Source organism: Theropithecus gelada, chromosome 10 (assembly GCF_003255815.1).
Source record: "Theropithecus gelada isolate Dixy chromosome 10, Tgel_1.0, whole genome shotgun sequence".
NCBI lineage: Eukaryota > Metazoa > Chordata > Mammalia > Primates > Cercopithecidae > Theropithecus > Theropithecus gelada.
In genome coordinates, this window is record NC_037678.1 from 8,616,176 (window position 1) to 8,757,312 (window position 141,137).

Sequence of the window (141,137 nt, forward strand, 5' to 3'; positions counted from 1 at the left end):
GGAAGTGTGTGTACGTGTGTGTGCACACGTGTGTGTGTAGGTGGGGGGAACAGGCTGTCTTTGGCCAGGGCACAAGGAGAAGCTCTGAGGGGGAAGGTTACCTCCTCTTCCTGTCTGAACCCATTAATACCTGAAATTAGCCTGTCAGCCCCTCATGTCAGGCAACAGACTTGATCCTCCTTAAAATGTAAATCCTTCCTCTTCTTCTCCCTGAGCTTCTCCACTTTCATAAGCTGATCCCAGTTCCTGAGTGAAGGATGGATGGAAAGGGTACCAGGAGGGACCCTAGGGAGCCCCAAATGCTTCATCTCACAGAAACTAGGCGCTGGAGTCCTTTCATTCAGAGGCCTGAGCTGCACACTGGGTCAATTGCACGCCCAGTCCTTGCCCTCGTGCTGTTTCCATCTGGACAGAGGGAGGTTCCATATCGACCCCTACCTCCTGGAAGGGGCAGATTATGAGTCTGCCCTCCAGGAAGAGTTTTTGATGTTAAGATGAGATACTGAGGCAGGGAGAAGCCAGGCACCAGCACCTTCTCCCGTTCAACTCAACCCCGAAAACACCACTGGGCCTGCTGGGACCAGGTCCGGGCTCCTTAGGGCCCCCACACCCTACCCCTCGGTTTGTGAAAGGACCTGCAGGTCGGCGCAGGGCGGAGGTCTTCCTCTTCCAGGCTTTCCTTTTCCAGGGCAGGGGCGAGCCCAATCCCCCTCTCCTCACACCTGGGGAGGGAGCAGATCGCGGAAGTGCGTCAGCCAGGCTGTGCCCATCGACGCGGGGATGGGGACATCCCTGGACCCCAGTCCAGCGTTCGAGAGGTTCTGGAACTGGGCTCGCGCCGCGGGGTAAATCCTTGGCCCTCTGAAGCGGCGCTGCCAGGGGAAGTCCTTCCCATTTGACAGGTGGGAAAATAGAGGCGCCGAGAGGGGAAGGGGCTCTTCTTATGTTATGATCAGAACGGACAGAGAGGACGGGAAGGAGGTGAGAGGCTGGTCCTGCTCGTCCCAGGGCAATTCCGGGCTGCTTTGACCTCCGCGCCTGTAAGGTACAGGTTTCCCCACCTGTAAGACAGGAATGCTCTAGTCGCGGGCCCTAGAGCTGATTCCCTTAGAGCGCCCAGTTCCGAGGAATGTTTCGGTGCAGTCTTTGGAGGAGGGCCCTGCTGCCCCCCTCGCCCCTCGCGGCAGCCGCGCTCCTCCCCCGGCTCTGCCTCCCTCCCGCCCTCCCTTCTCTCCCTCCCCCGCCCGCCCGAGCCCGCGCCGAGCCCGAGCGGGAGCCGGAGCCGGAGCCAGAGCGCGGGCTGTACGGAGCAGGCGGCGGGAAGGTAGCGGAGTCGGGCGACCCGCGGCCCCGGCGCGGCCTCCACGAGGGCCAAGACCCGCACACCTGCCGGACTGGGGAGAAGCCGGGGGCCGCGCGCAGGCGAGGACCCGCTGCCCCGCCCGGGGGAGATCCCAGGACGCGGACGGGGCAGCTCGGGTCCGAGGTGAACCTGGGCGGAGGACGCGCCCACCGGAGGTGCAGCCTCGGAGCCCCAGACCCAGCCCACTCGGGGCTGGGGTCCCCAGAGGAGGCGGACAGCCGAGGCGGCGTGAGCCGGGAGCCAGAGCGATCCCTGAGGGAGCGGAGGAGCCGAGTCGGAGGGAGCCGCGGCGCCCGGCCATGCACCGGGCGCAGTAGCGGGAGGCGCGGGCCCGATGGCGCGGGCCGGGGCGCGGGGACTGCTCGGCGGCCGCCGTCCGCCCGGGCTCCGGCTCGCGCTCGCGCTTCGGCTCGCGTTGCTCCTGGCGCGGCCGCCGTCGGGCCGCGCGGGGGCCCCGGAGGCGCAGGGTCCTGCGACGCCGGGCACTACAGCCCCGGCGGGGGGCGACCGCTGCCGCGGCTACTACGACGTGATGGGTCAGTGGGACCCGCCCTTCAACTGCAGCTCCGGCGCCTACAGCTTCTGCTGCGGCACGTGCGGCTACCGCTTCTGCTGCCACGACGGGCCGCGGCGCCTCGACCAGAGCCGCTGCTCCAACTACGACACGCCGGCCTGGGTCCAGACAGGCCGGCCGCCCGCCCGCGCCCGCGACACCGCAGCGCCCCGGGACCCGGGCCGCGAGCGCAGCCACACGGCAGTCTACGCGGTGTGCGGCGTCGCCGCGCTGCTGGTGCTGGCCGGCATCGGGGCGCGCCTGGGCCTGGAGAGGGCGCACAGCCCGCGCGCGCGGCGCACAGTAACCAGGTGAGCGCGCGCCTCCCTGGGACCCCCGCCCGCTCCTCGGACTGCTCTCCCTGCCGGCTGATCCTTCCCGCCTCTCTCGAAGCGCTGGTCCTCCCAGCAGGCCCCTTCTCTGGGTTTTCCTGTTTCCGTCTCCCCGCGCTCCCCCCCTCCCCAGTTCAGGGAGACACCGGACACCGCCCTGACTTCCCTTGACCTTCCGCCCGTGCTGGGCGCCGCACCGCCTTTCCCTGCTCAAGTAGCCTCTGGAGGGCGGGGAGGCTTGAGGGGGGCAGGTAGCCTTGGACAGAGAGCACCGGGTTACTGTCCAGGGTAAGGGGCGCCGCTGGCCAGGAGGGTGACCGGGCGTCTTGGGCACAGGGAAAGGAAGGGGCGCTTGGCTCTCTGGGTGCCCATCTCCTGCTTCTCCCCACTCTTCCCTCCCCTTTTCCACCTCCCACCTCTCCCCTGCCCCCATAGCTGTGACTCAGGGCTGCCCTTCCCTCCTTGGGTTTCAGAGGCCTCCCCCCACTCACCCCATGCCACAGCTCCCAGGTGAAGGTCAGGGCTCCCTCTGCGTAGAAGGGGGACTCTGGAACACAGTCCTGTGTTGCTGAGGCCAGGACAGGTGCTTGCTGCATTCTGAGCTTGGTGTGAAGTGGGCACTACAGGGTCCAGGTCCCCTTCCTGGGTTGGAACGAGGACTCTGGGACTCTATATGTCCTGACCCTGGAACTCCCACCCACATGCCACACGTGGCACTCACATGCCCCCAGCAACCCCCATGCCCTGGGGCCTGTGCCCTCATCCACCAGGTCCCAGCACCCTTTGGGTCTGTGGGCGGCTGACACCGAATGTGACAGGCTGGTATTTAGAAGTGACCATAGAGAAGCCTTCATGCCCTGGTGGGCCAGATGTGGACGCTTCCCCCTCCTGGGCCTCAGAGGCAGGGAGTGAGGGCTTCCTTGGCACTCCAGCACCCCTCGCTCCCCAAACCACAGTGCCCACTTTCTCCCAGAGAGCTATAGGGTGAAGCTCGGGCTGGCACCCTGGACTCTACCCTCAGCTCCTGCACTGCCTTCAGGAGGTGAAGCCTCCTGGCCTGGCTTCTGGATGCTGCAGGGGTAGGGGCTGGGCTGCCCAAATTTGGGGGCCCTTCATTCTGGGTTAGGGTAGCACGGAAGAGGCCTGGGTATCTCTTTGACAGGGGCGGGGAAAAAGGAACTGAGGGCCATGATGGTGAGGGGTGACTGCGGCAGCCCAGCTGACATGTTCATCCTGAACTCCCTGCACCTGCTGGGGATGGGACAGCAGGTTTGGTGATGCCTCAGGAAGGCGGTGCCCACCCATGCTGTGCTTTGTGGTGTAGGCCAGTCCCTTCTCCTTTCTGGGCTTCAGGCTCCCATGGCCCCTGACTCCCTTTTCTCTGCTGGGGAGACCTGGAATGGAGCGTAGGCTCGTGTGTGGGTACGTCCTGAGTCCCTGCCCTCCCCATGATTCTCACCCTTCATTCTGCTGTGTTGGGGCTGCAGGCCAGGGAAGGCTTCTCAGAGGGCTTGGGTGGGGGGCATCTGGAAAGAGTTTGTGCAAAGGCCCAAAAGCGTGGAGGTTACTCAGCTGTCGGGGAGAGAGGAGCTGGCGGTGCTTGCCCAGAGATGAGACCACAGAGGTGAGCCGCTGGGGGTGGGCAGGGCAGGAAGGTCAGCCCAGGCAGGTACTAGGATGATTTCAGACCCTGCCACCAAACCTGAAGCCAAACCTTGGCCATCCCTGGTGTCCTGCCTCCTGAATGCCCTTCGCAAATCAGCCATTTGAGGCTCCAGCCCCAGAAGCAGAGTCAGGCTGAGTAGGAGAAAATCATGGGTTCCGGGTTCTGAAGGCAGCTGGGCTGCACAGACACTGTCACATCACAGCTGGGTGGGGGCTGGGTGATGGGTCCAGGGAGGTGGCTGCCCAAGGTCACACAGCCTGTGGGTCCTGGGCTGCCACCAGGGGGTCTCCCAGCATCCCCTTTCCCTCATCCATCTATCCTTCATGCCTGGGATGGCAGCTTTATCCCAGGTCCCAGCAGAAGCCACAGCTGCAGGGGCAGTTACGCAGGCAGGTAAATAAGGCATCCTGGGCCGGCGCGGTGGCTCACACTTGTAATCCCAGCACTTTGGGATTACAAGTAGACGCTGCAGCCCGACTATGCCAAGGAGGCCGAGACTGGAGGAGTTGGAGACCAGCCTGGCCAACATGGTGAAACCCCATCTCTAATAAAAATACAAAACTTAGCCAGGTGTGGTGGCAGGCACCTTATAATCCCAACTACTCGGGAAGCTGAGACTGGAGAATTGCTGAACTGGGGAGTTGGAGGTTGCAGTGAGCCGAGATTGCACCATTGCACTCCAGTCTGGGCAACAGAGCGAGACTCTGCTTCAAAAATAAATAAATAAATAAATAAATAAATAAATAAATAAATAAAGGATTCCTAGAGGAGGCCGCTAATGGGGTCTGAAGAATGAGTAGCAGTTGTTTTGGGAGGAGAGGCAGGAAAGCAGAGAAAGCTTGCATTGGGAGGGGAGGCTCACCTGGGGAAGGTTCGGAGAGTGGCCTCCAGGGAGGGGAGGGGAGGGGAGCCTCATTAGAGTTTCCTGACCTGCTCTGGGAAGCAGGGGTCTTGGGGCCACAGGTGAGGCTGGCAGATACTGCCTGGGAGGGGAAGCTCGTGTGTGATTTCGAGCACTGGAGAGGAACGCCTGGAGAGGCTGAAAGAACTGCCCAGGGCCACACGGTGAGACGGTGGTGGCGGGGGCTGGCTTTTGATGAGGTAGGAGACTGAGAGGGTCACCTCTGACCGCTGTCCCTGCAGGGCGCTGACGGAGCTTCTGAAGCAGCCGGGCCCCCAGGAGCCATTGCCTCCCAGCCTGGGCCCGCCCCTGGGTGGCTGTGTCCAGGTGCCGATGGGGGACGGCCTCCCCCGGGGCTCCCCCCACAACAGCTCAGGTGAGTCGGTGGCGGGCGGGGCTGAGCACGCGGAGGGGCGTGAGAGGCTGAGAGGGGGTCCCTCGGCTGGGGCGTGGAGGCTTCCCCGGTGGAAATGAGCCGCGGCCTCTGCGGGTGAGGGGCCCGACCGGCCAGCCAGCTCCCAGGGATGGAGAGAGACCCCCCACGGGTCCTGTGGCCTCCAGTCTGGGGTACTGTGATGTGTGAGGAAGGTTCCGGATGCAGGATTTGCTGGCCGGGCCTGTGATCTGAGGCTCCGGCTCCGGAGCCTCCCCCTGGGTCTCTCGAGAGGCAGGCAGGCTTGGCAGCCCCCACGCCCCGTCTGGGTTCTGTTCCTCAGACATCCCCCATCTCGGCGGGAGCAGGTCCCAGGACTCCGCGCCTGGCTCGAGCGTCGCCTCCGGGCGAGCCGTTCATGAGGGTGGCACCCCCCGGGCTGGCTGCCGCCGCCGCTGCGCGTGACTCGGAGCCAGGCCCTGTTCCAGGCGCTGGAGGCTGCCGCGAAGACAGGCTTGGCTCGCAGCCTCGCCGGGAGAACGGTCCCCCAGGTTCTCACCGAACGGCCTCAGGGAGAGGGCTGCGGAGAGGTGACAGCGAGGGCGGAGTAACCCGGGGTATCGGGCCGAGCCGCGTCTCACTCCTCGCTCCAGACAAGAAGCGCCTCAACAAGGCGCCCCTGGGGTCAGCCGCCCTGGGACCCCCGCGCGGCCCGCGGCTGCAGGGTGGCTGCAGCTTGACACTGCAGCCCGACTACGCCAAGTACGCCACGTTCAAGGCAGCCGCGCTGAAGGCCGCAGGTGAGTGGCGGGTGCGGGCGGCGCCAGGGCACCCGGGCGCGCTAGCTCCGGGACTTCGAGGCGCAGGGCCCCAGCTCCCAGCGCCAAATTCCCAGTTTCGCGCGCCCGCCGCTCGGCCAATCGGCTCCCGCGCCCCAGCGGGCCCCGCCCCCGGCCCTGTCTCCAGCCAGGACCCCTTGTCTGGTCCGGAGCTTGGGTGCTCGGCGCGGCATGACTCTTCCCTGCCCTGTCCCCGCAGAGGCCGGCCCGCGGGACTTCTGCCAGCGTTTTCCCGCCCTCGAGCCGTCCCCGCGGCAACCCCAGGCGGGGGCCCCGCGTCCCGCCCCGGACTTGCCTGCGCCCCTGGACGCCTGCCCCTGGGCCCCACCGGGCTACGCGCCCCCTGCTGCGCGGGGCCCCTATGCCGCCTGGACCGCCGGTCGCCCGGCCCGGACCGCCCCGCTCCGCCACCCGACGGCTCAGGCCTTCCAGGTACCTCGGCGGCCCGGTCACGCGGCCCGGCGCCAGTTCAGCGTGGAGAAGATGCCCGAGACCTTCAGCCCGCACCCCCCCGGCCTTTACCGCAGCGCGGGCCGCGGGTCCCGGTACCTAAGGACCAACAGCAAGACGGAGGTCACCGTGTGAAGCAGGACCGCGGTCCCCTCGAGGCATGGGCTGGGGCCCTCGTCTGCCCGTTGGAGCCCCAGGCCACAGGGAGAGGAGCGCCGGCCTTAAGGTCAGCTCTTGTCTGCCTCAACGGCACTGGTGTCTTGGAGCCCGCAGGCAGCGGGTTCGTCTTGTACATATGCCCTTTTTTGTGGTTCCTGCCCCTGAGAATAAAGACGCCTCAGCGTGGCTGCGAGGCAGCATTGGTCATTGACTGGACAGATGGCAGTGCAGGTAGAGGGCACACGAGTGCAAAGGGTGGAGGACTGCTCCAGTGCGCTGGCCGGAGCCAGGGGGAAGTGGCTGGAGAGGGTGGCCAGGGTTGAATGTCAGGGTTAATGCCCACGCTAGTGGGAGCCCTGGGAGAGGGAACAGTTAGACTTCAGCCATGCAAAGGCCCAGGCACAGGAGAGAGGGCTGTTGGGCCAGAGGCCCAGTTGGGGGTCCATACCCTGTACTGAAGGGGAGGCCCCTCCAGCCGCCACTCTGCGGCTTGAGTTAGCTGAACCTGGCTGATGCTCACTGACCATTGGCTGTGGGCCGGCCCCTGGCCTGCAGGTCGCTTGGCCAGATTGGCCCCGGGCAACCCCCCTTAATGGGTGTGGGCTGTGTGGACATCTGGTGCTCCGGTTGGGGGCGCCTCCTCCCAGGAGCTTCTCTGAAGGAAATGGGGGAAAAGCTGGAGCAGGGGGCCCTGGCAGTGCCCCTTCGGGAGGGCTTGCGGCACCTGGCTGTGACCCAGAGCACTGCTAGCAGCCTGCGTGCACCATCCACAGAGCTCCTCTGTGCCAGGTAACGCTGGGGAGGCTAGGGGCCACGGCTGTGGCTGGTTAAGGTGTGTGACCTCAGCAAAGCCACCCAGGCGGGTCTGTTTCCCTCCCGAGTACCTGAAGTGTGGTGTACTGTTTCAAGAACAATGGCCACCATTTGTTGGCCTTTCTCATGAAATTCACAAGAGCCTCAAGGGAGGTGTGTCTTTACAGAGGAGGAAATTCGGGTTTTGAGACCTAAGTAGCTTGCCCAAGGTCACCCAGCAGACTCCCAGGTTAGGACCCTCCTGGATTGCTGTGAATCGGCTGGAATGGCAAGGAACAGGCAGTTTGGCTGGGAGGGAGGGTTCCCTGTTCCCAGGGTATATATAAACAGTCTGGAGCTTTCCTTCTGCTGGCTGGACTGCCCCGAGGCCCCAGAACCCACCAGGCCTGGTCTCTGCTCCTGCCACTTGAAGGGTCCCTCCCTGTCCCTTTAGGCTGTTAAGGAAACCAAGGCCTAGAAGCACCAGGACAGAGCCCTGGGCCCACGGTCCTGCCCCAGTCCCACAGCTGTGCAGAGCTGGAGGAGGAGGGTGGGGGCTGAGTCATGGTGCCTACACAGAATCACAAAGGAATCTGGTTCCTTCTCACCCCACCTCCCATCCCCTGCCCCCCAACACATGACACACCCCGTGGCTGGGCTGGGCTGGGCTGCGTGGGCAATCCCCCTGCCCATTCTCAGTCCCTAGGGCCCCGGATCTCCATCCCAGTGGAGCCAGGCCCAGGCTGTGGGCAGTGGCCATCCCTGAAAATGATGGAGCCATGCACGGGACCAGCAACTGGGCCTCACCGGGCTGTTCTGCTCCTCAGGGCAGTGTAGCCTGCTGTGACTACCCTTCAGAGAAGGACGTGGCTCATAGCTGAAGAGATTCAGCCCCCTGCTCAGTCCCATCCTGACTCCTGTGACGAGGCCCATCCCAGGCTGTGGTCCTCCCCCTGGTGTGGCTTACGCCAAGCCTGGCCTCACCAGCCACACAAGACACTCGCTGTAAACTTGCATCCCATCACTCAGTCCTGGCACACAAGCCTGTGGAGCTGCAGTTCATGGCTGGGCTTAGCTTCCCAATTCTGCACAAGTGGAAGTGGAGACTGAGGCCAGGTCCTGCCCAAGGTGACCCAGCTGGGAAGCACGGGACCTGGACTTGGATCTGACTTGTGGGCCAGTGAGCCTCCTGGCTCAGAGGGTCACTGCCTTTAGGGAGGAACGAAGGAGCAGCTTACCCAGTGGGGGAGATGGTCAGCACCCCAAATCTGTCAGCCAGCCAGCATCACATCCAGGGAACAAGCTGGAACCTGGATACAGTGACCTGTGACCCCTGAAGTGCCACCCACAGCCCTTTTATCCCAGGCTGGAGGGTGTGCCAGGCACTGGACAGAAGGTGGGCAAGGGAGGCCCATTAGACTGAGGCCAGGGGCCCTCTCAGCAGTTGGGGGGCTGCCCTCAGTCCCTGGCCCACTGCCTGCCAAGTCACGCAGCCCCTTGGCTGGACACCACAGCAGTCGCACTACAGACCCTCACACACCTTGTGCTGGGTGGTACCAATCTGTGTTTATTGAATAACCTATGTCTGGGACACGGTGACTGATTGAACATCAAAGAAGCCATAGGTGTATCCCCCTTTTCAGTGAAAAACCACCCTCTCCCACCCCCAAACAACAGTGAGAAAAGGCACAGGACATACACACGACACGCAGGTGGGCAGGGTCCATAAATTACAGTGAGAGTAGGGGAGGGGCAGGAGAAAAAGCAAGCAGGTGGGGTCCAAGCACACCCCAGGGACAACATTCCAGCCTGCATCGAGGTGGCCCTGTTGTGAGCACCCGCCAGTCTGTGCTGGGGCACCTGCCCATCCTCTGCTACAACCAGCCTGAGGACGAGGCACAGGGAGGCAGGACCCCTGTCACTCAGGAGGCCCTGGGAGAAACAGTCTCTGGGAGGTGCTGCACCAGGGGGTCCAGAAAAGTAGGACTTTTTCTCCTAGGACACACATCAAGGCAGGGGACCTCATTCCTAGTGCCCACCATAGGCAACCCTCTGCCCACTCTGAAAAGAAGGGCTTGCCGCTGGGGAGGGATTAGGGGTTGGTCCTTGCCGCCCTGGTTTATTTTTGGGTCAAGAATTAGGGATAAAAATATACAGATATGCAACTTACCATGGGGTTACTTCCTGATAAACCCATCATAAACGAAAATATCGTAAGTAAAAAATTCATTTAATACCCCAACAGACCAACTGTAAAGTTGAAACATGGTTGAAGTTGAACCATTGTTAAGTTGGGGACAGTCTGTACTGTGGAGGTGGGAGCTGGGGTAGGGGAGGAGGGAACCTAGAAGCCATGCTGAAGGCACCTGGTCCCCAGTCCCAATGGGTGGCTTCATTTCTCCCAGCTCCCTGGGCCCAACCTAAGCTTGGGCTGACATCCTAGGAGGCGGGGAGTGGGAAGGAACAGGACAATTAAATAAGATACCATTTATTTTTTTTAAAAAATTAAAAAATAATGCTGACATTATTTCATCCATCTGCAGGCCTACCCCCTGCCTCCCACCAGCCTCCCAGGGCTGGGCCCCCTCCTCCCCTGGCTGTCCTGTGTAATAAAGGGAAAAACAATGAGCAGGCTCAGCCAGCCACAGGGGAGGGAACGCAGACCCAGGGAGAGAATCAAGACGCTACAGCAACTCAGCCTCGCATCATGGCAAACCCAAGCACACTGGTAGAAAACATTTGTATAAAAAGGGGGGAGGGCATGCCGGGCACGGGCCTGAGGGCAACTGCTCCCTGGTGCTCAGAGACTGCTGTCCCCCAGAGGAAGCCTGATAAAAACTGAGGAAGCAAAAAGGAGAGAGCAGGGTTCAGGAGAGAGAAACTCAGGAAGGCTGGAGGCAGGGGCTTGGCAGCTTGGGAGCTCCCCCTGCTGCTATCAAGTCAGAGCTGCCCAGTTTCTGCCCTGCTACCTTTCCTCTTATGCCCACCAGGCCCTGGACCATGGGCATCTAGTGACAGCAGCTTTAAGGGGCTCTGCCCAGGGGCCTGCTGGCCTGAGGTGGCCCAGAAGCCTCGGCAGGTGACAGCTAAGATGACAAGGCTCCTCCCCACCTCTCTCAGCGGGAGGATGCTGGGGGAGAGAGGAACCGAGAGAGAAGTGGAGGGGTGGGCTGAGCCTGGTGGTCAGGAGGCGGCAATAGCAGTGCCACCACCCAGCTTGACAATCATCTGCTGGCAGTCGTTGCAGGAGCGCCGGTCACCCACCTTCTCCAGGGTGCGGGCAGCCTCGGCCAGTAGCACTGCCCGCTGGCCCGGGGAGGAGAGGAAGGAGAGGGGCAGGTGGCGGCAGGCCAGCAGGATGGCGGTGGCCCGCTCTCGCTGGCCAGGCCAGGCATCCACCTCTCCTGTGGGAAGGAGATGTGTGTCAGAACCGAGAGTCTGCCATGAAGCCGGTGCTGTTCCTTGGCGTTACCTGGACTCATTCACTGAACACTGACACCCATCCTGGGAGGTGGGGTCTGCTGCCCCACCCAATCCATGGAAAAGAAGTGGATTTGTCCAGCCTCTCACAGCCAGCCCATGGTGGGACTGAGATGGACCCACATGACCTGGCTCGATGCGTGCGCCTGTGTGGGGACGCCACCCCAACCCTCCTTCCCTGAGCAGAGCATGACCCATGACCACCGCAACCCCTGCAGCCCACCAAGGGCGGCCCCAGGCTTCTTTCATTCTCAGGCGAGAGGTGTGCTGGGCACCGCTGCCAGGTGTGGGAGTTGGGCTGGCCCCTTCCCTCCTCTCTTCCCAGGGGTCAGGGCCCAGCCCAGCCTGTGAGCTGGGGAGTGGTGGACTCACCGTGCTTGGCGCTCTGTGTGGTGCGCCGCCGCAGGCTGTGTTCCAGCAGCTGGTGGGTGCGGGTGGGGCTGGCTCCTGCCATCAGGCGCACGGTCGCTTCGTGCAGGAACACCTGGGGAGGCGCCAGGGTGACATCCCTCATACCCCTGGTCCCCACCTGTCTATGCCCAGGGTAGTTCTCCCTGAGCCATCTCGCCTGCCACCTGATAACATCCCTTCCCACACCAACTTGCCTTGCTCACCCCTGAAAAGCGCTTTGTTGTCCCCTATTCTGACCGTGAGCCAGGCTGGAAACCTGGCTGAACGGCAGGAGCGGGACGAGAGGTGAGAGGCAAGAGAGGCAAAAGGCCTGCTTTTCCCAACTGGTGACAAGAAAGCCCTGGATGTACCTTGTGGGGCTGGCAGACAAGTGTCCTGGGTGAAGCCCCAAGGCCCTGGAGGCTGCTTCAAGTTTGACAAAAGGACAGGTGTGGCAGGGACAGAGGGGTGAGGAGGGACAGTTGGGCTGGTACCAGAGAGGTTTGGTATCCTCTTTCTGTATCTTTAGAAAGGAACAGAGTCTAGAGGTGTGCAGGTAAAGTCTGCAGTGCTTAGGTATGAGCCACTGGTGGGTGAAGGGCAAGGCCGAGGTCTGCCATTTCTTAAAATCTCAAGCTCTTTTTGATGCCTTTATATCTCAGTCTTCAGGGAGGGTCTTCAGTGCTGCCAAGTGGATTCTGGTCCTGGTAGGCAATGGGGAGCCACTGATGGGCTCTCAGCAGGGAGAAGCAGAATGGAAATGGTATTTAAGAGGAGGCCTTTGGACCAGGCGAGGTGGCTCACACCTGTAATCCCAGCACTTTGGGAGGTGGAGGCAGGAGGATAGCTTGAGGCTAGGGGTTTGAGACCAGACTGGGGCACACAACAAGACCCCATCTATTTAAAAAAAAAAAAAAAAAAAAAAAAGGCCATTGTTGCCAGCCATGCTGTAAGCAGACCGGAGGGCTGATCAGAGGGGGCTCCAGGAGGCAGGGGTACCGCCCCAGGCCTTGGGGTACATGCCTTCTTTTCCATAGTAAGGAATGGCTCTCTGATGATACTGTCTGCTGTGTCTGTCTTGGCTCGCTGCACACAGTGGCCCAGTGCAACCGTGTGGGTCCCACAGCACCTCAGGGTGATGGGTGTAGGGGCTGAATATCAGGCTCCACGGCAGCAGCCTCGCTCTGAGGCCGTCTCCTTCCAGCCCAGCCTGTGCCCCCTCAATGACACTTCTGAGTCATCTCACACAAATTTTTAGAAAAAAATACAGGTACAAATATGTTGAATAAATTATGTAGCAATAAAAATAAACAAAAGTGGAAATGGCTGGAGCCTGGCAAGCCCAGTCATAGACCTTTCCTCTGACTTAGTTCAGATCATGTGGCCACTGCCAAGAGGATGTTACCCAGCAGCAGAACCGAAGCCTCTACTTACTATGAAAAAGAGAGTGAATTTCCCTTTAAGTGCGGTTCTAGAGAAATTGTCACTTTGCCAACAGTTATGAAAGTCAAAGCGGAGCTTGGGACCCGGCCAGGAGCCCTGACTTGCCGCCATTGCTCTCAGAGCCCTCCCACTCAGCATGTGCCTGGGGAGGCACAGCTCCCTGCTGGCCCCTGTCTGTGGCGGCAAAGTGTGGCCTGCTCCCTGCTGAGCTCCGGGGCCAGGCACACAGCAGGCACTCAACCAACGTGTGCTGAACACAGGGACACATGGCGCCCAGCCCAGTGTTGGGCATGAGCCAAGCAGGTGCTCGACAGGTCACCAGGCTGACCTCAGAGGGCCAACTCCACCACCATGCGCTGGTGCCCATGCTGGGTTCTGGGCTCAGGCCCCACAGGCTCCAATCTGCCCTGCCCCACCAGCCAGCTGGGCCTCACCTTGCGGTACGCTGGGCGGAAGCTGTGTGCCAGCCTGCGCAGGCTGCCCAGGTCCCGCTGGAAGCCCGCCAGTTCAGCGCCTGATGCGTGGTAGGTCTCTCCCACAGCCTGGCTGGCACTGGCCTGCTTTTGCCAGAGCGTTGTCCGTAGCGACAGTAGCAGGTCACAGGTGAGCAGCTGGACCACCTGTAGGGTCAGCCACAAGAGAGGGGGAACAGGTGACTGGCCCATCCCTGAGGCAAGGATCCCAGCACCTACCAGGCTTCCCCCAAGACCAACACTCAGCAGCTCTGGGAGGAAGTGGAGAGCCCCAGAGCCTGGCGAACTCCGCAGGATGTGAGGGAACAGCTCAGGGGAGAACCAGTCCCTTCCATGGCCCCAGGAGGTGGGAGACAAGCCCTCTCCATTCTGCAGGTGAGAAAGCAAGGCTCTGACAGGGACAGCAGCTTGTATAAGGGACACAGCACAGGCAGGTGGCAGGGGCAAAAATCAAACCCAGGTTCTCCCACCCCATGGGAGCTCCACCATGGCTGGCTAGGAGGCTGAGATACCCACTAGGTGCCAAGGAAAAGCCTGAAGTGGCAGCAGAGCTTGGAGATGGGGCTGGGGGAAGGAGGAGGAGGAGGGGGAGAGGAAGACAGGTGTCTCAGAAGACAACCACAGAATGGTTTAGTGCTTGGGGACTAGGCTGACTGACCTGGCTCTGCCACTTACTAGCTACATGACCCTGGCATAGGACTTAGTCTCTCTGAGTCTGTTTCTTCATCCAAAAAAATGGAAATGGCACCACCACAGGGCTGCTGTGTCATATGAGAAGGTACTGCATGTGGGCCATGCATACTCTCCGCCCACTACCTACGGGGCTAGGCTGCCCACCTGGCTTGCAATGGCACACCGGCACGACACCAAGCAGTGAGGAGCAGCGAGTCCTTGTTGAGATGGGCCGCAAGTAGCCCGCTGGTCCAGATGAACTCCCTCAGGCCAAGCCTCATCTCACCTAGCCCTGGCTTTCCTCCTTCCCAAGACACTGGGCCTGGGGAAGACCCTGCCCTGTCCCGGCACGAGACCTTGATCCTTGCCTACACTGTTTTCTGGCTGTTGTGTGCTTCAAGGGGACGTGGGTAAGGATCCCTCTCCTCAAACAAAACCTGGCGCTTCTAAGCTGTGCATGCTGCAGGAGTGCCTGTGGACACGGAGGCAGCAAGCCTATGGCTGGATTCTGCCCTCTGAGGGCCATCAGGCTGCATGGGCTCGTCTTCTAAGCTCACTCTCCTACCACAGAGCTGCTATCAAGGAACCCCGGTCCAAAGGGTGGCTGCAAGCCTCTCATTCCCCAAACTGAGTCTGTACTGTTTGGTTCTCTCATGAAGATAAATATGGAAGAGACTAATGGAAAGCCCAAAAGAGAAGCTGAGATGTGGCTCGCCATCTGCCTTTGGTCTTGGCAGCCCAGGGCATTTGCCCCCCACCCCGTATTTTTTAAAAGATGGAGTCTCGCTCTGTTACCCAGGCTGGAGTGCAGTGGCACGATCTTGGCTCACTGCAACCTCTACCTCCCGGGTTCAAGCAATTCTTCTGCCTCAGCCTCCTGAGTAGCTGGGATTACAGATATATGCCACCACACCTGGTTAATTTTTATATTTTTAGTACAAAAGGGGTTTCACCATGTTGGCCAGGCTGGTCTCGAACTCCTGACCTCAGGTATCTGCCCACCTCAGCTTCCCAAAGTGCTGGGATTACATGTGTGAGCCACCGCGCCCAGCCAGCTGGGGCCTTTTCTGCACACTGCCTATCCCTATAGGGGCTGGCACGCTGTCCTGGGTTCTTCCCAGTGCCCAGGTCCACTGACAATATCTAGCTTGAAGTACTAGCCTAGCCAGCTGAGACCAAACCCCAGGGAGTGGCTGAGAATCTGAATCTCTAGGACTCTCCCTGTCCCTCCTACTGTGGAGTTAAGGACATGTTCCTCAGGAGACCAGGTGATGCTCCACTTCCAGCTGGGTGCCCTCCTCTGTTTCCTGGGATGGCTGTGACTTAGGTCCCAACAGTGGCAGCAGTGCCCTCTATCAGGATCCCCTCCCCCAAGTGATTGGGCCTTCGGTCAGGGCACGATGGGCAGGCTCTCGAGGGCCAGGCAGGCCTCTGTGATGCACTGTGGAAACATTGCATGGGTACCACCAGAACATGCAATGCAACTACAATGCACCGCAGCTGCCCGCCAGGAGGTGTACAGCCAGCCAGGGAGGTGCCCAGGGTGGTCTTCGGCTCTGTTTGTGTGCCCAAGGGGGCAGGGGTCCACTCCAAGGCTGCCTGTAGAGGCCTGGGAAGTCATGCAAACTGCTGGAGCAAATTCAGGGTGAACCCCTGGACAGCTGGGGTGTACCTGGATTTACAGAGGCTATGGGCCAGCAGGACCTGGGACTCTGGGAGCCTAAGAAAGGTGCAGGTAGAAACACGCTTGCCTCAGAGGCTGAAAAGGCAGTCCACCTAGGCCAATAGGCTGTAACTTTTTTTGAAAGGGGGCTGCTGTCCTGGTTTCTCTGTCTCTTGGATGGCCCCACTTTCGGGGTCAGCATGAGGTGAGTGGGAGTGTTCTCATAAACCAGTGCAGAGCACCTCCCCCAGGGCCAGCTCAGGCCCCACTCACGTGGTTGAGGGCAGGGTCAGAGGTGGTCCCGCTGACGTTGAGGCTGCTCCATAGGTGGCCACTGGCCCTTTCGCAATGGCAGAAGGAACTCTGCTGCCCATCTGCTTTCCCAGGGAGTGAAGCATGCATGGCTCTGCAGGCATGGAAGACGGCCTTCACCAGGGGGCTCCTGCAGTGGTGACAGGGAGTCAAGAGGCAGGTCGCTATGTGTTACCCGCGTGACAGGCAGAGAGGCCCAAGCCAGTGACCGCCACGCCCCACACTGATATGACATGTGCATCTACTGAATGCAGTGCTGCCACTATGGCTCCAGACCTGAAATGCCAGCCCTGAGCTAGGGTGAGCGCCACACCCTGTAGCACCTTCATTCAATGCTGGAAGTCAGAGACACAGGATTCACCACCACGTCTGCTGCTAAGAAGCCACCCAAGATAAGTCATTCCAACATGTGTGCCTCAGTTTCCTTACCTATAAACTGGCCACAATAAGATGTTGTACCCATTCTTTAAGGGACCACCCTCCCATATATGTGGTGTTAAACTCTCTGGAGAAACTTAGCTTCTTTCTGTAGAGCAGACTGGGAGTGGAAGGGGAGGCTAGGGATGGAGGAGGGTCTCATAGCATCCTAGTCCCTGAAGAGCAGAGGGACCCAGGCGTAAGTGAATCCAGGAGGCACCAGTGCCTGCAGGGGTGTCTTGGCTGTCCATGGCAGCTCTGCTGCTCAGGAGTGAGATGACTTTGGACAACTTACCTGCTGAGCCTCAGTGTCCTCAGGCAGATTGACTGGGGGAGACACACATACAGGTGGAATGCTACACAGGGCTGGGTGCTTACCTAGTTAAGAGTGCTTAAAAATGGGGCTACTTCAATGCAATTAGGATGTCACATCTACTTCAGGGAACACAGGACTTTAAGTCTGTGTATACTCGCTCTTCTAAGCAACTTCCTGTGCGCTGGTTAAGAGTCTGCTTGATAGGAAATGCTACAGCCTTGGCTCTAAGGCAAGGACCTCGTGGGGCCTTTCTGTCCTGGAGCATTTTACAGTTTCTCTTAGAACACTCAGATCCAATTAGAAACAGCTGGGGAGTCAGCAGGCAGGGCTGCCCATCACTAAGTGCTGAATGCCCCCAAGATGCAGACATGAATCTCCAAAGAGGAATGTCAAAAGCTCTCTGGTTATGCCATGTGCTAAAGGTTATTTTAGTTACAGGACAAGGTTGCCAGGGTTGATGGTGGGGCTGGAGGTGGCTGGAAGGAAAGTGGGTAAAATGCTGGCACACAGGGGCAGGATGCTTCAGTGCACATGAGTTTTGGGGGCAACGGTGGCCTCTCTGCACTGATTGTGAACCACCAATGCCTGCCTCCACCACGAAGCTTCTGAAGATGCTGGGAGCCACAGTGCTCGTCTCTTCTTTTCAGCCTGTGGCGTCATGAAGGCTGCAGGGAGGAGGACCTGGAGGCAGTGCTGACAGCTGCTGGGACAACTGTCGTGTTGTGCAGAGCAGGACACTTGCACAGAGGACCTGCTGGCCCAAACTGAGTTCTCCATGGTGCCCTCACCCTCGACTTTTCTAGCCACCCACCTGTCATGCAGTCCTGACCCTTCACCCCAACGTGCCCACCCAGTCCAGCTTGCTCCCGCTAACTCAAATAAGATTCCCCTGGAGAGAAGCAAGTGAGTGGCCAAGGAGGGTTACGCACTCTGTCACTTCCAGGGCCTTGGGGATGCGTTCTACTTTGGTAAAATGAGAGCGTACAGCTGCATCGTCTCCCTGGAGCCAGCTGATGGCCACAGTGATTGCAGACGTCCACCACCGACAGATGATGTCTGGACCTAGAGGGGAACAGCACCAAACGTACTCCAACACCCACAGAAATGAGACCTGTGGCGCTCAGAGGCTGCTACACTTCCTTCCTAGGAGGTGGGTAACGTCTTTGCCTGCTGGGAATGGGCCAATAGCCTCTGGGCTCCCACACCCAGGACTCGGGGGGAGGGGAATAAATCAGCGCAATCATGCAAAGTGTTTGGCAATATGTGTCAAGAGCCTTAAAAATGTTCACTCCTGGCTGGGCGCGGTGGTTCATGTCTGTAATCCCAGCATTTTGCGAGGCTGAGGCAGGTGGATCAACTGAGGTCAGGAATTTGAGACCAGCCTGGCCAACATGGTGAAACCCCCTCTCTACTAAAAATACACAAAAAAATTAGCCAGGCACGGTGGTGGGCGCCTGTAATCCCAGCTACTAGGGAGGCTGAGGCAAGAGAATCGCTTGAACCCCAGCGGGGTGGAGGTTGCAGTGGGCGAGATCGCGCCATTGCCCTCTAGCCTGGGCAACAAGAACAAGAGCAAGACTCCATCTCAAAAAAAAAAAAAGTTCACTCCCGTTAAGCTAGTAATCCCATTTTTGGCAGTCTGTCATAATGAAATTGGCTTAAAGAGAGAAAAAAGTTTAACACAGATGTTCACTGCAGTGTTGTTTTTAAGTAAAAAGATGGATACAACCTAAGCTTTCAATAGCCATAAAGAATGGTATCTTCAAGGCCGGGCGCGGTGGCTCAAGCCTGTAATCCCAGCACTTTGGGAGGCCGAGACGGGCGGATCACGAGGTCAGGAGATCGAGACCATCCTGGCTAACATGGTGAAACCCCGTCTCTACTAAAAAATACAAAAAACTAGCCGGGCGCGGTGGCGGGCGCCTGTAGTCCCAGCTACTCGGAAGGCTGAGGCAGGAGAATGGCGTGAACCCGGGAGGCGGAGCTTGCAGTGAGCAGAGATCCGGCCACTGCACTCCAGCCTGGGCGGCAGAGCGAGACTCCATCTCAAAAAAAAAAAAAAAGAATGGTATCTTCAAAATGGTATCTGGAACAGGCTCCTGTTAAGAGTATTTTAAGTCTTCTCTCAGCCTTAGTTTTCTCAACTGCAAAATGATGACAGTAGTGATCCCACAAAACCAGCAGGGATGGTCATGCTTCCCTAAACTTGAAAACAGAGGCCACAGGTCAGGGATCATGATGGGGTGGCTGATTTTCTGGGATCCCTCCCTTCCCAGGGAGAGTGACCAGAGGTAGCTTGATACCCCCATCTTCCCAGGTGGCCACAGAAGCCCAAGAGTTGGCAGCTGATGTGCTATCGTCCTGAAGGCAGTTTAGGGACAGAAGCAAAGAAATGTCCTGGTGTCAATCCAGTCAGCAGGCTGCGCTGTGACACTGAGGTGATGAGGGGCTGGGGAGTGGTAGAGAGGCCCAGATGAAAAGTCTCTTCAGAACAAAGAGTGTAAGGCCCAAGAGCTGCCTCAGGGGCCACTGTGCATCTGAAAGGTGACTCCCCGCCATCCCTGGTGCCTGGGCCACTCGTTGCTTGTTCTTCTGGGAATTAAGAAGGGTCCTCACCTGGGCCACACAGCCAGGGCTTGAGGAAGACATTCAATCACTCATTGCCCTACTTCTCTGAAACCATAGTTTCCTGCCTCTGAGTGTGTTTGGGAGGGGGTGACTGTGAGTTGGGGTCACATGAGGGCCATAGGTATGAACCTGGGATCCAGAGAAGACGCTGGCATCTACACTCCTAACACCCTGGACCCCTGGGGCAAAAGCACTGTGAAGACCTGGGTACCCTGAGACTGTGGGCCACCCGCAGGTGCTTACCCAGGGCAGATTTGAGCACGGAGCTGCTGGAGAGTGGGGGGCTCACAATCCCCACAGAGTCCACAAAAGAATGAAGTAATTTCAGGTACTCCAGAGCACTGGAGAATTCACTAAGAAGAAAAGAGAGGGTCCCATGTACATCAAAACATATACACAAGGCCCACCTCATGATCTGGCTGTTCAGCTCTCCAGCTCTAAGACCCAATGGCCATTTCCATCCCTTTCCTGTCATCCCAGGCACACGCAAGCGCTGTCTATGTGCACCCTTTGTATTCCACAGGCATTCTTCCTCCGTGTCTCTGGGCTGTCACTGACACTGACACTCTTCCCTCTACTGGAGGCCTTTCCCTAGCATCCCCCACAGCCTACCCTCACTCCTCCCCTTAAGCCCCAAGTCCAGTGTCATCTCCTCCCAAAAGTTTTGTTATCTCCCAGGCAGAACTGCCCCCTCCCCCTTTCCTCAGGTGCACCCCAATCAGGATCTGGGCCTTGTAGGAAAGTGACTTTGGGGCCGGGTATGGTGGCTCACGCCTGTAATCCCAGCACTTTGGGAGGCCAAGGCAGGCAGATCATTTGAGGTCAGGAGTTCCAGACCAGCCTGATGAATGGTGAAACTCTGACTCTACCAAGAAATACAAAAATTAGCCAGGCGTGGTGGCAGGCGCCTGAAATCCTAGCTACTTGGGAGGCTGAGGCAGGAGAACCCTTGAACCCAGGAGGCAGAGGTTGCAGTGAGCCAAGATTGTGCCACTACACTCCAGCCTGGGTGACAGAGTGAGACACTGTCTCAAATACCTCCCCCAAATACAAACAAAAATAACAAAAAACGAAAGTGACTTTGGCACCTATCTGCCTCTCAGGTCTTACTCTGTGAAAGAAGGACTGTGCTCGGTAAGTGTGTCAGAGACAAAAATTGCCCAGAACATTCCATGAGGGGCTGGGTCCCCAAGATGTCCAGGCCAGATGTGTCTGCCTTCTGCTGAGTTTGTCACATTTCATTTCTATTCCCTTTCAATAGGCCGCTGCTCCCTACCCCAGAAAGCAAAGCAAGCTAATGAAATTCCTGACTTGATCCAAGTACTGACTCCGCTTGGTAAAGGGATACATAAAAATGGGCGCACCTGCCAGGCGCGGTGGCTCATGCCTGTAATCTCAGCACTTTGGGAGGCTGAGGCAGGCAGACTGCCTGAGGTCAGGAGTTTGAGACCAGCCTGATTGACATGGTGAAACCTCATCTCTACTAAAAATACAAAAGTTAGCTGGGCATGGTGGCAGGCACCTGTAATCCCAGCTACTTGGGAGGCTGAGGTGGAAGAATCGCTTGAACCGGGAAGGCGGAGGTTGCAGTGAGCTGAGACTGGTCCATTGCACTCTAGCCTGGACAACAAGAGTGAAATTCCATCTCAAAAAAAAAAAAAAAAAAAGGCAGGGCGTGGTGGCTCAGGCCTGTAATCCCAGCACTTTGGGAGGCCGAGGCAGGCAGATCACGAGGTCAGGAGATCGAGACCGTCCTGGCTAACATGGTGAAAGCCTGTCTCTACTAAAAATACAAAAAAAATTTAGGCCGGGCGCGGTGGCTCAAGCCTGTAATCCCAGCACTTTGGGAGGCCGAGAAGGGCGGATCACGAGGTCAGGAGATCGAGGCCATTCTGGCTAACACGGTGAAATCCCATCTCTACTAAAAAAAAAAAAATACAAGAAACTAGCCGGGCGAGGTGGCGGGCGCCACCTCGGGGCTTTCTGGGGTAGGGAGCAGCGGCCTATTGAAAGGGAATAGAAATGAAATGTGACAAACTCAGCAGAAGGCAGACACATCTGGCCTGGACATCTTGGGGACCCAGCCCCTCATGGAATGTTCTGGGCAATTTTTGTCTCCGACACACTTACCGAGCACAGTCCTTCTTTCACAGAGTAAGTAAGTAGTCCCAGCTACTCGGGAGGCCGAGGCAGGAGAATGGCGTAAACCCGGGAGGCGGAGCTTGCAGTGAGCTGAGATCCGGCCACTGCACTCCAGCCTGGGCAACAGAGTGAGACTCTGTCTCAAAAAAATAAAAAAAATTAGCTAGGTGTGGCAGCAGGCGCCTGTAGTCCCAGCTACTCAGCAGACTGAGGCAGGAGAATGGCATGAACCCAGGAGGCAGAGCTTGCAGTGAGCTGAGATCATGCCACCGCACTCCAGCCTGGGTGACAGAGCGAGACTCCATCTCAAAAAAAAAAAAAAAGGCGTACTTGGTCTAGGAGGAAAGGCCAGGTCAGGGTTAACACAGGGCTCTCATTTTTGAGAAATTAAATACAAAGGAGTCATTTGATTGCTTTGCCAACCCGATGCCAGGGCTTGCTTCCCTCTATGAGTGCAGGCCTTCAGGCTGTCCTGGAGTTGCCTGTGTGGACAGGCCCTAAGGCAGGGGGACTTGTCTGGGGACTTTACCAGCTCTCTTCTTCCTGGTCTCCAGCCTTCTTTTTGGCCTGAGGTTTCACCAAGGACTCTATAGCTCGCTCCAGCAGGTTCTTGCAGAAGGCCTGGTGCACCTGCGCAATGGGGTCGGCTGGAAAAGAGATGGGCAAGGAGGGTTAAATGGGGCTCATTTATGAGCCCATTTTGTCTATGGAGAGAAACTCAAAACACAGCCATGCCCTGTGAATGGGGATCAGATCCCCCTTCTCCACCAAAGCCCAGCACTACTGTGCTGAACAGCTGGAGGCTGGGGGAGAGTGTTCACTCCCAGGCTGAAGTGCCCAAGACTGAAGTTCTGGATAAGCTCCGGTGGGGAGGGCATGTGGGGGAGGGTGCTGTGTCTCCTGATACAGTGCTCACTACTCTATGATTGGGAGCTGTCAGGTGGAGTTGGATCAGAAAACAGAAAATGGAATGTCTCAGAGGATGTCTCTTCTCCATGTGGCTCAGGAGAACCACCAGGCAAGGAGGAAAAGGTGGTAGCTACTGCCTCACTCATGACAACGAAGAAAATGCTCCTGTTCTTTCAGAGCTTTGTTGTGGAACCTGCCATCAGCAGTGACCTGTCTGAACTGGCTAGACATGGGGCCTTGCAATGCTTGGATAGCTGACTGTCACCAGCAAGTTTCTTTACTGGTAGGCCTCAATCACCAGCCCCTTCTCTCTCCTCACATGTGGAAGATATGTGGGCCTTGATCTAATGACCAGGAGAAGGAGGGACACTTATGAACATATTTCAGGTAACAAGGCCTGCAGCCAGAGACTACAAAGCCACTGAGAAGTCCATGTCTAGCCAGCAGGGGTGGGGTAGAAAGATTTAGGATTGCTTTTGCTTTCATCCTTTATATTTTGGTGTTACATACAATTCTCACATTGAGCAATAAAGTTATTATTTAAAAAAGAAAAGGATAGCGAACTCCCCCAATGCGTGACACACACACCCTGTAACTGCAGTCCCCGCAGACTCCAATTCTGAGAGGGGAGGAAAAGTACAGCAGAAAGCAGACAGCCACTGAGCACTCAAGGTCTAAGTCAATCCCGACCAGCCTCTACTGCTCCAAGGCCGGGTGAGTCGACTCCAATCACTATCAAATGCCAGGGACAGAAAGCCAGCATCTCCTTCCAATGCCTGAAGCTTCGTCCCTGTCACCACTCTGAGCAATTGATGACCGCCTGCCACCTATTGTTCCCGAACTCTCCATATATGTCTGCCTGCTCTCCCAATAGGAGAGACCTGGAGGCCAGGGAAAGCAAGCCTCACACATCCTTTGTGTCTCCAAAGTGCCCAAAACAAGGGCTAAGAGTACACTTGGAGCTTAATCACAATTTATTACTGTGTGATGTAAGGACCATAGGCTCTGAATGTCAGAGAGAGCAGAGCTGCACATCTAGCTTAGCCCCTGACAATTTCTGATCAGGCTTGTGACCTTAGGCAAGTTACTCAACCTCCCTGAGCTTCAGTTCAAACAAACAAACAAACAAACAAACAAACAAAGACTCAACAAGACTGAGACAACCCGTGTCCCCGTGTGTCTGCTGCACAGTAACTCTGTAGTACCAGCGGTTCGCATGGCTTTCTCCAATTCTGAACGGTATTCTCACCTGGGTTCCTCTGGGCACAGTATAGACTCTCCTTGGCAGTTGACTTCACAGACCAGCTCCGCTCCATGAAAAACTTCTGACCCAGGGGGTGGCAGAGCCAGCGCAGGGAGTCAGGAACAGCGCTGTGCTCAGGGCCACACAGGCTCTGGGCTCGGCTGAGGAAGTAGCTCTGTGGAAGGACAAGGACCAGGGGTAACACCAAGGTGGCAGAAAGCACCATGGTGGAGGTGAGCTTGGGGGGAGACTGGGAAAGCTCAGCACAGGGCGGGGACTCCCACAGGTACCTGGAAGTAAAGCCCACCACGGAAACTAGGGCAAGCCCACCAGTGGAGTGTGCTGGACTTGCTGACTAGGTCCAAATCCCAGCAGGAGGGCGGGGAGCAGCCACAAGGCACAGGATGCTGCATCCTGTCCTGCTGGGGCTGCCTAATCCTACTGGCATTCAACCTGCAGGGTCAACTAGGAAGATGGTTTCCCAAGGAGGGGTCTCAGGGGCCCCTTGGCTGCTGTACTTCCCCCTCAGCCCCATGAGTGCCAAGCCAGGCTGTCCCTTCTATCGTGGGACTTTTTATCATGTAATTTTAATTATATATCTTTTAGACTATTTTAGGCAAAATTATTCTGCTTTGACTAATTTTTCTTTTACTTTGTGTGTAAAGTTTAGAACAGTGCTCGGCACATGGCCAACGGACAGGGTCCCATCAGATGGCACTGAAGTGAAGGGGCAGCTGGGAGGCCAGCCCAAGCCCCATGCAGGAAAGTATCTGTATGTGGGTGGGTGAGAGACTCTCCCCACACAGCTGGCCCTGCAAGGGCAGCCCCCTACAGAAACCCCACGGCACCCCTGCATGAGCCCCTGATGTGAACACTAGCCTGTGAGAAAGAACAGAGAGGGAACTTGGAAAGCCTCTTTGTGGGACAATTCAAAGAGCCAGGGCCCCGGTCACTGGGCCCCTTCTCCATTTGCCAGGATAACATCATTTCAGGACCCCACTGACAAGAACTGCAGGGACAATACTATCCACCATGTTTTCAGTTCTGTCACTGTTTGAGTGAGGATATTTTCACACTAACAATCACGACTTCCAACGCAAAACCACTCCCCAAAACAGGCCAGGGTGAGTGAGGAACTGAGGAGAGAAGACAGGAGGGAGGGAGAAGCATACGATAGAAAGTCCAGGGAGCCCAGGGGCAGAGCTGCCAGGCCAAGGCCCGCAGACGTCGCTTCCACACCCCAGCCCTTGCCCCCACAGGAGCAGAGCTGTTTCATGGTCTGGTTCAGTCTGATGGTTCTGACCTTTACTGGGCTCTAAGTAGCCATCAGCGAATGTAACGGCTTCAGAAGACTTGAATGCCAGGGTCAGAAATAGCACTGTCGGAGTGCCACTCAAGGACACAGACAGAGAAGACCAGGGGGGAACCTGGAGACACTGCCTGAATCTGAGAAAAAGCAACCTGCTCTATAGACACATACTCATAATCTCAAGGCAGCTTATGAGATGAGGTGGGGTGTTTCACTTACATTTCTAATCATGGGACCAGTGGCACCAATAGTCCTTCCTCCTCTTTGCTAACCAGTGTTGATACTGGATGTTGGAGAACAAATGTAGAGGAACCTTGTGACCCTCCGCCAACCTTCCACAAAGCACTCACTGAATCTGAGCTGATAACTGCAATGGTGGGAGAATAGCAGTTGAGGAGCTGAGCAGGGAGGGAGGCTGGGGGCTGGTGGCGGGATTCCAGGGCTTCCGAGGTCCCAGAACACTTGAATGGTTGACTCTAACTCTCTTTCCAAGAACAGCCGATTCCACATGTCCAATTAGCAAGGGAGCCTGGTGGTTGCTCCAGAAGAAACTGAGGACCACTGGTCCCTCACAAGGGCCCAGATGTTATAAGCAGAAGCAAAGCCTAGTCCAGGTCATATGGCAAGAGGAACCAGAAAGGCCAATGTGGAAATTACTAAGTTAAAATGTATTTTAAGCTTAACTCTTTTTTTTTTCTTTTTTTTTTTTTTTTAAAGACACAGTCTCACTCTGTCACCCAGGCTGGAGTGCAGTGGTGCAATCTCGGCTCACTGCAACCTCTGCCTCCCGGGTTCTAGCAATTTTGCCTCAGCCTCCCAAGTAGCTGGGATTATAGATGCCTGCCACCACGCCCAGCTAATTTTTGTATTTTTAGTAGAAACAGGGTTTCACCATTTGGCCAGGCTGGTCTTGAACTCCTGATCTCGTGATCCACCTGCCTCTGCCTCCCAAAGTGCTGGGATTACAGGCGTGAGCCACCACGCCTGGCCCTTTTTTTTTTTTGGTGACAGGGTCTCACTTTATAACCTGGGTTGGAGTGCAAGTGGGCGATCATGGCTCACTGCAGCCTCAATCTCTGGGATGAGATGATCCCCACCTTAGCCTCCCAAGTAGCTGGGACTACAGGCATATGCCACCATGCCTGGCTAATTTTTTTTTGTATTTTTTTGTAGAAATGGGTTTTTACTATGTTTCCCAGGCTAGCCTCGAACTCCTGGGCTCAAGTGATCAGCCCACCTCAGCCTCCCAAAGTGTTGGAATTACAGGCATGAACCACTGCACCCAGCCAAGCTTAATTCTTTTTTTTTTTTTTTTTTGAGACGGAGTCTCGCTTTGTTGCCCAGGCTGGAGTGCAGTGGTGCGATCTGGGCTCACTGCAAGCTCCGCCTCCCGGGTTCACGCCATTCTCCTGCCTCAGCCTCCCGAGCAGCTGGGACTACAGGCGCCTGCCACCACGCCCAGCTAATTTTTTGTATTTTTAGTAGAGACGGGGTTTCACCGTGTTAGCCAGGATGGTCTCGATCTCCTGACCTCGTGATCCACCCGCCTCGGCCTCCCAAAGTGCTGGGATTACAGGCGTGAGCCACCACGCCCGGCCACCAAGCTTAATTCTTAAAACAGGCCGGGTGCGGTGGCTCACGCCTGCAATCCCAGCACATTGGGAGGCCAAGGCTGGTGGATCACCTGAAGTCAAGAGTTTGAGACCAGTCTGGCCAACATGGTGAAACCCTGTCTCTACTAAAAATACAAAATTAGCCAGGTATGGTAGCAGGCACCTGTAATCCCAGCTACTCAGGAGGCTGAGGCAGGAGAATTGCTTGAACCTGGGAGGCGGAGATGCAGTGAGCTGAGATTATGCCATTGCACTCCAGCCTAGGTGACAAGAGTGAGACTCTGTCTCCAAAAAAAAAAAAAAAAAAAAAACTTTTAGTTGTATTAATAACAAATTTCAGTTGAGGGCAGGGGAGCTTGAGTTTGGTGGTTTGAACTAATAAGAAATAGAAATCCTGGGATACAGTCATCTACAGTATGGCTTCTATAAGGGAAATTGAGATAACAGCTTTTGTTACTCTTAATTTTCTTGGCATTATAGTCCCGTAGCAATTTTCCTTTTTTCTTTTTTGAGAGAGGGTCTTGCTCTGTCACCCAGGCTACAGGGCAGTGGCACAATCACAGCTCACTGCAGTCTCGACCTCCCGGGCTCAAGCAATCTTCCCACCTTGGTCTCCTGAGTAGCTTGGACCACATGCCACACTCAAAAAAACCGGGCCTGCCACCATGCCAGGCTAAGTTTTGTATTTTTGGTAGAGATGGGGTTTCACCATGTTGCCCAGGCTGGTCTTGAACTCCTGAGCTCAAGTGATCCTCCTACCTCAGCCTCCCAAAGTGCTGGGATTATAGGCACAAGCCACCATGCCTGGTCTAAAAAAAAAAAAAATTTTTTTTTTAAGTTTTCCTAAATTTTATAGACACCAGAATCCTCCCCAGCTGGGGCCTAGGACCCCCCCCCCCCCGTAACTCATCTGCTAATTACCTGATGTGAAAGAGGCTGTGGCAAGAACCACACAACTGTTTAGATCCTGAGAGTCACTCAGTACCCCTGGGCCAGTCCCAGCCCCAGGTTGTGTCCCCCAACATCGGTCTAACCCCATGGCTCTCAAATCATGTGCCAAGGCAGTCTGAGGTGCCACAGCAAGTGATTAGGGGCAGAACAGGCTATTTTAAACTTTCGAGGAAAACAGTGATGCTCAACATCAGCTGGGCACTTATAAAGTGACTAGATGGGGAGAGCCTGCAGCCTCAGCATTGAGATCACACTAGCTTCCTTTGGAGGTGTCGTATCTGTCATAGTACTGTGTGGAAATCAATGTGGAAAAGAGAGAGAGTGGTGGTTGCTAGTCTGATTCCAAAGCTTGAGAAGGCGTGCAGTGCTTGACAGGTTCACGTATTGGTAAGAAACATAGTGAGACCATGCTTGTGAATAGCCATTCCACTCCATCCACTCCAGCCTGGGCAAGAGTGAGACTGTATCTCTATTAGAAAAAAAAAAAAAAAAAAGAATATTTTGGATTCTTAATAACTATGATTTCTAAGAAATTATTAAGAATCTAAAATATTCTCTCTTTTTTTCTTTTGAGACGGAGTCTTGCTCTGTCACCCAGGCTGGAGTGCAGTGGCACAATCTCAGCTCACTGCAACCTCTGCCTCCTAGGTTCAAGCAATTCTGTCTCAGCCTCCGAGTAGCTGGGATTATAGGTGAGTGCTACCACGCCTGGATAATTTTTGTATTTTTAGTAGAGACGGGGTTTTACCATGTTGGCCAGGCTGGTCTCAAACTCCTGACCTTAGGTGATCCACCTGCCTCGGCGTCCCAAAATGCTGGGATAACAGGCGTGAGCCACTGCGCCCAGCCTCTTTTCTTTTCTTTTTTTTTTAAGTAGAGACATGGTCTCACTATGTTGCCCAGGTTGGAGTGAAGTGGCTCTATTCACAGGTGTGACCATAGCTAACTGCAGCCTCAAACTTGTGGCTTCAACAGATCCTCCTGCCTCAGTCTCCTGAGGAGCTGGGACTACAGGTGTGTGCTACCACTCCTAGCAAACAATATTATTTCTTCTTTCAACTTCACATATGATTTTTTCACATGACCACTAAGTTGTTAAGACAATTTAAATACCTATTAGGATGTTCAAACTTAACTACTTAACAGAGGCCAGGTGCGGTGGTGCCTATAATCCCAGCACTTTGGGAGGCTGAGGTGGGCAAATCGCTTAAGCCCAGGAGTTCGAGACCAGCCTGAGCAACATAGCAAAACCCTGGCTACAAAAATTACAAAAATTAGCTGGGTGTGGTGGTGCGCACCTGCAGTCCCAGCTACTTGGGAGGGTGAGGTGGGATGATCACTTGAGCCCAGAGAGGTTGAGGCTACAGTGAGCCGTGGTTACACCACTGCACTCCAGCCTGGGCAACAGAGTAAGACACTGTCTCAACAAACGAAAAAACTGTTAGGTATTTCTTTTGGCTAAGGGACGCCATGAAAAATTTACTGAGACACAGTGAGTCGAGCAAGTTTGGGAACCTCTAGTCTAAACCATTTTCACAGAGGCCAGCCCTGCACTTGCCCCCAACACTTGGCTCATTTGTAGCTAAATATATCTCACCAAATTCAAAGCTTCTTCCTTTATAAGAAAATACTGTCTGAGTCTCTTTATTCTCTCTCAAGAGAAGTAAACAGAGAAGAGCAATGACTTTAAAGATGACAGTTCTCCTTTTTCCATCTTACTGAATATGCAAATTTGGTAATACTATTAAGTTTCAAATATTTATATGCTTTCACACAGCATCACCATCTCTACAGATTTGGTCTGAGGAAGCTCTTATAGAGGTGCATGAAGACAATGGACAGAAACATTCCCTACACACTGTTTATAACGGCAAATACTGGAAACCACCCAAATGTCCATCAGCAGCACCAAGTACCTCTGTAGAATGAAGAAGCTACAAAGAAATACCCAAGATTCTCATTGTTAGTCACTAAATCTGGAAGACCAACACTTCCAGACATCAAGACATAAGAGGAAACTCAGCCGTTAGGGTTGGGTGGTGGTGGTGCAGTAGAATAGACTAGCAGATACGGAGGCAGACCCCGCTGTACATGGATCCTTGATTTATGAAAAAAAAAAGGTGCCACTTGGTGCAGCAGGAGGAGGACAGTTTATAAAATAACAGGTTCTGAGTCAGGTAGATATCCTTATGGAGAAATACAGATCTTGCACTCTTACCTCCAACTCATATAAAAATTAATTCCAGGTGGATTAGGTACCTGTGTGTAAAGAGTAAAAAATAAAGCTTCTAGCAGACAACATAGAATATCTTCATGAGTTTGAGGTAGGACAAAGATTTACAGGACTTAAAATGTCTAACTGTAAAGGAAAAGACTAATAATCTGGATTTCACTGAAATTAAGAGCTTGTGCTATCACTAGATACCATTAAGAGAGAACAGGCAAACCATACAGTGGGAGAAGGCATCTGAAAAGCATATATCCAATAAAGGGGTCATCTCCAGAATAAAGAATTCCTCTAATCAATAAGATGACAGACACTCCAAATGAAAAAGAGGTAAGAATTGTGAATTGAATGTCACAAAAAAGACTATCCAAATTGCCAATAAATATAAGGAGAGGCGCTCAATCTCATTAATCACCTGGGAAATGCAAATGAAAACTACAATGAGATACACTAGAAGGGCTTAAAAAATTGACATTATATGTGTTTGGTAAGGATGTAGAACTGGAACTCTTGTTCACTGCTGATGGAGTGGAGAATGGCCAACAATCTGGAAATACGCACAACCTCTGACCCAGCAATGACATTTCTAAAAATGCAGTCACGTTTCCTGAAAGATGTGTGTACAAGGAGGTTCACAGCAGCACCCTTCATAATAACCAAAGCTAGAAAGCAACTAAAAAGTTCATCTGCAATAATCTAGTCATACAATGGAACACTATAAAGTATGAGAATGAACAATCTATAATTCTACATGACAACATAAATGATTCTTACACATGATATTGATCAAAAGAAGTCAGACACAAAACAGTGTATACTGCAAGACTCTCCTATTAATATAGTTTAAACAGAGGCAAAATATCTGAGGTGACTAGGATGGTGGTTACCCTTGGAAGGCTGGAAAGCCTGGGGGAAGGAGCAGGTTAGTGATTGCAAAGGGCCCAAGAGAAGTTTCTGAGGTCTTGGTTCTGTACTTTGAACTGTCTGCTGGCTACACGGGTGTGTTTACTCTGTGAAGTCACTGAACTGTGTATTTATGATTTGTATACTTTTTGACATGCACATTGTAATCTTTTTTTTTTTCTTCTTGAGACGGAGTCTCTCTCACTCTGTCACCCAGGCTGGAGTGCAGTGGTGCAATCTTGGCTCACTACAACCTCCGCTTCCCAGGTTCAGGCGACTGTCCTGCCTCAGCCTCCCAAGTAGCTGGGATTACAGGTGTGCACCACCATGTCCGGCTAATTTTTGTTTGTATGTATGTATGTATGTATGTATGTATGTATGTATTTATTTATTTATTTTTTGAGATGGAGTCTCGCTCTGTCGCCCAGGCTAGAGTGCAGTGGCGCGATCTCAGCTCACTGCAAGCTCTGCCTCCTGGGTTTACGCCATTCTCCTGCCTCAGCCTCCCGAGCAGCTGGGACTACAGGCGCCCACCACCTCGCCCTGCTAGTTTTTTGTATTTTTTAGTAGAGACGGAGTTTCACCGTGTTGGCCAGGATGGTCTTGATCTTCTGACCTCGTGATCCGCCCGTCTCAGCCTCCCAAAGTGCTGGGATTACAGGCTTGAGCCACCGCGCCTGGCCATGTATTTGAGATGGAGTCTCACTCTGCTGCCCAGGCTGGAGTGCAATGGCGCAATCTCCACTCAACACAACCTCCACCTCCAGGGTTCAAGCGATTCTCCTGCCTCAGCCTCCCGAGTAGCTGGAATTACAGGCATGCGCCACCACGCCTGGCTAATTTTTGTATTTTTAGTAGAGACAGGCTTTCATCATATTGATCAGGCTGGTCTCGAACTCCTGACCTCAGGTGATCTGCTCACCTCGGCCTCCCAAAGAGCTAGGATTACAGGTGTGAGCCACCATGCCTGGCCTTCCCAGCCAGACTTCTAAGCATGTACTTTGATAAGTTTACTGAAATGACGAACAATAGGCAGATTAAACTCCAGTGACAGAATTCAGAAAAGTGGTTACCTTGGTTGGGGGCAGGAAGAGCAGGGAGGGCCTTAAGAAGGCTTCTGTGAGTACTGGGAATGTTCTATTTCTTGATTGGGTGGGTGTTGCATGGGTGAGTTCACTTCAAGCCGTAAGTTAAAATGTGTGCATTTTTCTGCACGTATGTTGTATTTTGATAAAATCAATGTCCTCAAAACATTTTTGGAGGGCATGGAAGTTACAAATGTAATGACATCAGCCCAGAGCACTTCAATAAACCAAAAAGAAGACAGACCTCATCAATGCCTCCTGCTCTCAGCCTAGATTCACCTTTCCCAGAAAGCCCACCCTGACTTCCCCCAAGACCAGCTCAGGAGCTCACCCTAGCTCACTGTCCTGAAGACCTGGTCCCAGGAAGAATTGTTAAGGGAAGGTTGAAATGAATAGGAAAAATGATGCGTCTTTGTCTGTGGACTCCCAGGTCGTGTAGCCCACAAGTGAGGATGGTGTTCTTTCCCCACCTGGAGCCCAGTCCTCCTCATGAGAAGATCAATGTCAAGCTCAAGAAGGGCTGCTGTCTAGGTTCCTTGCCAAAATGTATGCTGCCTGAGGACAAGGCAAATGTCCTGCTTAGAGAGGGTGCTCAGTCATGTTTGCTGAATGAGTGAATCAAGGGATGAATTTCTTATCTGTGGTCACCAGAAACAGAGGTAAGACATAAAAAGTACACTGGGTTTCCCTGCGCCCTTTGTCCCACAGACTATTGTGATGTTCCTCAGGAAACCTATCAGTGTCACTACAGGGAACGCTCTGGTTCATTCTCAGCTCATCTCTGCCGTTACTGAGATACAGAAACAAATGTGGTAATGCTTGAACATACCTGATGTATTCAGCAGTCTACCCACAGTGGGACACAGAGTAAAACGTACCTGTTTCTGCTAGAGTAAGAGAAAGCTTGAGGTCAGCATGTTGTGAACTAGCTGATAACAAGGACTGGGAATTACCCATTTGAGAGTTCCCAAGGCTGGCTCCTAGCCAGGCATATGGGAGGTGCTTGATAACCACAATCCCTGCCCTGGGTCTGACCTGAGCTCCACAAGTTTTTCTTTTACTTTTATTCTTTCCATTTCTTTTCTCGAACTCTGTAGCTTGGCAAAGGCACTGGCTTTTATATCTGGACTCACAGTGCTGTGACGGACACAAGATGCCCAATAAATACCTTTTGAGTAAATAAAAGAACCAGGAGACGTAACCAGAGGATTCTAAGAATTTTTATGACCACTGCAAGAGCAGAAAAGTTGCATATTAACCCCCAAATACAGTAGCTCTGCTACCAGTGAACCAATCTTCTTATTACCTCATATTACCTTCATATTACCTCAGGAGACCAAAATGTCCTGCTTACAAGGCTTATGGTATTAAGGCCGCAAGGGGAGGAATTTTGGTCTGTTTTATTGGTTGCTGGAAGTCCTGGTGAAATGAGCAACTGAATGAATGCCTACCCCTCTAGGTGGGCAGCATCTGAGCGGGAAGGGGGCTCATAATGGCTTTTGCATCTTAACTCCTGGTTAGGTAAGTGCTCAGGGGAGGTTTACAGAAGGGAACTGAAGGGTACTCACGGCCAGGAAGCCCAGCTTGCCTCCACACCGGGTCTTGAGCCCCATGGCAGCAGTCAGATGGATCTCAACCAGTGTGTTCGGTGGGATTTTCTCCTCTGCACATTCAGCCAGGTTTACAGCACACAATGCCATGTGTACATCAGAACAGGCAGATCCTGCAGGAAGCTTCCCTAGGGTGGGCGGAAACAGACATTATCATTGATGGAACCCCAAAACCAAACTTTTTCCTGCTCTCTCCAGCACAATCAAAGTAAGAGAGGAACCAGGGGAGAAACGAGGTGAACTCTGTGATCAGATAGGCCTGATCACAGGATGAGATGCCAGGCTCTGTGATGTTCTGGCTGTGTGTTCCTGTCTACCTCGCAGGGTAGCTGGGAACATGGCACCCGGTTCTATCGCACCCAGAGCCGCCACGATTGCAGGTTGTTGTACAGGACTCAGAGGCGCACAGGGCAGCATTTCCCAAAACAGTGTCAGAGCACAGCCCCACTCTGTGTTTCCAAACATTCAACAGAGGTAATGACTTTTTTTTTTTGGAAAAACTGATTTGAATTTATTTTCATTAAAAAACCTTCACAATGTGGCTGGGTGTCAGTGGCTCACACCTATAATCCCAGCACTTTGGGAGACCAAGTCTGGCGGATCACTTGAGGCCAGGAGTTCGAGACCAGCCTGGCAAACACAGTGAAACCCCATCTCTACTAAAAATAGAAAAAATTAGCTGGACGTGGTGGCGCACACCTGTAATTGCAGCTACTCAGAAGGCTGAGGCAGAACTGCTTGAGCCTGGGACACGGAGGTTGCAGTGAGCTGAGATCACACCACTGCACTCCAGCCTAGGCAACAGAGCGAGACTCTGTCCCCCAAAAAAGCCAAAAAAAAGAACCCACCTTCACAATACACAAGCACACACCCATTTCAGGGGGGAAGTGACATAAACTGAGCAAGGACAGCTGAACACATGTTGGGTTAGTGGGTGGGAGGCCAGGAAGGCTTACCACACCCTCCCCAATGAGAGGTGCAGTGGCCCATCAGGGGCTGATCCCCTAATCAGGGGACAAAGTATCCTTGCACAGGCACAAGGGCCCATCACAGCTCTCCTGAGGCTTTCATACTGTTGCCAGCTTTGGTCCTTGCTACAAGGGCAAGCAGTCTCCTTGCCTCAGGGGCGGCCACAGGAAGTGCCCATGTCAAGGTGTAGACAGTGGCAAAGCCAGGCTTCCCATGCTCATCCAGCCCTGTGTTCCCTCTCCTGGGCTGCCTTGCCTCCCTGTCTCTTTATCAGCATAGGGAGATCTCAGCCTCCACACTCCATTCTGTACTGGCCTCAGGTGTTCCTCCTACAGGAGACACTGGGCTTTTACCGTCACAGGGAGGGAGGGGAGAGGACAGTGTGGCAACCATACTGTAGTTACCTCTGTCCTCTCAGTGTCTCACACAGGGAATGCCAATGAGTATGGAGGGAATGAGTGATGTAAAGCTTCTCAGTTGGAATTCTCCAGAACTTGGCAGCAACGAGGACACAGCCTGATCAGAGACCTGAGTATGGGCTTATTCTGTCCCAAGGGCACACTGAGGAACAGACAAGATAACAGCGGAGCGAATTTGCAGATAAGGACCTTCTGCTAAAATTCTACCATGAGCCCACATATTAAAGCTGCACACTGACCCCGCTGTCTCATCTCCTGGTCACTCCTGCATCACTGGCCTGGCTCTGTTCCACTTTTGGCTGATGCTCCTTGCTGCTACCAGGACATCTAACACCTTCCAGTTACCACATCCTACTGTTATTCCTGGCCCTCATCTTACTGCGTGTCCCAGCAACAATCTCCCCTCCTCAACTCTGCCCTCACTCCTCCAACACTCAGCCTCTCAGTGTCTCCTCAGACCTCTCCAACTGCTCCTCTTACGCAGCCTCTGCCCCTGACTCCCCGTCCTCTATCTGTTCATCTCTGTGTGCATGTGCAGTGGCACGATCACAGCTCACTGCAGCCTCGACCTACCTCCCAGGCTCAAGTGATCCTCCCACCTTGGCCTCTCAAGTAGCTGGAACCACAGGTGCACACCACAAAGACCAGTTAATTTTTTGAATTTTTTTGTAGAGACGCAGTATCCCTGTGTTTTCCAGGCTGGTGGGAAACTCCTGGGCTCAAGCGGCCTTCCTTCCTTGACCTCCCAAAGTTCTAGGATTACAGACGTGAACTGCTGTGCTAGTCTTTATCCTTTTCTGCTGTGCCAGTCTTTATCCTTTTCTTTCTTTTTGAGATGGAATTTTGCTCCTGCTGCCCAGGCTAGAATGCAGTAGTGCCATCTTGGCTCACTACAACCTCCACCTCTTGGGTTCAAGTGATTCTCTTGCCTTAGCCTCCCAAGTAACTGGGATTATAGGCACGTGCCACCACACTTGGGCTAATTTTTGTATTTTTAGTAGAGACGGGGTTTTGCCATGTTGGCCAGGCTGGTCTCGAACTCCTGACCTCAGATGATCCACCCGCCTTGGCCTCCCAAAGTGCTGGGACTACAGGCATGAGCCAGCTACCATGCCCAGCCTGACTCTTCTAAACTTGAGAAACACAAACCTGATCATATCACTATTTTCCTAATGCTCTTCACTGAATCCTACTGATACACTACAAGATCCCCAGCCTGGCATCCAAATCCTTCATGGTCCGAGCACTGCCCTTGTGCCCTGGCTCCCTCTAGGACCACTGAAGACTTATTCCCAAGAGCCACCCCAGGTGGGGCTCCTCCTTGGGAACATCCCTCTGCCCAGAAGGCTCATATCCTGCAGAGCTGGTGACCTCTACGCATTCTTCCATGCAAAGCCAAGACTCTTACTTCCCTAGAAGCCTTTCTTGAAACCCTCCAAACAGGTACCCACTCCCTCCCAACGAAAACATGTTTCTTCTGCTAAAGTCTAACATACTCACACTGAACTGTCATTCATTTGCTGGCCTCTCTGCCTTTCTATTATAGCAGGAGCTTAATGAATGAAATAAATGATCATACGTCATTGACTCTAAGATGTCAGCAATTTTAAATCTCACCATTAATTTAAGTATCACTAAAGAAAAACACTGCCACTTATCTACAATGTGCCACTGTTTATAGGACACATCCTGAGTATAGTGATGTTACTGTGAAAACATGTGCATCTGAGAACTGATGAGCTAAAGCAAAGAGCCATCCTTACAGCTGTGGAAACAGGTAGAAGCTTGATCTAGCCACTCTAAAAGAGCAGCATTAAAAGGACTTCAGCTAGGGTGCAGAACTGGCAAATCAAGCTAAGGGGGAGAGGTAGCATGATATGCCTTGCAGCAAGCCAGGCAGCAGCAGCTGCCCCGTCACCTGTGATGTGCAGCTGGTGCAGCCGGTGATAGGCCAGAGCCGCATCCCGGGCGCTGGTCTTAGCTTCGTCTTCAAAGCCTGCCTCAGTGGCTGGCGTGGCCCGCCGGCACTGGAAGACTTTCTTGAGCAGCCAGCGCACCAGGCGTAGCTTCTGCAGGCTGTAGCGGATCACGTTCCAGGAGAGGCTGCAGGCCAGGTCCAGGCGGGAGGTGGGCAGTGCTCGGCCCAAAACTGCCAGGCAGGTTTGTAGGTTGGCGGCAGCAGCTGCAAAATCTCCCTATGAAGTATCAAGAGGTGTTAACGGTCACTGGCCTTGCTCTGGCTTTTTGTTTTGATATAGACTTCTACTCCCCTCACTCCCCATTATCAGAGGAATTAGTGCATACTCATAAAAACAAGGGAAACTTCAGAAAGCTACAAGAAAGTAAAATAAAACCACCTATAATCTCATTCCCCAGGAAGAAGCCCTGCTGACATTCTGAGGTATTTCCTTCCAGGCTTTTTACTCGATTGAGATTGTACTGTGTTCTTTCTTTGAGCAAATGCTGGTCAGAGTTCCCTCAGAGTAGCACTTTATTTATTTTTTATTTTTTTGTATTTTTAGTAGAGACGGGATTTCACTATGTTGGTCAGGCTGGTCTCGAACTCCTGACCTCAAGTGATCTACCTGCCTTAGCCTTCCAAAGTGTTGGGATTACAGGTGTGAGCCACCGCGCCCAGCCAGCAGTGTCTTTTAGACATGAGACAGGTGACACAGATTTAGATGAACTGCATGATCCTTTAGGCTTTCAGGGTCTCAAAGTGCGGCCCCCAGCGGCCAGTAGCATCAGCTCTTAGGAGCTTGTTAGAAATGCGAGCACTTGGACCTTACCCCAGGGCTACTGAATCAGAACCTCTGGTGTCGCAACCCTCTAGGTGATTCTCATGCCATGTCTGCTAAAGTGTTTTTCTTTTCATTTTTAGAGATGGGGGTTTTGCTGTGTTGCCCGGGCTGGTCTTGAACTCCTGGGCTCAAGCAATACCCACACCTCAGCCTCCCGAGTAGCTGGGATTTACAGGTGTGAGCCACAGTACCCGGCTTCATGCCTGCTGAAGTTTGAGAACCATGGTTTCAGGCAAACTCACAGCTAAACTACCCTACTCTAGGATTCAGATGAACTAATCTTTGTCAACCTGAGAGGGTCTAGTGGAGAGTCTTGGCACTGCACTGAAGAACGCTCGCCTTCTCTCTGTCACTGTTGGAGACTATAAGACAGGCTAAGACAGGCTATACAGTCTTGGGAAATTACAGTAAATTATCCTATTTTCCTCTATTGGGCAGCTGGTACACTACCTGTGTTTTGTTTCCCACATCATTACAGGACTGGATAAGGGAAAAGAAAAGATGTCCTCAGAGCAACAGTCTCTAAGGTGGCTCTATCTTTTCCGTCAGAAGTACCTGCAACTTGAAGATTCAAAAGGAGGCAGGTGTTCCCTGGCTCCTCCCCTGCCTTTCCCTCAAAGGTGCGCTATTCCCAAGTCCCAGTCTTTGGCTCTCACCCCTCCTGACTCCCCAGTCCAGTTCTCCCTAAGAATCCTCTCCTGGCAGACAAGCTTTTCAAATACTCTGGCCCCGCCCCTCCTCCATCCCCATGGCCTGCCTCCCAATCACTGCTCACTCTACAGAGGCCTCTTCCAGCTTTTCCAGGCAACATGGCCTAGATGGAGTCCACTCCATTTTGGAGCCTCTCTTATCCTTGAGTCAATGTCACTATCACTTCCCTTCCAAATACTACATTTCAAATATTTATTCAGTTCAAACCTTTCCTTTTAATTCCAGGTCCTTGCCATCATCTCTTACTCAGCCTATTTCATAGAGCCCCCTGACTCAGCCAGGCGTGGTGGCTCATGCCTATAATCCCAACATTTTGGGAGGTCAAGGTGAGAGGATCACTTGAGCCTAGGAGTTTGGGACCAGCCAGACAACATAGTGAGACCTTGTCTCTACTTAAAAAAGAGCACCCTAACTTGTTTCCATGTTCCATTCATTTCACATCTCCCTTCTACCTATCCTTCACAGCCACCAGAATGATGCTTATAAAACACACACCTGAACCTGCCTCTAGGATATACATCTTGGGATGTTATGCTCAGGGAACAGGCCTCTTAAAATCACATCTATATTCTGAGACCCGTAGCCCCAGCAAGGCTGACAGATCCAGGATGGCCAATCAGATTCTCACTAATGGCTCTGCAGCTTGCAGAGGTGGGGAGGGCATGCCCATGGCTCACTGCTGCTGAGGAGTGTTCTGGTTCTTGTTCCTCTTGAAATGTGGATGTTTAACTCTTCCTCAATGCTGTGAGTTGCCCCAGAATTTTTTCCATAAACTCCCTGTTGATTTCAAATGAAAACTTTCAGCTAGTTTTCCTGCTCAAAAACCTTCCCTGGTTCTATAAAGAATTGGGAATAAAGCCCCAAATCAGTTCCCAGTGAAAGCCCTCTCCAATTTGGGCCTAGACACACTACCAGCCTTTGCCTTCAACTCTCTGTGACACACCCTACACTTAACATACCCTGGAACCTGCCAGTCACCAAATAGCCTGTCCATTCATGCCTTTGGGTGGGTCCTTCGGCCACCTCCGCCCTTCCTTCCTGCTCTTGGCAGCCCCGCTCAAGCCCCGGAACCCCTCCCTCAGAACCCCACTTTATTATTCCTCTGTCATACCAGAGACATAGATCATCTCATGTCCCTGGAATTAATTATCTATGCAGAGGCGCCCTCTCCACTGCCCTGTGACTGTTCGGCAGCAGGGTCCCTTTTTCCTTTCAGTTACCACAAGTATCTATCATGGGACTTTCTTCGACATGAGTTGCTGAATTATTGGTCAAGTCTAGGGGAGGATGGGGAAGGGCGGACACAGAACTCACTCTGGCGAGATCCAGGTCTGCCTGTTTCCGGTGCCTCCAGAAGGTGACCGAGGAGCGGGAGTGTGGCCGGATCACTGGCTCCCCATGGACCAGCAGCTTCACAAAGACGCTCAGGACAATCACACCATTTACCAGCCATAAGAGAAGAGTAGGCATCATCCAGTCAAACCAGCCCCCAGAACCTAAGAAGGAGTGTCTCAGCAGAGCCTGCCAGGAAAGGCCTTGCGGAACAGCCAGGCACCTGACAGACCCCAGCACTATCACAGGAACGAGTCTTCTACCGTATTTTCAGAAGAAAGGGTGAATAATTCTATAATCTAAACGGGGCTAATGACTGTAGCCCTTGTCATTATGGAGCTGAGTGCCACAAAAATCTTTGTTAGCTTGAAAGGGTTAAGGCATTGGTTTTGCAACCTCAGGTAAAAAACACCATATCCTCCTTCAAATAGGTACCACCCCTCCACGCCAGGGTATTTAGAGCAGTGTGGGTCCCTGATTTGTTTTGCTCATTCTGACTGAACTTGGGCTTGCCTTGTTACTTCCAAAACGGAACTTATGCCAGTCCCTATCAGAAGCAAGCAGATAGGGGCCCACTATAAAACCCCTTTGGGACCTGGTAGCCAAGCCAAGAAGTTTGTACACAGGGTCCTTCTCCTGCCATAGTGGTCCAGCCATGCCCAGGTGGTGTAAGGGGCCGCCACCTACCTGACTCAAATGACAGGACACTGCGGCCAGAGCCTGAGTGTGGGTGCTGGTCAGAGTCGTGAGCCCCTCCCCACTGCAGCAGGGAAGTCAGGGGGTTAAAGGAGAGGCACAGGAAGGTGAGGACACACAGAAGAATCCGTGAGCGGTCTACCATGCCCAGTGCCACAGGAGGAGAGTCCGGCTCATCTTTGACCTTCAAAACAAGGCCTCAAGGTTGGAATAAATACTGCATAGGTTTTTACAGCACTTTATAAATACATATATATATTGAGAAATGGTTATGAGGTTTAAATTCAAGTCTATTAACTCAGGACTAAGGCCAGATGGGAATTGAGAGGCCTATAATTCACTAACTGCTGCTCAAACATTGGCACATTCACCTGCTTGCTGACTGAGAAAAGTACATGTGCCAAAGAACAAAGGTAGAAGAGATTTTCTTTTAAAATAGAGCTCTACCACAAAAGAGAACACACTGTATGATTCTGTTTCTGTATAATTCCAGAACAGGCAAAATGAATCTAAAGTAACAGGAAACTGATGAATCAAGTCATTGTCTGAGGCTGGAGAGGGGTGTGGGAAACTACCTGCAAAGGTGTACAAAAGAGCTTTTTGGGGTGATGGAAATGTTCTATATCTTGATTATAGTGACAGTTACATAGCACTGTTCATTATGTTAAAACTCTTGGTACTGTACATTTAAAGTAGGTATATTTTATTGCATTTAAATTATACCTCAATAAAGTTGATCAAAAATCATATTTAGTGTGAATCTATCTAAAGGATATTTTACCTGTTTTTTTTGTTTGTTTGTTTGTTTGAGACGGAGTCTTGCTCTGTCGCCCAGACTGGAGTGCAGTGGCCGGATCTCAGCTCACTGCAAGCTCCGCCTCCCGGGTTTATGCCATTCTCCTGTCTCAGCCTCCCAAGTAGCTGGGACTACAGGTGCCCGCCACCTCTCCCGGCTAGTTTTTTTTGTATTTTTTAGTAGAGACGGGGTTTCACGGTGTTAGCCAGGATGGTCTTGATCTTCTGACCTCGTGATCCGCCCGTCTCGGCCTCCCAAAGTGCTGGGATTACAGGCTTGAGCCACCGCGCCCGGCCTATTTTACCTGTTCTAAAACAGTACCATTGTCTACACCCACCCCACTCTCCATTTTATAGCAGGCGGGCTGGAGCCAGATCTCCCCTGCGCCCCAATGTGTATATAGCATGTCATTTCTTTTCAATATTTTAAAACCATTCTTCTGATGACTCAGAAGCCAAGCTAATTCAATTTATATGTCAAACAGCCTGTTGTTGCCAAACAGAATCACATTTATAAGAATATTTCAAAAACAGAGCATCCTTAGTAAAATTAAGTATGTGATACAATAAACAGCTTAGTCAAAAACAAACACTAGAAGGGAACTTTGTGCTTACAGAGTCAGAAACTGCCAAAGTCAAAATACAGTACAGAACCCAGTGGTCTCTACAGGTTCCCAGGAAGATCATTAGGCTCAGAGCCTCTCTTAAGTAATTCCATTAAACTACCATTGCCAGGGGCTTTCTTGGACGATTAAAGGCCCATAGATAAAATGTTATCTGTTAGACTGCAAATTGTAATCATTTCTGAAAAGAGGACCCAGAGGCAGCCTCATCCTAAACGAATTGATCAGCCTCCCAAAGTGGTCTTGCCAGGCCCATTAAAGGCAGAGTGAAGCAATGAGGTGCCTTCAGCAGCTCCCAACGCCCCCACAACAGCTACTCCGCATTCCTGTTCTGGATCTGGCACTCATTACTCTCTGACGGGGCCTATCAGCAAGGACCAGTTAAACCTGAGGGACTGTTTCCCCCCAGAGTCAGTTTTCTTTTTCTTTATTCTCCAGGACCTGGTTAATTTCACAGAATTCCTGTTTCTCTCCAGGCGAGGCCCTCTGAACATGCAGCCTGGCCTCATAACTGTGACCTCCCAGCTACTTTCTTAGGGGAAATGGGAAAGATTCCAAGGATCAGAAGATTTTAAAAGTCTGTACCTTTGCATCATCCAACAGAGGGCTTCCTGGCTCAGAGTCAATGGAGTAGGGAGAGAAGCCAGCCTGTGACCCTGAGTCAGAGGCTGGGGGGGACATCAGAAGGACATTCTGATTAAAGTCCTCGATCTTCAGGTCCACCTCAGTGTCCACCAGACTGCCTAGGTCGATGCCCTTTAGAAGCTCTGCAAAGAAAACCCCACCTGGTGAAAATGATCTGCCTTTACAAAGCCCTAGCCGGGCCGGGGGACAACCCTGTTCTCAGCACACTTACTGTTCTTTTGATTTGCCAGCTTCAGCACCATGTTCTCCTGGCGCAGTTTATGATTGACCTGCTGCAAGTATTTGATATAATCAATGGCTTTCCTCAGAACACCAGACTTGTGCATCTGGGTAGGAAGATAAGCAAAAACACAGTGAGACCAGTGCAGGCTACAGGGTGAAAAGAGCAGAGCCCTAGCACTTGGGATGACAGCATGGCTCTGTGAGGGGAGAAACCAAGTTCAGATGCTGGCCCTCCCAACGATTAGCTGTGCCACTTGGGAGAAGTTACTCCATACCTCTGAACCTCACTTTCCACCTCATTAACACAGAGATAATGAGAGTCCGTGAATCACAGGCTTGCAGCCTGGCTAAATCAGATAATGAGTGTAAAGAGCTTAGCCCCGAGCCTGGCAAATAGTTGACACTCAATAAATATTAGCTATTGTTCCTACTTCTTACAATAATCCTAGCATAAAAACAAACTTTAAGGAAAACAAATGACAAAACACCACAGCATTGTTGGACAGCTATCTTTTTTTTTTTTTTTTTCCCCCAAGACAGAGTTTCACTCTTGTTGCCCAGGCTGGAGTACAATGGCACCATCTCAGCTCACTGCAACCTCCGCCTCCCAGGTTCAAGCAATTCTCCTGCCTCAGCCTCCTGAGTAGCTGGGATTACAGGCGCCTGCCACCACACCTGGCTAATTTTTTTGTATTTTTAGTAGAGATGGGGTTTCACCATGTTGACCAGGCTGGTCTTGAACTCCTGCCCTCGTGATCCACCCGCCTCGGCTTCCCAAAGTGCTGCGATTACAGGCGTGAGCCACAGCACCTGGCCTGGACAGTTATCTTAAGGCATAGATTTTTACTTAGGATGTATACTTTTCAGATTTGTAGGCAACAAGGAAAATAATGAAATTTTCTTTCAAAATAGGGTTTAGGCCGGGCGCGGTGGCTCAAGCCTGTAATCCCAGCACTTTGGGAGGCCAAGATGGGCGGATCACGAGGTCAGGAGATCGAGACCATCCTGGCGAACATGGTGAAACCCCGTCTCTACTAAAAATACAAAAAACTAGCCGGGCGAGGTGGCAGGTGCCTGTGCTACTCGGGAGGCTGAAGCAGGAGAATGGAGTAAGCCCAGGAGGCGGAGCTTGCAGTGAGCCGAGATCGCGCCACTGCACTCCAGCCTGGGCGACAGAGCGAGACTCCGTCTCAAAAAAACAAAACAAAACAAAACAAAACAAAACAGGGTTTAAACATAGATAGGTTTTAAAAATAAAATCTCCTACTTTCCAGAAGACACATTCAGTGAAAACACCAGAAACATTTGGAAAATCAATTTCCTCTATTTGTTGCTGGTCAAAGACTCAACCTCTTTTTTCTTTCTTTTCCCTAAAAGGTAACCCCTAAACACAGCTAAAACGATGCCATCAGCTGACTCCAAGGCACACACAGTCCTGTATCTGGAACTACTGAGTGGCAGGCATCTTTCTCTGCCTCTGACAGTGGAGTCCCCCATCACTGCAGAGCACAGCCGAAGGAGTCAAAGGTCTCAGTGGGTCACTGCCTCATCAATGCTCACCAGTACCCTTATGGTTTTTAATATTTTATAATCTTGACACAATACCAAGATGCTTTAATAAAAAAGTACCTCTAACTCGGTCTTGTATTCACTTACCTTGAGTCTGGGACTTCTCTAAGCTCCTGAAGCAAAAACAGGTAGAGGGGACATGGTGGAACATAAAACACGATTTTGCTTGGCACCCACCTTGGCGTCTGTCCCCATGACCAGGTCTTTCAATTCGATGATTTTGTCATTGATGGAGGAGCGATATCGTTTCTCAATGATATTGTGGGTTGTCCGCCTTTCTCCTTCTTTGGGGGGCTCAAGCTGCTTGACTCCCCCAGGTACCTGCTTAATGGGCACTTTCTCTTGCCCCATCATTACAGGCATTGTGGTCAGAATGGTCCCACTGCTGCCCACCAGGGTCTAGAATAGGCACAGGTACAGAGCAGAATGAACCCTTTGTTAGTCTGCATAAAGCAACCTCAACACAGACCTGCCTACCCTGGCCAAGTGTTGCCAGACCTGGCAGTACTTCATGAGGTCTGAGACTCTTCCTGAGTTAATCAAATCAGGCCCCAAGACGCCTCAGGAGCCACGGCACCTCGGTTACTACCTACCTTCAGAATCAACACTGATAAACTACACAAGAGGATTAACATGGCTAAATATGTTTTAAGTTTTGATCTAGGTATGCCAGAAACAAGTCATGATTTCTGCTGTGCTGTCAAACTGTTAACCACTTCTTTTTTTATTTTATTTTTATTTATTTATTTTTTTTTATTTTTTTTTTTGAGACGGAGTCTCGCGCTGTGTCACCCAGGCTGGAGTGCAGTGGCGCGATCTCGGCTCACTGCAAGCTCCGCCTCCCAGGTTCTGGCCATTCTCCTGCCTCAGCCTCCGAGTAGCTGGGACTACAGGCGCCCGCCACCACGCCCGGCTAGTTTTTTTGTATTTTTAGTAGAGACGGGGTTTCACCATGTTAGCCAGGATGGTCTCGATCTCCTGACCTCGTGATCCGCCCGCCTCGGCCTCCCAAAGTGCTGGGATTACAGGCTTGAGCCACCGCGCCCGGCCTAACCACTTCTAAACTTCTACACGGTGAACCACGAGTTGGTACCGGAGAAAACTTTCTCCTAGTGTATGACACATTTTTTCCTCTCAAATGACAATTAAGCAAATTACTGCATTTCTTTATACAATTTTGCCATCAAAAAGCTTAAGGGCAGAAGTGACACTCTCAATCAGAGCCATTCGATTAAGTAAATAGGCCAACCATGGAGGTCCCCTCTTTTTATTCTTCATCTCTGTTTTCTCCTCTTATTTTTTCTAACTTTATTTTCTTTCCTTTTTTTTTTTGAGACGGAGTTTTGCTCTCGTTGCCCAGGCTGGAGTGCAATGGTGCAATCTCGGCTCACTGCAAACTCCGCCTCCCGGGGTTCAAGCGATTCTGCTGCCTCAGCCTCCGGAGTAGCTGGGATTACAGGAATGCGCCACCACGCCTGGCTAATTTTGTATTTTTAGTAGAGACAGGGTTTCTCCATGTTGGTCAGGCTGGTCTAGAACTCCTGACCTCAGGTGATCTGCCCGCCTCAGTCTCCCAAAGTGCTGGGATTATAGGCATGAGATACCACGCCCAGCTCTTTTTTTTTTTTTTTTTTTTTTTTGAGACAGAGTCTCACTCTGTTGTCCCAAGCTGGAGTGCAGTGATGTGATCACAGCTCACTACAACCTCCACCCCCCGGGTTCAAGTGATTCTCCTGCCTCAGCCTCCTGAGTAGCTGAAATTACAGGCATCTGCTACCACGCCTGGCTCGTTTTTGCATTTTCATTAGAGATGGAGTTTCATCATGTTGACCAGGCTGGTCTCGAATCACTGACCTCAGGTGATCTGCCTGCCTCAGCCTCCCAAAGTGCTGGCATTACAGGCATGAGCCACTGGGTCCGGACCAATTTTAGTTTATTTTCTTGAATGATGGCCTCAATATCTAATCGGCCAATAAATAAATAAAAAGGTGCCCAATTTCATTAGTTGCCAATAAGTACGTCATGCACAATAAATACCACACATCTTAAGTTTATAGCTTGATGAATTTTACATACGTACACAATGTATATAACCACCCAGACCAAGATATAGCCCATTTCTACCAGCTCAGCTCAGAAGGTTCCTGCATGCCCCTCCCCTCCTTGGCACCACTGCTCTGACTTCTAGCACCATAGCTTCATTTTGTCTCTTTTTGAACTTTATATAAACGGAATCATTAGCATGAACTCTTTTGTGATGGGCTCGTTTGGCTTGACACACTATTTCTGAGGGACAGCCCCATGTTGTTTCATGCATCAGTAGCTTTTTTTTTTTTTGAGAGTCAGTCTCGTTCTGTCATCCAGGCTGGAGTGCAGTGGTGCAATCTCGGTTCTCTGCAACCTCTACCTCTCAGGTTCAAGCAATTCTCCTGCCTCAGCCTCCTGAGTAGCTGGGATTACAGGCACGTGCCACCATACCCGGCTAATTTTTATATTTTTAGTAGAGATGGGGTTTCACCATGTTGGCCAGGCTGGTCTCAAACTCCCAAAGTGCTGAGATTACAGGCGTGAGCCACCGTGCCTGTCAGCCGTTCTTTTTTTTTAATTGCTAGGCATAATTTCGTTGTATGAATATATCACAATGTGCTTATTCTCCTGTGGATGGACATTCGAGTTGCTTCCAGTTCTTGGCTTTTATGAATAAAGCTAGTGCTTCCAAATTTTAATCACCATTTACTCTATCAGATTCTCATGCTATAGGATGCTGAAAGTGGCTAAGAACCTACAACTGAAGGATGGGGTACCTTCCATGTCCCTCACCTTGGAGCCCTTCCCTGCCTGGTGGCCCTAGGGTCCTTAGCAGGACCTAAGAGGTGAATGGTCCTGTGTGGAGCTATTAGCCAAGAATAGAGGGTCCTTCTGCTATTCTTTTCTACTTTCTTGTAGACCCCAGTACTCCCACATCTTGGTAATACTTTCTCGAGCAAAAAAAACGACTAAGAGGAGTGACATTTACAATTTGACCGATTCGTGCTATAGACCCTCCCATACCTACTCAGCATACAGAGATTTAACATCTCTGAAGACTAACACCTCCAGGAATAAAGGGGGAAGGTGGGGGAGGAGGCAGCTCTTACTGGTACTTGAAGGGCAGCCGTCTGGATAGGGGTGGTGAGGGCGGTGAGGGCTGGGTTCTGGACCGCAGCCATAACAGGGCTGCCATCTGTCTTCAGCGTGGTCAAAACAAGGGAATCTGTCTTGATGATCTGAGGCTGGACCAGGACCTGGATGAAGAAGGAAGAAAAGGAAAAGGATGATAGCATTATCCTTCTGTTATGAATTCCTTTCTTACTGCATAGACCTTCCAAGAAAGAATGAGAAATGATATAATTTTTTTGAAATTGAGAATAAAAAAACAAACAGGAAATCTCATAGAGGCCATTTCGAAAGCCAGCTATTTTGTACAGCTTGAATACTGGGTTCAGGTGGAGAAAGAGGGGCTAGCTAAAGAGGGTCCTGGCTTCTTTTTTTTTTTTTCTTTTTTGCTGAGACAGGGTTGCTCTCTGTTGCCCAGGCTGGAGTGCAATGGCACAATCTCAGCTCACTGCAGCCTCGACCTCCCGGGCTCAAGCGATCCTGCTGCCTCAGCCTCCTAAGTAGCTGGGACTATAGGCGTGTGCCACTATGCCTGGCTAATTTTTTGTATTTTTTGAGGAGACAGGGTTTCACCATGTTGCCCAGGCTGGTCCTGAACTCCTGGGCTCAAGAAATCCACCTGCCTCGGCCTCCCAAAGTGTTGAGATGACAGGCGTGAGCCACGGTGCCCAGCCAGATCATGGGTTTTAAGGCTGAAAGACTTTCAGGAGGGGGGTGCCAGTGGCCCAGCAGGAGCAGGAAGCAGGAGTAGAGCAGAGATGGGTAGGGTGAATGGCAGAGAGGAGAGGAAAGACTCAGGAAAGCCAGACACATGGCCGAGAAGCAAAATTAATAAACCTGATTTTTTTTTTAAAGATAAATTACTGTGTTAGTAAGAAAATATAGGCCAGGTGCAGTGGCTCATGCCTGTAATCCCAGCACTTTGGGAGACTGAGGCAGGTGGATCACAAAGTCAGGAGCTCAAGACCAGCCTGACCAACACGGTGAAACCCTGTCTCTACTAAAAATACAAAAATTAGCTGGGTGTGGTGGTGCACGCCTGTAATCCCAGCTAGTCAGGAGGCTGAGGCAGGAGAATCGCTTGAACCCAGGAGGCAGATGTTGCACAGTGAGCTGAGATCATGCCACTGCACTCCCGCCTGGGCGACAGAGCAAGACTCTGTCTCAAAGGAAAAAAGAAAAAAAGAAAATATAGTCCACGATGATGTATGACATAAAGACATTTTTTTGTGATTATAAAACTAATACATGTCCCCCGGCTGGGCGCAGTGGCTCACGCCTGTAGTCCTAGCACTTTGGGAGGCCGAGATAGGTGCATTGCTTGAGGCCAGGAGTTCAAAACCAGCCTGGTCAACCTGGAGAAACCCTGTCTCTACTAAAAATGCAAAAAATTAGCCAGGCGTGGTGGCGGGCGCTTGTAATCCTAGCTACTTGGGAGGCTGAGACAGGAGAATCACTTGAACCTGGTAGGTGGGGGTTGCAGGGAACCAAGATTGTGCCACTGCACTCCAACCTGGGCAACAAGAGCAAAACTTTGTCTCAAAAAAAAAAAAACTAAAAAAAATAAAAATAAAAAATAAAACATGCCCCCCCACCCCAAAAGTAATATATGTTCAGCACCCACAGCACAAAATATGGAAAACAGAAAACTATGAAAGCCAGGCGTGGCGGCTCACGTCTGTAATCCCAGCGCTTTGGGAGGCCGAGGCGGGTGGATCACAAGATCAGGAGTTCAAGACCAGCCTGGCCAACATATGAAACCCCGTCTCTACTAAAAATATAAAAATTAGAACTGGGTGTGGTGGCATATGCCTGTAGTCCCAGCTACTCGGGAAGCTGAGGCAGGAGAACCGCTTGAACCTGGGAGGTGGAGGTTGCAGCAAGGTGAGACCATGCCACTCCACTCCAGCTTGGGCAACAGAATGAGACTCCGTCTCAAAAAAAAAAACAACAAAAACAAAACAAACAATAAAAACAGAAAACCATGAAAAAGAAAATTATCTGGGAGATACCAATTTGGCACATTTCTTTCCAGTTTTATGCCCATTACATGTGTACATAAAGTGACTGCACCAGCCTTTCCTGAGTGCCAGGGACTATCTACAGATATGGGCTCAGCCAGGTCTCTATACACTGCTCACAGGTACATCCTGGTGCCCTACAAGCTGCTTTGTGTACACTCTGGTTGGTCCTTCTTAGTATGTAGACCACATCTTCAACCAAGGACCAGTTAACAGCCCCATCCAGTGCCTCCTTGAATCCTTTCCAGCCACTTACCGGGACCTGCTGCACCTGTGGTGCGGCAACTGTCTGCACCGTGGCCGGGGCAAGGGTCTGCAGCGTGCCATTGGCTGTTTGTGTCAGCACCCGCTGGGCCTGTACTGTCTGCACCTGCTGCTGAATGGTGACCGGCTGTACCTGGGAGGATGTCACCAGGCTTTGGACTTGAGGCTGAAGGACTTGGGAGAAGAGGAGAAAAAAGGCACAGAGATGAGGAATGCATTCTGTCAAGTATCTCATAATGATTCCAACTCCCCACCTGCTGCTGAAGATGATGTGCGCAGCCATTTACAAGCTGGTTTAGACAACCAGAACATCCCATAAGGGCTGCATCAATTTCTGAGGGAACCAGTACAAATTGTTTTATTACTCTGGGTGCCAGGGTGGAGGAAAGGGAAGCTAATCAGCAAACGACTGCACCCAGCAAGGGAGTTAACAGATGTTGAGAATCAACAACTCCCTGGGGCTTCATTTCCTTCCATCCTTTCTGGACGGGAAGTGTACTTTGGGAGGACTGTCTCAGCTTTTTGCCTTTACATTCCTCCACCCGTCCCAATTCTTGAACTCCATTGAAGAACTGTAAGATTCTTTGAAATTCAGAGCAATACTAATCTCACCCAAGGCTCCCCAGAGCCAGAGGGAAATATGATGAAAAGGCACTGGGATGCAGCACATCACAGAAAGAACAAGCCCCTTTCAGTCATCCATTCCCTCAACACATATTGAGGGCCCAGCATGAGGCTTGCTACTTGAAGCTGCTGCACCTACATTAAAAGTCATATTCATCGCCATAGTGGATGCTCAGATGTTTGTTGAATGAATAGTTCTCAACTGTGGCGGCTGAGATCTGGCTGCCACCTAGCCGATTTCAAGCCTTATTCAAGTCTCCACCACTAGTTATCAGGAAGGCCCTGTGTCTACTATGCTTGCTGGATTTTTTTTTTTTTTTGGAGACAGAGTTTCGCTCTGTCGCCCAGACTGGAGTGCAGTGGCACAATCTTGGCTCACTGCAAGCTCCACCTCCCGGGTTCACGCCATTCTTCTGCCTGAGCCTCCCAAGTAGCTGGGACTACAGGTGCCCGCCACCATGCTTGGCTAATTTTTTCTATTTTTTAGTAAAGAAGGGGTTTCACCAAGTTATCCAGGATGGTCTTGATCTCCTGACCTCGTGATCCGCCTGCCTCGGCCTCCCAAAGTGCTGGGATTACAGGTGTGAGCCACCACGCCCGGCTGCTTGCTGGATTTTTTAACCAAGTATTTTTGAAATAGGCACAATAGATATTAAGGTATTTGAAGCTGCAGAATGTGACATGCTCCTGTACCAGTTCTTATTGACAGTTACCAGAAACTCATTCAGACAGGACCATATTGATATACCCGCCATTCCTGAAGAGGACAGAAATATTTACAGTGTCTGCAAACTGACACATAAACTTTGAAACCAACCAACCACTACCATTCTGACTTCTGAATCACCTTGAAAGCTAGTGGCTGCATTCTGGTATATCAAAGGCTGCTGGATGATCCTTGTCTGCGGAGTGGTGCTGAATGTTGGGGTGATCATTACCGTCTGTTGTTGCAGCTGAGCTTGAGGTTGAGGCTGGGGCTGGGGGCGGGGCTGAAGAATAGGAGTTGCCCTGGGTGTGGTGGGAACTGAGGTGGGAGAAACCTTGACCTGCAGGGTTGGAGCCTGTGGGGAGGCCGTCGAGGGAGAGAAGGAAGGTAATGGGACCTGGGTGAATGACCGTTGCATTGAAGGGTCCACAGCTCCACTGCTGCTGCTGCCCCTGCCATTGCTGCTACTGCTACTGCCACTGCTGCCGCTGCTGCCGCTGCTGTTACCACCACTGCCAGGAAAGGAGCTACACAGCTGCTCTGAAAACAAGTCAGGGAACTCTCCCACTTGATTACTGACAAATTGCAGCATCTCTGTGAACAAAAGAAAAGGAGTAATTTTATTGCTATCTAAAAAGTTACCTTTCAAACTTGCTTAAGAAACTAAGGCATGAAAACCCAATGGCCTTCCTAAGACCATGGCAGAAATGGGTCAGGAAACCCTTACCTCTTTCTTGTGGGGATCATCTGGGACAAGATGGCTGACCAAGGTCCCAGGACAACAGGACAGGACTTTATCTGTTTGATGTTCTTTTCCCTCCTCACTCTCACCTCCAGGCCCTTTCTCTCATTTTTTTTTTTTTTTTTTTTTTTGAGATGGAATCTTTCTCTCTTGCCCAGGCTGGAGTGCAACAGAGATCTGGTGCGATCTTGGCTCACTGCAACCTCTGCCTCCCGGGTTCAAGTGATTCTCCTGCCTCAGCCTCCCTGGGACTACAGGCGCACGCTACCATGCCTGGCTACTTTTTGTATTTTTAGTAGAGACAGGGTTTCACCATATTGATCAGGTGGATCTCAAACTCCTGACCTTAGGTGATCCACCCACCTCAGCCTCCCAAAGTGCTGGGATTACAGGTGTGAGCCACCACACCAGCCTCTCTCATTTTCCTGATTGTTTTGATCAATCATAAAAGGAACTACCTTTGTACTAGGTGGGTGCTGTTTTGTCGAAGTACCAAGGGTCCTTTTTTACAGCTGGAGACGCTAAGGCAGCGAGTAGGGAGTCACTGTCCTAAGGCTGTGAGTATAGTGGCCTTGGCTTGTGAGGCCACCTCCAGTCCTAGCACTGCAGACCCTAACTTGCTCTAACCCCTTTCCTCCTCACCACAGGGAGGCTCTGGGCCTCCTCTCCAAGCTGAGTAAAGCCCTGGGCACTGTTAGTATTCTTGGAAACACTCAGGGACAACCAAGTTGATGGCCCTTAAGTCATGGAGCTTCAGGAATGCAAAGAATGGAAAGATCATATATGAAATCCAGGAGAGGAAAGTGACTTGGCCAAGGTCCCACAGCTTGTTAGGGTACAGCCAGGATTAGAACCAGTTCTCTGCCTCCCAGCTTTGTGTTCTTCTACCACAACGCAGTGCAGGTGTGTTGCCAGGTCAGAACACAGCAAGCCGGCCCCGCCCTGGACTCTGTGCTTCCCAGGGCCCACGCTGGCCCTTGTCTGGTTGTGCCCCTTTTCTCTGGGCAAGGGGTCTTGGGTCCAAAGGGATGTGTCCACCTGGAGACCACACTCCCCTTTCTAGATCATGTTCCGAGTAGCTGGGACCCTTAAATTCCCAGCCTGAAGGGTCTCAAGCCTGCTTCCAGGGCCTCTTCTCTGGCCAATCTTCCCACAGCCTTTCCAAAACCCAACTTAACCCACAACTACCCCCTCATCTCTCATGACTCCCTTCTTTTCATATGACTGCTCCCTATAGGAGTCAGGGGCCTCAGCTTTGTCCCAGATAGTTTCAGATCTATAATTTTCTACATTGTCCACATTCTTTTCTCTTTCTAATACACTCCCAAGAAGCTACTGCTTGTTCTTGAACTACGGCCCCTCCTTTCCAAACCCTCAAGGACATATGATGCTCTGATTTAGACACCAAAACAACAAAAACCACCACACCACCACTATAAAAAAAAAAAAAAAAAAAAAAAGGCACCATCTCCATTCCCCCAAACCACTACCAGGCTGTTCTTCTCAGGTCTGCGATGCTGTGTGTGTGAGTGTGTGTTTTTTTTTTTGGTGGGGGGGGGGGGGGGGCGGGCGCTGGAGCCTGGGATATGTTTGTATATCTGACAGAAAGCTGCTGAGGCCGGGTATGGTGGCTCACGCCTGTAATCCCAGTGCATTGTTAGGCCAAGGTAGGAGGGTGACTTGAGGTTAGGAGTTTGAGACCAGCCTGGGCAACACAGTGAGACTCTGTCTGTCTGTCTGTCTCTCTTTTTTTGAGACAGGGTCTTGCTCTGTCACCCAGGTTGGAGTGCACTGTCACAATTTCAGCTCACTGCAGCCTCCGCCTCCCAGGCTCAAGCAATCCTCCCACCTCAGCCTCCCTAAGAGCTGGGACCACAGGCGTGCACCACCATGCCCAGCTAATTTTTGAATTTTCTGTAGAGACAGGGTTTCACCATGTTGCCCAGGCTGGTCTCAAACTCCTGAAAAGCAACCTGCCCGTTTTGGCTTCCCAAAGTGCTGGGATTACAGGTGTGAGCCAGGGCACCTAGCCAGATCCCTTCCCTGAACACAAAACAAACAAACAAAAAAAAAACACAAAGATTTTTTGGGCCAGGCGCAATGGCTCACGCCTATTTATTTTATTTTATTTTATTTTTTTGAGACAGAGTCTCGCTTAGTCGCCCAGGCTGGAGTGCAGTGGCGCGATCTCGGCTCACTGCAAGCTCCGCCTCCCGGGTTCACGCCATTCTCCTGCCTCAGCCTCCCGAGTAGCTGGGACTACAGGTGCCCGCCGCCTCGCCCGGCTAATTTTTTGCATTTTTAGTAGAGACGGGGTTTCACCGTGTTAGCCAGGATGGTCTCGATCTCCTGACCTCGTGATCCGCCCGCCTCGGCCTCCCAAAGTGCTGGGATTACAGGCGTGAGCCACCGCGCCCGGCCGCTCACGCCTATTATCCCAGCCCTTTGGGAGGCCAAGGTGGGCGGATCACGAGGTCAGGAGATCGAGATCATCCTGGCTAACACGGTGAAACCCCATCTCTACTAAAAATACAAGAAATTAGCCAGGCATGGTGGCGGAAACCTGTAGTCCCAGCTACTCGGGAGCTTGAGGCAGGAGAATGGCGTGAACCTGGGAGGTGGAGCTTGCGGTGAGCAGAGATCGCGCCACTGCACTCCAGCATGGGCTACAGAGTGAGACTCCGTCTCAAAAAAAAAAAAAAAAAAAAAAAAAAAATTGAAGCTTACAAAAGGATAGGAAAAATAAATCATAAATAAACGTAAATAGGCCGGGGGTGGTGGCTTATGCTTGTAATCCCAGCACTTTGGGAGGCCAAGGTGGATGGATCACCTGAGGTCAGGTGTGTGAGACCAGCCTGACAAACATGGTGAAACCCTGTCTCTACTACAAAACTTAGCCAGGCATGGTGCTGGGTACCTGTAATCCCAGCTACTTGGGAGGCTGAGGCAGGAGAATTGCTTGAACCCGGGAGGCAGAGGTTGCAGTGAGCCAAGATCGAGCTACTGCACTCCAGCCTGGGTGAAACGGTGAGATTCTGTCTCAAAAAATAAATACATAAATAAATAAATGTAAATAAATAAATAAAGCTGCTGGGGCTTTCCAGTGTGGCCTCCATATGGGATCACTGGAGCTCAGCATTTCAATCTGGGCACCTTAAGTATCCAGTCAGCTAAGCCTGCTGTGGGCAAAACAGCATCTCACCAGACTCCATTCCTCCATAGTGGTATTATTCACCAACACCATGACACAAAGCTCTGTCCTCACTCAGCCTCGTGTGAGGGAGAAATGGGCAGATTGCTACAGACATTGCAACTTGTACCAACCAATTTCAATTCCTTGACATGATGAAACTAAGAAATGTCCTCAAATTCAGTACATTTAAACAAAACATAATTTAGTGCTGACACACTCCAAGTACAAGATTATAAAATGCTTTAAGAAAATGATCGAGAGAAATCTAAGAATTTGTTGAACCTTTTAGAATTCCCCCAAAATCCCAACTGTCTAAGAAATCAACACAGAGGGCTGCAACAAAGAGCCAGAAAAACATCACTCACTGGCCGACAGTTTCCATCCGTGGAAAGCTAAGGAGGGCAGAAGGCCAGGATGGTCTCATAGATGCACACAGGCTTTGGTGGTAGTCAGGCCTAGGTGTGAGTCTCTGGAGGCCCACCTAATCAGTGGTGTGAGTGTGGGCAAGTTACTTCTCTCTACACCTTGGTTTCCTCACTACAAAAGGCTGCTTTAAAAATACACACTTGGCCTCTTTGCTCTGAGGATTAAGAAGATAATTTATCCAAAGTACTTGGTGAAGGGCAGACCCTTATGCAGGTCCCTATTAGTGGTACTTCCAGAGCACCCACTACACACGCACGTGGGCGCACTGATCTCATTTTGTCAAGTACTCTTGAAACCCTTTTGTGGGGAAGATATGGGCTGCTGTGGTGAAGTAACCTACAAAGGTCACAAAGCTTAGTTCACGAAGCGTGAGAGTGTGTAGGCAGATGGAATGAGACTGCTTAAATTAAAAAAAAAAAAAATCCCTTTCAACCCACACACAAAAAGCTCCAACGGAGCCATCTCCAGTCAGCCAGGCAGCTGGGTACAGGGCTGAGCGGCACAGAGGGGCTGTTAATATGAGCATCTGCAGAAAGGAGTGATAGGAAGCTCCAGCAGGGCATGCAGAGCCTCTCCAGGACCCCATCTAGTCTGCAGTGCCAGAAAAGAGGAGGCCTGGAGAACCAGGGTGCAGTTGTGCTTTTTAACTCTGAGCTACACCCCATGGGAACATCCTAATGGCTCCTCACTGTTCCCTGCTCTGATCATTCACATTCTTCGATTACACAGGCTCTCATTTCCACAGAGAGCCATGAAACTCAGAAAAGGGAGGCCTGGGAGAAGGCACAAGCTTTATGGAGCTTTGAAAATGAAGCTCCAGTTCCTGCGACAGCCCACAGAGCCCAGGGCCAGAGACAGGCCTCCCAGGAGCTAGGCTGGCACGCTCAAGCTCATCTCACTCCCCTGCTCCTGTTTTGAGCTGCTTGGTAAACTCATAGCTAAGTTGCTTAACAAAGTAGGTGAGGCCCCCGGAAACTGTATCTGGGTTCTGGTCTCTAAAAGCAAGTAACCAAAATTAGAGGTTCCTGTTATCATTCGTGCATTGCAAGCAGTCCCATGACTCACAAAGAGACCCCGAGTACACATGTACTTTATGCAGCTTGTGGCTTGAGGGGCTGTTAGGGGCTGGGAAACCTAGTTTACAAAGGTCATTTATTCTTATATTTTGTATTTATTATGCACCTTGTGTTAGATAATTTTTTATATATATATATTTTTTTGAGACAAAGTCTCGCTCTGTCACCCAGGCATGCAGTGGTGCGATCTCAGCTCACTGCAACCTCCGCCTCCTGGGTTCCAGTGATTCTCCTGCCTCAGCCTCCCAAGTAGCTGGGACTATAGGCACATACCACCACACCCTGCTAATTATTGTATTTTTAGTAGAGACAGGGTTTCACCATGTTGGCGAGGCTGGTCTCGAACTCCTGACCTCAGGTGAGCTGCCCGCCTCGGCCTCTCAAAGTGCTAGGATTACAGGCGTCAGCCACTGCACCTGGCCCTGTTTTTAATAATTTGTTAAAATCATAGAAGTAATATATTCACTAAAGAAAAATTTAGAAAGCATATAAATGAAAAGAACAAAAATAAAAATCATCCAGCAGTTCCACTACTCTTGAGTCATCCATTGTCAATTTTTTTTTTTTAAAATGGAGTCTTGCTCAGTCGCCCAGGCTGGAGTGCAGTGGCGTGATTTCGGCTCACCATAACCTGCACCAACCAGGTTCAAGCAATTCTCCTGCCTCAGCCTCCCGAGTAGCTGGGATTACAGGCACGTGCCACCATGCCCAGCTAATTTTTGTATTTTTAGTAGAGAGGGGGTTTCACCACGTTGGATAGGCTTGTCTCGATCTACTGACCTTGTGATCCGCCTGCTTCGGCCTCCCAAAGTGCTGGGATTACAGGTGTGAGCCACTGCACCTGGCCCACTGTCAGTGTTTTTTTTTTTTTTTTGAGACGGAGTCTCGCTCTGTCCCCCAGGCTGGAGTGCAGTGGCCGGATCTCAGCTCACTGCAAGCTCCGCCTCCCGGGTTTACGCCATTCTCCTGCCTCAGCCTCCCGAGTAGCTGGGACTACAGGCGCCCGCCACCTCGCCTGGCTAATTTTCTTGTATTTTTAGTAGAGACGGGGTTTCACCGGGTTAGCCAGGATGGTCTCGATCTCCTGACCTCGTGATCCGCCCGTCTCGGCCTCCCAAAGTGCTGGGATTACAGGCTTGAGCCACCGCGCCCGGCCAGTGTTTTTTTTTTTTGAGACAGAGTCTCACTCTGTCACCCAGGCTGGAGTGCAGTGGCACAATCTTGGCTCACTGCAAGCTCCGCCTCCCGGGTTCACGCCTTTCTGCCTCAACCTCCCAAGTAGATGGGACTACAGGTGCCCGCCACTACGCTCAGCTAATTTTTTGTATTTTTAGTAAAGATGGGGTTTCACCGCATTAACCAGGATGGTCTCAATCTCCTGACCTCGTGATCCTCCCGCCCCAGCCTCCCAAAATGCTGAGATTACAAGCGTAAGCCACCATGCCCGGCTGTCAATGTTTTAACGTGTGCCCTTCCAGACTTCTTCCTCTACAAGGCTCGCTTGCACACTTAAGCATGCACATGTATGCAAACGGTTTTACAAAAATGAGATCACACTGAACATGCTACTTTGCACCCTGTTCCCTTTTCTTAATAAAATATGAAGAACATTCAGTGTCAACCATTACAGACATAACGTCATCCTTTTCAGAGTCCCACAGTATCATGTTGTGTGCCATTGTACCGTACCAGTGTATTACAATTTGTTTAACTTACTCAATGATGAAAATTTGTTTAACTTACTCAATGATGAAAAATTGCTTTCAATTTTTCAGTATTATCTTTTTATTTTTTTGAGACAGGGTCTTGCTCTCTTGCCCAGGCTGGAAGGCAGTGGTGTGATTGTGGCTCACTGCAGCCTCCACCTCCTGTGCTTAAGCAATCCTCCTACCTCAGACTCCTGAGTAGCTGGGACTACAAGCATGCATCACCAAACCTGGCTAACTTTAAAGAAATCTTTTTTTTTTTTGTGGAGGCAGAGTCTCCCTATGTTGTCTAAGCTGGTCTCAAACTCCTGGGCTCAAGCGATCCTCTTGACTTGGCCTTCCAGAGTGTTGGGATTACAGGTGTGTGCCACCACACCCACCCAGTTATTCGGCATTATTAACAACTCCTTTTTTCCCCTAGTTCTCTGTTTTTTTGGGATAAATTCCTAGAAGTTAGATGGCTGGGTCAAGGACCAGTATACATGCTTTGGAAAGGTTTCAAAAATCTATGTTCCTGCTAGTGTTTCCTCACAGCCATTTCTGTCAATCTCATAGTGGAAAAAACCGACATGGAATTGTTTTGTCTTGCATGACTGAGTACTAACTGAGGCTGAAAGTCTTTTTTTTTTTTTTTAAGTCCCAATTTTATTGAGCATTTGTATTTCTTCCTTTGTAAACTGCCTGCTCTAGATCTTTGTTCATTTTTTCCATCAGGCTATTTTTTTTTTTTTTTTACTGATTTTAAAAACTTCCAGATATTTTGGATATTTGTTCTTTCTTAAATGTCTGCAAGTATTTCCCCCACTTTGTTATTTCTCTTTTAATATGTTCAGGAAGAAAGAATGACATAGCAATTAAGAATCACCATGTCCTAGCCTTGGAACCTGCGGCAAGTTTTACCTCTTCAAGCTGTAGTTTTTCTCAACTGTACATTGTGGCTAACAATTACAGCTAACTCACGGATTGATGAGATAACTCATGTGGAATCTATGGCACCATGCCTGGCACTTAGTATTAGCTAGTACACATTATTCATAGTGGGTTTTTTTTTTTTTTTGACACTTTTGCTTTACCTCTTACTTTGAAAATGGGCATTTGTTCAAATGCATCAGATATATCCAGCAACAATCTGAGCATAACATAAATTTTGCATTTGCTTATGTATGAGAGAAACACTAGGAAATGTGGAAAACCATATTCAGCTGAAACGAGCCATGCAGAAATGCACAAAATGTACACACACATACACAGGCACCTTAAACGTCTACCAGCTTCATCAGGTCACTGCAAGTGTTATGAATCACATCCATACATTGATGTCAGAACTTTCCATTGGACTTCAGACAGCCCTCCTTCCACCACTTCCTGATAACTCCCAAGCTGTAACCTAATGACAGTTACCTCCCTCAAGCAAACCTTAGGTGTTTTTCAAGCCAAAGTGCCTTTTCATTTTGATATTTATATATTTCTTAGTTTTTCTGGTCTATAAGACTGTATGACTGTTTTATTAGGTCCCCATCTTTTTAAAAAAATAAATCTTTCCTTTTTTTTGGTCACCTATGAGAATTTTTATTGTTGTCATCTATAACCCCCCATTTCCCAGTAAGTTCTGGGTTTTTGTTTTAGAGACAGAGTCTTACTCTGTCACCCAGGCTGGAGTGTAGTGATGTGATCATAGCTCACTGTGGCCTCTACCTCCTGGGCTTAAGATATCCTCCAATGTAGCCTCTTGGGTAGCCGGGAGTACAAGCACACACCACCATGTCCAGATAATTTTTATTTTTTATTTGTAAGAGAAACTGGGTCTGCTTTGTTGCCCAGGCTCGTCACAAACTCCCTGCCTCATGAGATCCTCCCACCTTAGCCTCCTGATTACAAGCATGAGCCAACATGCCCACTCCCTGTGTTTTTTATTGCATGATTTCGCATAGCATGATTTTTAGAAATGCACATGATGAACTATAGCAGAACTGACTATACACCAATTTTACATTGTAGAGTGAAATTACATGGCTTCTGTGTAACACTTAAGAAAAACCCTCACCTTCAAGATTACAGGAATATTCACCTAAACTTTCTTCATTTGTACTTTTTGTTCATTTTATCTTTCATATTAGAGCTGCTCAACAAGCACAAGAACATAGAAATAATCACGGTGTGATGTGTGTAGGCCGCTGAAAATGACATGGACCACACCAGTGAGGGAGGTAAATGCAAAATCTAATTCCCAAGAATATCCTGATTGAACGTATGTAACTCTTTCATCATAATGATCCTATCTCCCCATCCACAATCTTTTTTTCTAATAATTATTTAAAAAACCAAATGTAGACTAGTATCGAACCTGAACGTAAATGTGAGACAACCATTTCTCCACCATTCTGCTATTTGTGATCACCACTGCTTTCTCCAGGACCTAAAACATCAGTTACCCGCACTCTAGTCACCCAGAGGAGCAGTTGAGGAACTGGGTTCTTTCAACCACATCCTTCAATTGAGAAGCCCTAAAATGCAAGCAATAATATAGGCAACAAAGGGAAAGTTTTTTTGTTGTTGTTGTTGAGACGGTCTGTCGCCCAGGCTGGAGTGCACTGGCGCGTTCTCGGCTCACTGCAAGCTCCGCCTCCCAGGTTCATGCCACTCTTCTGCCTCATACTCCTGTGTAGCTACAGGTGCCCACCACCACACCTAGCTAATTTTTTTTTTTTTGCATTTTTAGTAGAGACGGGGTTTCACCGTGTTAGCCAGGATGGTCTCGATCTCCTGACCTCGTGATCCGCCCGTCTCAGCCTCCCAAAGTGCTGGGATTATAAGCTTGAGCCACCGCGCCCGGCCACAAAGGGAAGGTTTTAACAGGCAAACTGCTGTCTAAAAATCACTCCACTCAAACACCAGGGGGCACATCAGAGCACAAAGATGGTATCATGTATTTCAAGGGGGTTCTGGGTCACCTTCCTGGGAAGAGTCTGGAGGAGGTGTTGAATGACACAGGATGGCAAGCTGGTGACTCAAGCATCCTATATTTTAAGCAACGGATGAGTGAACTCTTTTACTGGCAAAGAAACCACAAAGAAAAATTGGGTGGAGAGGTGCGGATTCTCAAATGCTTGTGTTTCGTAACATACACAAAGGTGTCATATATTCCTTCGCATATACCAAATATTACATAATAAAATAAAACAATTCAGAATGAGAAGAAAAAGGAATCACAAAGGAAACCCAAAGGAATTCTCAAATGGTCTTCCCTGTCTAGTGCTCTCTCTCACCGCCTCTCATGGCAGCCCCGGAGGGACTCAGCTCTGCAGGAAAAAGCAGTGGAAGTCCAGGCTTTTCTGGCCTATTGTAGCAGGGGACCTGAGCCAGCTCTTACAGTCTGAACAGGAGAGGGATCTGCAGCTCCACTTTCCATTGCTCTTTCTTTTTCCTCCTGCCTTAAGTTCACTCAGGTCTCCTTCCTTAGCATCATGGACTTACCTCTTCACTCCACTTCCACACTCTGCCTTAATTTCAACCATAGCCTCCTAGCCAGTGACAAACATCTTCTTTGAATATCTTGTTCATCCAACAGTCTTTTAAATCAAAGAAAATTCTGTTTTTTTGAGACAGAGTCTTGCTCTATCGCCCAGGTTGGAGTGCAGTGGTGTGATCTCGGCTCACTGCAACCTCTGTCTCCCAGGTTCAAGCAACTCTCCTGTCTCAGCCTCCCAAGTAGCTGGGATTACAGGTGCCTGCCACCATGCCCAGCTAATTTTTGTATTTTTAGTAGAAATGGGGTTTCGCCATGTTGGCCAGGCTGGTCTTGAACTCCTGACCTTAGGTGATCCATCCGCCTCGGCCTCCCAAAGTGCTGGGATTACAGGCGTGAGCCACTGTGCCCAGCCCTTAAATCAAATCAAATTCTTAAACACAAGTTTCCAAGCTTCCTATGAATTGCTCCCTCTGTTTCAAGGATTTTCACTTCCCACCCACTTTAGTTCATCATCCACCCTGGACAAGTACTCACTCCCTTTTCTGCACATGCCTTTGAGGGGTGGGGTACGGCAATTTTTCTTTGAATGTAAGTGCCATGCCTCCTCTTTTCTACTTGTGACTAACTACCCTCTTCCTTTCTCCAAAGTCTGAATTTCACAATTCTACTTCAAAACTAAAAATTGCTTTCACCAAGGACTCTTTTACACCTCAGATGATCTAGCTATCTTTTAGTTCTTGAACTCAATTGTGATTTATTTTGTTAAAGAAAATTACTGGCCAGGTGTGGTGGCACATGCCTGTAACCCCAGCACTTTGAGAGGCTGAGGTGGCCAGATCTCTCAAGTTCAGGAGTTTGAGACCAGCCTGGGCAACATAGCGAGAACCCATCCCTACAAAAAATACAAACTTTAGCGGGGCATGGTGGCACACACCTGTAGGCCCAGCTACTCGGGAGGCTGAGGTGGGAGGATTGCTTAAGCCTGGGAGGTGGAGACTGCAGTCAGCAGAGTTTGGGTCAGTGTACTCCAGCCTGGGTGACACAGCAAGACCATATCTCAAGAAAACAAGAAAGAAAAAGTAACTAAAACTTGGAAATAAGACCAAAAAAAAGTTCTATGCCTCTTTAAAGTTATACTAAAATTCAAGTTACTCAGGAGACTAAGGCAGGAGGATCACTTAAGGCCAGGAATTTAAGGCTGCAGTGAGCCATCATCATGCTATTGCATCCCAGCCTGGACAAAATAGGAGACCCTATCTCTCTAAAAAATAAAAAAACTTGGTCGGGCCTGGTGACACAAGCCTGTAGTCCCAGCTACTTGGTAGGCTGAGATGGGAGATCACTTGAGGCCAGAGTTCAAGGCTGCAGTGAACCATGACTGTACCACTGTACTCAAGCTTGGAACAACAGAGCAAGGTCCCTGACTCAAAAAAAAAAAAAAAAAAGTTATACTAGAATACTGTCTATGATGCCTGCCTAAAGGTTATCTGATGCTCTACGGAATCATCACCTTGTTTGACTTTCTGTTTACTACTGATTAGGGCTCCCATTCTGTAAAGTTAGATGTTAGTCTGCAGAAAATTGTTACGTTACAATGATTTCTGTTTGGTAGAAAAGATAACCTTTAAGCTTTTGTTTTCATTGCACTGTAGGACATTAACTAGTTTTGCCTTTTTTTTTGAGGCACAGTCTCGTTCTGTCGCCCAGGCTGGAGTGCAGTGGCACGATCTTGGCTCACTGCAACCTCCACTTCCCAGTTTCAATTCTCCTGCCTCAGCCTCCTGAGTAGCTGGTACTACAGATGCCCACCACCACACTCAGCTAATTTTTGTATTTTTAGTAGACAAAGTTTACTAAAACTTTAGTAGACGAAGCTGGTCTTCAGCTCCTGACCTCAGGTGATCCACTTGCCTCAGTCTCCCAAAACGCTGGGACTACAGGCGTGAACCACCGAAACTGGCCCTAGTTTTGCATTTAAATTTGCAATCTTATTCCTGCATTCTTTTTTCTACTATTTTTTTTTTTTTTTTTGAGACGGAGTCTCGCTCTGTCTCCCGGGCTGGAGTTGCAGTGGCCGGATCTCAGCTCACTGCAAGCTCTGCCTCCCGGGTTCACGCCATTCTCCTGCCTCAGCCTCCCGAGTAGCTGGGACTACAGGCGCCGCCACCTCGCCCGGCTAGTTTTTTGTATTTTTTAGTAGAGACGGGGTTTCACCATGTTCACCAGGATGGTCTCGATCTCCTGACCTCGTGATCCACCCGTCTCGGCCTCCCAAAGTGCTGGGATTACAGGCTTGAGCCACCGCGCCCGGCCTTTTCTACTATTTAAATATCAGTTTCTTGCAATCTCCTTTGATCCATTTGTCATCCTGTTATCTTCGTTAACAATGTTAATAACTCTGATATGTGCTCATGACGTTTTAGTATAACAGTATGTTTTTAACTTTTAAAAAACTTTACTTTGCTATATTACATATAGTGTTTTTTTTTAAAAAAAAAAATGCTGCACATGCCTATTGGTCCAGCTACAAGGGAGGCTAAGGTGGAAGGATCGCTTGAACCTAGGAATTCAAGGTCAGCCTAGGCAACAAAGCAAGACCCGGTCACTAAAATTTTATTTTATTTATTTATTTATTTATTTATTTTTTGAGACCGTCTCACTCTGTTGCCCAGGATGGAGTGCAGTGGTGTGATCTCGGCTCATTGCAGCCTCTGGCTCCGCCTCCGCCTCCGCCTCCACCTCTGCCTCTGCTTCCCAGGTTCAAGTGATTCCCAAGCCTCAGGCTCCTGAATAGCTGGGATTACAGGCACGTACCACCAAACCCAGCTAATTTTTGTATTTTTAGTAGAGACGGGGTTTCACCATTTTGGCCAGGCTGGTCTTGAACTCCTGGCCTCAAGTGGTCTGCCTGCCTCAGCCTCCCAAAGTGCTGGGATTTTAGGCATAAGCCACTCCCCCCGGATTCTAAATAAATAAATTTTAAAGATGTTTTTCTTATGTCTTGTGTTCTACAAGTGCATGAAGAAAATCTTCCTTTCCCTGTACCGCTTCAAGCACCAAGCATACTGGTATTAAAAAACAAAAACCAGGCCAGGCATGGTGGCTTACCCCTGTAATCTCAGCACTTTGGGAGGCCGAGGCAGGTGGATCACCTGAGGTCAGGAGTTGGAGATCAGCCTGGCCAACATGGTGAAACCCCATCTCTACTAAAAATATAAAAATTAGCTGGGTGTGGTGGTGGGTGACTGTAATCCCAGCTATACTCCGGAGGCTTGAACCTGGGAGGCAGAGGTTGCAGTGAGTCGAGATCGCGCCACTGCACTCTAGCCTGGGTGGCAAGAGGGCAAGAGTGAAACTCCATCTAAAAAAAACCACACACACAAATCCAACAACAACCAAAAAAAAAAAAAAAAAAAAAAAAAAACTGGCACTGGCACTGACTCACTGAAATGTTCTCAATAGCAACTTTCATGCAACCTATAAAAATGTTGATCATGCTTCCTGAACCAGAACTAGAAGGGATATTTCACCTCATAATGGAGTAAGATATTTTTAAAAGTTAGACTAGCCTGGAAAATCTGGACAAATCTATGTAATTTCTGCAAAGCTTTCACTTTTAGGGAGGTAAGTATGTAAATACAGAAGGATTTCAATGGGTTAAGCATCCATTGTGTACCAGGCACAGACATAATAAATTAGTCCTTGACCTCAAGAGTTAGTGAAAGGATCACAGCATGGTTTGTGAAGGCTGTCACAGCAGAGATGTGCATCTACAAGACACCAAAGAGGACACAGAGAACCTGACAAAATCACAGACTCCAGCAGGTCAACAGTTCCCTGACGGAGTTGGATTGAAGGCTGATCAGGATGCAAAGTACAGTCTAGGCCAGGGAATCTCATGAGCCAAGGCAGGGAGACATGAAGCTGCATGGTAGGCTGTTGAAGAAAATGGGTGATGGGTAGGGCACCATACTGGGCAGGTTGTTAGGGGCCAAAGCACAAAGGGCCCTACAACTCATGGTAGTGAACTTGGCCATTCTCCTTATTAAAAATGAAGGAGAACCCATAGCAAGTTGTCCAACAATGCTCTAAGAAGGAGAGCTCCTCCAGCCCAGCAGTTGCTCATTCTGGTTTATATGGGGTAGAGGAGGCAGAGGCTGCTCTCCTGCCTAGAACCCCATAATATCATGAACTAATTAAGAATCACTGGCCGGGTGCAGTGGCTCACACCTGTAATTCTAGCACTTTGGGAGGCCAAGGCAGATGCATCACCTCAGGTCAGGAGTTTGAAACCAGCCGGCCAACATGGTGAAACCCTATCTCTACTAAAAATACAAAAATTAGCTGGGCATAGTGGCACATGCCTGTAATCCCAGCTACTCGGGAGGCTGAGGCAGAAGAATCACTTGAACCCAGGAGGTGGAAGTTGCAGTGAGCTGAGACCGTGCCACTGCATTCCAGCCTAGGCAAAAAGAGTAAAACTCCATCTCCAAAAAAAAAAAAAAAAATCATTCTGAGAATATGAGAATGGCTGGAATAAAAAGTCAGATAACTTCAATTGATGAAGAAGCTGAGAATTTTCTGAAAACTGGTTAAATAAGAGTTTTGATTATAAATATGGCCCAAAAAGTGACTAAAACTGGGAAACAGGTCATCTCCCATGGCCTGTAGGGTTCGGGGTTTCAGACGAAAGTCAGGAGAGGAAAAAACAAAAAAATTAAAAAAGGGTGACAAGGGATCAAATTTAAGGAGAAAAGCAAGATGTCAAAAAGCTAAACCAAGGACTGTTTTGCAAGGCCAAACTGAACGGAGATTTCACAATTAAATTCAAAGAGAAGTGGCTGTGACGTCAGTAATGTAATCACCGTGCTATCTTTGAAAAATTAATTAATTTCCTTGAGACTCAGTTACTTAATTGTAAATATGGGAATAGTCCAAACCGACGGATATATATCAATGCACAGAAATACATCAAGCACATAATAAAATGTATTTAATTATTTCACTTTTTTTCCTTTTTTTTTTTCTCCCTCCCAGGCCAGGCCCCCATAGTTTTGCTTTGTTTTTTTTTTTTTTAAAGTGTCTTTAGAAGCAGGGCCTTATTGGCTGGGTACAGTGGCTCACGCCTGTAATCCCAGCACTTTGGGAGGCCAAGGCGGGTGGATCACCTGAGGTCAGGAGTTCAAGACCAGCCTGGCCAACATGGTGAAACCCTGTCTCTACTTAAAATACAAAAAATTAGCTGGGCGTGGTGGTACACACCTGTAATCCCAGCTACTTGGAAGGCTGAGGCAGGAGAATCGCTTGAACCCGGGAGGCGGAGGTTGCAGTCAGCCAAGTATGCACCATTGCACTGCAGACTGGGCGACAAGAGAGAGACTTCGTCTCAAAAAAAAATAAAAAAAAACTAAAAGAAGCAGGGCTTTACTATGTTGCCCAGGATAGTCTCAAATGCCTGGAGTCAAGTGATCTTCCTGCCTCAGGCTCCCAAGCAGCCCAGACCATGCCAACTTTCCATAGTTTGCTTTTCTTTTTTTTAAATACAAATCTAAAAAGGGTTGGCCAGGCACGGTTGCTCACGCCTGTAATCCCTGCACTTTGGGAGGCCGAGGCAGGCAGATCACAAGGTCAGGAGATCGAGACCCTCTTGGCTAACATGGTGAAACTCCATCTCTACTAAAAATACAAAAAAATTAGCTGGGCGTGGTGACGGCACCTGCAGTCCCAGATACTTGGGAGACTGAGGCAGGAGAAGGACATGAACCCGGGAGGCAGAGCTTGCGTGAGCCGAGATTATGCCACTGCACTCCAGCCTGGGCAACAGAGCAAGACTCTGTCTCAAAAAAAAAAAAAAAAAAAAAAAAGCGGGGGGTAAATCCCCAAGTTAGATTCCAATTAAACCTTTGAATAAAAGCCAATGGTCACACTATTGATATTTAAGAACAAAACCAACAACGTGACAAAGCTAATAAACTTATTTTCTGGGTAGAAAGCATATTTATATTTAAATGTATAGAAGGTAGTATTACTGAAATTAAATTAATTCATGTCCTTTATGAGGACAACATAAAAGTAGCTACCACTGCCGGGCGCGGTGGCTCACGCCTGTAATCCCAGCACTTTGGGAGGCCGAGGCGGGCGGATCACAAGGTCAGGAGATCGAGACTACGGTGAAACCCCGTCTCTACTAAAAATACAAAAAATTAGCTGGGCGCGGTGGCGGGCGCCTGTAGTCCCAGCTACTCAGGAGGCTGAGGCAGGAGAATGGCGTGAACCCGGGAAACGGAGCTTGCAGTGAGCCGAGATCGCGCCACTGCACTCCAGCCTGGGTGACAGCGTGAGACTCTGTCTCAAAAAAAAAAAAAAAAACAAACAAAAAAAAGTAGCTACCACTGATACCCACTTAGTACATTATATCAACCCTGAAACCAATATTATTATTATATTTTAAAAGTGAGGAAACTGGCCGGGCCCGGTGGCTCATGCCTGTAATCCCAGCACTTTGAGAGGCCAAGGCAGGCAGATCACTTGAGGTCAGGAGTTAGAGACCAGCCTGGTCAACATGGTGAAATCCCATCTCTACCAAAAACACAAAAATTAGCTGGGCATGGTGGCGGGTACCTGTAATCCCAGCTACTCGGGAGGCTGAGGCAGGAGGATCGCTTGAACCCTGGAGGCAGAGGCTACAGTGAACCAAGTTGTCACCACTGCACTCCAGTCCAGGGGACAAAGGCTATCAAAAAAAAAAAAAAAAACATAAAAAGAAAGAAAGAAAAGACAGAAAGAAGTGAGGAATCTAAGATTCAAAGAAATTAGATAATTTGCCAAAGCCCCCTACATAAGCTACAAAGTGGGTGAACTGAGATTTGAATTTATATCTATATTTAGGTTTGTCTGAGTCTCTCCTCTACCCACACTTTTCTCCCTTTACAAAACAAACATTTCTTGGATTTTACATTTATGCTCATCACAACATGTAAGACAGACTTAGAGTAACAAAAAAGGAGATTTGGGGCTCTGTGGAGGGGTACTTGTAATTATCTCATTACTTTTTTTTGTTTTGAGAGGGAGTCTTGCTCTGTCGCCAGGCTGGAGTGCAGTGGCGCCATCTCAGCTCACTGCAGCCTCCGCCTCCCAGGTTCTGAAGTGATCCTCCTGCCTCAGCCTCCTGAGCAGCTGGGACTACAGGCGCCCACCACCACACCTGGCTAATTTTTGGTATTTTTTGTAGAGACGGGATTTCACCATGTTAGCCAGGATGGTCTTGATCTCCTGCCCTCGTAATCCACCTGCCTTGGCTTCCCAAAGTGCTGGGATTACAAGGCATGAGCCAAGGTGCCCGGCCCCATCTCGTTACTTTTTTTTTTTTTTTTTTGAGACGGAGCCTCACTCTGTTGCCCAGGCTGGAGTGCAGTGGCGTGATCTCGGCTCACTGCAAACTCCACCTCCCGGGTTAAAGCGATTCTTCTGCCTCAGCCTCCCAAGCAGCTGGGACTACAGAGACATGTGCCACTACGCCCGGCTAATTTTTTGTATTTTTTTTTAGTAGCGACGGGGTTTCACCATGTTAGCCAGGGTGGTCTCGATTTCCTGACCTCATGATCCACTCGCCTCCACCCCCCAAAGTGCTGGGATTACAGGCTTTAGCCACTGCGCCCAGCCCATCTCATTACTTTCAATGTTCATTTCAATCTCAGGGTGAACATGTATGTAACAGACGCATCAAGGAGAATGAGGAAGAGATATTTTTGCCTGGCTGTATTTTACAAGCATACCTTCCTATCCAAATTATTAAATTATTCTTCAAATGAGACCATACGCCTTGACAAGATGCTCTTTTCTAGAATAAGCTCCCTCTTTCTAAGTAAAGTATAAATTAATAAAAGACACATCCCTTAAGACATGCATTCAAGAAACATTAACTGAGATCCTATTAAGTGCCAGATACAAAAACAAATGCCTTCAAGAGGTACATGTTATGGTAAGAAACCCTCTGCAAAAACATCTGCCGGGGTGGGCGCGGTGGCTCACACCTGTAATCCCAGCACTTTGGGAAGCTGAGGCGAGAGGATCACCTGAGGTCAGGAGTTCAAGACCAGCCTGGCCTGTTAACATGGTGAAAAAAATACAAAAATTAGCTGGGCGTGGCAGCAAGCACCTGTTTCCCAGCTACTTCGGAGGCTGAGGCAGGAGAATCGCTTGAATCTGGGAGGCTGAGGTTGCAGTAGCTGAGATCGTGCCATTGCACTCCAGCCTGGGCGACAGAGTGAAACTCCATCTCCAAAAAATAAAAATAAATAAATAAATTAATTAATTAAAAATCTGCCAGGACTGCATGCAAAGTGTTCAGATAGAAAGGGATACATGGTACAAGAGGAACCTGTTGGAATGTTGCTTAAAAAGCTGTTGTTGCTGTTTTTCAGTGTTATTTACTTCAGTGTATGTGTGTATATGTATATATTTATATACAAAGTTTAAACATGATTTTTTTTTTTAACTGGAAAATTACTTCATTAACACTGTGGTTCCCTCATTTTTCCTTTTAACACCTTTACTTTCACACACTGTGTTAAATAATCTTCAAAATCACCCTGTGAGGTAGCCGTTTCAAGCGCTGTTTTAAGTGAGTTAACGTATGTAAATCACGTGGGACAGATAGTGCCTGGCACTAAGTGCTTGAAAAGCGGTGTTGGTCGTGGTTTCTACACAGAAAGAAAAGTCCAAGTCCAAAGAGGGGGTGACCTGCACACCATCTCAGGTAGGTGGGGGAGTGAGTAGCAGACAGAGAGAGAAGACTTATTCCCTCCTCTAAGCCCTGTGCTCTTTTCACAGGGCTGCAGCCCTGCTACAGAAGTTGCCCTAACCACCACAGGGAGGTGCTTCCTCCTAGGAGTTTCTCACTGGGGTTGCCCCACCTCCCAGCGGTTGGGCTCTGCAATGAGGCAATCAACCAGAGTCCCCACCCATGCAAGAACCCCACCCTCTGCTGCAGCCAGGGACTCCAATCCTTGCCTAATGCTAAAATAGAGACACAAGATTCTTGTCATCCAATGTTTGAAAGGCTGTCTCTCTTATCCCATTTATTATTTTTAAATGCCTGCTCTTAAAAACAGACTTTGAGAACAATCAAAAAGAAAAATTGAGCAAATTAGTAGTAATAATAAAAAATAGTACAGGAATTAACATTTACTGAGCTTTTACTATGTGTCAGCAATTATATTAAACACTTTACATAAATTTCATTTAATCTCAATGACACTTTGAGGTAGATGCCATTATAATCTCCATTTTACAGGTAAGGACAATGAGGCACTCAGAGGCTAAGTAACTTGTCTAATGTCACCCAGTCAGCAGGTGGTGGAGTTGGGATTTAAAGTCAAGCTCTTAGCTACCACATAATGCAGATGCTGTGGTTCTATTATCATATGGTATCACCAAAGAGAGCCTGGCATTGGACAGGTGCTCAGTACGTGCTTCATTCACAAACGAGTAGAGTGAATGCCCCAAGCTCAGAGAGAGAAGGATGTGTCATCCCAGGTCTTTCCTGTATTTCCCAGCTCTTCACCTGCTGCTGCCCTGGCATCACACTGTTCCCTCTTTCACTCTCTTTTAGCAGACTACAAAATTGAGCGAGATGCAGAGTGAGACTCCAAGGAACTGATCCTGCATGACCCTGTTCTGCAAAAGGAGGCCCTCACATTTCACAACAGGTGACCCACTGCCAACAAAATCAGGCACAAGTCACTTCACCTGAAGTGTCCTCCTGCTGGGGGCAGAGTCTACAAAGCAAGAGATCTCAACCTTTTTCAGTCCTTAAACCATTCAGGCAAAAATGAAAGACCCCAACATCCCACCATCTTACCCTTCCATTCATTACCATGCCCCCAAATCTCCCTAAAACTAAGGAGAAAAAGAATACTCGCAAAGCAGGTTATCAAATCACGCTACAAATGCAAACATCCGGCCGGGCGCCGTGGCTCACACCTGTAATCCTAGCACTTTAGGAGGCTGAGGCGGGCGGATTACGAGGTCAGGGGATCGAGACCATCCTGGCTAACACAGTGAAACCCCGTCTCTATTAAAGAATACAAAAAATTAGCCAGGCATAGTGGCAAGTGCCTATAGTCCCACCTACTCGGGAGGTGGAGGCGGGAGAATGGCGCGAACCCAGGAGGCGGAGGTTGCAGTGAGCCGAGATTGCGCCACTGCACTCCAGCCTGGGCGACAGAGCAAGACTCCATCTCAAACAAAAACAAAAACAAAAACAAAAAACAAACAAACAAAAATGCAAACATCCACTCAAATTTGCATATGCCATGTACTCTGGGCTGGGAGCTGGAGGATCCTATGTGCCTTGTGTGGAACTCTGCACACAGCAAAGACTGAAAAGTATTGGTTTTCTTCCCACCTCCCATGCTCACAGAGAAGACAGAGAAACCTAACCAACTCCATAAACTGCCACAAGGGCAAGAACAGACAAGTGCCTCACAAAGAAAGGGCTGTCAGAGAGTAGAGAAAGGACTGATCCATCCTGGCAGGCAGTGAAAACCGAGCTTAAAGGATGAAAAGGGTTTATAAATTAGAGAGAGGGAAGGGTATTCCAGGCAAAGAAAATAGTTTGAGCAAACCACAGCATCAGGAAATGTCCTGCAAGCTGCTGAAGTAGAGAGCACGGTGCAAAATGGAGATGGAGCTGCCTATAGTTAAATTGTGAAAGGCTTGACTTAATGCTACCATATACATTTGGCTGCAGAAACTGCTTTTATTTCAGAGGCAAGGAGAGACACAGAATACATGGTGGGCATTTGCCACTTCTGTTCCATTTGTCCATCATCAGACCCGACCCTCCCATTAGCACCCTGATCTTCCTTTGGAGCATCCCCATTGGGCAGTCCTCAAGTGAGGGAAGGTTTCCTGCCAGTTAGCTCTGATTTGTGCATGCTCCCACAAGGAGTGTGACCCTTGAGGGAATGACCCAGGAAAGCAGAGACAATATACAGATCATGAAGGCAGAGGAGTACTAAGCAGGAGCCTCCTTGGTTCTGGCCCATTTTCCAAATTGACTCTCCAGCTTTTTTAGTCACTCCATGCACCACCCTTCTAACAAATCCTTTTCTGTTCAAGCTAGATAGAAGTGGTTTTTGCCGCTTATCACCAAGAATCCCGACTTATAAAGAACACACTGAAGCAAGGAGGCACCTGACCAAAACCCTGTTTGAGGAAGATAACAAACACCACAGTTATCAAGAGTGTGGTCTACACAAAACCCAGACACTCGAGCACCAGCACTGGTCAAGCCCTTCAAAATGGCTGTTCACGCAGCCTGGAACACAGCTGTTCTCTCCTTCCACCCCTTTAAGACCTCAGCTTATCCCTGAGAAGGCTTCTCTGATCCTGCCCCTTCCACTAGTTAGGTGTTCCTGTTGGACAACATTTCAGACCTTCCAGATTCAGATCTTTGGGGGTATACCCTGGGAGTTCATAGACACATTCAAGTTTGAGAACCTCTGTCCTATGCAGTACTCTGACACATATTCCTAGAGCATGCCAAATTATTCCCAACTTTGTCTAATTCTATCTAAATCAACACCATGCCCACTCCTTTACCTTCTAAAATCCTATTTACTCACCCTTCACAACTCAGCCCAAATGCTAAAGTCCTTGTGAAGATCTTTCTAATTCCCTTCCTCAGTGCGCCAAAGATTTAGAGTTGTTCCTCTGTCATAGCCTCTGTTGTATTTTCCCATGTATTATGACTGTATGCTTACATATTAGTTCCCTGAAAGCAGAGGCCATTTCATTCCTAACACCGTCTAGCACTGTGCTGTGAACACAGTGGATACTCATTCATGCTGAAATGCAGCAAAGATTTTTAAAAAACAACTTTTGACCAGAGAAGGGGCTCCTAGACAGACAGGCTTCCTCAATCAGGGCATCTTCCACCTCATTTTCATAGGACAGCGAAGAACATGGAATCCCACATCAGAAAATCCAAGTTCATTCCACTTCATCAGCATAGGAAGCATTGGCAAATCATCTAATTTCTCTGTCTCAGTGCCTTCATCTATGTCCATGGAAAATGGGCATAAAAATCAAGCCTCGGTGGTGGCTCACACCTGTAATTCCAGCACTTTGGGAGGCCAAGGTGGGTGGATCACGAGGTCAGGAGTTCAAGACCAGCATGGTCAACATGTTGAACCCCTGTCTTTACTAAAAATACAAAAATTAGCCTGGTGTAGTGGCACGCACCTGTTATCTCAGCTACTTGGGATTACAGGAGACAGGAGAATCGTTTGAACCCAGGAGGAGGAGGTTGCAGTGAGCCGATATCGCGCCACTGCACCCTAGCCTGGGCAACAGAGCAAGACTCCGTCTTGCCGGGGGCGGGGGGCGGGGGTGGAAATCAAGCCTCGATATTACAGCACTTATTAGGAAGACAAATGTATCAGGAGGACTTGGGTAAAGTGTAAGGCCTCACAGGAATGTTAGCACTTGGGAAGAAACATGATTTCCTTTCACAGCTGTGGGATGGAGAGGGCTTAAACTGGGCAGACACCAGTTAGCAAAGCAGTTCCACATCTGGTTCAGCAGCTCGAAATTTCATCACCGTTCCAAAGCAGATCCTGAACCCAACAGACCTGTTCCACAGGGCCAGGTGGAGAAGCAAGCTTGTAAGGGACATTTAGACAATATTCATTAGCAATTCTCAAGGCCTGAGATACGCAGAAATTTTCTAGTTTGTAAGCCCTTCGATAGTTTAGGATTAATTTCTAAACAAAGTTCCCCAGGGAGCCGTACCTTAAAGCATAGGCCCTGGGATCCTGCTACTCTAAAAAATTCCATCATGTCAACAAAGTTGAACCCTTGACTTTGTGGTCACTTGCACCACACTCTGTGACTGCTCCTCTGTGTCCCACTACCACACCTACAAAAGCCATTTCAAAAGGAAAAAATAAACATTTCCAAACATACTCTAAAAAAAGGTCCCCTAGTCCTACATCAACGTGCAAACTGAAGTTCATTCAGTTCCTCATTCATTTTTAAATAGAGCCAAAAGAGGTTAGGTCCTGTCCTCTTCCTTTTTTGTACCTTAGCTACATCACAGGTGCTGCAAGAACTAAGTGAGCTAAGGTATCCAACCCCCATCTTACAGAGGAAATTAAGGCTCAGAAAGTACCTGGGACCCAGGGGAAGTCACTTTAAGTGCCCAGCATAGAGCATTTTTTTTAATTTAAAAAATATATATAGACACACATATATATGTGTGTGGGGGTGTACATGTATATACACACCCACAAACACACATATATATATTTTTTGAGACAAGGTCTCACTCTGTTGCCGAGGCTGAAGTGCAGTGGTGTGATCCTGACTCACTGTATCTTCAGCCTCCTAGGCGCAAGTGATCCTCCCACCTCAGCCTCCTAAGTAATTGGGACTACAGGCCAGTGCCACCAAGCCTGGCTAATTTTTGTATTTTTTTTAATAGAAATGGGGTCTCACTATGTTGTCTAGGTATGTTGCCAGGCTAGTCTCAAACTCCTGGGCTCAAGGGATCCTCTCACCTTGGCCTCCCAAAGTGCTAGGATTACGGGTGTGAGCTACTGTGCCTGGCCAGACACTTCTTGATAAACACATGTTGAATGAATAGCTTCAAAGCATACCACGCCACCTGGTATTTGCAACTTAGAAGCCTGCTTACATCAGACAGGGCATGGAGTAGAGGAAAAATACATGGGCTTTGGAGTTGCACATGTTTGGATTTAGGTCACTATTCCATCACTTACAAGCTATGTGATCTAGGCCTCAGTTTCTTCACCTGTAGCATACCATAGAATTGAAGAAAAGACTACACGAAAAAACATATAATATGAGATGAATGTAGGTTAAGGCATGGAATGGTGCCTGGCACCCAGGGCCATACACATTCTGTGAGAACAAGGACTTTGTTTATTTGCCAACACTGAACCTGGAGCCCAGTACAAAACAGGCCTACATAAAGTTCTGAACTGCATAGTGGGTGCTGCCTGCACAGTAATTTCAAAACCTAGTGAATGATCAAAAAGTAGAGGTGACTACGGCAACAGTCAATAACTATTAAAGAACAGGATGAGTCACGTTCAGTTAGAGAACATCAATGCATCTCAATGTATCTATGTGGGATAAAGATGAAATGGTCTTGTATTCATTATCAAATAAAGTCATGTGTCACTTGACAACAGGATTCATTCTGAGAACGTGTGATTAGGCAACTGCATCATTGTGCAAACATCGCAGAGTATACTTACACACACCTAGATGGTATGGCAATAGCTCCATTATAATCTTTTTTTTTTTTTTTTGAGATGGAGTTTCACTCATCACTCAGGCTGCAGTGCAGTGATGCAATCTCGGCTCACTGCAACCTCCGCCTCCCAGGTTCAAGCAATTCTCTTGCCTCACCCTCTCCTGCCTCAGCCTCTCCTGCCTCAGCCTCCCGAGTAGCTGGGATTACAGGCTCACCACTACACCCAGGTAATTTTTGTATTTTTAGTAGAGATGGGGTTTCATCATGTTGGCCAGGCTGGTCTCAAACTCCTGACCTCAGGTGATGATCCACTTGCCTCAGCCTCCCAAAGTGCTCGGATTACAGGCATGAGCCACTGTGCCTGGCTGCTCCATTATAATCTTATGGGACTACCATCATATATGTGGTCCACCATTAATCAAAATATTGTTAAGTGGTGCTTGACCATATGTCCATGTAGGAAGAATTAAACACAATAGAAAACAATTATCACAAGCTGAGGTCCAGCTCTGTCCAAGAAAAAAACAGAAAGTCCACCCAACTAACTCAGAAAAACTACTAAGACTGATTTTTAAAAATTCCAATCAAGGGACCAGGTGCAGTGGCTCATGCCTGTAATCCTAGCACTTTGGGAGGCCAAGGTGGGAGGAGCGCTTAAGCCCAGGAGTTCAAGACTAGCTTGGGTAACACACCAAGACCCCATGTCCACAAAAAATACCAAAAAAAGTAGTCAGGCTTGGTGGCACGTGCCTGCAGTCTCAGCTACTTGCGAGGCTAAGGCAGGAAGATCATTGGAGCCTAGGAGTTTAAGGCTGTGATATGCCATGATCACATCAATACACTCCAGCCTGGGGGACAGAGCTAGACTCTGTATCCAAAAAAAAAAAAAAAAAAAAGTCAAATCAAAGTATTGTGAGAAATTAGACTATTTATAATAAAAGGGCATTTCCTAAAATATCTGTAGATTTTGGTGAAAAGTGGTCTTAAGAGAACTACAGTGAAAGGAAGCAACTTCCAGAACACCTCTATTTATAGTGATGGAAAGCCCCAAATAATTTTTACACGAGGATGCACTGAAATTTTGGGGTCGCAAGGACTACCCACTCTGAAACTACATGAAAGAGAACTCAGACAAGAGAGTTTCAGTAAAACGGCATAAAACAAGAAAACATTTTCCAAGTCCCCCAAAGCAGAGGACTGAAAATAAGGAGCTGCTGTACATCTTTTCTCTTCTCTTCTCTTCTCTCTTCTTTGTGAGACAGAGTCTTACTCTGTTGCCTAGGCTGGAGTGCAGTAGTGCGATCTTGGCTTTCTACAACCTCCACCTCTGGGGTTCAAGCATGCCTCAGCCTTCCAAGCAGCTAAGATTACAGGCATGTGCCACCATGCCTGGCTAATTTTTGTATTTTTGGTAGAGACGGGGTTTCACCATATTGGCCAGGCTGGTCTCCAACTCCTGACCTCAAGTGATCTGCCCGCCTCAGCCTCCCAAAGTGCTGGGATTACAGGCATGAGCCAATGTGCCCGGCCTGCGGGATCACAACATTTGGAGCAATTTTAAAAGTAAGGAAAGCAGGGAAACCAGAGGAAGGATCACTCCAAAAAAAACCCAGAGCAGCAGAAGTGTAAGAAAACCCCAATCACTAAGGGCCTGAGCAAGTAAAGGGGACATGTGAGGTATTGGAAGGGATCACTTAGAAAGTTGGTCTTTACCCACTGACTGTCCCGTGGTCTCGAGCAGAGAAAAATTGAGTGAGGAGTCAGAAGGCCAGGACCAGAAGGGTCTGTATGTGTGCAGTGTTGGGGACAGGGGCGGTGAGAGCTCTAAATTGGCAAAAGTACAGCAAAGAGGCAGAATAAAGGGAATAAAGAGTCCCAATTTGACTGTGCCTGGAAGCTGTGAGGAAACAGGCTCCTTCTACACATTGGTGGGAGTGTAAATTGGTTCATCCACTAGGGACAGCAGTTTGGCAGGATCTAACAAAACTACAAATGCACACAGAGCCGGTAGCAAATGTCAGGTCCTGCCCTTTCCTCTTATCTTTTTTTTTAGACAGAGTTTCGCTCCTGTTGCCCAGGCTGGTGTGCAATGGTACGGTCTCGGCTCACTTTGCCTCCCGGGTTCAAGCAATTCTGCTGCCTCAGCCTCCCAAGTAGCTGGGATTACAGGCACCTGCCTCCATGACCGTCTAATTTTTTGTATTTTTAGTAGAGATGGGGTTTCACCATGTTGGCCAGGCTGATCTTGCTCAGGTGATCTGCCCACCTCAGCCTCCCAAAGTGCTGGGATTACAGGCATCAGCCACCACACCTGGCCATCTTTTTTTTTTTTTTGAGACAGTGTCTCGCTCTGTCGTCCAAGTTGGAACACAGTGGTGAGATCTCGGCTCACTGCAACCTCTATCTCCCGGGTTCAACCGATTCTCCTGCCTCAGCCTCCCGAGTAGCTGGGATCACAGACTCATACCACCACGCCCGGCTATTTTTTGTATTTTTTAGTAGAGACAGGGTTTCATCATGTTAGCCAGGATGGTCTCGATCTCCTGACCTTGTGATTCGCCCAGCTCGGCCTCCCAAAGTGCTGGGATTACAGGCATGAGCCACAGTGCCCGGCCCCTCTCTTGTTTTACCTAACTGGATTCTTGTGACAACTAAATGTTGGAGACAGCACCACCCTTGCTTTGATCCAACACTCCCACTTCTGGTAACTGATTCTGCATCTACACTTGCACATGTGTGAAAGGATGAATTTACAAAGCTATTCATTGCAGCATTGTTTTTAATAGCAAAAGACTGAAAATACCTTCAGATGTCCATCAGAAAAGAACTGGATGGATAAATTACAGGTTATCATAAAATGGAAAACCATGCAGCAGTGAAAAAGTCTGGGATGATCTATAAGATACATTGGTAAATGGAAAGGAAAAGGCAAGACACAGAAGAACAGCGCTTATAGAGTGCTAAACTTTTTCATTAAAAAAGGAGAGCAAAGCAAAAACTAAAATCAATATTTGTTATTAGCTTGTTTTGTAATAACAAATACATTTTGAAGCAGGTAAAAGAAACTAAAAATTTAATTACTTGTGATGGAGTGGGGGGACTAGGGAGATAGTGGGTAAGGCTGAGAGCAAGACTTTTCACAGCACCTTTTTATGTGTTTTATTTTGATTCATATGAACGTACTATCTTTTCAAAAAATAAAAATATTTTCCAAGTTGTAATTCCCAATCACCATAGTAATTTGTAGCACTGGAAATGTTTTTAAAATGAAAGGGCTATGGCTGGCAGTGTGTTACCCAGCTCAACTTAAAGACTCCTCTTTGGAAGACATGCCCATGAACAAATTCCCAAGTGACTGGTTTACAACTATTCAGAACAACAGTAAGTGCTCGTGTTAAGAAAAAATTGCAAATGATGAAAATGTTCAACAGGTACACAGGTATGTAAGGGTTTGCCTATTCAGATGAATCACATTAGATTACATGGTGATTACACCTCAACTACTTCAACATATAGCAACCCATATGTGAAAACACTGTGATACGGATGCACAGAAGCAATGTTCGGACAACAATCCAGAAGGATATGGACAATTTGATATTAATGAAGTTCTAATTGAATAAAACTGCTTGAGAATTTCCTTTTTTAAATTACAAATTTGAGGAGAGAAATGATCTAGTTGAGAAAGAAGCAAAAATATGTATTTTTTAAAATGCCAAGATATGAACTGAATATGAGAGCTATATAAAAGCCTGTTCAATGAGAGGCAAGCAGCATTCAAGAACATTAGGCCAAAGGCCTGGGTGTGAATGCGGGGAATGTTTGTCAAGGGCGAGGCCAAATAGAGGAGGGAGGAGAAACCCAGGGGACACTAGTGTCGTGATCTAAGCAACCTCCAAAAACATATCCCAGGAAATGTAACTGGATGAGACCAGGAGATAAAAATGGGTGGAAAATAAATAAGCTGTGGACAACAGCAGCTCTTTCAACCCAAACGTTAGCAACCCTCTATATACTCCAGTGTCAAAACACACCTTATGTCTTTAAAAAGGTACAAAAGGGATGAAAAGCAGATCTGTGCTTCAGCTCACCGAGCAGTTTTTCCAAAGCATCCGTCCCTGGAGGAATGTGAAGTCAGTTTCCACTCTTCTCCCACCTCTACCTCCCAGGGGTGTGCTGACCACAATCACCCCCAACACTCACTCCTAGCTCAGTCAGTTGGCCGCTCCAACTTTCCCAATGGTGTGAACAACCAGACTGAACTTGAGGTGCTTTCCTTCCCTCATTAGACACACTTTTACAGAGTGCCTATTCAGTGCCAGGTACTGCAGGGTACTCTGCCAAAGATGAAACTGGGTGTCTGCAGGGAGAAGCAAGCAGAGGCCCAAATCAGTGCCATGGAAAGGTTCAGGTACTGGAAATTCCTCTGCAGGCTTGGGTGACAAGTAGGCTGATAGCAGGACTGCATGAACTCAGGTATCAGACACAGTCAGCTCTCCAGAGCCCCAACAAGTAGGGACAGTGACTGTTGGCCCAGTCACATCAAGGCACATTGTCATGGAATTCAGAACATAAAGACAGGATCCTAAAAGCTTCCAGAGAAGAAAACAGGTCACACACAAAGGATCAAGAAAGGAAACAGCGATCAAGAAAGGAAACAGCATCAGATTTCTCTACTAGAAGCAAGATAATCAGACAATGCCTTCAAAATTCTGACATAAAACTCTGTCCAACCTAAAATTCTAAACTCAGCCAAACTACCAAATTGGAATGAGGTTAGTATAAAGATGTTTTTAGATAGGCAAGGCCTCAAAGAGTTACCTCCAATGTACTCTTTCTCAGGAAGCCACTGGAGGATGTGCTCCACTAAAATAAGTGAGTAAAAAAACAAGAACTGGGGCCGGGCGCGGTGGCTCAAGCCTGTAATCCCAGCACTTTGGGAGGCCGAGGCGGGTGGATCACGAGGTCAGGAGATCGAGACCATCCTGACTAACACGGTGAAACCCCGTCTCTACTAAAAAATACAAAAAAACTAGCCGGGCGAGGTGGCGGGCGCCTGTAGTCCCAGCTACTCGGGAGGCTGAGGCAGGAGAATGGCGTAAACCTGGGAGGCGGCGTTTGCAGTGAGCTGAGATCCGGCCACTGCACTCCAGCCTGGGCGACAGAGCCAGACTCCGTCTCAAAGCAAGCAAACAAACAAGCAAACAACAACAACAAAAAACAAGAACTGGGAAAGAAGAGCTTCAACTTTGCCCCCAAGGGTGATAGTCAGGGATTGTCCGAAGGTAAGTGAGGGGAGAGCAGCCCTAAACAATAGCCATCAGATGGGGCAGGAAAGAAGGGAACTGACCACTACATTGAAAGTTTCCATCACAAGATTTAGGGCTGAATTAGTTACAGGAACACAGAAACTAAGCATGTCAATAAATGGGACTATTTATTATAAGCCCTTGGAAAACATAAACAACAACAAATGTAGAAGATCTACCCAAGATAAATGAACATACATGTCCACACAGAAACTTGTACACAAAAGTTTGTAGCAGCTTCATTCATAATGTAGCCAGAGTGGAAATGGCCCAAATGTCCATCAACTGAGGAGTAGATAAAACAGAATGTGGCGTGTCCATGCAATGGAACACTACACTGCAACATGATGAACCTAAGCAATATTATGCTACCTGTCTGATTCCATTTATGAGATGTCCAGAATAGGCAAACTCATCAAGACAGAAAGTAGCTTAGCTTATTGAAAAAATTATTCCACTTTCTCCAAAGAGAATTACTTGCCTCCATTTGCCCATCTCCCACTCACGCCTGCTTCCTTTCTGCCATGGATTCTCTCATCTGACTGTTCTGGCAAAGGTCGGCCTCCTAATACCACCAAGTCCCACAACTCCTTGCATGGCCTTGTCATCCTTGCTGTTCTCTGTGGCACTGTCTCCATCATCTACGGACTACTCTTTGAAAAGCTACCACTTTCCTAACCTCGAATCTCCCAGTTCTCTCCTCTTGACTCAGCAGGGCCTCTCTTCAATCTCCATCCCAGTTTTACCTTCTCTGAAGTATCTACCTACTTCTCATTTCCTACTGGATGACCCCCAGGCACCCCAATTTCAGCACAATTAAGACAAAATTTCTTCATTTCCCCAAACCAGCTCTTCCTGCTGACTTCTGAACTCTCCCAATGCTCCAGGCTCAAAGTCTTAATGGGATCTTAGAATTCTCCCTCTGCTCTGCCTTCAGGGCCAAGCTTTCAATGAGGACATGTCCTGTCACATCCCCAACACTCATTCCTAGCTCACCCAGTTGGCCATTCCAGCTTTCCCAATGGTGTGAACACTCAGACCGAACTTGAGGTGCTTTCCTTTCCTCACCAGACACACCTTTACAGAGCACCTATTCAGTGCCAGGTACTGCAGGGTACTCTGTCAAACTGGGTGTCTGCAGGGAGAAGCAAGCAGAGACCCAAGTCAGTGCCATGGAAAGGCACTTGAATGAGGGCCACTTCCCACCCAAATTTGTCACCCTTCAACACCTCACACCTGGATGGCTACAGTTTCCTAATTAGCCTCCCTGCCTCCAGTCTTCCCTGCCTATCACCACCGTTCAATATTCTTTTCATTTTTTTGAGACAAGGTCTTGCTCTGTCGCCTAGGCTGGAGTGCAGTGGCGCAATCTGGGCTCATTGCGATTCTCCTGCCTCAGCTTCCCACGTAGCTGGGATTACAGGTGCCCGCCACCACGCTCAGCTAATTTTTTTATTATTTAGTAGAGATGAGGTTTCACCATGTTGGCCAGTCTGGTCTCAAACTCCTGACCTCAGGTAATCCACCCTCCTCAGCCTCCCAAAATGCTGGGATTACAGACGTGAGCCACTGCACCCAGCCCACGGTTCAATTTTCTTAAAACCCATGATTCGTGTGTCACCCCCTACTTGAAAATCTTCAACAATTCCTCCCTATATTCCATAAAACACCTGGCATCTACAGTACAATTTAGCTCCACCTCACCTCTCAGACCTCATCTTCTACTGTTTCCTCACACACACTATATTCCAAGAAATCTCTAGTAATCTTTTATTTCTAAAGGCAGCTTGTTCTAACTCCTCCCACATACTTGTCAGGTTGCTCCTGCCACCCATCTATTTGGACCCAGCAAAAAGGTCACCTCCATGACTGTGCCTTTCCTGATCCCAGTGGAAGAGGATCCCACCTCGCTGCCCTTCCAGAAGATCTGTTGTGTAACAGTGCATGAGGCCCTTTTTCAAACTAGAGATATATAACACAAAATGAAATGGTAGACTTATTATATTATGGGAAACCTGGGGGCCTGGGACAATACAACATTCTGCAGTAGACAAGACACCAGAGATCAACTAGCACACATGCTTTATTGGGTGCCTATAGTATGTTTTTTTCTAAAATTGAGCCAACATACAAACATCTGGGGTTTATTTATTTATTTATTTATTTTTTGGAGATAGAGTCTCGCTCTTGTTGCCCAGGCTGGAATGCAATGGCGCGATCTCAGCTCACTGCAAACTCCGCCTCCCGGGTTCAAGCAATTCTCCTGCCTCAGCCTCCCAAGTAGCTGGGATTACAGGCATGAGCCACCGTGTCCAGCATTTTTTTTTTAAGATGGAGTCTCATTCTGTTGCCTAGGCTGGAGTGCAGTGGCATGATCTCAGCTTACTGCAACCTCTGCCTCCCAGGTTCAAGTGATTCTCCTGTCTCTGCCTCCCGAGTAGCTGGGACTATAGGCGTGCACCACCACGCCCGGCTAATTTTTGTATTTTTAGTAGAGATGAGGTTTCACCATATTGGCCAGGTTGGTCTTGAACTCCTGACCTCATGATCCACACACCTCAGCCTCCCAAAGTTCTGGGATTACAGGTGTGAGCCACTGTGCCCAGCCAAAAATCTGGATATTTTGAATAAAAATCCAGACTTGGGCATCTCTTGAAAAAGAGACACTGATACCTCTCTTCCAAGAAGCCCCCCGGACTTCCGAATCTAAGTAGGCTAGCCCAGTCACACTCTATAATATGGTCCAATTTTATTTTTTCACAGTGCCCTGCCAAAACTGTTCATTTATTTTACTCAACTTGTATTTCCTCCATCAAGAATGTAAGCTTCCTAAGAGAGAAGACACATCATCTGTCTTGCTCAAGTTATCCTTTGTCCATCACAGGAATACTTAGAAGCCACTCAAGAGATGTATTGAATGAGTGAATGAATGTGGCCTCCCTGAGCCCATATCCTTGAAGAGTACCAATGGACTGGAACACAGCAGACATTGTGGAATGGATCCTTGCCTGCCTGCACCTCCTGGAAGCTCTCTAGGTTGCATCTACCCCCTATCCCCACCATACACATACAAAGGAAGTAAATGTACTCACCCTGCCTCTCCCCTTCCTCACCTGACTATAGCTCCTAGAAGCATCCAGGCTGGCTATCCTTGATCTAATCCAACTCCAAACCATGTCCAGGACAATTAGTATCCTGTCCAGCCCAAGATCACTGGATCACTCAGGAATTCCACAAATATTTAATGAGCACTATGTGCCAGGCACTGTTCTAGGTGCAAAGAATTCAGTGGGAATGAAACGAAGGTCCCTGCCTCATGGAGCTAACATTCAATAAGGGGAACACAGGGGTGAGAATCAAGGGATAATTTTATCTTCAGACCACTGACCTTCAGCCTGCCCAGCTCTTTTTGTCCTCCAAGGCCCATGTCAAGAGCTACCTCTTTGGTGTGGTCTTCCTGGTAAGCCAGACTTTACCAGGCTACCCTCACTGCTGACTTTCACTTGTTGCCCTGTGCAATTTTAAGCTGTTCTATACTGGTACTAGAGTTTCTCATCTCAAGCTCCATGAAGCCATAACATTCTATGGTATCTTTCATGATTCCTTACAGCTCAGAAACCACAGCCAGCACTTGAATACTTGTTGATCAACTGAAGACATGGAACCACTTTTCCCAAACCTGGCCCCTAGGTCTCCTGTGACAAAACAGCCACACCTCTTCCTTGTGCGGTATATAACTGTATTTTGCGGCAAAACCTTATGCACTGTTATAAACCAGGTCTTCTGGAAGGACAGAGAAGTGGAATCATCTTCCACTGGGATCAAACCTAAAGGACCTGGGAAACCACTGAACCACTGTGGTAGTTTCCAGAGGGTGGTAGTTTCCATTTTATTCAGAAATCTATGGGGATAAAGACAGTATTAACCAATAGGTAATTTAAACTCATTACAAATTAACACAGGGTTGGGTACAGAGGCTCATGCCGGTAATCTCAGTACTTTGGGAGGCCAAGACAGGAGGACTGCATGTGCCTAGAAGTTCAAGACTAGCCTGGGCAACACAGTGAGACCGGCTCTACGAAATATATATATATATATATGTATAAAAATTAGCTGGGCATGGTGGCACATGCCTTAGTCCTAACTAGTCGGGAAGCTGATCTGGAAGGATTGCCTAAGCTTAAGAGTTCAAGGTTTCAGTGAGCCTTGTGCCACTGCACTCCAGCCTGGGCAACAGCCAGACACTGTCTCTAAAAAAAAATTAGGTGGCTCAGCCAGGCGCGGCGGCTCATGCCTGTAGTCCCAGCACTTTGGGAGGCCAAGGCAAGCGGATCACCTAAGGTTGGGAGTTCAAGACCAGCCTGATCAACATGGAGAAACCTTGTCTCTGCTAAAAATACAAAATTAGCCAGGTATAGTGGCGCATGACTGTAATCCCAGCTACTAGGGAGGCTGAGACAGGAGAATCACTTGAACCCAGGAGGCGGAGGTTGAGGAGAGCCAAGATCGCACCATTGCACTCCAGCCTGGGCAACAAGAGCGAAACTCCGTCACAAAAAACAAAAACAAAAAAACAAATCAGGTGGCTCACACCTGTAATCCTAGCACTTTAGGAGGCCGAGGCAGGAGGATCATTTGAGCCCAAGAATAGACCTCACCTCTACAAAATTCAAAAAATTTGCTGGGCGTGGTGGTGTGCGTCTCTGGTCCCAGCTACTTGGGAGGCTGAGGTGGGAGGATCGCTTGAGCCCAGAAGGTCAAGGCTGCAGTGAGCTGTGATTGTGCCACTGCATTCCAGCCTGGGTGACAGAATGAGACCCTGTCTCAAAAAATAACTAAATAAAAAGTAAAATTTAAAAGTTAGATAAATAAAATAAGACAAGTAGGAACTGATCATGGAATAGGAATGCAAAATGCATATGAATTAATTTCTGTGCCCTTGTGGGTAGGCAGCTATAGACATACAGTACTTTCTACTGGCTGTGTAATCTTCAGTAAATTAATGAACCACCCTGGGACTCACTTTCAGGTTCTGTGAGAGGGAGATGACTAGTATAACAGTTCTCTCTACCTGACAAGGTTGTTATGAGGATTGAGAACATTAACATGTATAAGTGTTTAACACCGTCTGGCACATAAGTCCTCAAAACATGTTAGCTGCCCTTGCTATATTCCCAACCCCCACCTACTCCACCCCCCATTTGTTAACCCATTTCTGTATTTAGGAGCACTTAGTAAAGAGTCTGTGGTTAGAACTGGGGCTTCAATTAAGGGTCTTACCACACTGCCCACATGACCAAAATGGAAAGCAAGGACAAACCAAGGGGAGAAATATTACAAAAGCAAAATGGGAAAATGGCAAACAGATCCTTTTCAATTAGCTGCTGCATTTATCTCTTCCCCCAAAAGAGAATCTTCTGCTGCTTCTGTTTCTTCATCTGCACAATGGGGATGTAGCCATCATACATGCCTGCAAGGCTGTAGTGAGATCCTGGACATGAAAGCATGCTGAAAACTGAAAAGTACAATGCACCTGTGTTTCTGCCTAAGCTCTCTAAGGTGAGTGGCCTTAGATAAGTCAACATTTCCTGGCCTCAGCTTCTTTAATTACCGTTATTAAAATAGAGGTAATAAGAATATCTCACAGGATTGTTGTGAGGAAGAAGTGAAATAATACAAAGTATTTTGGGGCCTAGAACATAAGAGTGCAATTATCGAGTTAGTAAGATTACTAGCCTAGTCAACTGGACTCTTTCCTGAAAGGAGGGGTATGGAAAAACCAATACTGGCCCAGGAACTGCAAGAACTAGGCTCTAACCAGCCGGGTGACCTTGAGCAAGCCGCTGACCCTCTCTAAATCGTGGTTCCCGTGGTCGCAAAATGAGTATTTTAAGAGAGGATCCCTGGGCTCCTACCAGCTCTTCCACTCCGCTGTTAAGGCGCCGGAACAAAGGCCACCCGCTCCCCAGCCCGTACCCGAGGGGCCACAACTCAAAATTCCTTCTGCTCAATTCCCTTTGCAGCGTGACAGCAGGAGCGCCCGGCTCTCCATCCCGGAGAGATGTGTCCACATGCCGCCGCCACTGCTCTCTTCATCAGCAACTTGCTTCTGCAGTCGCTGCCCAAAGTTTCGCGGAGCACCCGGCGACCTGGCCGTCGATCAATCCCGAGAAGCCCAGGGATTCGGGGCGCCGAGACTGGGGGCTGGGCCCCGGGAATCCCAAAGCCGCCCCCGCGTCCCGGCAGGGAGTGACAGGTGCGACGCACGGTCGCGGGCGGCGGGAGAGCGGACCACGCAAAGCGCGTGTGGGCGCGCGAGGGAGGCGGCAGCCACGCGCTCTCCTTAGGCCGCTCCCTGAGACGCCCCCGCGACGTCCCTGGCCCCGTGCTCTGGAACCCGCGACCTTCGCGCCGCTTTCGGCCCCGCGGCGCCCCAGATCCCACGGCCTCCCGGAGCGGCGCGGCTGGGCAGGGCTCAAGCTCGCAGCGCCGGAAGGGTTGGGGACCGCCGGGGGGACAGTGCGCACTGGGTTCTTCCCGCGCGAGCCGGGGCTGTCTGGGGGTGGGCGCACGCGCACCCGGGCGCGCCGCCGTAACCCCTTCCTCCCCGCGCGGCCCCCGCACTCCCACCCACCCACCCACCAACCACTCACCGTCGATGTCCCCCAGGGTCAGCTCGTCGCCCAGCTCCGTGAGGGTCTCCATGGTCTCCAGACCGCCCAGCTCGCCGCTCTCGTCCATCGCCCGGCTCAGCGCAGAAGCCCCCCTGCCGTCCCGCTCAAGGAGACGCTGGGGCGGTGCCGTCGCCACCGCCCATGACACCCGACAACCCCCGCCCGGTACCGCCTCACCGGCGGGTGCCACCCGCCGCCATGTTTGCGTTGCGCCCGGGCGCCGCACGAAAAGGGCGGGGCGGGATTCCCCCGCCCCATCCCGCGCCCCCTGCGGCCCCGCCTCCAGGCTGCGCGCCCCCCTGTTTGTTGTCAATGGGACCAGGCTCATCTCAGCCAATGGGCGCGCGAGGCGGCGCGTGGGGTGATGGCGCGTCATCGATCAGCAGCTCAGATTTGCATAGTGAGGTTCCTCCCCTCGCGGCCTCGGAGCGAATGCCCGGAGTAGCCGCCCGGTCATCATCTTAACCTTCTCCGCCTTGTTTAAAGGAGCCGCTGCCTTCTCCGTTGGATCTGCGCCACACGCAAGTCCGTTCACTGGCCTGGGAGTGAAGGGTTAACAGGCCACCCTCCACCTGCGACCGCTGGCCGCCTCCAGCCCTGGCTGGGAGCACATTACGTCATCTTCCCAGCTGCCTCCCCGCGCCCTGACCGCCTGAGAAAACCGGCGGAGTCAAACCTGGCCCCCCGGCGCTCGGGACCGGAGTCCGGGTCATCCAAGTCCCGCTTCTCCCAGCCCCCTTACAAAGGCGGGCACGGAGGCTGACAGGGTTGCGAATTGTCCCAGGGCGGTCAGGATTTTACGTCTTCTGCTTTGCACCCGCCGTGACCTCGCGCTTTCTCCAGTGGTCCTCAATCCCTGGCACCTTGGAACCACTGAGGACCTGAAAACCACGCCAGTGCCCAGGCCCGCCGCCGGCCTCCTGAGAGGGGGGGCCCCGGGCATGAGTTTTTTGAAAAAGTTCCACCAGGATTCTGAAGCGCAGCCCACCCACGAATTTCCACTTCTTGAAGCACCTCACTGCCCCGTCTCGCAGCTGGTCGTGTTGTAAACTTCTAGGAATTTAGCCTAAGGAATAAAAATTACAAGTGCTTAAAGAAATGCTGTAGGCCGGGCGCCGTGGCTCACGCCTGTAATCCCAGCACTTTGGGAGGCCGAGGCGGGCGGATCACTAGGTCAGGAGATCGAAACCATCCTGGCTAACACAGTGAAACCCCGTCTCTACTAAAAATACAAAAAATTAGCCGGGGTGGTGGCGGACGCCTGTAGTCCCAGCTACTCGGGAGGCTGAGGCAGGAGAATGGCGTGAACCTGGGAGGCGGAGCTTGCAGTGAGCCGAGATCGCCTGGGCAACACAGCGAGACTCCGTCTCAAAGAAAAAAAGAAGCACTGTAACTAGGAAGAGGTGAGAATAAGGAAATGAATATGTAAATTACATCCACACGATGGAATACTAAGGGATCATTAAAAATTATGCACACAAATGTATATTTATTGGCAAGAAGAGGCGTTCACAATATATTGATAAAAGGGAAAAGTAAGTTTCCTGCCAGTTTGTGAGAGGCAGCTGTTGCTTAGTGATCAATAATGAAGAACACACAGGCTGTGTGGAGGCAGACACGTGGATCCACTAATTCACTGTGTGTCCTTGGGCTGTTTAATTGTTCTAAGCCTCAGTTTTGTCATCTCTAAAATGGGGATAAAATAGTATCCCTCATAGCTGTGGTTAAGTGAGATTATTTGCACATTCAATTGACAATATTTATTGACCATCTCTGTGGCAGGGAAAAGAATGTGTCCTGCCCTCTGAGAGCTTCCAGTCTAGCAAAACAAACAAACAAACCAAAAAAACCCAGAAATCCCACATGCATATTAAACATAAAAATAAATTACAGATGATGGTACAAGTGATCAAGGAAAGGTAATGGAGGTGATGAAACTAACAAGGGACCTGACTTGTGCTGTCAAGAAGACTGAAGAAGTGACATTTAAGATGAAACCTAAAATTATGAGAACTGCAGCTGTTACAGCCAAAGGGGAAATGATGGCATGGATAAAGGCCTCGAGGCAGGAGGAGCTCCTGGTAGCCAGCTCTCGGCATAAGCTTTGGCATACAGTAATTGCCTTGCATGCTGCTGTATGGCAATTGAAAAAATAAGGATCTGGCCAGGCGTGGTGGCTCACGCCGGTAATCCCAGCACTTTGGGAGGCCGAGGTGGGCAAATCATTTGAAGTCAGGAGTTTGAGACCAGCCTGACCAACATGGTGAAACCCCGTCTCTACTAAAAATACAAAAATCAGCTGGGTGTGGTGGCGCATGCCTGTAATCCCAGCTACCCGGTAGGAGAATCACTGGAACCTGGGAGACAGAGGCTGCAGAATGCTGAGATCATGTCACTGCATTCCAGCCTGGGAGACAGAGCAAGACTCTGTCTCAAAAAAAAAAAAAAAAAAGAAAAAGAAAAGAAAAGAAGAGAGAGAGAGAGAAAGAAAAAGAAGAAAAAATAAGGATCTATGTGCTCACCCGAAGGTTAAAAAGGATGGAAGACCCAACAGCTGGCTGTCAGACATTGTTATAGGAGTAGTGAGATTTGGGGTGAATTTTACTTTCTTTTTGGCATTTCAGTATTGTTTAAATTACCTTTTATAATGAATGTGTATAACTAATGAGAAATAGTGTCTTTTTTTGGGAAAACAAGACAAGATTGTTCTCGTCATTGTTTACACACAGGGAGGCTAGTATAGAATACACCAGTCTCACCCCGAAAGACACAGAAAACTAAACCCTGCTCTGGACCCAGCACTGAGCAGGAAGGTGCCACCTTCAACTGTGCTGCCTAGTGGCTCTTGCAAGGCCCCTCACACTAGTGTGTGACTGGTACTCTGGGGGGATTCAGCAACAACTCCCATACAACTCACTCTGGCCCAGGTCACCCCCACAACTCAGAATCTCAGTAACCCCCTCCAGAGGTGGCACACAGCACCTGTTCCCATAGTTCACTGGTGAACCTGCCCAGAGGCCGTGATGCCTGGCCAAGTGGACTGAGGGGGTACAAGCGAAGGTTCAGTAGAAATGGTGGAAGAATAGTGGCTGGACCCGAACCTCAGGAAACATTGGTATTTTCCCTCTGGCCCTGGGTCCCACGTAACTGAACATCTCTTCCAGGTGGTACCTTGCTCTGGCTAGCAGGAGGACCAGGGCTGGCTCTGAGATGTAGAGCAGCTTTTGACAAGTCCCTCCTCAGGACCTGAGCTCTTCATCTGAAGAGGGATGGACAGCCGGGCGTGGTGGCTCACACCTATAATCCCAGCACTTTAGGAGGCCGAGGCAGATGGATCATGAGGTCAAAAGATCAAGACCATCCTGGTCAACATGGTGAAACCCCATCTCTACTGAAAATACAAAACTTAGCTGGTCGTAGTGGCAAGTGCCTGTAGTCCTAGCTACTCAGGAGGCTGAGGCAGGATAATCACTTGAACCTGGGAGGTGGAGGTTGCAGTGAGCCGAGATCGCACTACTGCACTCCAGGCTGGCGATAGAGTGAGACTCTGTCTTAAAAAAAAAAAAGAAAGAAAGAAAGAAAAGGGATGGACGAGACTGGTAAACACTACGTTTCCATATCTACCATGGATTGGGTACCTGCTACGGGTCACAGAAGAGAATTTTATATATGGTTTTTCATTTACTTCCTCTGACCCTTCCTCTTCCCTCAATCTTTCAGGATTCAGTTCAGATATTACTTCCTCTAGGAAACCTTCCAACTGGATTAACCAAAAGTATGTACTCCACTGTTTGACACAGAGATGGGGTTAGAGAGGGAAATAACAAGTTTGGTTTTGGAAACAGAAGTGATGAGAATTATCAGGTAGTAACAGGGCAAGTATTCAGCTTTTAAGTCTTAGAGGGTATGGTTGCCCAAGAAGAAAATAGAAACAGCCCCACAAAAACTTCATGCAAATGGGGGCAGGTGAGGAAAGAAGAATCCAGAAGTGACAGCAGGCTCAGGCTTGACAGCAGGGAACTACAACAAGAAGCCTGAGAGAATCACCTCAAGGAGTTGTCAACAGCATCTCTCTGAGGACTGTGACGGGGAGGGGAGGAAGATGTGGGACTGGAATAAGGAGAAGGGCTGTGGACCAGGGAGGTTTTCCCTCCCAGTGGACATCTGGCAATGTCTGGAAACATTTTTGGTTGTCATAACTGGGGGACTGCTACAGGCATCTCGTAGGGAGAGGCCAGGGATGCTACTAAAATAGCCTACAATGCACAAGACAGCCTTCCTCACACACACACCCCAATTATCTAGCCCCAAACGTTAATAGTGCCATCGCTGGAAAACGCTGGCTTAAAGGATATCAGGGAGCTCACAGACTCCCCGATGGTTCCAAAGACTGGGCCTAGCAGCTCAGTAGACAGGAGCAATGTCCAAGATCACACTGAGAACACCACTGTTGCCACCACTGGGCATCCCTGGCACTGGTCACTGGACTTGGCACTAGAACCACCCCTTCGCTGCTGCCCCTGGTACCTGTGACCACCAGCACGACTCCCACAGTGGTATATACAGTTGGTAGAGCTATAGTCACGTAACAATCCCAGCTGCAAGAGGCGGCTGGACAAACATGTGCCCTAGGGCCTTTACAGCTGAGGGGGTGGGCTCTGCCTGCAGTAAGACTCAGAAAGTGGACTTCCTGGAGCAAGTGACTATAACAATCAACAGTGGCAGCAAAGGGAAGGAGAGAGGCAGCCAGTGGAGTAGTTCTATTTGTTTCTTTGAAGGTGCCCATTTGAGGGTGGAAAGGACAGGATTAACCAAGATGGAGAGAGGATGAAGGTATTAGAGGGAAGAGCCCAGGAGGAAGGAGGTGCCAGAAGGGGCAGATGAGGACATAGGTAAGACCAGGCCCCTCTCTTTGGCTCTGATACAGCAGTCAGTCAGTAAATCTATAGGATGAACAAGGAACCATCAGAGAAGGGCACACATCACTGAGAAGTCACTTAAATTCCAGGTTTCATCCTTTCAACCACCGGGCATTCTGAGATGGGGGGGGGGCCCAAGGATCTGAGTGTGAAGAGCCTGGTTCTGATAACAACAGCTGGCAAGAGACAGCCCAAGCTGGTCCCAAGTTGCCCAGGTCTTGCCACCACACTGGGCTGCCTTCCCTGTTGCTCTGCAGTTGCCCAGCTCTGCTTCAAATTATACAAATCCTGCTAATGACAGAGACCCTAGAAGTTATTCAGTAGAACGAACCTCCAGCCGAAGCTGGACCCACACCTGACTGTTCTGAGGTATCCCTTGACCTCCCTGCCACCCCAAGAAAGCTCAGTCTGCTGCCAAGCAGGCCTGGTTCTTAGAAAGTTTTTTCCCCAGTTAAGGGGAAAGCAAAGCACCTTCTCTGCTAAGTCAGCAACCACAACCACTCTCCAGCATGAAGAGGACAGTGACTGGCCTGGTCCTCCCGGCAGGGAAGAGCTTGTGGGCTGGTCCTGACCCCCAGCTCCAGCTGCTGGCACCAGGACAGGTTAAACAGCTGAGCCAGTGAATCTGACCCTTTCCCACTGATGCAGGAAAATAGGGTCTGGAGGCACGGAACATAAGGCCAATTCACGCTTCAGCTATAACAGGAAATATCCTCCCCATAGGGCATATGCTGTAAATGAATTTGTAAATTTACTTCATCCTCTCCATTTACATAGGGTGTACCTCAGGTAACCAATGGAATCCTCTAGGGGGTATATACTCCCAAAAATTCTGTAAGGGGCCCCTTGAGCCCCTATGCTCAGGCCCTCTCCCACACTGTGGAGTATACTTTCATTCTCAATAAAACCCTTCATTCCTTCCTTGCTTTGTGCATTTGTCCAATTCTTTGTTCAAGACACTAAGAACCTGGACACCCTCCACTGTTAATGCCATGGTCCAGCCCTTTAGTTCACAGACTCTGGTGTCCATGTGGCTGGGGTCACACAACCTGAGAGGGGCAGGGTGGAGACGGAGCTAGGTCTGTTGAGTCAGTCCCACCACACTGCCCTGCCTCCACTGCCCGGTGAGCGGGCCCAGGTGGCTGGTGCAGTTCTGATGGGGAACTTTCTCCAGCACTCCTCCCAGCCCCCACACCCAGCTCTCTTCCAGCTGCTTCTTGTCCCTTTACTTCTGAGTAACTGACGGGTGCAGGATATTCTGGGCCCTTCCATGAGGTTCAGCTTCCATAAGGCTCAGCTTCCCTTTGTTGCCACGGCCCCGCAGAGAGGCCAGCCTCAGAGAAACAGGTTAGGGCTGGGCAGGGGATTCAAATACCATCAAATTCATTTTGCCAATGAAGCTGCAGCACAGGGAGGGGAAAGGGTGGGCCAGGGAGAGTCAGCAATCTGAAGGGCTAAGACTCAGATCTAACTTGGGCTCTGTCAGTGGTAGAGGGTTGGGTGTCGAGGCGATCTGGGATGGTTTTCTCTGCTTCTTTAAGAGGCAGATCCTGACTTGGCAAGGTCAAAGAGGCAGAGCTAGAATTCTCACTAAAGCCCTTCCCTCCTCTGCTTGGGAGGGGCATGAGTGTACCCAGGGCCACATGCCCTCTGCATCTTCCCTGCCCTGTGGCCTCCCGAGACGTGAAGCTGTCTGACCCGTGCAGCTTATGGCAGCCATTGCGGAGTATGGCCTCCTGCAGGGCTGTGGCCTGTCCCCCTGCAGCCCCCCACCCACAGGTTGACTATCTTCCAGCGCTGCTGAAGAGAACAAGCTGACTTCCCTGTACTTGCTCAATGACTGTCCCCAGACATCTGAGGACAGAGATCATGTTGCTCCAAGGTCTTCTTGAGCTAAATGTTTCTCAGATCCCAGGACACTTCCAGGTCCCTTCCCAACACCAATCCTTTGTCAAGGGCAGTGCTGGGGTAGGAACAGGAGGCCCAAGCCAAGCCCCTTGCTTCTCTGCCCCGCCAGGGCCTGGCCCCCACCACCGGTGGGGAAGAAACATCCTCCAAGCTGTTTCTACATCCCTGAGCCTTGGTTGGTCCAAAGGGTCCGCTGGCTTTTATTGTGTCTCTGCAGAGGGGCTGGGACCTGTCCCGGGCAGCTCTGTGACATTGTGGGGCCAGCAGCAGGGTGGCACCCTCACCTGTGGCTCAGAACCTACTTCTGCTGCTTCCCCACCAAGAGTGGAAGCCAGCTGGCCAGAGGTTTTCAGCCACCAAAAGAGTCCAGGCAGGCATCCCCCTGCTTCCCCCAGCAGTCTGCACAGGGTCATATTTCCAGTATAAAGTCCTCTGAAGGCCCCTTCAGCAGGAGGCCCCTGAAAGAAAAGCCAGCCATCTGAGGCTCAGCCCCTTTAGCCAGGGCTCAGACCCAGCTCCAGGGGGCTGGGAAAATGTGGCCTCTCCTTCTGGAAGGGGCTGGCTGGTGCTTTCCACCACAACTACATCTCCACCTCTTCTTCCTCCCGACCTGCCTCCTTGTGGCCCCTTGAGCCCTGAGCTGCTCCAGGGCTATAACTCAGACTGGGATCTGGAGATCCTCGGGCCTTTTCGGATCTCTTTCCGCTTCTCCTCTTTCTTCCGGCGTTTCTCTTCTTCTCTCAGGGCCTTCTGGAAAGGGTCAGTGCTGGGAATGAACTGAAGGGAAGAGAAGAGAAGTCTGATTTAGTCTGTGGCAGCAAAGAGCCTGCTCTGAGCTAGGCCACCGGCGGGCTGTGGGAATAGGAAGGTTCCCTGGACACAGGCCCTGCCCCAGACATGGAGACAGTGAAATGGGTTTGGGGAGAACTGCTGAGTGTGTGTTGGAAGATACGCAGGAGTTTGCCAAACCAACAGCATGAGGGAAGATAAGAGTATTCTAGGTGCAGGGACAGATGCTGAGGTGGGAACCTACATGGGGCATCTGAGAAACGATACACAGATTCCTCCAGGGTGAGGGGATAGAGTGGCTGAGACCACCACAGACCCGGGAGCCCCACACCTGCTGCACCCTTCAGGAGGAGAGGAGAGAGGTCAGCCAGAGTCACAGATGACAGAGCAAGTAGCGGGGGTGGAGGGTAAGGACTTCATTGGCAGCGGGAGATGGCGGGGGGGAGGGGCATTCTTCAACTGCAACCCAGGCCCTTGGCTTTCCTCCCTCATCTCTCTCCAGACCGTCTCATCTAACTCATAGCTTCTATTGGCCTGTGTGGTCAGTTACCCCTCAAACTTGCATCTCCATGTTCAAATGCCTGTCTGAGACCTTCTTTAGGATGTCCCAAATGCACCCTAGACTCAGTATGGTTCCCTCTTCCCAGAGTACCTGTTCTGATGAGCAGCAGGGCAGAAACCGAGGAGCCCCACCTGCACCCGGCATTTCCTCTCCCTCCTTGGGTCCATCACCAAGGCCTGGCTGATTTCAAGCCCTAAATCTCTCTCAAACCCATCCACTTCTTTGTCTCTACTATTGCTGCCCCCATCACCACTCCCGCCTCTCTGCTGGATGACTCTAGGGGCCTCCCAAGGGCTTTCCACATCCCCTTTGGTCCCTCTCAAGTCATTCTCCTCACTGCAGCTGGATCTTTCCTTTTCTTTTTTCTTTTTTTTTTTTGAGACAGAATCTTGCTCTGTTGCTCAGGCTGGAGTACAGTGGTGCGATCTTGGCTCACTGTAACCTCTGCCTCCCGGGTTCAACTGATTCTCCTGCCCCAGCCTCCCAAGGAGCTGGGATTATAAGCGCCCACCACCACACCTGGCTGATTTTTGTATTTTTAGTAGAGACAGGGTTTTGCTATGTTGACCAGGTTGGTCTCGAACTCCTGACTTCAGGTGATCCACCCACCTCAGCCTCCCAAAGTGCTGGGATTACAGGCATGAGCCACTGTGCCGGACGGATCTTTTCAAAATGAAAATCTGTTCATGTCACATTCCAGCTTCCATGGCTCTCCATGACTCTCAAGACAAAGTTCTACATGGGGTATCTGCAGGTCTACCCCGGCTGCCTCTCTGTTCCTACCTCATATCCTCCGCCTTTATGTTCTTGGATTCCCTGTACCCTCTCACTTCCAGGCCTTTGCATGTGCTGCGGCCGAGGCCCAGAATGCTCTTTCCAGCACCCACCCTTCTGCCACATTAGCTCGGGCTCAGCTGGTTCACTGCCCTCTAGACCTGCCTTGACTCCCTGAGGGGCTGCTCCTGGTGGTGTGCTCTCTTCGACTTTGTGCTGATTCCTTCTTTCTTGTGCCCATCGCCCTCCCAAACAGCACATTCCATGAGGGTAGGAGGATAGTGTCCTCTGCCACAAGGCCTTAGCACAGAGTCTTCCTGGCTTTTCGAGAGCACTCAATATGTGTTTTTTTCAATGAATGAGCAAGCCACGTTAGAATAGGAAATACAATAGTACAGCAGGTCCTCGAATAATGTGGTTTAGTTCAAGGTCGTGTCATTATAATGTGGATGAGAAAAAAAAAACAATCGATTCCTGGCTGGGGCCACTGTGTGGAGTCCGCACATTCTCCCCATGTTCTGGTGGGTTTTCTCCGGGTACTGCAATTTCTTCCCACATCCCAAAGATGTGCATGTTGGGTTCACTGGCATGTTTATACCGTCCCAGTCTGACTGTGGAGGTGTGTGTGAGTGCGCCCTGTGATGGGAGGGCGTCCTGTCCAGGGTTGGTTCCTCCCTTATGCTCTGAGTTGCTGGGAGAGGCTGGACCCTGAACGGGACTAAATGGATAAATAATTATCTTACTTGTTTTGATGAATCTTTCTTAAATGCATGTACAGTTCACATTTATTTCAATGTTTCATATTAAGAGTGTTTTGGTCTTTATTTTGAAGACTAGAATTGGGCACTGTGGCTCATGCCTATAATCCCAGCATTTTGGGAACCTAAGGTGGGTAGATCACTTGAGGTCAGGAGTTCGAGATCAGCCTGGTCAACATAGCGAAACTTCATCTCTACTAAAAAATACAAAAATTAGTCAGGTGTGGTGGTGAGCGCCTGTATTTCCAGCTACTTTGGACGCTGAGACAGGAGAATCACCTGAACCCAGGAGGCGGGGGTTGCAGTGAGCCGAGATTGTACCACTGCACTCCAGCCTGGATGACAGAGTGAGACTTTGTCTCCAAAAAAAAAAAAAAAAAAAAAAAAAAAAATCTGGTAATGGTTTTTTGACCAGAAATATGCTGTAGTAACTTAACTCTTAATTTATATCAATTAGCCTATGGTAAGTTGGTTTGTAATACATAGATTCACTTAAAGTCACAGTTTCCAAGAACCTATGGATGATGTTGTGAAGATGTACTTTGCCTACAACTGAGGTAGCTGTGCTGTAAAACACACCCTTTTATTTGTTCTTAGGGCAATAGTGACAAACGTTTGATCTGATCAAAGTAGATACTAAAAACAAACAAATAGCTCCACCTTGTGGAGTAATCTGCCTACCAGGTTAGATTAAGTCATGACTCTGGAAGATGGGGGGATTCACAGAAGTGTAGCCCAGAGAAGGTAAGTGAGTCACACAGCATGTGGTAGGCCCAACTAGGACTAGCCTCGCAGGCTGCACACTTCCCAGCCTAGTACTTCCCTACCACACTCTGCTCCTATCTCTGTGAGTGAATCCTGATCCACTTAAGACAGGGAGCTGGGAGACCCCTTAGGCCCCAGAGACCCCATTCCTCTCTGACTCTGGCTGGGCAAGGGCAAGTCAAGAGATCTTAGCCCCTTCAGTCTCAGCGGGCTCAGCTCAAACTAGCTGGGTCAGAAAAGAAACACACCCATCCTTTCCCCATTCCACCTAGGCCTGGCAGTGCCTACTCATCTTTCGAGTCTACTTTAGATGTCTCCCCAGGAATCTTCCCTGGCCACCCCTGATAGTACCTGACCAGCCTGGGTCAGGTCAGCAGGCTGACAGCCAATACAGCATTGTGGCTAAGAGCATGGCTCAAGAGGCAGACCACATGTATTTGAACCTTCATTCCATCACTTACTGGCTGTGAGACCTCAGCTTGATTACTGTACCTCCCTATGCCTCTGCTGTCTTCACTGTTAGGCTAGTTATCAATTTATTTCCTCTCTATTCCGAATTCACTCTTCATCGCCTGCTCTGTGAAAATGCATCTGGCTCCAAGATAGAGCCCCAAACTCCTAAGCTTGGTGTTGAAGGGACCGGACCCCATGCTACATCTCCAGCCTTATCTCCTCCTGTCTTCAAGCTACCCTGCTCTGCCTGTCCCTGACAACAACCACATCCTCCATAGCCTCAAGCATGCCACTCTGGCCACTGCCTTCTATCTTCTCTAACTCCTTAGCCCTACCATAACCACAAGCAGGCCCTCCGTGCTGCCAGCAATCCAGCCTCATTTCCTGGTCCGCTTATCCTCCTGCTCTCCTGCACATACCTTCTCCTCAAGCCTCTGTGCTGCCCTCACTCCCAGACCATGACCTTGCTTTCTATCTCACAGAGAGGATGAAAGCAGCAGGAGACAACCCCCACAGCTCCACCACCACACCCACCAACCCATTTACTTCTGTGCCCACATGCTCTGCCTGCCGTCCTGTTCAAGGTTAAGGATCTGCTCCTTCTGTACAAGGCCAAGCCTTCCCCCAGCACTACAACTCACCCCTCCTCACCTCTTCCAGATAAGGCTCCAGCAACCTGGCCCCTGGCCTCATCAGTTTCTCCCTCTCTAATGGATCAGTCCCATCCACACAGTGCAAGCCTGCTGTGGTCTCTCCCAAGGACTAACATTTGAAACCACATTTTCCTCCAGCTATTCTCCCATTACACTGCTCTCTTTGAAAGGAAAACTCTTCGAAAGGGCTGTCTACACTTGCCACATCCACTTCCTTTCCTCTCATTCTCTGGAAATCAAATCTTTTGTTCCCAGCACCCCGCCCCCCAAAGCAGCTTTTATCAAGATCACCAGTGGCCTCAACATTGCTCGGTCCAGCAGTCGATTCTCAGTCCTCGCCTTCCTTACCTCCCAGCAGCGTCTGACAAGCTGATCGCTCTCTCCCTACTTCCTCTAACACTTTCCTCGTGTGGCCTCTGGGAAACTCTTGGGGCAGCCACCATCATGCTGACTGCTCCTTCGGCGGGTTCTTGCTGCTTCCTCCTCAGTCCTTCAACCTCTTATCTCCAGCCCCATCCCACGCCTCAGTCCTCAGACTGCTTCTATACCTGCCCAATGCCCCAGATGACTGTGTCCTGTCTCACGGCTTTTGGTGCCTTCTACATAGGCATGGCTCTCACATTTACAGGTCCAGCTTCTACTTCCTCCCTGAAGTCTAGAGTCAAATATCCAGCTGCCTCCTTGACATCTTTACTCTGATGTTCACCAGGTGCAGGAAAAAACTCTTGATACCCTCTCCAAGGATTTGAAAAAATGACAGTCCCATTCTTCCCGACACTCAGGCCAAAAGTCTTCTAGTCATGCTTAACGCTCCTCTCTCTCTCACCACATCTGCTTCCTCAGCAAATCCCACTGGCCCTACTTCCAAAAGAGAACCAGAACCTGACCATTTCTCACCAGATCCACTGTCATCGTCTGGTTCAAGCCACTATCAACTGCCACACAGATGAGCACAGCAGCCTCCACACCTGGGTCCCTGCTTCTGGTCCCCGACCATGCTCCACACAGCAGCCAGATGATCCCTTTAAAGTGGTAAGTCTGCGCCTGGAATCCCAGCTACTCAGGAGGCTGAGGCAGGAGAATCTCTTGAACCCAGGAGGCGGAGATTGTGGTGAGCCGGGATCACACCATTGTACTCCAGCCTGGGCAACAAGAGCAAAACTCCATCTTAAAAATACATATATAAATAACGGATGGGCGCGGTGGCTCATGCCTGTAATCCCAGCACTTTGGGAGGCTGAGGCGGGCGGATCACGAGGTCAGGAGATCGAGACCATCCTGGCTAACGTGGTGAAACTCTGTCTCTACTAAAAATACAAAAAAAATTAGCTGGCGTGGTGGCGGGCACCTGTAGTCCTAGCTACTTGGGAGGCTGAGGCAGGAGAATGGTGTGAACCCGGGAGGCAGAGCTTGCAGTGAGCCGAGATCGCACCACTGCACTGCACTCCAGCCTGGGTGACAGAGCAAGACTCCATCTCAAAAAATACATATATATAGATGGATGGATGGATGGATAGATAGATAGATAGATAGACAGATAGATAGATAGATAGATAGATAAAAATAAAGTGGTAAGTCACAGCCCGTCACCCTGCTCTCCAGGTCTCTCAGGGTAGGTGCCAAAGCCCTTGTGAAGACCTCTGAGGGTCTCAGGATCAGGCCTACAACTCTGACCCCATTTCCTCACACTCCCCAGCCCCAAATATGCTTCCAACTCATAGCCTTTGTACTTGCTGCTCCTTTAGCCTGGAACGTTCTTCCTTGGGATACACAGATGGCTCCCTCATCTCCTTCAGATAATTCAGGAAGACAGTATCTAGGCCATGTGAAATAGCAACCATACCCCATCTCACCCCGGGCATTCCTTAACCACATTCCCCTTTTTTCTCCACAGCCCTTGTCACCACTACCATATTATATATTTTTAAATGGACTGCCTGTCTTCCCCAACTAGAATGCCACTTCCAGGAGAATAGGGCTAGCCTGCTTCCCCAAGGGGCAGGATGCAACAGATACTCACTTGATGCCAAATGAACAAATGTGGTATGCATCTGAGCTTTTGCATAAGTTCGTCCCTCTGCCTGGAAGGTCCTGCCTCAGCTGGTCCACCCAGCAACTAACTCATCCCACAGCCTCCACCACCTCTCTGCCGAGGCTGGGTCAGGCTCCCCTCAGAGGTCTACAGCTCATTATGCTTCTTACCACTATAACAGTAACACTGGATTGGAACTGTTTCCCTGCTGCCTTCCCCATCAGACTGTGAGCATCTGAGGAGCTGGGACACGGCCAGCCCCCTGGACAGGGACAGTGGTTGGCACACAGCCTGGTATGAGTTGACTCTAGTGATGGGTACATAAGAAGTAGAACTCAGAACTCTCACCAGCATGGAGGAGTGTGTGAGGGAAGTCGAGCAAATCCGGGGCTCCTGTGAGGCAAGCCCACGCAGGATATCAAAAAGTGAGGAAAATCTCGGAACTGTCCCCAGCCAGCACGTAAGGAAAGTATGTTGCTGCTGTGGTTATGTCCAAGTAGAGCACATTATGATAAAGCTGGACTCAACTTATCATGGCACCCATTGTCTCTGTGGCCTACGCTGTCACCCTTCTCCTGCGTTTAAGTGAGGCATCTATGACCTGCATAGCAAGAAGAACTGGCATCACAGCAATAAAGCATCTCCATGGGTGACCCCTTGCTGGGAAAGGCAATCTGTCATGGCCTTGAGTGTCCACACATGTTTTCTTGCTGTATAAACCAAGAATGGAAGGCTGTGGCTGTTCTTGATCTGGGCCATTTATCAGGGTAATGATTGCAGCAAGCAACCTTGGGGAATGTGTCATTTCAGCTGGGCATGCAGGGGTGGCAGCTACCCCACTGAGGAAACCACATCCCCCACTCTGCCACATAAAGCAAAGCCACTGGCTCAACAGGACCCTCGATTCACAGGTTCCCCCAAATATTCAGGCCTAGCCCACTGTAATTCAGCTAATATAAAAGCTAACAGTGTTGTACAGAAAAAAGTTAACACGGCCGGCCTGACTCCTATCCTTTGAAAGGCCTGCTTCCAAGGTTAGCCCTTGGCAGACATCTGGGAAGTTGCATTTCAGGAGGGCCCCCACCCCCCTAACTGCTAACAGTGGTTCACTGTGCCAAAACTGTTCGTGCAAACAATATGGTTTCTGCTGAATACATACTTTGCTCCTGGGAGTTTGCCATTTTGACATAAGTCAGGCAAAAAGTACCCACATGACTAGCTCCCAATAAAAACTCAGACACTAGGTCCCTCATGAACTTTCCTGGTAGAAAACATTTTAAACATGTTGTCACAACTAATTGCGGGAGGAATGAAGCACATCCTGTTTGACTCTACTGGGAGGGGACTCTGGAAGCTGAGCCTGTTTCCCCTGGACTTTGCCTGATGCACCTTTTCCCTTTGCTGATTTTGCTCTGTATATTTTCTCTGTAGTAAATCGTGGCCATGAATGTGACCGTATACTGAGTCCTGTGAATCCTCCTATTGAACCATCAAGCCTGGGAGTGGTTTTGGGAACCTGACACAGGTATCCATGAGCAGCAGCAGTCAGCCAGCCCCAGTAACAATGCTGGTGGACTAAGTGCCATAAAGGCCAGTCAGACAATGGCCTGAATTAAAACCTATCACTCTTGCCTTGGATGACACTCCTTTCTAACAACTATGCATGTTATATTCTTACTGACTATTGTCAGTGTCCTGGTCATCCGGAGATTACAAAATGGCAGATCAAAGATACCTACCCCACTCTTTTTATTTATTTATTTATTTATTTTGAGACAGAGTCTTGCTCTGTCACCCAGGCTGGAGTGCAGTGGTGCGATCTTGGCTCACTGCAATCTCTGCCTCCTGGGTTCAAGTGATTCTCCTGCCTCAGCCTCCTGAGTAGTTGGGACTACAGGTGTGCATCACCTCACCTGGTTAATTTTTGTATTTTCAGTAGAGACAGGGTTTCACTATGTTGGCCAGGATGGTCTCAAATTCCTGACCTCAGGCAATCCGCCTCCCTTGGTCCCTAAGTGCTGGGATAACAGGCATGAGCCACCATGCCTGGTGATACCTATCCCTCTTTAGGGCCACAAACTATGGAAACAAATTGTGGTGACAAACTAGACAGCCTGGCTCACTTGTTTAGATGCCCATCATAAAGCTCAATCTCTGATAAGACCAAATGGAGTCAAACTGCTGATCAAGCCTACTTCATCCAGATCACTGCCACCTAAATATATCATTGTACTTGGCGTGGTAACGTACCCACTACCAAGGAGCGGCACAAAACAGAGGATTCTATATTTCTGGTTCAACTACCTGAATCTCTGGTTGGAATGGTATGGCCTGAGATTGTTAGGATTGTGACCACTTGGCTGAGTATCCTGCTTGCTGATTTCCCTGCAGTGGCCCATGTAGGTAAAGATAACAGATACAACAGGTCTCTATACATCTGTAAAAATGCCCTGGTCCCATTTATACCTGACATTTCTGAATGAAAGGTCTAGGTCATAGTAGGCAACAACTGGAGAAAAAGTGAAACTATAGATGCTGGCATAGGTGGCATAGAACATATGCTTTTTTTTTTTTGAGACAGTCTTGCTGTGTCACCAGGCTGGAGTGCAGTGGTGCGATCTTGGCTCACTGCAATCTCCACCTCCCGGGTTCAAGCGATTCTCCTGCGTCAGCCTCCTGAGTAGCTGGGACTACAGGCGTGTGCCACCATACCCGGCTAATTTTTGTATTTTTAGTAGAGATGGGGTTTCACCATGTTGGCCAGGACAGTCTTGATTTCCTGACCTCATGATCTGCCCACCTCGGTCTCCCAAGGACACATGGATTTTATAGCAATAATCCTGCCACCTAGGCAGGAAATACCTTAGATCCCAGAAAGTGCAGGGAACAATTAATGCTCTCTTTATCCCTTAGATCCATCACTGCCACCTGGCAAAACAATTCTAGGGTCTGCCCAAGCCCAGTGGCAGCTGCAGCTGTCAATATGGCCAACTGTTGGGTGTCTCATTCCCATCCACATGATAGAAAAACTCACATGGACATGTCAGTAATGAGCTATTCTGCTGTGTCTAATGCCATCAAAGATAGTTCTTACCAGTGACCTTGTGCAGACATACCAGCCAGCACAATTTTGTTTCAACCTGACAGATACAAATCCATCTGCTTTTCCTGATGTGTGAGTAGCTTTGGATTATACCATTTAGGGCAACTGAGGCTGAAGCTCCACAGTGACACTGCCCTCAGGCTCAGCTAAACATTGTTCTGGTGACTCAAATCAAGTGTAACATGTGGGAGAGAATGGGTCATGAAATGTCTCCTTATGGGGGCATGAAGGTTGCTTGGGTCCATCTATTGCCCCCTGTAATTATTGGCAATAACATCAAAGATTGGCAGGTCAATCTAAACTCTCTTATATGGGTGGTCGTGGATAACAAATTGGTCTTAGACCATATCCTGATTATCCAAAATGAGACTTACTGGTCCTCCAAGACCTTCACAGCTGGTTGAGTCCAGGACCCTGATCAATGTTGCAGGTTAGGGGCCAGGCACAGTAACTCACACCTATAATCCCAACACTTTGGGAGGCTGAGACAGGAAGACGGCTTGAGCCCAGGAGTTTGAGACCACCCTAGGCAGCACAGTAAGAACCTGTCTCTGAAAAAATAATAATTAGCCAGGAATGATGTCACACAGGCCTGTCAACCCAGCTACTCAGGAGGCTGAGGTGGGAGGTCTGTTTGAGCCCAGGAGTTCAAGGTAAGCTAGGTGGGTGACAGAGCCTGGGTGACAGAACGAGACCCTGTCTCTAAAAAAAAAATAATAATAATGTAGGTTGGCCTTATCCTGCTATTCAGAATATAGTTGATAGTAGTCTGAATTAAATGAAGTATGAGACTAATTGAACAGATTTGGTCCTAGCCTCTATCAGTCAGATTAATTAGACTGAATAGCACATTTGTGTGAAAATTTGAGTTAAACCAAGCCATGGAGGGCTTGGGGCAGACTGTTGGCACAGCAATCCGTCATGGCCCTGAGCATCCCTGCATATTCTTGCAGTGCATACCAAAGATACAAAGCCCTAACCACTCTTTACCTGGGCTATGTCTCAGGATTGTGTTTACAGAGAGCAACCTTGAAGGGTGTGGTGATATCTCCTCCCAAAGAGCACGTTTGCTATAAAAAAATCATGAATTTCCCCAGCTTGGCAGTTCTCAGCTGTGATGCACACCCCCTGCATGCACAGCGCCCACCTGGCCCTCTCTGTGTCACCCCCATGGGACTTGGGGAACAAGGTGAATCAACACAATCAGGCCAACAGTCTAGCTACTGCCTTTGCTGTAATACAGTCCAATATCTCTGACCTGTCAGTGTCCATGAAATAGTAGCAGGCTAGCTTGTTGGCCTGGAGGCAGAGTTAAATCCTAGACCCCTCAGACACCCAACACCTCTCTCCACACCAGGGACCAGCATGTGGCTTGACAAGTCCAGTCCTCCAGTTACCACGGCCCTTCCTTCCTGCCCCTCCTAGCCCTGCCACTTCCGATCCCTTCCTCACTCTATTGTATCTGTCCCTGTCCTTTTTTTTTTGAGACGGAGTTTCACTCTTGTTGCCCAGGCTGGAGTGCAATGGCACGATCTCAGCTCACTGCAACCTCTGCCTCCTGGGTTCAAGTGATTCTCCTGCCTCAGCCTCCTGAAAAGCTAGGATTACAGGCATGTGCCACCATGCTTGGCTAATTTTTTGTATTTTTAGTAGAGACGGGGTTTCACCATATTGGTCAGACTGGTCTCGAACTCCTGACCTCAGGTGATTCACCCGCCTTGGCCTCCCAAAGTGCTGGGATTACGGGCATGAGCTACCACGCCCAGCCTGTCCTCATCTTTTTTTATCCCAAACTTACAGTTATCAAAGCCCACCTTAGCCCCCTGGAATAAGAGCACGTACAGGAGTGCGGGATGGAAGCCCAGTTGGTGCTAAGAGGTTCAAAGGCAGGGAAGAGCATGGCCTGACCTCCCTGGCTGCCCTGATATCCACCTGAAGTGGGATGCCTGTTTTGTGCTGGGATGGGTTTGTTCATAGCCACCTAACTACCCCCCATGGTTGGAGTTCACACGCTGTGAAAAGACAGGGAGGCTGAGGCTAAGAGGGGAGCAGTGACTTGCCCACAGGCTCCAATGACTCAGTGATGGCTTCTGGACCCAGGCCCAGGCTGCCTGGCTCCAAGTCCAAAGCCACCCGAGGTCCCCAGCCCCTGCAGGCCTCGGCGTCCTATGGCCCAGCAGAGGCAAAGCAGACACAGGCATAGGCCCTGGCAGCTCACCTCTGTGCGGTCGATTTTAAATGGGTTCTGGAAGTCGGAGTCTTTCTCACTGATTCCCAGTTCCTGAGCCATCTGCAGATGAAGAATCACTCGTCATCCTCTGCCTTCTCCTGAGTTCTGCTCATCAGAGAGTCACTCCCTCCATGCTGGGACCCAGACTCCAGACTTGGGCAGATGTGGGCCAGGTGATGACCCCATGGGAACTGGGTGAGCACAGAACCCCTTGAAATGGGACCTCTGTGGCCCAAGATACCCTGAAGCTCCACAAAGAAAATGTAGCCAAGCACTGACATTCAGGCCCGACTGAAGGCAGATGTGAGGATCCTAGTCCACCACCAAGACAGAGGGCTCCCGGGCCACCTCCACCCCAGTCCTTACCAGGCTGAGGATGGGCGAGTGGGGCCCCTGGTCGAAGACGCCCGTCTGGTTGCAGAAACTGATGCCCCAGCGGATGAGGAGGTTCCAGTTGGAGTTGTGGTCAAAGTAATAGTGCACAATCCTCGGGAAGCGCAGCACCACATCGCCGAAGAAGGCCGTGTTCTCCACCACGTGGGAGAAAGCTGGCAAGAGGACCCTGATGAGTGGCCAGGGCAGATGCTGTCCTGGCTGCCTCGCTGGTCCCTGGCATCCTCCAGAGAATAGAGACATCCACCAAACCCACCAACCAAGGAAGGAACAGTGCCTACTGACCACAGGCTGCCAATCACATGTATAGTGCGAACTTGGGCCTTACACCCACTAGCTCACTGAGTCCTCATAACCACTTTTAGAGGGAGATGTGGCTGCTGTTCCCATTTTACAGATGGGAAACTGAGTCTCAGCAGCTAATGAGTAGCAAATCTGGGCTGCAAACCCAGGTCTGTCAGCCCAAAGGCACATCTTGCTGCTTAGAAGACTCATTTGCTATGGGGACCAGAGAAGTGAGTGTTGTTCTGCACACAGATGCTGATGCATCACACGAGACTTTGCTGGGCCTGACCTCCCAACCAACATGTTATCCAAATGTCCAGTGCTGGCCCTGGTGTTAATACAATTAGAGTGTCTGTGAGACCTCAGGTCTCTTAGGATGGCCAGACAACAGGCCAGCATTTTTCTTTTTTAATATTCTTTCCATTTTATTTCATTTTAAGTGCTTAAGTTCTTATTTTGAATGAACGAATGAATATAATTAATTAATTAATTACTTTACAGGTGAGGTCTCACTTTGTTGCCCAGGCTGATCTCAAATTCCTGGCCTCAAGTGATCCTCACATCTCGACCTTCCAAAGTTCTGGGATTATTGGCATGAGCCACTGCACTCGGCCTGAAATTATCTTAGACTTACATAATACAACATAAAATTCATTCATTTGGCTTCCTCTAATGTTATCTTTTTTTTTTTTTCTTTTTAAGACGGAGTCTCGCTCTCTTGTCCACGCTGGAGTGCAGTGGCGAGATCCTGGCTCACTGCAACCTCTGCCTCACGGGTTCAAGTGATTCTCCTGCCTCAGCCTCCCGAGTAGCTGGGATTACAGGCATGTGCCACCACACCCGGCTACTTTTTCATATTTTTGGTAGAGACAGGGTTTCACCATGTTTGGCCAGCCTGGTCTAGAACTCGAACTCAAGTGATCTGCCTGCCTCGGCTTCCCAAAGTGCTGGGATTATAGGCGTGAGCCACCATGCCTGGCCAAGTGTTATCATCTTATATAACCAACATACAACTATCTAAACCAGGAAATTAACAGCAATACAATACTACCAACTAACCTAACAGACTTAATTTGAATTTTCTGTTTTCCCACTAATGTGCTTCTACTGATCAACAGGTCAGTTTAAACTGAGCTTTGTTAGTGTGCTGCAGGAAAACAGCCTGCTGCGAGACAAGCGTGGCGCCATCTTGAAGCCATAATGGCTGAGGTTTGACCGCTGCACACCAAAGTATTCCGCAGCAAGGTCTTTAAACAATGCCTGTAGCATAGATAACCCCTCAAAAAGATGATTATTTAACTTCCCCAGTGGTCACAAGTTTCACACGAAAGCCTGAGATGTCACCAGCTGCATGTTTTAACTTAAAAGCTTGCTGTATAAACAATACTTTTGGCCGCGTGTGGTAACTCACCCCTGTAATCCCAGCACTTTGGGAGTCCACGGCGGGTGGATCACTTGACATCAAGAATTCGAGACCAGCCTGGCCAACATGGCAAAACCCCATCTCTACTAAAAATACAAAAATTAGCCGGGCCTGGGGGCACACGTCTCTAATTCCAGCTGAGGGAGGCTGAGGCACGAGAATCACTTGAACCTGGGAGGCAGAGGTTGCAGTGAACTGAGATTGTGTCACTGCACTCCAGCCTGGGTGATGGAGTGAGACTCTGTCTCAAAAGAAAAGAAAAGAAAAAAAAAAAGAATAGTTTCTGTACAAGCATTGTCATCTGCAAAATAACAAATAAAGAATACTTTCTGGAGGTTGGGTGCAGAGACCACCATCTCATTTCTGCCTGAGACATGGCTTCTGTTCAGAAGTTCCTAATTAATGTTTCTTTCTGAGAAACTGGACCTCTCAGCTCCCTTGGCCTTGGAGGCTAGGTTTGCATAGACCTGCTCACCACGGAACATGTGTCCATCATGGTAGCAAGTCCCTCAGACCCAGGTTAGCCAAAAGCATAACTGTGTAAACAGCTCTAAGCAGTCCCTATCGAAGCCAGCCCCTAAGAGAGGGCCCAGGCAGCCCTCACCAGCACTAGCCAGGCCACCCAGAAAGATAAGTAGACTCCAAAGATATGCCAGGGTGGGTCTGAGACATGTCAGGCAGGGACCCTGGGGCTTCAGAATAATCTTGAACCTCAAAGAACTCAGGAAGACAGCTTGATTCAGAGGGAAGAGCCAAGGCAAATTACTTGTACTCTTTCATATAGGAAGTAGAGAGAACAGTGTCTTCCCCCAGAGTTATGGTGGAGATTAGAGTTGATGGTTGTAAAGTGTCCACTATGTAATATGTAAGAGCTGCTACTATCCTCTCAGAGTAATCTAAGAAATGCTATCGTGGCCAGGTGCAGTGGCTCACGCCTGTAATCCCAGCGCTTTGGGAGGCCGAGGTTGGCGGATCATAAGGTCAAGAGATTGAGACCATCCTGGCCAACATGGTGAAACCCCATCTCTATTCAGAATACAAAAACTAGCTGGGTGTGGCAGTGTGTGTCTGTAGTCTCAGCTACTTGGGAAGCTGAGGCAGGAGAATCACTTGAACCCAGGAGGTGGAGGATGCAGTGAGCTGAGATCACACCACTGTACTTCAGCCTAGCGACAGTGAGACTCCGTCTCACAAAAAAAAAAAAAAAAAAAGAAATGCTATTGCTAAAATGTAGCCAGTTAACGAGGAAGGCCACTCACAAAATGCCCATCTGCCCAAGGGGACCACTTGGAAGGTGCCACAAGAGGGCACTTCTGGGGAGAAAAAAAGAGTGACAAGAACAGGAGGGAAGAAGCAGCTAGAGAAGATCGGGTGGTGCCGAGGACAGGGCAGTATAGGGCAGACCATACCATCCTTTAGCTTCTCGTCCTGGGGGAAGGGCCCATCTGGGAGCACATCAGCAGCAGTGAGCACTGTCCGGGAGTCCTCCAGCACCTGAGGGAATCCCGCCAGGGCTGAGTGGCTTCACAGTGCCCATAACAGACTGCTTCTGTCCCCATTTATTTAAACCCCACTTCAAGTCTTATGTGCACGCAGTTCCCTTGTCCCTGAACACCATCCCCTTAGGGAACTCCTAATTACCCATCAGTGCCCAGATCAAAGACTGGACCTGCCAAGAGCTGCCCCCTGCCTGCACACACCTTAAAGAGCCCCTTGAGCATTACATCAAGGATCTTGTACTGCTGATGGATGTCGTTCAGCTGTGCCAGGTTCTTCAGTGCCAACAGCTGCTCCCGCCGCTTCACCTCAAACATCTTCTTGTCTGGGCAGCATTAAGTTAAGGGGCTGGCATCAATAGCCCTGCCTGGACAATCGAGCAGTCTTGCCTCAGAAGGCTCATTCCTAACCAGCAAGTATCTGCAAGGGTCATGGATGCCCAGGGCTAGAAGCCTCCAGGAAATGAACAAACTGACAAGTGCATGGCCCTGCAAAGCACCATTCATCCAGTTCCCATGATGCTCCACACCCAGAAGCCTGAAACCAAGCCTCCAGACATGGCTCCTGCCTTCCCTTCGCTGTGGTCTTCCTGCCCTCTCCACAAGCATTCACTGTTCCAGAGCCTCCACCTCTCTGCTCATGCTGCACCCTCTCTGCCCAGAATGCCCCTCACCCTCTTCTAGGAGTTTCTATCCTTTCAAGGCCTGGCTCAAAAACTATCACAGTGTTTCCCCTCCTGTGCCCATCAGAGCACTGGTCACAGAGTAAAATGATCATTTGTTTGGATACTTTCTTCCCCTAGGCTTATGGACACCTCAAACCCAGGGGACTCGTTGTAATTCATCTTTGTGTCCCTGAGGCCTGGCCTGGAGCAGGTGGCCCAGTTCACCAGGGTCGAGATGGGCCAGTAATCCAGAATTCCTGAGTCTCCACCCAGGATCTTGCCCACAAGGTGCCAGGCCATGCACAGTCCTCACTGAGCCTTTGCAGTCTAGAGATGGGCCTTGTCATCTCCATTTACTATATGCGGAAGCTGAAGCTCCGGAGAGACCTGACTTGCTCAAGGTCTGGCTAGAGCACCTCACTTTTTCTCCCTGTTCCCCTCAACTGGGCCTGCTTATCCCTGGAATCCCCAAGTAGAGAAACCTCATTTATAGACCCCTCAAAGACAGCTCATTAACTACCAACCCTAAAGGATACAGATCTCCAGGCTTGGGTCCAGGGAAGTCCTCAAGGTGCCTGTGGCTCCCGTCCCAGACAAAAGCAAGACAAAGAGGAAGGCCAGGAACTGAAGAAGGTCCATATCCAAACCTCTTGAGCTAGAAGAATAACCCAAAGAAAGAGAGTGAGACCCAGAGATTGGTGTTACATAAAATAGAGGGCAAAGGTGAACAGCAGCTTCCCCTGATACAGCACATCCTCCGAATACCAAGAACCCAGCTTTGGGGAGCCCTGAAGCTGCAACTCCTATCCCAGGGCCAGCAGGCACACAATACAGACCCATGGGATGCTAGGAGGTGGGGAGGAAGGTAAGTATGAGTAACACAAGGACGCTTAGAGCACTGGGTCAGCGGCTAGAGCTCTGGGCTGGAGCCCAGCTCCCACCCCTGACTCTGGGACCTCGAGCAGCTTGCCCAGCCTTTCTAAGCCTCAGCCTTCTCAGCTGTAGAACAGGGATAAGGAGGTCACCTCCCTGCTGCAGGGAGGGAGGTCTGGGTGAGGCACTGTGCCTGGGGAGGAGGGGCTCATCAACAGTATTCCCTCCACATCCCCTATCTTGGCCTCCCAGGAAAGCATCTGGTCAAGGAAGCCCAGGCAGAGGAGATGTGAAACTTCCGGGGTTTTCCTCCTTCCTTGACTTTTGTCATCAGAAAGGAAGAAGTGACAAAGGGCAGGGAGGAAGGCAGGGCAGTCTCAGGGTAAGGGGGCTTGCTACTCACTCACTCTGGAACCACAGGTACTACATACAACATCTGTTCATATTCAGGCAACATGCCACAATTATTTATTTATTTTGATTAATTTTTCTTTTTTTTTTTAAGATGGAGTTTCACTCTTATTGCCCAGGCTGGAGTGCAACGGCGCGATCTCGGCTCACTGCAACCTCCGCCTCCCAGGTTCAAGCGATTCTCCTGCCTCAGCCTCCTGAGTAGTTGGGATTACAGGCATGCGCCACCATGCCCAGCTAATTTTGTATTTTTAGTAGAGATGGGGTTTCTCCATGTTGACTAGACTGGTCTCAAACTCCCAACCTCAGGTGATCTGCCCGCCTTGTCCTCCCAAAGTGCTGGGATTACAAAAGTGAGCCACCGCACCTGACCCTTTTTATTTTTTATTTTTCCTTAGTAGAGATGAGGTCTTGCTATATTGCCCAGGCTGGTCTCCAACTCTTAAACTCAAGCTATCCTCTCGCCCTGGGCTCCCAAATGCTGGGATTACAGGAGTGAGCCACTATGCCCGGCCAACACAATTATTTATTGAGTGCTATGAAGTTCACTTTCCTGGTGATTCCCAGGACATACATTGCTGCCTTCCACCCTTCCTCTTTTTCCCCTTGAAAGGATGCATCTTTTCACTTGGTTAGGGTGGTAATTCTCAATGTTTTTGTTGCTTTTGTAATTTTTTGGTTTTTTTTTTTGAGACAGGGTCTTGCTCTGCTGCCCAGGCTGGAGTGCAGTGGCACAGTCATGGCTCACTGCAGCCTCCACCTCCCAGGCTCAAGCCATCCTCCCACCTCAGCCTCCTGAGTAGCTGGGACCACAGGTGCATGCCACCATGCATGGCTAATTTTTGTATTTTTCCTAGAGGTGGGGTTTTGCCACATTGCCCAGGCTAGTCTTGAACTCCTGGGCTCAAGTGATCCACCCACCTTGGCCTTCCAAAGTACTGGGATATAGGTGTGAGCCACTGCACTCGGCTACTGTAGCTTTTTTCTCTGGTTCTAACTCTGCTGTTATGGCCTGACACTCAAATATTCTGTCTTGAGGGCCTAGAAAAGCAATGTTTTCCTTTAGTATAACTTGATTCTGTACTTTAAGCTTTTCTTGATGTGCCTGAATTGTTTCATTTAACCAGGAAATTTCTCATGCTTTTAACTAAGAAACAGGTATTCCCCAGTTGAAGGTGCTAGTTTTTGTTTTGTTTTGTTTTTTTGAGATGGAGTCTTGCTCTGCTGCACAGCCTGGAGTGCAACAGCACGATCTCGGCTCACTGCAACCTCCGCTTCCTGGGTTCAAGCGATTCTCCCTGCCTCAGCCTCCCAAGTAGCTGGGATTACAGCCACCCACCACCACACACAGCTAATTTTTGTATTTTTAGTAGCAACGGGGTTTTGCCATATTGGCCAGGCTGGTGTTGAACTACTGACCTCAGGTGATCTGCCGCCTTGGCCTCCCAAAGTGCTGGGATTACAGTCGTGAGCCACCGCGCCCAGCTGGTGCTAGTTTTCTTATTTACATTCCACTATAATATGATGGAAACTCATAACCTTGGACACACTCTTCCTGTGTCTGATGAAATTCACAACTTTTTCATAAAACCTGAGCTATGAAAGGGTTAAGATTTTTTGTTTTTACACCCTTGTAACCTTCTGTATTGCTTGTGACACATAAATAACAAATTGACAAATTTCCTTGTCCACTGCTGATTATAATGAACTTCCATCAGATTTTTAACCATGGGGTCAGGCGCAGTGGCTAATGCCTGTAATCCCAGCACTTTAGGAGGCTGAGGCAAGCGGATCACAAGGTCAGGAGATCAAGACCATCCTGGCTAACACGGTGAAACCATCTCTACTAAAAATAAAAAAAATTAGCCGGGCGTGGATGCACGTGCCTGTAATCCCAGCTGCTTGGGAGGCTGAGGCAGGAGAATTGCTCGTACCCAGGAGGCAGAGGTTGCAGTGAGCTGAGATCACACGACTGCACTCCATCCAGCCTGGGCAACAGAGTGAGACTCCGTCTCAAAAAAAAAAAAAAAATTAATAGTCTAAAAAAAAAGATTTTCAACCATGGTTGTTCCAAGTCTTTGTCATCCATGGTTCTGATTCTTCTCTAAAAGCATTTGCAATCAGATTCATGAAAAGACTGTAACAAGTAATCTTAAATACAAGTTTCTAAAAAGTTAAAAACTTTAAGATCAATGAACTAAATAAAAATTTTTCAGAACTCTAATGAAGAAACTGATGAATTCCTGAAATCTAGTCAAAATCAAACAGAACTCAATTAAAAACTGATGAAGATAATTTTCTTTTCTTTTTTTTTTTTTTTTTGAGAGAGGGTCTTGCTCTGTCATCCAGGCTCACTGCAGCCTCAACCTCTTGGGCTTAAGCAAGCCTCCTACCTCAACATCCTGTGTAGCTGAGACTACAAGCACATGTCACCATGCCCAGCTATTATAATCTTTTAAATTTTTTTGTAGAGGTAGGATCTTGCTATACTACCTAGGCTGGTCTCAAACTCCTGAGCTCAAGCAATCCTCCTGCCTTGGCCTCCCAAAGTGCTGAGATTACAGGCATGAGCCACCCTGCCAGGGTAATGTTTTTATGACATATATTTGAAACATTATTGGTTCTTTACTTGTTTTGTTTTCTATTTTTTTTTTTTTTTTTTTTTTTTTGAGACGGAGTCTCGCTCTGCCGCCCAGGCTGGAGTGCAGTGGCCGGATCTCAGCTCACTGCAAGCTCCGCCTCCCAGGTTCACACCATTCTCCTGCCTCAGCCTCCCAAGTAGCTGGGACTACAGGTGCCCGCCACCGCGCCCGGCTAGTTTTTTGTATTTTTTAGTACAGACGGGGTTTCACCGTGTTAGCCAGGATGGTCTCGATCTCCTGACCTCGTGATCCGCCCGTCTCGGCCTCCCAAAGTGCTGGGATTACAGGCTTGAGCCACCGCGCCCGGCCTTGTTTTCTAAATTTAAGGAAACTTTTTCTCTTAAGCTATCCATAGTTTACAGCAATTCCTTAAGAAACACTTTTGTAAAGAGAGGTGGAAACATTTACTTTTTCTCCCAATTTAATCCATCTAAAATTTGAAAACTATTCATAAGTATTCTTTTTGTTTTGTTTTGTTTTTAGACAGGGTCTCCCTCTGGAGTGCAGTGGTATAATCATGGCTCACTGTAGCCTTGACCTCCCAGGCTCAATCAGTTCTCCTGCCTCAGTCTCCCAAGGGTCTGGGAGTACAGGCATGCGCCACTACACCCAGATAATTTTTGTATTTTTTAGTAGAGATGGGGCATGTTTCCCAGGCTGATCTTGAACTCCTGGGTTCAAGTGATCAGGCTGCCATGGCCTCCCACAGTGGTAGGATTATAGGCATGAGCCACCATGCTGGCCTATTCATGAGTATTCTTATGGCAATGTGGTTATTTGCAAAAGTCCAGTAAGACTTTGCTCTCTCTCTTTTTTTATTTTGAGACAGAGTCTCACTCTGTTGCCCAGGCTGGAGTGCAGTGGCACGATCTCAGAACTTGCAACCTCCGCCTCCCGGGTTCAAGTGATTCTTGCGCCTCAGCCTTCCCAGTAGCTGGGATCACAGGCGAGCACACTATGCCTGGCTAATTTTTGTATTTTTAGTAGAGATGGGGTTTCACCATGTTAGCTTAGGCTGGTCTCGAACTCCTGGCCTCAAGCGATCTGCCCAGCCTGGCCTCCCAATGTGCTGAGATTACAGGCGTGAGCCACTGCACCCAGCCTGCTCTCTATTATAACAGAATACAATAAATACTGCTTACATTACCACAGCTTTAACTAGAATATCATACTTGAAAATGTGCATAGAAAGCCTGCCTTCAAAGATTCCCAGCCTTACAGTGAATGAGTAAAATCTGTCACTTCCTGGCAGGCCCAGGAACCTTATGACTGTGCAGTAAAATCTAAAGTCTGCCTTGGTTTTCCTTCCTAGCCTCAAATGGTTTTTAAACCTGGTACTCCTATGTGATCACTGTAAAGAGAAAATTTTGTTTCTAATAAAAGATATAGTACACCTGTTACTAGACTGTAGCCCTGTGCATTGCTTTTGAGTTCTCATTACCTACTTGTATACTGGATTAGCTCCTGAATTCTAGATTCCTCCAATCCAACTTTCTTCCATGAAATTATTAAAAATGGGCACTGCTCTGTTCCTGAAGCCCTGTAAGTTGACACTAGATGAACTTTAATGGACAAGCCTTGTGCCTAATGTATGGGTCACACAGAAAGTTCACCAAACCTCTCAATGCCGTAACCAGAGACATTCAAACTGCAAACCAGGATAAGAAGTTGATGGTTTCATACTGTAGATAGCTTTTCCGAAGACACTGGAACAAGATTCCATATCATTTTGAGACTGTTACCTGTTTTTGTTTTGTTTTGTTTTTGAGAAGGAGTCTCGCTCTGTTGCCCAGGCTGCAGCGCAGTGGCACAATCTTGGCTCACTGCAAGCTCCGCCTCCCGGGTTCACGCCATTGTCCTGCCTCAGCCTCCCAAGTAGCTAGGACTACAGGCGCCCGCCACCACGCCTGGGTTAATTTTTTTTGTATTTTTAGTAGAGATGTGGTTTCACCATGTTAGCCAGGATGGTCTCGATCTCCTGACCTCGTGATCTACCCATCTTGGTCTCCCAAAGTGCTGGGACTATAGGCGTGAGCCACCGCACCCGGCCAACTCTTACCCGTTTTAATGTCTCCTTTTTTTCACTTGGCAGGATAATGGTGTAATTGAAATTTCACAATCAGTAGCTTCTGCTGGTAACTTGACAGAATCTGACTCAAGAGATCCTTTAGGCCACTTCGTGGATGACTTTGGCAACATCCCTAACAGAACTGTTGATCACAACAAACAACAAAACCCTAAAAAACTGTTGCTCACTCTCTGTTTTAACTCAACCCAGTTATGGCATAGTAGGTGGTAAAAACTGAGCTATATTATCTATTCACAAATGTTGGTGCTATTGCTAATACTACATACTGTACCTGGATACATTCCTCTGGGAAGCTGAGACCCAAATACAAAAAAATAAAGCAGGCCTCATGGTTACAATAGGTCTCATCTAATTCCCAACGGGCATTTGACTTATTCAATTGGTTGTCTTTAAGCCTAGGTTCATGTCTCAGAATTTTTTTTTATTTTTATTTTTATTTATTTATTTATTTTTTTGAGACAGGGTCTCACTCTGTTGCCCAGGCTGAAATGCAGTGGTGCCATCTTGGCTCACTGCAGCCTCGACTTCTGAGGCTCAAGCAATCCTCCTGCCTCAGCCTCCCCAGTAGCCTGGGACTATAGGCTCATGCCACTGTGCCTGGAGAATTTTTGTACTTGTTTTTGTAGAGACGAGGTTTTGCCAAGTTGCCCAAGCTGGTCTCGAACTCCTGGGTGCAAGCAATCCACCCACCTTGACCTCCCTAAGTGCAGGGACTACAGGCATGAGCCACCATGCTGGGCCTCTTAGAACTATAATGCAAACTGAGATTATCATATTGCTATTAATATTACTTCCTATTTTCCTATTTATTTATTTTATATTATTTTTGGAGACAGAGTCTCATTCTGTAGCCCAGGTTGGAGTGCAGTGGCACCATCTTGGCTCACTGTAACCTCTGCCTCCCAGGTTCAAGTGATTCTCCTGCCTCAGCCTCCCGAGTAGCTGGGATTACAGTTGCGCACCACCACGTCTGGCTAATTTTTGTATTTTTTGTAGAGATGGGGTTTCGTGATGTTGTCTAGGCTGGTCTCGAACTCCTGGGTTCAAGCAATCTGTCTGCCTTGGCCTCCCAAAGTGCCGGGATTACAGGGGTGAGCCATCATGCCCAGCCCTATTTTCTTTTTAAACTTTATACCTGTTACTTTTTAAATTTTTGGTGAAGTACCACTCCTAACAGAATAATGCTGACCCAGAAGTTTGCAATGATAGCAAATGCCTATGGAACAGCCAAAATTGAACTTAATAATGAACTCCAGGTAGACTTATCTTGAGAGCCACTCCTTCCAAACCTCCCTTGCTGCTCATATGTGGCTAAAAGGTATTTGGGGTTTTTTGAGACAGGGTCTTGCTCTGTCACCCACGTTGGAGTGCAGTGGTATAATCACAGCTCACTATAACCTCAGACTCCCGGGCTTAAGTGATTCTCTACCCAACTCTCCCCCACACACTCCCCAACCAATGCCTGGATAATTTTTTTTTTTTTTTTTGAGATGGAGTTTTGCTCTTGTTGCCTAGGCTGGAGTGCAATGGCATGATCTCAGCTCACCACAACCTCCGCCTACCCGGTTCAAACAATTCTCCTGCCTCAGCCTCCCTAGTAGCTGGGATTACAGGCCTGTGTCACTATGCCCAGCTAATTTTTGTATTTAATTTAATTTAATTTAATTAATTAATTAATTTTTTTTGAGACGGAGTCTCACTCTGTCACCCAGGCTGGAATGCAGTGGCATGATCTTGGCTCACTGCAAGCTCCATCTTCCCGGCCACACCATTCTCCTGCCTCAGCCTCCCAAGTAGCTGGGACTATAGGCACCTGCCACCACGCCTGGCTAATTTTTTGTATTTTTAGTTGAGACAGGGTTTCACCATGTTGGCCAGGATGGTCTCGATCTCCTGACCTCATGATCTGCCCGCCTCGGCCTCCCAAAGTGCTGGGATTACAGGCATGAGCCACCATGCCCGGCCCTGCCCGGATAATTTTTGTATTTTTTGTAGAGATAGGGTTTTGCCATGTTGCCCAGGCTGGTCTCGACCTTCTGGACTCAAGTGATACTCCCTCCTTGGCCTCCCAAAGTGCTGGGATTACAGGCGTGAATCACTGCTCCCAGCCACTACAAGGGTTTTGATACTGACTCCTAGTCACCAATAATTCCCTTCAACGTGGCAAGAGACCAACAACCCAAGATAGGTCCATCCCAGCACTGGGGGACCTAACTACAGGATGACCGATCATAAGTCTTTTGGAGAAAGATCTTGACCAAAAGGGGGAAATATGAAAGCTGTTAGAATCAAAACAGAGTCGTTTGTGTTAAAAACTCTGACAAATTTAAAGCATGATTCTCCAATGGGAAAAAAACAAGAACAACTCTGACAAAACCAAGGAAGGTCATGAAAAGAGGGTTCTCATGCACAAATGACTGATAACAAGATCAGAAAAAATGCAAAAACCACAACCCTGCACAGAGACCATTGCAGACTTACACAGAAAAATATTTCTGTGAGGACATCTGCCCTGCAACTGCCTGTCCAACCTCAGACTGGCACCACTCTTGCTATTCATCCTTGTAGCCAAGGATAACTATCTCAAAATAATTATGCAATCCTCATTTTTCCTTTCAAAACCTTACCAAATACGTACAGAGGTTACTATGGCACACATATTCTCACTACAATGTCTATTCCCAAGTAAACATCATTTTTTTAGAGTCTCTCACTCTGTTATTTAGGTTGACAGTACCTACCACATTCTAGGCACTGTTCTAGAGGCAGGAATACAGCAATAAATAAGACAAGCAAAAATCTCTGCACTCATGGTACTTAGGTCTCTAGTAGGGATAAAAAACAATCAATACATTTGTAAAACAATCACAGAAGGATGAGAGGGTGTCAGTCAGGTGCAAGATCACATAAAGTGGTCAGGAGAGCTCTCACACTCAGATTACAACTCCCCAATGTTACCAATGTGAAATCAAGGCACAGAAAAATGAGGTGACTGCCCAAAGTCACACAGCTATTTCCAGGCCGAACCAAGAGTCTGTTTGGCTCTAAGTCCAGTGCTCTGTCTTCTGACTCTTCCTAAATGAGCACAGGCTACCTGAGATCAGAGTTGGCTACTGAACTACCAGGAGATCTGCCCCAGGGGAGAGATGCTCAGTTACAGACAGTGAGGGGCTGCAGAGGTCATCCGGAGAACCCCCTACCCCCAAGCAGACGAGTAAGTGAAACCTAGAGAAGGAATAGGTCAAGTTCACCCAGGACCCCCCACATTCCACCTCCTGCTCCAAACTCAAGGGAACCAGAACCAGGCTAGGGCAAAACTTTAGGGGACAAGGAGAATACCAGACAGCTGGCAATGACTGAAGCAGGGAAGTGGGAAAGAAAACCCAGAACAGCAGACTGCGGGACAGGTCCTGCTTTCTCTACTGTTACACTCACTTTTTCAGCCTCTCAATCCCGATGCTGCCCTGTGCGTCCCCCGGAGCTCCTCCTGGCTCAGCATGAGGCTCTGAACTCCTGCAAGGTACCTGGTAGTGACAGGCTTTGAGTCGGCTACCGGGGTCGGGGGCCCGGGTGGTTGACCCCGAGCCTTCGGGGCTCCCGGAGGAGGGAGCGAGCCCTTTCAAGGAACAGAGGCGTCCAGGTCCACGAAACTCCCTCCCCACCACCTGCGGCCGGTTCGGGGCCCTCGGTTCTCTCATTATCCTCCCCAGGAACCTGCAGCCCCCCGCCCCTACCGCCACCTACCTGGCCAGGCGGTGCAGGAAGGGCAGGTGGCCGAGTCCTGTGCGAGCAGCTGGGCTCGAAGTTCCAAGAGGCTAACAGCAAAGGCACTGAAAGCAGCAGCACCCAGCTAGCAACCAAGACCAGACCGCCGAGCGCCGTCCCGCCCACCGCGCTGCTCCCGGCCAATGAGCGCGAGCCGCGACGCCGGGCTCCGCTGGCCTCACTTCCGGCCCTGCCCCACCGCCCCGCTCCGCCCGGCCCCGCCCCGCCCGACTCTGGCGTACCTCCAGCGCGCTGTCTGCCCCGGCCTGGTCCTACCCCTCCTGCGGGCACCGGGTACGTGGCCCTGGATTTAGCTTGGGTTGAAGGAAGTTAAATCTGCAGGTGGGGTCTGTGCCCAATTTAAGGTGTGAATCAGCAAACAGGGGCCCCAGCTCCTGTCGGCCGGGTGACCTTTTGCACGCCCTCCTCGAAACTGTGTCGTCGTCTGTGGCCGAGTTTTTAGATTTTAGATCGCAAGGTGACTTTAGTGGGCAGTGACTAGCACTTTTTTTCTTTTTTAAGGACCTCACACAGACGCAGTGCAGGGTTCGGGAATCCCTTGCTTGCCCCTCCGGTCCAACTAATAAACCAAGTGCGTCGGGGGCTTCCCCGTCCGTTCGTTAGGCCGAGTGCAGCCCCACTTTTACGCAGGATCAGGACAGCCAGACCCGAGGAGGCAGCGTGGCGTGGCCATCTCCGGGCCCGGGGCCCCTGCCGGGGGGGAAAGGGAGCTAGAGGCCCGGTCTGGGTTGAGCGCAGACCTCATGCCGGGGGCCGAGCTGGACATGCATTCCCAAGATTTACCCACAAGGGTGCATAAACACCAGTTCCGATGATGGCTGTATGGGAAAGGACAGAGGGGACCTACTTTAGCCAGGGAAGGGCTGAGGCTGGGACAGTTTCGTTCTGATAGGAAAGTTGAGAATTTGACCCTCCTTGCCTGGAAAGTTTACCTCTATCCACCTCCATGTGAGGCGAGGGAGCAGGTCAACTGCCTCTCGGAGCACTTGGATCGCAGCAGCCCCAACCCCTAGGCCTTTCTCTGCCCTGCCAGCCCCAGGATGCCCTGACTGGTGTTCTCTGAGTACAGCTGAGGCACCCAGCTGACTCCCTGAGTGCTGTTTCAAGAACGAATCCTGTCCCGTCCCTCCCTCCCTGAGGAGGCCATCAGTCTCCTTGCTGAAACAATCCCCTATCCAACTGGCTGAGAAACCAGCTCCTGGTAGACAAGGCAGTACGGTGTTTTTGGAGAGCCCACGCAGGTATGTGAGTGTATCATTTTATTTCCTTATTCTGTTTCAACAATGGAGTATATGGCTCCATATGAATAGCTTCAACTGTCATCCATTTCCTCAACAATTATGCTGTCTGTCTCCAGGTCTCATTCTCTCTCCATTTCTGGGCCTTCAAGTCCTGAAGATCAGTTTCTGATGTGGGACAGGGATACAGCCACCCCTCCCAGGCAGCTGGCAGCAAAACATGAGAGGAAAACAGCAGAGAGGTAGGGCCAACCATGGGGGCATCACACTTCCAGAGCCCAAAACAGGCAAGAATGGTCAGGCAAGAACAGAGGTGCTCCTGAGAATAGTGGGATGGATTCTAAAATTGGGTCCTGAACACCTGGGCTAGGTAGTTGCTATTCAACAGGGAACTATTCCAAGGAAGGGGCAAGGAGGAGAGCCAGGGAGGCAGCCAGAGGGGTGCGGAGGAAGCAAACTACCCTCACACACACCTCTGGACTGCAGTGTCTCTGGGTGCAACCACCCACCAGAGGGCCTCTGACCACTGCCACAGCCCCCCAAAAAGCTTGCTTTTTTTTGGTTTTTTTTTTGGAGACATAGTCTCACTCTGTTGCCCAGGTTGGAGTGTGCAGTGGCACAATCTTAGCTCTCTGCTCACTGCAACCTCCGCCTCCCGGGTTCAAGCGATTCTCCTGCGTCAGCCTCGCAAGCAGCTTGGATTACAGGCGTGCACTACCATGCCCAGCTAATTTTTGTGTTTTTAGTAGAGATGGGGTTTCACCATGTTGGCCAGGCTTGTCGCAGAACTCCTGACCTCAAGTGATCCACCCATCTTGGCCTCCCAAAGTGCTGGGATTACAGGTGTGAGCCACTGTGCCCAGCCCCCAAGCTTTCTTTTCTTTTTTTTGAGATGGAGTCTTGCTGTGTCACCCAGGCTGGTGTGCAGTGGTGCGATCTTGGCTCACTGCAGCCTCTGCCTCCCAGGTTCCAGTGATTCTCCTGCCTCAGCCTCCTGGGTAGCTGAGATTACAGGTGCACACTACCACGCCCAGCTAATTTTTGTATTTTTTAGTAGAGATGGGGTTTCACCATGTTGGCCAGGCTGGTCTGGAACTTCTGACCTCAGGTGATCCACCGACCTCGGCCTCCCAAAGTGCTAGGATTGCAGGCGTGAGCCACACGTCTGGACACCTGAAGGTAATTTTATGCAGTGTTTTAAATAATTTTGTTCATGGGCCAGGCACGGTGGCTCATGCCTGTAATCCCAGCACTTGGGAGGCCAAAGCAGGCAGATCACCTGAGCTCAGGAGTTTGAGACAAGCCTGGGCAACATGGTGAAACCCTGTATCTACAAAAAACTTCAAAAATTAGCCAGGTATGAGAGCTACTTGGAGCTACCTTCAAGTAGCTGAGACTGGTGTAGCTCACTTGCAGTCTCAGCTACTTGGAGGGTTAAGGCGGGAGGATCCCTTGGGCCCAGGAGGTGAAGGCTACAATGAGCTATGTTCACACCACTGCACTCCAGCCTGGGTGACAAAGCAAGATGCTGTCTTAAAAATAATAATAAATAAAAGAATATTAAAAATATAATTTTATTCATGAAACAAAATTTTTTGGTTTTTTTCTGGGACAGAGTCTTGTTTTGTCGCCCAGGGTGGAGTACAGTGGTGTGATTTCGGCTCACTGCCCTCCACATCCCCGACTCAAGCTATTCTTGTGCCTCAGCCTCCCGAGTAGCTAGGACTACAGGCACATGCCACCACACCCAGCTAATTTTGGTATTTTTCATAGAGATGAGATTTCACCATGTCGGCCAGGCTGGTCTCAAACTCCTGGCCTCCAGTGATCTGTCTGCCTAGGCTTCCTAAAGTGCTGGGATTACAGGCATGAGCCACCGCACTTGGCCTATTCATGAAACAAAGTTTTGACTACATTTTGACTGCAACTCATCACGTGAAGTCAGGTATGGAATTTTCCACCTGTAGCATCACATCAGCACTCAAAAAGTTTCAGATTTGGAGCACTTTGGATTTCTAATTTTTGTATTAGGGATGCTCAACCTGTACTACAACTACCTTAACACTCCTAGCTGATGTGAGGATTAAATATAATGCATGTAGCCAGGCATGGTGGCTCACGCCTGTAATCCCAGCACTTTGGGAGGCTGAGGCAGGCGGATCACAAGGTCAGGAGTTCGAGACAAGCCTGTCCAATATGGTGAAACCCTGTCTCTACTAAAAATACAAAAAAAAGAAAATAGCTGGGCCTGGTGGCAGGCGCCTGTAGTCTCAGCTACCCGAGAGGCTGAGGCAGGAGAATTGCTTGAACCCAGGAGGCGGAGGTTGCAGTGAGCCAAGATTGTGCCACTGCACTCCAGCCTGGGTGAGAGAATCTCAAAATAAAAAAATATATATTTATACATACATATATATATAATGCTTGTAATGTGCCTCGTCTTTGTAGGAACTTAATATTAACAGGACATGGCATTGCTGTTGTCAACACTGTTAATTATCCTCACTGACCCCTGCTTACTTTAGAAGACAAGACTATAGTGCACCTATGTCCTGAAGCATGATGCCACAGCTTCTTATGGCCTGGGAAAGCTTGCCCAGGCCAAGGCTCCCAGATGCAAGAAAGGATACAGCATGTCCTGCAGGGGTGGCTGGCCTGATGAGGTGCTAAGGGGAAGGCCCTCCAAAGAGGCCTGCAGGGTCTGGGCCATGCTGTGGTCAGCCAGGTGTCCCATGCTCTGGAGCTGCAGGGAGAAGAGGGCAGGGAAGACAGGCCTCCTCGGTGCCCACTCCACTTAGGCCCTAACTGCCTCCATCCTCTGTACTTCCAGCCTCCCATTCCTTGGCTGCTGTGGTCAGAGCTCCCACCCTCCAAGAGAAGATGGTCTTGAGGATCTAGCTTTACAGTGGCTGCATGGCCTCCCCTTCCCACCCACCTGCTGGAAGAAGCCATGCAGGGCCTGGAGTGTGGTGTTCGAGAGGGTAGACAGGTCAGCCAAAGCCACACCTTGCAGAACATCACCCACCTCTTCATGAGAGAGGACACTGCTACTCCGGTACCGCATAAACTGGCCAAGGAAGAGAAGCCCCAAACACCCAGTGATTTGGCATCTCCATCATAGACATCTGCTGTGCCCCAACTTTAGGGGACACTGTCCTGAGGCCCACAGAACCTGCCTGCCTTCAAGGAGCTCAGAGTTAGTGGGCAGAGGTGGGGCTATGTCATGGGGAAGTGGGGTAAGTAAGGCAAACTGTGAGATCCTGAGAGAGTTGGCCCTCCTGGCCCCTTTGGCCTTGGCTCCCTCCTCTCCAACATTGCACTGAACACTCAGGGCCAAAATGAACTACGTGTGGCTCCCCTGACATACCACCATGTGCTCTTGTACCTGTTGTTCTTACTTCACTACCTGGAACACCTTTCCTCCTCTCTGCCTATTAATCTCTCAAGCCACAGCTAAAATGTTTCCTTCACTGCTGAGAAGCAATTACTCTTTCCTCTTTGTTCCTACACCAACCACTGATGTACTTGTTGATCCACTTCGCTGTCATTCTTAGGCTCGCTGCTTTGTTATTTATTCAAGGGGCACTTACTGTGTGCCTCACAGTTAGCATCTCCTCTACTCTACCACTTGTAGTGTCATATTTACATTACTAGTTTACTTGTCTATCCTCCTCTTTAGACTGAGGGACCCTAAAGGCAGAGTATCTGGTTCATTGACGTCCTTAGTATCTAGCAGACCTGGCATGTGGTAGACAGGCCCTGGTCAACATGCCATGAGAGAAGTAGGGGAAAGGGTGTCAGGGTCCCCTGGCATGAGGAGATATGGGCATTCAGAGGAATTCTTTCAGCAGGCCTCTTGTAGGGTGAAGGCCCGCCCAGCCCTTCCACCTTCTTTGAGGATTAGGGTTTCCTAAAGTAAGGAGACCCTGGCTTCTTCAGCACCACCCAGCTCATGACACTCCTCAGACCACAAGATATCCTTTCTGCACTTACCAGGGTCATGAGCCTCAAAATCTCAGGTCTGAGGAAGGAATTCTCTCCAGCATCCAACAGTGTAAACAGCAAAAACCGATTCCAAGGCTGGGAGGCCACGTGAAGAGCTTCAAGAAACACTGGGTTGTTAATGCTTCCAAGGCCTTGCCTTGGGACACTGCTCAAGAGGACTTTCTCCTATTGGCTTAAAAAGGGGCTACCCAGTTAGAGGCAGGGCACTGGAGAAGCTGACCCAAGGAGGGTTCTTTCTTTGCTGTGCTTCTAATCCACCTATGTTGGCTGGCTCAGTGAAACTATATACGCCATGATTGTGGAAGGCAGGTAGTAAGAAGGGCTCTGCCACTTAAGAGCATTGTGACCTTGGTTGGGCACATCATTTGACCTCTCTGTACCTTATTGATCTCATCTGTATAATGGGCATGACTGCCCTTGCAGTGCTGCTAAAAGAATTAAACAAAACAGGCCGGGCGCAGTGGCTCACGCCTGTAATCCCAGCACTTTGGGAGGCTGAGGCGGGCGGAACACTAGGTCAGGAGATCGACACCATCCTGGCTAACACGGTGAAACCCCGTCTCTACTAAACATACAAAACAAAAATTAGCCGAGCGTGGTGGTGGGTGCCTGTAGTCCCAGCTCATCAGGAGGCTGAGGCAAAAGAATGGCATGAACACAGGAGGCGGAGCTTGCAGTGAGCCGAGATCGTGCCACTGGACTCCAGCCTGGGCTACAGAGCGAGACTCCGTCTCAAAAAAAAAAAAAAAAAAGAATTAAACAAAACAAGTGTGAGTCACACAAGGGGACGGGAGGCTGGAACAGAAGGATGGAAGGGTATGGCTCCCTCTAATCTCTCTCATGGAAACATCAGAGAATGTGGAGAGTTTCTACCTATGTCTGGGCTCCGGGCATCCAGGTAGTCAAGCAAGGCTTCTAGGCAGCCAACACAGGCCTGGGACAATAGAGGGTCCTTCTGCAGAAAATAAATAAATAAATAAATAAATAAATAAATAAAATTCAGGTCATGTTTTGCTACTAGTGGCTTTTGGTGCCAACCAAGAAAAAACATTTGGTTTTCAGAGTTATTTGGATTTCAGAATTTCAGATTTGGGATTATAGCCCTGTAGATAATCAAGAAATGTTTGTTGGCTTAATCTCTCACCCTCATAACAGAGCACAGTGCTTATACTGTGTGATTTACCTACATTCAAGACAGTGCTTTGGGTGAGGCACAGTGGCTCACGCCTGTAATCCCAGCACTTTGGGAGCCCAAGGTGCCCGGATCACCTGAGGTTGGGAGTTTGAGACCAGCCTGGTCAACATGGTGAAACCCCATCTCTACTAAAAATACAAAAATTAGCCGGGTGTGGTGGTGCACACTTGTAGTCCCAGCTACTGAGGAGGCTGAGGCAGGAGAATTGCTTGAATCCAGGAGGCGGAGGCTGCAGTGAGCTGAGATTGCACCACTTGCACTCCAGCCTAAGCAACAGAGCTAAACTCCATTGTGGTGGCTCACGCCTGTAATCTCAGCACTTTGGGAGGCTGAGGTGGGTGGATCACGAGGTCAGGAGTTCAAGAGCAGCCTGGCCAAGATGGTGAAACCCTGTCTCTACTAAAAATACAATAAAATAGCCGGGCGTGGTGGTGGGGGCCTGTAATCCCAGCTACTTGGGAGGCTGAGGCAGAGAATTGCTTGAACCCAGGAGCAGAATGAGCCACAATCACTCCACTGCACTCCAGTCTGGGTGACAGAGCGAGACTCCATCTTAAAAAAAAAAAAAAAAAAGAGTGCTTTGTTTCAGAAAAGAAGATGGACCCTGGGCCACACTAAAATATTCATAGATTACAGACCCTGGAAGACCTCACAGTGTACTTAAGCCAGTGGGTTTCAACCTTTTTTTTTTTTTTTAAAGCAACAGGACCTTTCATCAAAATTGTATGCTTTAATAAGCACATGAAAATATTTATCATTAGTTATTAGGGAAATGCAAATTAAAACTACTAAGAGGTACCCCTGTACATCTACCAATAGCTAAAGTTAAAAGACTGACAACACCAAGTGTTGAGGAGAATGTGGAGCAGCTGGCACTCATACATTGCTGGTGGGAAGGTAAAATGGTGCAGCCACTTTGGGAAACAATTTGATGGCTTATTATAAAGTTAAACATATACTTATCATCCCCATAACCACCCTTATCACTCCAGTGCCCTATAGCCCTTCTTCAGAGCCCTCTGCTGCCACTGACCTGCCCCTTTACCTCATGTGACCCAGCATGGTGGACCCTGGACACTCTCTCTATTCTTATTTCAACTAACACTTTCCTCCACCGTGATCCATTCCTGGGGGAATAGAAGCTGTTCTCATGTCAAAACACCCCTTTTATTTTGCAGATGGAGAACATGAAGATTAGTAAGAAGTGACTTGCTAAACATCTTCAGAGTCAGAGGCTGGGCAGGGGCTTTGGCACAGATCCCTGTGACTCTAGATACTGTATCTTCCACTGCACTGCACTGGGCCTCCCAACTGCTGAAGATTCTGCATAGCTGATCAGCACTCAGTTTGTAGTGCTGGTGCCACCAGACTGCTTTGGCTCAGAGGTGTCAAGGAGGACCAGCACCCAGAGCTCTAGCTTAGGCTTCACTGTCATTTTTCTCCCTTGACACCAGTTTTTAAAAGTACAATTTTACTGAGATATAATTCACAAACCATGATACTCATCCTTTAAAGGATATAATTCAGTAGATTTTTTTATTATATCCACAGAGTTGCACGGCAATATAATTCCAGAATATTTTCATCACCCCTAAAAAGAAACCCCATACTCAGCAATCACTCTTCGTTCCCCCATCCCTCCACTCAGCCCTAGGCAACTAGTAATCTACTTTCTGTCTCCATGGATTTGCCTTTCCCAGACATTTCTCTTAAGCAGAGTCATAATATGTGCTCTTTTGTATCTGACTTCTTTCACTTAATGTTCTGAAGGTTCATCCATGTTGTAGCATGTGCCAGTGCTTCATTCCTTTGTATGGTCAAATAGTATTTCATTGTATGGATATACAATTTGTCCGTTCATCAGTTGATGGACATTGGGGTTGTTTCCACTTTTTCATTATTATGAATAGTGCTGCTATGAACATTCAGATATAAGGTTTTGTGTGGACATTCTCTACCTTCCTGCCAACACTTGCTATTATCTGTGTTCTTATTTTAGCCACCCTCATGGCTATGAGTGGCCTAGCTGTCATCTGCATGTATAGCCTCTTGTTCTTACCTCCAGGCACTCTCCTTGCCCCCATCTTCCCTACTGTGGCTAAGAGGGAACTAACTTTTTTTCTTTTGAGATAGGTCTCACTCTGTCACCCAGGCTGGAACTCAGTGGCATGATCACAGCTCACTTCGGTCTCAACCTCCTGGGCTTAGGTGATCCTCCCATAGCCTCCTGAGTAGACGGGACTACAGGCATGTGCCACCATGCCCAGCTAATTTTTTGTATTTTTTTTTTTTTTTTTTTGTGACGGAGTCTCGCTCTGTCGCCCAGGCTGGAGTGCAGTGGCCGGATCTCAGCTCACTACAAGCTCCGCCTCCCGGGTTCACGCCATTCTCCTGCCTCAGCCTCCCGAGTAGCTGGGACTACAGGCGCCTGCCACCTCGCCCGGCTAGTTTTTTGTATTTTTTAGTAGAGACAGGGTTTCACCGTGTTAGCCAGGATGGTCTCGATCTCCTGACCTCGTGATCCACCCGTCTCGGCCTCCCAAAGTGCTGGGATTACAGGCTTGAGCCACCGCGCCCGGCCTTGTATTTTTTATAGGGATAGGGTTGTGCCGTGTTGCCCAGGCTGGTCTGGAACTCCTAGACTCAAGCAATCCACCCACCTTGGCCTCCCTGAGTGCTAGGATTATAAGCATGAGCCATAGTACCCAGCCTGAGAGAGAACTTTCAAACACACAATCTGACAGACGTCCTTCCACAGTTAGCACAGTGATTTTTAGCCTAGCGTGTGAGGCACGGCTCAGTTTGGCTCTGCCCAGCTTTTTCTCTCATTTTCTACCTCATCACACCCCACACCCCAGCATGCACTTTCAGACTATGTGATTTTGTACATGCTGTTGTCCTGCTGGAATGCCCTTCCCTCTATACCTCTGCCTAGATACCTTTCAAGGCTGAGTTCAGATGTCACCTTCTCTGTGAAGCCTCCCCTGACTTCCCACACAGGGGACATTTTTGCCTAAAAGAAGTTTTCAGACTGGGCGTGGTGGCTCGCCTGTAATCCCAGCACTTTCAGAGGCTGAGTTGGGCAGATCACAAGGTCAGGAGTTCGAGACCAACCTGGCCAATATGGTGAAACCCTGTCTCTACTAAAAATACAAAAATTAGCCGGGTGTGGTGGTGGGTGCCTGTAGTCCCAGGTGCTCAGGAAGCTGAGGCAGGAGAATCACTTGAACCCGGGAGGCAGAGGCTGCAGTGAGCCGAGATCGTGCCATTGCACTCTAGCCTGGGCGACAGAGTGAGACTCTGTCTCAGAAAAAAAAGAAAAAAAGTTTTGTGGAAGAACACAATGTAAACCACTGATCATATAATAAAATATGATTAATGTGATACTCAATACACAGCAGAATGAACCATTCTGGGGGCTAAAGGGAGAGGGATTTCCTCTATTGCTAGGTTACTGGAATAAATATTTGCTGAATATATGAATCACTGAACAAATGAATGAACAAATGAATAAAAAGCTAGTTTTAAGACCGGGCGCAGTAGCTCACACCTGTAATCCCAGAACTTTGGGATGCCGAGGCAGGCGGATCACTTGAGGCCAGGAGTTTTGAGACCAGCCTGGCCAACATGGCGAAACCCTGTCTCTACTAAAAATACAAAAAATTAGCTGGGTGTGGTGGCAGGCGCCTGTAATCCCAGGTACTCGGGAGGCTGAGGCATGAGAATCTCTTGAAACTGGGAGGCAGAGGTTGCAGTGAGCCCAGTGAGCCGAGATCACACCACTGTACTCCAGCCTGGGCAACAGAACGACAATCTGTCTCAAAAAAAAAAAAAAAAAAGCTAGCTTTAAACAAAAAACTGGTTGAAATGAAGGAGGCTTAGCTACAGCCATGAGGTCCTGGGCAGTGACAGAGGGGGCACTGTGGCTGAACACAGAAGGCCAGGAAATTTCTCGGGAGTGTGGCAGTGAGAGAAAAGAGGAAAAGGCTAGTTGGTCCTGTTCACTAGGCAATTATAGGACAGTGACTGTGAGGCTAAGACAGGCTCTTCAGCAATACCCTCCTATATGCAGGGTAGGCCCAGCAACTTCTACAGGGGGAGTCATGAGCTTCTCAGGTTGGGTTCTCCTTCCCAGGGACTGTCTGTTGAGAACAGACAGTCAAAAACTACCAGAGAGACAAATACAGGATTCCACTTACATGAGGTCCCTAGAGTAGTCAAATTCATAGAGAGAGCAAGTAAAATGCCAGGGGCTGGGGGAGGGCACTGGGGAATTGTTTAATGGGTACAGAGTTTCAGTTTGGGAAGATTAAAACATCTAGAGATGGATGATGGTGAAAGTTGCACAACAATGTGAATGTACTTAATGCCACTGACCTGTATACTTAAAATGATTAAAATATTAATTTTTATGTTATATATAGTTTACTATAATTAAAACAAGGCCAGGTGCAGTGACTCACACCTGTAATCCTAGCACTTTGGGAGGTCAAGGCCAGAGGATTGCTTGAGCCCAGGAGGTAAAGACCACCCTGGGCAACATAGTGAGATACCATCTCTACAAAAGTATTTTATTTTATTTTTTATTTATTTATTTTTTTGAGATTGAGTCTTGCTCTGTCACCCAGGCTGGAGTGCACTGGCATGATCTTGGCTCACTGCAACCTCCACCTCCTGGGTTCAAGTGATTCTCCTGCCTTGCCCTCCTTAGTAGCTGGGATTACAGGTGCGTGCCACCACGTCCGGCTAATTTTTTTGTATTTTTAGTAGAGATGGGGTTTCACCATGTTGGCCAGGCTGGCCTCAAATTCCTGACCTCAAGTGATCCGCCCGCCTTGGCCTCCCAAAGTGCTGATATTACAGGCATGAGCCACCTCGCCTGGCCTCACTACCAATACAAAAGTATTTTAAAATTAGCTGGGCATGGTGGTGTACACCCATAATCCCAACTATTCAGGAGGTTGAGATGGGAGGATCACTTAGGCCCAGCAGGTTAAGGTGGCAGTGAGCCATGATCATGCCACTGCACTCTTAACTGTTTATAAAAATAAACAGTTGCCAGAGGCAGAGTTGAGTGTCACAGGCCAGGGAGACATCTAGACTCTTGGGCATGAGGGGCGGATGGTGAAATTGCTATACAATACTTCACTGGCGGCTGGGCACGTTGGCTCACACCTGTAATCCCAGCATTTTAGGAGGCCAAGGTGGGCGGATCACCTGAGGTCGGGAGTTTGAGACCAGCCTGGCCAACATGGTGAAACCTTGTCTCTACTAAAAATACAAAAATTAGCCAGGAGTGGTGGCAAACACCTGTAATCCCAGCTACTCAGGAAGCTGAGGCAGGAGAATTGCTTAAACCCAGGAGGCGGAGGTTGCAGTGAGCTGGGATCCCACCACTTCACTGCAGCCTGGGTGACAGAGCAAGACTTTGTCTCCAAAAAAAAACACAAACCTCACTGGCACCCCACCCTAGTGTTTAGGCTATTGGTTTGAAGAAGGCTTTTTCATCACTCAAGGCCCAGTTCAAATGCTACCTCTCCTGTGCAGCCTTCCAATACAGGTTGAGGCTGGGCACACCTGTAATCCCAGCACTCTGGGATGCCGAGGCAGATGGATCACTTGAGGTCACGAGTTCGAGACCAGCCTGGCCAACATGGTGAAACCCCATGTCTACTAAAAATACAAAATTAGTCAAGCATTGTGGTAAGTACCAGTAGTCCCAGGTACTTGGGAGGCTGAGGCAGGAGAATCACTTGAACTCAGGAGGCAGAGGTTGCAGTGAGCTGGGATCGCACCACTGCACTCCAGCCTGGGCGACAGAGCAAGACTCCATCTCAAAAACAAACAAAAAAACAAATACTGGTTGGGTATCTGTAATTAAAAATATGAAATCTGAAATACTACAAAATCCAAAACTTTTAAGCACAAACATGATGCTCAAAGCAGATGCTCATTGGGCATTTCGGATTTTGGACCTTCGTATTAGGAATGCTCAACTGCTAATGGGTCATTTTGGCATTAGATGTAGTTATTTGTGTTTCCTATAATCTGTGAGTGCCTAAATGGCTGAGATCATGTCATGTTAATTTCTGTGTTTTCATCCATTCAACAAACATTCCCAGATGCCAATTTTGTGCCAAGTTCTGTGCTGGATATTAGGAAATCATTCCCCCCGCCCCACCTCCTGTTCTGAATGTTAAACAGGAATGTCAGCCCTTTTAGAAACATTAGGGAGAAAGCATTTCCCTAACTGGCCCTCCTCACCCAAGGAAGGTTTTATCTAACAGGCAAGACACTAGCTTAAGATCTACTGTGCCATCAGGGCAGGATTAAGGTATTAAAGGTTATGCTCCCATGAATTTAAACTCTTAAGATCCTGGCCAGCTGGCTAAGTGTCCATAATGTAAACGCAGTTTTTCCCACCTGTGGACCCTGGTCTGGCAAGAAGGAGGGTGGTTTAAAAAGCTCATTTTGGACAGATATGATTAAGCAAGTATAATAAAATGTTATTAGCAGAATCTAGGTGATGGGTGTATGAGTGTTCACTGTAAAATTCTCTCATTGCTGTATGTTTGAAAAACTGCAGAAAAAAAAAAAAAAAAGCCCATTCTGTTTGAGTCCCAGCCAATACTCTACTATGATGTTTACCAGCAATAAAGCTGATATTTTGGTTCTCATCTGATTCCTGAATTCTAAATTAGCTTTAAACCCACAAGGGGAAGAACACACAAAGATTAACCAGACTCAGACTCTGCCCTTGAGTATATCACAACCTGGTACGGGGAGGAGTGATATGAAAATGGAAACTTGAAACAGAGAGCTAAGTGCTGTAATAGGATAGATGTTTGATCCCTAAAGAGCACAGAGCCTTGTGCATGGATGTGCCACAGGACAAGACTCAGCAACCACTGACTTAGCATAGGGCCCACTCCTGGGACATCTTCCTGGAGCCACCAGTACCCTTCACAGGCCATGACATTGGGTCAGGGCTCGGGATATGACTACATAAACACTAATCTACAAGTGTCCCCTAAGCCATAAAACAAAAACCCCTTGGAGGTGCACATGCTTTTGCTTGCCCTGGATCCCCTCCTTCTGGCAGCAGTTTTCCTGTGGGGAGCCATCCCTCTCTTGGGTTCAGTCCACCTGGGCTATGGAGAGCTGACCACATGCCCTGGCCTCCAGGAGAGGGCACTGACCCAAGCCAGGCCAATCAGGGCATCCCATGCCCCTACCATGGTGACTGGCATATTACCCAAGCCAGCCTAATGAGACTCAATTCTGGGAACTATGAGGAAAGAGAAATCTTTTTTCCCTGGAGGATATAAGCTAGGAGTTACTGCTGGTCATCCTACTATGTCATAAAAATAAAGCTGACAGTGAGGAATGCAAAGCCAACAGATGGAAAGAGTCTGATGACCTTGTCTGAGCTTCTGGGATCCAGCTGTGCCTGAAGCCAGTATTAATCCCAGGACCTCTCAGTTATAAGTCAAATTGAGTTTTGTTTCTGTCACTGTAGCTTTAAAAGTCTCACCCAGACAGGGCGTGGTGGCTTATGCCTGTAATCCTAGCAACTTTGCAGGCCGAGTTAAGAGGATCGCTTGAGGCCAGGAGTTCGAGACCAGTCTGGCAATATAGCAAGACCCCATCTGTATTTAAAAAATAAAAATAGGCCGGGTGGGCCAGGCACGGTGGCTCACGCCTGTAATCCCAGCACTTTGGGAGGCCGAGGTGGGCAGATGATGAGGTCAGGAGATCGAGACCATCCTGGCTAACATGGTGAAACCCTGTCTCCACTAAAAATACAAAAACATTAGCTGGGCGTGGTGGCGGGTACCTGTAGTCCCAGCTACTCTGGAGGCTGAGGCAGGAGAATGGCCTGAACCCGGGAGGTGGAGCTTGCAGTGAGCCAAGATTGCGCCACTGCACTCCAGCCTGGGCGACAGAGCAAGACTCTATCTCAAAAAAAAAAAAAAAAAAAAATAGGCCGGGTGTGGTGGCTCATTCCTGTAATCCCAGCACTTTGGGAGGCTGAGGTGAGTGGATCACCTGAGGTCAGGAGTTCGAGACCAGCCTGACCAATATGAGGAAACCCCATCTCTACTAAAAATACAAAAATTAGCTGGGTGTGGTGGCATGCATCTGTAATCCCAGCTACTCGGGAGGCTGAGACAGAAGAATCACTTGAACTTGGGAGGCAGAGGTTGCAGTGAGCCGAGATCGCACCATTCCACTCCAGCCTGGGCAACAAGAGTGAAACTCTGTCTCAAAAATAAATAGGCTGGGTGCAGTCGCTCACGCCTGTAATCCCAGCACTTTGGGAGGCTGAGGCAGGCAGATGACGAGGTCAGGAGATCGAGACCATCCTGGCTAACACAGTGAAACCCTGTCTCTACTAAAAATACAAAAAATTAGCCGGGCACGGTGGCGGGTGCCTGTAGTCCCAGCTACTTGGGAGGCTGAGGCAGGAGAATGGCGTGAACCCGGGAGGCAGAGCTTGTAGTGAGCCGAGATCACGCCACTGCACACTAGCGTGGGCGACAGAGCTAGACTCTGTCTAAAAAATAATAAATTAATTAATTAATTAAATTAAATAAAAATAATTTTTTTAAAAAAGTCTTACTCAATCCACCCTCCAAGCCCTGGTAGGAATATCAGGCTCTTGGGAGAAGCAAGCCCCACTCAGCAAGAGCCTTACCTGCACCAGGAGGTTCTGCAGCCCAATGACCAGGGACCGGACTTGCGATGTTCGCAGTGGAGCTAGGACAGTGTCCTCGGCGGCTGGCAGTGGCTGGGCCCTTGAAGGCACCAGGGCTACCAGGGCAGAGGAAAAGCTTTGTCGCAGGGCTGTCCGCAGGAAGCATAAGATGGCAGCTGGAAGCAAGAGATTCCTTAGACCCAGTTCCTGTCTCCTTCCCACCTCCCACCCAGCTGTGTCACAGGATGGGAGACAATGAAGATGAGACAATTATGGAGTGACCATAGGCTGGTCAGGGTGCTGGTCCTATCTGAAAACCGAGGAGAAAAGCTTTTCTTCTGCTAGAGACTTGTGGACCAATACCTGAGAGCAGTGCAGTCTTTTTTTTTGGAAAGCTGAGAGCCTTCAGTACTTGGTCCATTTCCACAGAGAGTGTCTGGTGAACCTGGCAGGGCACAGGGTAAAGGGCTAACCCCCATGTTCTGGAAGCCTGGGCAGAAAATAACCTGCCTGAAAATCTCTTCTGTCACCTCCCCCCACATATCCACTGCATCGAAAGGGGACAGAGGAGACCACACAGAGTCCTCTAAGCTGCACCAGCCCTAGCTTCAGGAGCATTAGGAGGAGAATCAAGTCTGTACCTGGACAACCCTTTTTCTTCGAAATCTCTGCCATCCTCATTGGCCTCCTCCACCAGACAGCCTTCCCTGGCCTCATCTGTGGTTCAGTCTCTGGCTCTGTTCACTATACACCTAACTCTAAAAAAATCTGGAGTCAGGCCAAATCAAAATCCTGGCTCTCACATCAGGTACAGTGGCTTACACCTGTAATCCCAGCACTTTGGGTGGTTGAGGTGAGAGGACTGCTTGAGCCCAGGAGTTAAAGACCAGCCTGGACAACATGGCAAAACCCCATCTCTACAAGAAAATGCAAAAACATTAGCTGGGCATGGTAGCATGTGCCTGTAGTCCTTGCTATTCAGGAGGCTGAGGTGAGAGAATCACTTGAGCCAGGAGGCCAGGGCTGCAGTGAGCTGGGATACTGCAACTGCACTCCAGCCTGGGCGAAGATTCCATTTCTTTAAAAAAAAAAATAATAATAATAATCCTGGCTTTGCTACCTATCAGTTGTATGGCCTTAGGCAAGTTATTGCACCTCTCTTAGCATGCCTTACTTTCTTCATCTATGAAATTAAGACAGGCCAGGCACAGTGGCCTGTAATCCCAGCACTTCTGGATACCAAAGTGGGCAGATCACCTGAGGTCAGGAGTTCAAGACCAGCCTGACCAACTTGGAGAAACCCCACCTCTACTAAAAATACAAAATTAGCTGGGTGTGGTGGCGGATGCCTGTAATCCCAGCTACTCGGGAGGCTAAGGCAGGAGAATCGCTTGAACCCAGGAGGCGGAGGTTGTGGTGAGCCGAGATTGCACCACTGCACTCCAGCCTGAGCAACAAGAGCAAAACTTTGTCTCAAAAAATAAAATAACAGGGAACTCTGTGTGTGTGTGTGTGTGTGTGTGTGTGTCAGGAGGTTGGGGGGGAGCGTTATATGGGAACTCTCTGTACTACCTGCACCATTTTTCTACAAATCTAAAACTGTCCTAAAAATGAAGTCTATTAATAATAAACAAAACAGAAAAAAAAAAAGGTATGGCAATGTGAAGGAGCATAGCTGACTGGGAGAAGCACAAATGCCTGACCAGAGGACAGGGAAGGTGGGTGGAAATGGCAGAAAGTAAGGCTGCAGAGGGTTAGGCCTAGAGGAGGACAAAAAGGCAGCAGCTTGGGCAGAAGGGATGTGAGGACAGACTGTGGCTGCAATGATAGGACATGCAGAGGAGGGAAGAGACGGGTGGCCAGGAGATTGTAACTAGGTCACATTAGTGGGGAGCACAAATGATCAGGCCTGAGTTAGGGCACTGGAGGTAGCTGGGAGCAGGTAATTGCCTAGGTGTGAGCTGAGGGTCAGGGCAGAGCTAAGGACAAAATGCAAGTTTTCTCCTAGGCAGGTGACTGCAGACAGCTGGATGAGCCCAGCAGCCTCACACAGAAAATTAGGAAAGGTTTCTGTCCTAAACCAACCACAGGTAGCAACTTGCAGGATTTGCCAGAGCATAGATTTGCCACAGCTTGTTGCCCCTCTAGAGGCCAAAGTTTAAAACTGATGTCACTTCTGTGTGCCCATCACTAGATTGGCACAGTATTGGGCACAGTGTGAGGATACCACAGAGGCTAGCAGATGGTTTCCATGAGAAGCAGCCCACAGAGGAGCTCATGCAGGGCACTGTGATGACAAGGCCCTACAAGAGGGAGGGGCTGAGGGGAAAGAGGTGCTCTGTGGATATGTCCACTGCTCTTCTCTTCCCTGCAGCACTTTCTGGAACAGTAATAACGACAGTTAACCATGTGGGGCATTCCACAGCTTGCCATGCTATACTTCAAGGTTGCAGGCTGGCTTCTGCCTCCCCGTCTGGTCTGTTCTGCTCCATTCATTCCCCACATTCTCGTCACACAGAGCACCTCACCACTCCCCAAACATACAGAGCATGTCCTGAATTTGTGCAGCTTCATGCCTTTGCTCATATTGTTCTCTCTACCTAGAATGCCTTTCCCCACTATCTTTGCTGAGTACAATCTTATCTTTCAAGGCTTTGCTTAAAGACTACAAGTTCCCTAAGGGTAGGACACATGTTATATTCATTTTTTATTCCTCTGTGCCAAGAATAGAGCCTGGAGCATAGGTAAACCTTATGTGTTAAGTGGATTACAACCCTGAGATGTTTTCCCCATTTTGTAGGTAAGGAAACTGAGCTCAGAAAGGGTAAATACCTTGCCAAGGTCACACAGCTAATAAGCCCTAGAGCTGGGACCAGAACTCAGGATCTTCAACACTCCTTTGAGTGCCACCCCATGCCTCAAAGCCACAGGAGTTAGAGACTAACCTGCAAACTGTCCTTGTGCTGCTGGGCAGAGAAGGAGGCAGTGAGCAGCCAGGCAGAGCAGAGGAGCCCAGTCCTGGGAGAATCTGCCTTCGCCAAGGTGAGGGCCAGCATCTTCTCCAGAAGCTCCATCAGGCCTGTGCTGCTCAGGAGCACTGCAGCAGCTGCAGGGGGTGGGCAGGGCAGGGCCCACAGGAGTTACAGAGGAGTTTCAGCTAAGTGCCACCATGGTGCTTAGCACCTGATGGGGGCTTCACAAACAGAGAATCATCCTCAGGCTCTAAGGATCCCAGCTTCGTAACAGAAGCTCAGGTTATTAGAGCCAGAAAGGACCTTATGACTACCAGCCACACACACAGAACCCTATTCATTTTTTTAAGATGAAAAAGTTGAGGTAGAGAGGACCACAGACTGCCCAGCACTCTTCACTGTCCCAGCCCAGGCCCCTGCACCTCTTTTCTGACTGCTGGGTGTGGTCTGATGAAGGCTCCAATACAGGAAGTTGAAGGAGGGCTGCAGGATGTCCACGTCAGTGGGGCTGCACTTCCCACACAGCTTGCTTACTGCAAGAGATGAGAGTCCCCAGGCGGCCTGTCGCACAACACTCACACTTGTCACAGGTGGTAGCCTGTGACCGGTTATTTCAGACGTCAGTCTTGGGGAGCAAGCACAAACTAAGTATCCCTGATATTACAACCAATGGAAAGAAACACAGTGACAAACCTCAAGGCACGTTCACACCTTCCATCTAGACAAACATCAGGCAAGCATCCTACAGCTGCACATTAGCCAGAAAGACTTCAGGAATTCAAAAGGATCCTTTGAACATCGTCACCACCTTCCCAAGGGAACTTTAACCGTCGAATGAAGTGCAGTTCCCTGCACTTGCCACATCCCCTCTCTCACATCACTTCATTTGGCTAACTCCTCTAGTCCTTGTCAGCAATCAAGATTCAGCTCAGGCCTGCGCAGTGGCTTACGCCTGTAATCCCAACACTTTGGGTGGCGGAGGCAGGTGGATTGCTTGAGCCCAGGAGTTCGAGACCAACCTGGGCAACGTGGTGAGACCTCGTCTCTCCACAAAAAATACAAAAAATTAGCTGGGCATCGTGGCACACACTGGTAGTCCCAGCTGCTCAGGAGGCTGAGGTGGAAGGATCACCTGAGCCCGAGAAGTTGAGGCTGCAGTGAGCAATTATCATGCTATTACACTTCAACCTGGGTGACAGAGTGAGACCCTGTCCAAAAAAAAAAAAAAAAAAAAGATTCAGCTCAAAGTTAGTCTCCCCCTTGAAGCCTTCCTTAACCTCTCAAGGCAAGATTAGATGCTGCTTCTGCATTCTCCCAGGACTCATCAGTGCAACATTACACTGTAGACATCTATAGAACATATCCCTTTACTGTTGGGAACTCCTACTTCCCATCTCCCTATCCCCATCCTAATATGAAACCTACCTACATCTCCATTCACTTTTTGGCAGCCACATCACACCCTGACTTCTGTGGTCACCCAGACAAGCAGGTCTTGGCTCCCTCCCACAACAGTATCTCCACCCCGAATCACAGTCCTTTACTCTCTGCTCTCATATAGAAGTGCTCAAGGATTATACGTAAATGTTCTAATACATTACATTATATGGGTTTCAGCCTGTTACTCCCTGTCAGAGGCTCTTTTGAAGGCTGAGTTTGTCACACACAAATCTCCCTCCTAGCTTAGTGTCAGCCGTGATCTCACAGACAGGTTGGTGATGACTGGCACCAGGCTGAGGCCATCTGCAATGTGTCCCCAGTAGCCTTTTTTTGAATCTGACACTGATCTTCTCATGAGATGGACTGAGCTCCGGGCAGGGAAGGTGCCCCATCTTCACCTGTGGCTAGAGGACCTGGGAGGGGTCCACAGACACTGAAGACACATCATTTTTCCTATTCATTTCAATCTTCCCTCAGCAAATCTTCCTGCAGGTGCTGCCTATGAAGTGATGACAGCATCACGAGTTGAGAAACCAAGGAGGTTTGGGGTGTAAGAAAGAAGCCTGGAGAACTGTGAACTGGATCATCAGATCTGAGTCAATTGTAGGATGAGGTGGAGAGTTGACTTTGTGCCAGGAAAAAAAGGAATCTGCATGGATAGCATCTGTTGAAGGCCTACTGTGTGTCAAGCACTGTGTGACATTCTCTAACTAACTAGGTAAGTATTCCTTATCTTAACCCTAGGTTAGGAAAGTACTACTACTTTACCTATGAGGAACCTAAGGCTCACAGAGACTAGATGATTGCTGGTGACTAAGCTGAGGTTCAAACCCAGGCCTTCCTGACTCTAGAGCTTGTGCCTGTCACACACTGATCTGTTTGTTTTAGAGACGAGGTCTCACTCCATTGCCCAGGCTGGGTGCAGTGGTGAGAT

General features: G+C 49.5%; 4 protein-coding genes across 9 annotated transcripts in view; 1 reads left to right on the plus strand and 3 right to left on the minus strand.

Moving 5' to 3' along the window:
- Nucleotides 1–1,269: 1,269 nt before the first annotated feature.
- On the plus strand, nucleotides 1,270–6,829 carry SHISA8 (shisa family member 8). Of its 3 annotated transcripts, none has more exons than XM_025398527.1 (4): nucleotides 1,270–2,227; nucleotides 5,058–5,191; nucleotides 5,557–5,988; nucleotides 6,227–6,829. In XM_025398527.1, exons 1-4 carry the CDS (start codon nucleotides 1,698–1,700, stop codon nucleotides 6,610–6,612), a joined length of 1,482 nt encoding a protein of 493 aa, XP_025254312.1. In that variant the 5' UTR covers nucleotides 1,270–1,697; the 3' UTR covers nucleotides 6,613–6,829. The 3 variants fall into 3 exon arrangements, with proteins under 3 accessions (XP_025254312.1, XP_025254313.1, XP_025254314.1); XM_025398528.1 differs by having other exon boundaries at nucleotides 5,665–5,988; XM_025398529.1 differs by having other exon boundaries at nucleotides 5,842–5,988.
- Nucleotides 6,830–8,972: 2,143 nt separating this feature from the next.
- SREBF2 (sterol regulatory element binding transcription factor 2) lies at nucleotides 8,973–87,900 on the minus strand. 2 transcript variants are annotated; one of them, XM_025398525.1, is made up of 20 exons: nucleotides 87,806–87,888; nucleotides 87,629–87,764; nucleotides 50,909–51,361; nucleotides 49,430–49,611; nucleotides 47,134–47,280; nucleotides 44,174–44,395; nucleotides 42,417–42,531; nucleotides 42,146–42,327; nucleotides 40,134–40,326; nucleotides 39,429–39,610; nucleotides 36,521–36,797; nucleotides 33,173–33,342; nucleotides 23,523–23,691; nucleotides 21,894–22,011; nucleotides 19,466–19,575; nucleotides 17,524–17,656; nucleotides 15,823–15,991; nucleotides 13,176–13,361; nucleotides 11,281–11,392; nucleotides 8,973–10,832 (listed from the first exon to the last, which is right to left on the minus strand). In XM_025398525.1, the coding sequence occupies exons 2-20, from the start codon at nucleotides 87,714–87,716 to the stop codon at nucleotides 10,612–10,614; spliced, it is 3,429 nt and encodes a 1,142-aa protein (XP_025254310.1). In that variant the 5' UTR covers nucleotides 87,717–87,764; nucleotides 87,806–87,888; the 3' UTR covers nucleotides 8,973–10,611. The 2 variants fall into 2 exon arrangements, with proteins under 2 accessions (XP_025254310.1, XP_025254311.1); XM_025398526.1 differs by having other exon boundaries at nucleotides 87,629–87,900.
- Nucleotides 87,901–94,651: 6,751 nt separating this feature from the next.
- Nucleotides 94,652–120,761, minus strand: CCDC134 (coiled-coil domain containing 134). Of its 3 annotated transcripts, XM_025399597.1 has the most exons (8): nucleotides 120,617–120,747; nucleotides 120,308–120,396; nucleotides 111,394–111,512; nucleotides 110,397–110,518; nucleotides 110,106–110,190; nucleotides 106,962–107,143; nucleotides 106,584–106,655; nucleotides 94,652–95,253 (listed from the first exon to the last, which is right to left on the minus strand). In XM_025399597.1, exons 3-8 carry the CDS (start codon nucleotides 111,494–111,496, stop codon nucleotides 95,128–95,130), a joined length of 690 nt encoding a protein of 229 aa, XP_025255382.1. In that variant the 5' UTR covers nucleotides 111,497–111,512; nucleotides 120,308–120,396; nucleotides 120,617–120,747; the 3' UTR covers nucleotides 94,652–95,127. The 3 variants fall into 3 exon arrangements, with proteins under 3 accessions (XP_025255382.1, XP_025255381.1, XP_025255383.1); XM_025399596.1 differs by lacking the exon at nucleotides 120,308–120,396 and having other exon boundaries at nucleotides 120,617–120,761; XM_025399598.1 differs by lacking the exons at nucleotides 106,584–106,655; nucleotides 106,962–107,143; nucleotides 110,106–110,190; nucleotides 120,308–120,396 and having other exon boundaries at nucleotides 120,617–120,761.
- Nucleotides 120,762–121,902: 1,141 nt separating this feature from the next.
- Nucleotides 121,903–141,137, minus strand: part of MEI1 (meiotic double-stranded break formation protein 1) — a 93,391-nt gene continuing 74,156 nt past the window's right edge. The window contains exons 23-31 of the mRNA XM_025399227.1: nucleotides 139,186–139,296; nucleotides 138,737–138,897; nucleotides 136,155–136,236; nucleotides 135,792–135,967; nucleotides 126,772–126,853; nucleotides 125,887–125,993; nucleotides 124,829–124,960; nucleotides 124,524–124,636; nucleotides 121,903–122,103 (exon numbers count right to left, since the gene is read on the minus strand). Of these exons, the coding sequence (XP_025255012.1) occupies nucleotides 122,058–122,103; nucleotides 124,524–124,636; nucleotides 124,829–124,960; nucleotides 125,887–125,993; nucleotides 126,772–126,853; nucleotides 135,792–135,967; nucleotides 136,155–136,236; nucleotides 138,737–138,897; nucleotides 139,186–139,296 (1,010 nt within the window). The 3' untranslated portion in view covers nucleotides 121,903–122,057. The remainder of the gene's footprint in view (nucleotides 122,104–124,523; nucleotides 124,637–124,828; nucleotides 124,961–125,886; nucleotides 125,994–126,771; nucleotides 126,854–135,791; nucleotides 135,968–136,154; nucleotides 136,237–138,736; nucleotides 138,898–139,185; nucleotides 139,297–141,137) is intronic.

Excerpts from the sequence above, each read along its gene's own strand:
- SHISA8 (XM_025398527.1), top strand. The coding sequence starts at position 1,698 with ATGGCGCGGGCCGGGGCGCGGGGACTGCTCGGCGGCCGCCGTCCGCCC. Across the intron at positions 2,228-5,057 it reads GCGCGGCGCACAGTAACCAG|GGCGCTGACGGAGCTTCTGA; the intron begins GTGAGCGCGCGC and ends CTGTCCCTGCAG. Across the intron at positions 5,989-6,226 it reads AGCCGCGCTGAAGGCCGCAG|AGGCCGGCCCGCGGGACTTC; the intron begins GTGAGTGGCGGG and ends CTGTCCCCGCAG.
- SREBF2 (XM_025398526.1), bottom strand. The coding sequence starts at position 87,716 with ATGGACGAGAGCGGCGAGCTGGGCGGTCTGGAGACCATGGAGACCCTC. Across the intron at positions 51,362-87,628 it reads GACCCTGGGGGACATCGACG|AGATGCTGCAATTTGTCAGT; the intron begins GTGAGTGGTTGG and ends TTTTGTTCACAG. Across the intron at positions 13,362-15,822 it reads CTGACCCTGCCCTCAACCAC|GTGGTCCAGCTGCTCACCTG; the intron begins GTGAGTGGGGCC and ends CTGACCCTACAG.
- CCDC134 (XM_025399596.1), bottom strand. The coding sequence starts at position 111,496 with ATGGACCTTCTTCAGTTCCTGGCCTTCCTCTTTGTCTTGCTTTTGTCT. Across the intron at positions 107,144-110,105 it reads GGACGAGAAGCTAAAGGATG|CTTTCTCCCACGTGGTGGAG; the intron begins GTATGGTCTGCC and ends TCCTCTTGCCAG. Across the intron at positions 95,254-106,583 it reads TTAAAATCGACCGCACAGAG|TTCATTCCCAGCACTGACCC; the intron begins GTGAGCTGCCAG and ends TCTTCCCTTCAG.